This window comes from Apium graveolens, chromosome 2 (genome assembly GCF_009905375.1).
Source record: "Apium graveolens cultivar Ventura chromosome 2, ASM990537v1, whole genome shotgun sequence".
Taxonomy (NCBI): domain Eukaryota; kingdom Viridiplantae; phylum Streptophyta; class Magnoliopsida; order Apiales; family Apiaceae; genus Apium; species Apium graveolens.
This window is the reverse complement of record NC_133648.1, coordinates 101580671-101724849: the sequence shown is the minus strand read 5'-3', so window position 1 is coordinate 101724849 and position 144179 is coordinate 101580671. Positions and strand designations below refer to the sequence as shown.

The 144179-nt window shown below is 35.7% G+C and overlaps 1 non-coding gene across 1 annotated transcript; it reads left to right on the top strand.

Annotated features, from left to right (window-relative positions):
- The first annotated feature begins 50672 nt into the window (after positions 1-50672).
- On the top strand, positions 50673-50779 carry LOC141709846 (small nucleolar RNA R71). The gene has a single exon (XR_012570402.1). It is a non-coding gene; the product is annotated as a small nucleolar RNA R71 (small nucleolar RNA).
- Positions 50780-144179: the final 93400 nt, after the last annotated feature.

The window sequence follows — 144179 nt, the reverse complement described above, 5'->3', positions numbered from 1 at the left end:
CAAATATTTGGACACGTTATATGGTGGCGACAAAAATATACCCGTCGATATAGGATGTTGATTTGCATACTCATGAGCAGAACTGATATTAGATATATTGGGATGCATATTCTCAGAAGTTTGATTACGAATCTTACGTTTTAATCTCAAACAAATCATCAAACATGTGTTACTTCTTCTCCACATGACTTTCAATATTACTTACAAACATGGAAACCTCTTTCAAACCTCTAACTGAAGATTTCGCCGATGATTTTTTGGAAGATGGGCCCATATTCATAAACAATAACCTTTATTTAGATGACCATTTTCATCAGTGGGATGGAAACTCTAAACAATATTGAAAGATGAAAAGATTAGCATTAAACACATAAAGTTAAAATAAGATAGGTTTTTCAGAAGGAAGGATATTATCATATTGAAATCAACTGCTAAAACTTAGGATTTATACGTTAATGTATCAATACAAAGCTGTTTATAGTTATGAATATTGAATTTTCAAAATTTAAAAAGTTGGTTACACGTGGGTTGCAGGTTATATAAAAGTTAAGATCCAAATCCAATGGTCATGTTCCAAATAATACAAATATAGTCCTAAAAAAGTAAATGGGTCAAAAATTTTACCCTTGGGTAAATATGCTAAATGGTCATTAGCAAAGATTAAGAATATATTAATAACGCTGGACTCGATTGCATACTCAAAAATTAAAGAAGAATGAAAGAAATAAAAAAATTACGCTTCATGTTTTCATCACCTGTATGACAATGACTATACAGTTACTTTATAAATAAGATCTCAAAAAAAATAATTGTCAGGACACTAAACTAATAGGGATGACAATCGGGTCGGATCGGATCAGATCGGATATTGCAGAATCCATATCCAAATCCGAAAATTTTATCCATACCCGAACCTGACCCGAACCCGAAAAATACCCGAAAATGAATACCCGAACCCGATCCATCGGATTTCGGATCGGATTTGGGTATACCCGAAACCCGATTTTTTTAATTGAATATTCATACCCGAACCCGAAACCCGAAACCGAAATCCAAAAATTTGTATAATTATTGATATTGCAAGTGCTTGGGATCGAACATGCGACTTTTAGAGAAAGAGTTTTAACGTGTCATCTTCAACCACTACACCACATCAATAATTGTGTTATTATATATTTAGCTAATATTTAAAAAATTAACTCAATTGATACCTAGTTTTTTAGATTTATTACTAAAAGATGTTTTGTTAACCTTATAAACCTTATCACCCGTTTAAATGATTGTATAATTATATTTAATTAAACTTTATAATTAGTTAATTTTAACATAAATATAAAAATATATGTTCTACAAATTATATAATAATATGTATAATGTATATTATTAATATATATATATATATTATAATATTATAATATGGAATATATAAAATTATAATATTATATATATAATTAATATATATATAATAATTCGGATTTTTTCGAATTTCGGGTTCGGATCGGGTTCCGATAGAGTTTCGAATTTCGGATCGGTATACCTAATATCCAAATCCAAATCCAAAAATTTTGGGGTTTAAAAATTAAATCCATATCCAAATCCAAAAAATCAGGTTCTGTAAATCCAAAATTTCGGGTTTCGGATTGGGTATCCGTCGGATCGGATTATTTTGCCATCCCTATAAACTAAATTGGGTCAGACAATTAATTAGGAGTCCACCAACACATCCTTCTCGTCTACAACATTTACAGTGTTGGTGACGAGTTTTATACATGCATATAGTTGTATGTAACGTCTTCTTCAAGTATATATATATATATATATATATATATATATGAGCTACTAGAAGTTGGAGATGACAAGCCATCAAACAAAGATTATATGTCATATATATAGATTATTATATCGCAGCCAACAAATAAAGTGATATCTAATTACAGATGTTGAAATCTTTTTGGATAATGTGGTTATCACAGTTTCAAATCCATTTTTTAGTTAGAAATATGTGATCCGGTTCCAATTGAAACCATATTCAAAAGCGTGATTTTTTCTTCATCCAAATATCTAATTTTGTTTTGGATTGATACGGTTTAGTGGTTTTGCATCCATTTTGTCACCTCAAGATGCGACTTTCATTAAGAAAAAATTACCATCGCTCAAAAATTCAATCTTATATTATTTTGGTATATTCATGTCTCTCAATTCTTTATTTTTTTAAATTTCAAACTGAAATACTATCGGATTAGTGTTACTCGAATATTTTCGGCAGGTTCCATCAAGAAAAAACAATAGTATATCGATACAACACGTTTATATGCTTCACCACCTCATTTTAAAAAAAATATAAACTAGATCGACTCAAAATTATCTTTTACCTGGAATCAATTGCTAGACCTCCCAAAACTGTTCCCGAAATGGCTCCTAATTAATTATGTGTCAACTACCTATTGGCTACTACATTCTAAATAAATTGGACCCACCAATAAAAATATGAATCCCACCAATAATAATATATTATGCTTAATTTGGAAACGGATTTGGGATAGATTTTGAGACCCATAGCATTGATGTTCTGAAGATTATTTTCAAGTTTTTAATAAGATCAATAAAAGAGATATGTCTACAAATTATTTTTTAAATTTTCTTTTTATGAATATAAGTATAAAGGTTAAATTTTAATTCAAGAATTTTTTTAGAAATAAGTATGCATAGCTATGACTTTTATATACCTTAAAATACGTGAAAAAGGTAAAAAAATACATGCATTATGAGACAGAAGAAGTACTTAACTTTTTTATTATTTAATTTACTATAAAGTAAAGTTGAACTGTATTTTGTAAAATTATTTTGTTACTTTATTTTCAGAAAAAATAATCACTTAAACTTTTATATTTCAAATTGTGTTTAATTAAGATATTAAGCAAAAAGTATAATATGAAATGAATTTAGAATTTTTGGGGCTCTTCGATGGGTTGGGGTTCGAAGCAGTAAGCGGGTAATGTAATATTCGGGATATATCGTGTAATTATTTTTGCTATTAAATAATTATTATATGTGTTACGTATCTATTCTGTGAATTATTTGTTAAGTGTTAAATGTGTTTGGATGTTTAAAAATATTATTAATTGAGTATTTTAATTTTTATATATCCAAAATAAAAAATAGATAATTGTCATATCTTCCTAATTATTTTTATGTTGATTTATGAATTTATAGTAATCATATGAATTTTATAAAATCTTTTTCCGGGTATTTAAAATCTATTTTATAAAAACGGGAACCAACCGACGTCATCCGTTGTTACGTTTTTAGAACCCGAAACTCTACCGAGAACTCCTTACTAGCCTAATTGCAATATTCAGAGCATTTTCCATGTTTCGACTTTTTCGATCCGGCGTACAGTTTGTCCTGCGCGGGTCCCGGCGCAACATTTTCGATACAATATTCGTTTCGGTAAATCAATAAAACTCGTATTTTCGAGAAACAGGAGCTTTTTATTAAACTATCACAATTATCACCTCGTAATACGTGTAACCAGGCGCTGAGACCAAGAGCGCAGTACAAATTGTACTAATTTGGATAATTTTCCCGAAAACCGATACCGTTTGGATCAGTTTTTATAAATAAACGTACCATTTTATATCCGGAATGATCCAACGGGATATTAATTTTCCTTAATTATAAATAGCCTTTTACCGTATTTTATTTCGTATCAAAATAATTTGCAGACAGTTAATTATATAATTTTCCAGAGAAAAATCGTAAATTCATAAAACTTTCTGAGAATCAAACTACCATTTCAAGGTGTAATTCAAATCAGTTGGAAAAGTTGGAGTAACCAAATCAAAGGTCTCAAGGAGTACTATCGGATTCTATGTTCCATATCACTGCAGAAATCAAGGTTTATTTTCTGAAAATTTATTTATTTTCGAATTATTTTTATTAAAAATATGAATTTTCGTTTGGATGATTGTTTGTATGATTTGATGATTGCATGTTGTAGAGCTTGTTTTCCTGATGATTTTCATATGTCATACGTCTGATTTGGAGTTCAATAACATGCTCAAAAGTGAGTTTAATTTTCGAATTTTGAAATTAGGGTTTATAACCCGTATGAATGTTTTCAATTGAAATTTGGGGCTTTTTGATTTAGGGGTTATTAGCTGTTGATTTATAGTGGGTTGTGTTCCTTATGAAATTTGCAATCGATTGGTATATAGCTCGTTAACAGAGGATTAATGAATCGAAGGGAGTTGTCTTTTTAAGTTTTCGATGTTTCGCCGGAAACCGACGATGTTCTTGGCCAATTTCCGGCCAGGACATGGATGATTGATGTGTTTTGATTGCACGAATAGATTACTGGTGTTGTGTAGTGTAAATCTGGAGCAGATGGTGAGGTGAGGGTGCCGGAATCGAGTTCTCCGGCCACCCCTGTATTTTCCGGCGGGGTGGGGGGTGTAAATTGCAGTTTGGTACTTGGACTTTTGGGGACGATGAAGTTTGGTCCCTGAAGTTTCCAGAGTTTGCAATTTTAGGATTCCTGTTTTAAAAATATTCAAAAATCATATTTCCTATTTATTTTTATTATAAAAATTCGATTTTAATTTCTGAAAATTCTAAAATTATTATTTTAATTCAAAAAATTATTTTTAATTCAAAAATAAATATGAATTAATTAGTTAATTAATTTCAGTTAATTTTTAATTGATTAATTAGTCAATTAATTCGAAAATTAATTGATTAATTGATTTAATTAATTATTAATTGATTTTAATTACTTAAAAATGATTTAAAATTCTGAAAAATAGTTTCGAGCTTTAAAATATTATTTTAAATTATTTTCAAAGCTCGATAATTATTATAAAATTGTTTCGAAGCCAGAATTGGCCAGCCGAACCCTGTTTATTATTCCAATATTGATCCAACGATCCGTTTAAATTCCAAAAAATATTTAAAAAATCATTTTAAGTACCCGAAAGCCTGTTTATGACCGAGACTTCTTTATAAATGTTATATCATTGATTATGTGACGTGTTATGTGCTATATGTGACTTGTTGGTTAACTGTCGGTCTATATATTCGATGTTTACTTGTTTATTGCGTAACTTTCAATCCGTTAATCGGATTTGGGTGAAACGAAGGGTAGATAGAAGTATGTGTCGAATAGAATCGTATAAGTTGAATATTGATAGATGCTTATGATATGTGAGCAGAAGAGGCAAGACGTAGGAAAGGGAAACAGGTAGTCAAGGAGTAAGACAGTCGTGACTGAAAGCGAGTGCAGTATAATAAGCTAGTACCAGGCAAGTGTTCTGAACTTTCTCGAGATATTGTAGTGATTGATAGTTCTGTTTTATATTGCAAGTGCTTTGAAGCACTAAACCCTAAACCCTGATTCCAGTTATTGATCTTGAGCCGTAAACCTGATTCTTTCTAGACCATTTATTGTTGTATACCCAAATACGAACCTCAATTATACGATACTACTCCACAAATACATACAAACTAAATATCAAACACTGAACCAGATTGCTTACACATTCAACCCATTGTATCTTATTCTCTAAAAGACCAAGTTTTTGAAACCCTGAAACATTGATTCCTTTATTATCCAATTCTTTCATTACCTAACAGCCAAGCTTTGGAAATGCCATATTGATCTTTATGCAGATTGAAACCATTTTCATTATTGAACGTCCAATGTTGTTAATGATCCTGTTTATTGTTTACTACTGCTTATTCTGTTATTATGTTATAATTGGATTGTTTTTTATAAAATTGTGGACCAATTCGTGGTCAGACCATATAATGGTCAAATTAGGCCAATGTGTGCCTTGGATCCAGTAGTTAGAGCAGTGCTGTGTGCTTTGCTCGGGGTTAGTGCGTGACTGATCAGCAGCCTAACCTTGGTTTTTAAAATGAAAATATAATATCCAATTCTAAATCATAATTCATTGTTCACTTGATATCGTAACCATTTTCACCTGATGATCATTATTCTCAGTTTTGTCATTGTGACTTGCTGAGCTAGTTAGCTCATTTGTGTGATATTGTTTATGTTCTTTTCCAGATAAGAAGGAACCGGTTGGTACCGAGGATCCCCAGTCTAGCGCGAGAGCTAGGGGTTCAGGTTGATCGAGTTGAGCTAGTAGGCTTCTTTTGGGATAATATGATTCGCGTCGCGGTTCGAGATTCTTATATTATGATATGATTTCAGATAGCACCGATGACCGACTCTTTCATCCCCGTATCAGCTGATCACTCAGAGCCTTCAGTTGGAGTACCATCTTCAGATCCAATTCCTGTTGTTCCACCAGTGTTGGCTATTTTACCTCTACCTGTGTTGCAGCCCGTACCACTGTAGGCTATTCCACCCCCAGGCATGAGGCCACCTATCAGAGGACCCCCAACTGCTGATTCGGGCTTTACTGGTCATTCAGTTACATGAGTACCTTTCCAGTTCTCTTCTTATCCTGTCCCATATCATCAGTTTGAGGCTTGCCTTATGGAGCAGCGATTCCTACAGGGTTAGATTCAGGAGTTACTACATATCATGCGTACCAGAGAGGTTGGGAGTGGTGAGAGGCGACTTAGAGAGAGGCTCCAGGTGTTTCGTAGAGCAGCTGCTGTGAAGATTGCTGAGGCTACACATGAGGACATCACCCTTGATTTCCTAGTGGAGTGGGCTAAGTGGGTTCTAGAGGAGCTTGAGGAGATTGGAGGTCCAGACTTGCCATGAGTTAGAGATCCAGAGATGGAGATGCTGAGCAGTATTGTTATGGTTATGTATTATGTACAGTAGTGTGTATTATGTATCAGTAGACTTTTGGGTTGTATTTATAGAATAGCTATGCTGATTAGTGAGTAGGTTGTTGTACCCTTTGGTTTTTACTTCTGAAGCGTCTTTACGCTTGTACTACCCAAAACTTTTGATCTATATATATCAGTACCTTTTCCTTTCCAGCACTGTCATTTACTTTACTGCACCTGTTTTACTTTACCTTATTTATTGCACCAGTTATACCCCTGTGATACCATGTACCCTGTTTCCCATAACTGTATATATTCTGTAAAGAAGCATGCAATTTACTTAGTTACAACTGTTTTCAAAAAGAGATATTTCTGTTTTCCAAAACTTTTCTTTTATGCAAAGGATTTAATTTAAAAGCTAAATAAGTTGTTTGATTCTTTACAGAAAATGCCTCCCAGAAGAAATACCCGCACTAACACCCAGAATGAAGAAACCAACAACAACAACAATAACAACCAAGATGATACAAACCAGAATGCAAACCCAGGACCCATAGACCCAGCAATAGCCCAGATTCTTCAAATCTTGGCCCAACAAACAGTTCACCTGGCACAACAACAACAAAGACAGACCAATCCCCAGGTAACTTTCAAAACTTTTCAGGCAGTAAACCCATTAGAATTTAAGGGTTCCTTAGAGCCGATTGAAGCAATTGTTTGGTTAAAGGAAATAGAGAAGGCATTCGTTTTAGTGAAAGTGAAGGAGGAACATTAGGTTGAGTTTGCAAGTTACTATTTGAAGAATGAGGCCACCTATTGGTGGGAGATGGTGAAGACGTTGGAAGGTACAGATGTTATTACTTGGGAAAGGTTTAAGGAGTTGATTTTAGAAAAGTATTTTCCTCAGTTTGTCCAAGATCAGAAGGAGCTGAAGTTTTTAGAATTAAAGCAAGGGAATATGTCGGTGGCGGATTATAAGAGTAAGTTTGAGGAATTGTCAGGGTATGTGCCATCATATGTGGATACTGACAGGAAGAAGGCTAAAAGATTCCAGCAAGGTTTAAAGCCATGGATCAGAGGGAAGGTAGCCATTTTTGAATTGGATACCTATGCAGGAGTTGTACAGAAGGCCATGATCACAGAGACAGAGAGCGAGATGTCATAGAAGGAGAAGGAGAGTAAGAAAAGGAAAGTTGAAGGGAATGAAGGTCAGTCACAACCAGGGAAGTTTCCAAATTTTAAGAAGGGCAAGTTTTAGCCAGGGAGAAATTTTAATTTTAAGAGACAAAATGCAGGCGACGGAGGCCAGGGCAACCGTCCAGTTAATACGAATCAACCGAATCACTTGAGGTTAACTTTTCCAGATTGTCAGGTATGTGGAAAGAAACATGGAGGAGTTTGTAACAAGTTGAATGTGATGTGCTTTAAGTGCAACCAGAAAGGGCACTATTCAAGGGAGTGCCGAAATCAGTCAGTGAGAGAGCCAGCAAATAAGGATCAGCCTATTCGAAATCCAGCAGTTAAGGTTCCAGCCATTGGATTTACGTGCTTTAAATGTGGAAAGACAGGACATATTGCCAGGGATTGCAAGACACCGGCCCCAGTTAGTAATGCATTGAGGATTATGGGATCTACCCCAGTAGTGAATGATACTCCAAAGGCTAGAGTTTTTGACATGTCGGTGAAGGATGCTATCCAGGATACTGATGTCGAATTCTTTATATGCCAAAGTGTTAATAGATTAAGGAGCAACTCGATCATTTGTTTCACAAGATTTTGTTAACAAGTTAAATTGCCCAGTTGAGTATTTAAATGAAATAATGACTGTGGAATTAGCAAATCAAGAATGTGTATCTGTTAATCAAGTTTGTGGGAATTGTGAGATTGAGATTTCTGGTAGTAAGTTTTGTGTAGATTTGATATCATATAAGTTAGGAGAATTTGATGTTATCTTAGGAATGGATTGGTTATCTAAGCACGATGCCCAGATAGATTGTCGAAATAAGAAGGTAATGGTGAAGACGCCAGACGAAAGGATAATAACGTTCAAGGGTCAGAAGCAGGTAAAGAAATTCTTAACGATGATTTAAGCCAAGAAGTTACTACGGCAAGGATGTGAGCATTTCGTGGCATATGTGATTGATAGGAGTCAGGAGCCAGCGAAACTTGAAGATATTCCAGTAGTGAATGAATTTCCAGACATGTTTCCCGATGAGTTACCAGGACTTTCTCCAGATAGAGAAATTGAGTTTGCAATTGACTTAGCACCTGGAACAGAACCAGTATCCAAGGCCCCATATAGAATGGCACCCGTTGAGATGAAAGAGCTAGCGAAACAATTGCAAGAGTTGTTAGAGAAAGGAGTAATCAAACCCAGTGTATCCCCGTTGGGTGCACCGGTATTATTTGTCAAGAAGAAAGATGGAAGCATGAGACTGTGCATCGACTATAGGGAGCTCAACAAGCTTACAATCAAGAACAAGTATCCGTTACCCAGAATTGACGACCTGTTTTATCAACTGAAGGGAGCCAAGTACTTCTCCAAGATTGACTTAAGATCGGGATATCATCAACTGAAGTTTAAGCCAGAAGATATACCGAAGACAACTTTCAGAACAAGGTATGGACATTATGAATTTTTAGTGATGTCGTTTGGATTGACCAATGCCCCGGCAGCGTTTATGGACCGGATGAATAGAATTTTCAAGGAATACTTGGACAAGTTCGTTATTGTGTTAACAGACGATATTTTGATTTATTCAAAGGCGGAAGGGGATCATGCGGAACATTTGAGAACAGCTTTGGAGATTTTAAGGAAAAAGAAGTTATATGCTAAATTCTCGAAGTGTGAGTTTTGGCTACAGGAAGTTCAGTTCTTAGGACACATAGTCAGTAATGAAGGGATCAAAGTGGACCCAGCAAAGATTGAGGCAATTACAAATTGGGAAAGACCGAGAACACCCACTGAGGTAAGAAATTTCTTGGGATTAGCGGGATATTATCGTCGATTCGTTCAAAATTTTTCAAGGATTGCCACACCATTGACAAAGCTTACACGGAAGAATGAAAAGTTTATATGGAACGATAAGTGCGAAGAAAGTTTTTAGGAATTAAAGCGAATATTAATTACGACACCAGTTTTGTCACTTCCAGATGATCAAGGGAATTTCGCAATTTATAACGATGCTTCTCATAAAGGACTAGGATGTGTTCTACTGCAGCACGATAAGGTGATTGCATATGTGTCAAGGCAATTGAAATCACACAAACAGAAATATCATACTCATGATTTGGAGCTAGCAGCCATAGTTTTCGCTTTGAAAATTTGGAGACATTATCTGTATGGAGAAAAATGTGAGATTTATACGGATCACAAAAGTTTGAAGTACATATTCACACAGAAGGAGCTTAATATGAGGCAAAGGAGATGGTTAGAATTGATCAAGGATTATGACTACACGATTAATTATCATCCCGGTAAAGCGAACGTTGTAGCAGACGCGTTGAGTCGGAAGGAAAAGTTAAATGTGTTATCAGTACCTGAAGAGATATATAAGGAATTTCAGAAACTGGAATTGGAGATTAGAGTTTGTAGGCCTAATGAAGCAAAAGTGTACAGTAAGACTTTCCAGCCGGAGTTGTTAGAGAAAATAAAGAAGTGTCAGGAAGATGTAATGGATCAAGATATAAATCATTTGGTAGGTGAAGAATTGTGCACGCAAAAGGACGATCAAGGAATTCTTAGGTTTTCTTCAAGAATTTGGATTCCACCGGTGATGGAGCTGAAGAATGAAATTTTACAGGAAACACATAATTCAAGGTATTCAATCCATCCAGGGAGTACCAAAATGTACAGAGATATAAAGGAGAATTATTGGTGGCCAGATATGATGAGGGAAATTACAGAATGGGTTAGTAGATGTTATACATGTCAGAGAGTTAAAGCCGCACATCAAAGATCAATGGATTGTTACAACCATTGGAGATTCCAGAGTGGAAATGGGAACATATTTCCATGGATTTCATAGTTGGATTACCAAGGACAAGGGCTAATCATGATGCCATTTGGGTTATAGTGGATAGACTTACCAAGTCAGCTCAATTTCTGCCTATAAATGAAAGATTTTTGCCCGATAAGTTGGTCCATATGTACCTGAAGGAAATTGTAGTTCGTCACGGAGTTCCGGTGTCTATCGTATCTGATCGAGATCCAAGATTTAATTCAAGATTTTGGAAAAGTTTTCAAGAATGTTTGGGAATAAGACTGAATATGAGTACGGCTTACCACCCATAGACGGACGGCCAGAGTGAAAGAACGATCCAGATGATTGAAGATATGTTACGTGTTTGTGCTATTGATTTTAAAGGAAGTTGGGACGAGCATTTACCTCTGGTAGAATTTGCTTATAACAACAGTTATCATGCCAGTATTGGGATGCCACCCTATGAAGCCCTTTATGGACACAAATGCAGATCTCCAGTGTATTGGGATGAAGTAGGAGAACACAAAATACTTGGACCTGAACTACTACAGCAGACAAAGGAAGTGGTTGAAATTATCCAAAAGAGATTGATATCCGTACAGGACCGTCAAAGGAAATATGCAGACCAGTCAAGGAAAGACATGGAATTCGATGAAGGAAGCTTGGTATTACTGAAAGTATCACCGTGGAAGGGACTAACGAGGTTTGGAAAGAAAGGAAAGCTGAGCCTAAGATATGTCGGGCCTTTTGAGATTCTAAAGTGCGTTGGCAAAGTAGCTTACGAATTGGCGTTACCTCCGCACATGGAACACATTTACAATGTTTTTCACGTATCGATGCTTAAGAAATATAATCCAGACTCCAGGCATGTAATAGAATATGAGCCAATAGAGCTTCAGGCAGATTTGTCATATGTAGAGAGTCCGATAGAGATTCTAGAGGAAAGAGAGAAGGTATTGAGGAATAAAGTGGTAAAGCTAGTAAGAGTGTTATGGAGAAACCCAAAGGTTGAAGAGTCAACCTGGGAGTTAGAAAGTGATATAAGAGAAAAGTACCCTCATTTGTTTTCTTAGGAGATTCTGAGGACAGAATCCTTTTAAGGGGGGAAGGATGTAATATTCGAGATATATCGTGTAATTATTTTTGCTATTAAATAATTATTATATGTGTTCAGTATCTATTCTGTGAATTATTTGTTTAGTGTTAAATGTGTTTGGATGTTTAAAAATATTATTAATTGAGTATTTTAATTTTTATATGTCCAAAATAAAAAATAGATAATTGTCATATCTTCCTAATTATTTTTATGTTGATTTATGAATTTATAGGAATCATATGAATTTTATAATATCTTTTTCCGGGTATTTAAAATATATTTTATAAAAACGGGAACCAACCGACGTCATCCGTTGTTACGTTTTAAGAACCCGAAACTCTACCGAGAACTCCTTCCTAACCGAATTGCAATATTCCGAGCATTTTCCATGTTTCGACTTTTTCGATCTGGCGTACGGTTTGTCCTGCGCGGGAGCTTTTTATTAAACTATCACAATTATCACCTCGTAATACGTGTAACCAAGTGCTGAGACCAAGACCGCAGTACAAATTGTACTAATTTGGATAATTATCCCAAAAACCGATACCGTTTGGAACAATTTTTATAAATAAACGTACCGTTTTATATCCGGAATGATCCAACGGGATACTAATTTTCCATAATTATAAATAGCCTTTTACCGTATTTTATTTCGTATCAAAATCATTTGCAGACAGTTAATTATATAATTTTCCAGAGAAAAACCCTAAATTCATAAAACCTTGTGAGAATCAAACTACCATTTCAAGGTGTTATTGAAATCACTTGGAAAAGTTGGAGTAACCAAATCGAAGGTCTCAAGGAGTACTATCAGATTCTGTGTTCCATAACACTCCAAAAATCAAGGTTTATTTTCTGAAAAATTATTTATTTTCGAATTATTTTTATTAAAAATATGAATTTCTGTTCGGATGATTGTTTGTATGATTTGATGATTTCATGTTGTAGAGCTTGTTTTCCTGATGATTTTCATATGTCATACGTTTGATTTGGAGTTCAATAACATGCTCAAAAGTGGGTTTAATTTTCGAATTTTGAAATTAGGGTTTATAACCCGTATGAATGTTTTCAATTGAAATTTGGGGCTTTTTGATTTAGGGGTTATTAGCTGTTGATTTATAGTGGGTTGTGTTCCTTATGAAATTTGCAATCGATTGGTATATAGCTCGTTAACAGAGGATTAATGAATCGAAGCGAGTTGTCTTTTTAAGTTTTCGATGTTTCGCTGGAAACCGGCGATGTTCTTGGCCAATTTCCGGCCAGGACAGGGATGATTGATGTGTTTTCATTGCACAAATAGATTCCTGGTGTTGTGTAGTGTAAATCTGGAGCAGATGGTGAGGTAAGGGTGCCGGAATCGAGTTCTCCGGCCACCCCTGTATTTTCCGGCGGGGGGGGGGTGTAAATTGCAGTTTGGTACTTGGACTTTTGGGGACGATGAAATTTGGTCCCTGAAATTTCCAGAGTTTGCAAATTTAGGATTCCTGTTTTAAAAATATTCAAAAATCATATTTCCTATTTATTTTTATTATAAAAATTCGATTTTAATTTCTGAAAATTCTTAAAATTATTATTTTATTTCCAAAAATTATTTTTAATTCAAAAATAAATCTGAATTAAATAGTTAATTAATTTCAGTTAATTTTTAAATGATTAATTAGTCAATTAATTCGAAAATTAATTGATTAATTAATTTAATTAATTATTAATTGATTTTAATTAATTATTTAATTAGATTTAATTACTTAAAAATGATTTAAAAATTCTGAAAAATATTTTCGAGCTTTAAAATATTATTTTAAATTATTTTCAAAGCTCGATAATTATTATAAAATTGTTTCGAAGCCAGAATTGGCCAGCCGAACCCTGTTTATTATTCCAATATTGATCCAACGATCCGTTTAAATTCTGAAAAATGTTTTAAAAATCATTTTAAGTACCCGAAAGCATGTTTATGACCCGAGACTTCTTTATAAATGTTATATCATTGATTATGTGACGTGTTATGTGCTATATGTGACTTGTTGGTTAACTGTCGGTCTATATATTCGATGTTTACTTGTTTATTGCGTAACTTTCAATCCGTTAATCGGATTTGGGTGAAACGAATGGTAGATAGAAGTATGTGTCGAATAGAATCGTATAAATTGAATATTGATAGATGCTTATGATATGTGAGCAGAAGAGGCAAGGCGTAGGAAAGGAAACAGGTAGTCAAGGAGTAAGACAGTCGTGACTGAAAGCGAGTGCAGTATAATAAGCTAGTACCAGGCAGGTGTTCTGAACTTTCTCGAGATATTGTAGTGATTGATAGTTCTGTTTTATATTGCAAGTGCTTTGAAGCACTAAACCCTAAACCCTGATTCCAGTTATTGATCTTGAGCCGTAAACCTGATTCTTTCTAGACCATTGATTGTTGTATACCCAAATATGAACCTCAATTATACGATACTACTCCACAAATACATACAAACTAAATATCAAACACTGAACCAGATTGCTTACACATTCAACCCATTGTATCTTATGCTCTGAAAGACCAAGTTTTTGAAACCCTAAAACATTGATTCCTTTCTTATCCAATTCTTTGATTACCTAACAGCCAAGCTTTGGAAATGCCATATTGATCTTTATGCAGATTGAAACCATTTTCATTATTGAACGTGCAATGTTGTTAATGATCCTGTTTATTGTTTACTACTGCTTATTCTGTTATTATGTTAGAATTGGATTGTTTTTATAAAATTGTGGACCAGATTCATGGTCAGACCATATAATGGTCAAGTTAGGCCAATGTGTACCTTGGATCCAGTAGTTAGAGTAGTGCTGTGTGCTTTGCTCGGAGTTAGTGCGTGACTGATCAGCAGCCTAACCTTGGTTTTTAAAATGAAAATATAATATCCAATTCTAAATCATAATTCATTGTTAACTTGATATCGTAACCATTTTCACCTGATGATCATTATTCTCAGTTTTTTCATTGTGACTTGCTGAGCTAGTTAGCTTATTTGTGCGATATTGTTTATGTTCTTTTCCAGATAAGAAGGAACCGGTTGGTACCAAGGATCCCCAGTCTAGCATGAGAGCTAGGGGTTCAGGTTGATCGAGTTGAGCTAGTAGGCTTCTTTTGGGATAATATAAGTTTGTAAAAGTTTGTAATAATGTTTATTACTCAGTCTGAGTTTGAATAGTTGGGATTTGAACGTTTGTAATATAAGTAAGTGTGGTTGGCTTGTGTGTGAAAGGAATATGTCCTAAGTCCAATCATGTATTAGGATTTAGGAATAACTTTTATGTAATCTGTTTTGATTTCATTGATATTAATAAAGACTTGTTTTGTTTTTATTATGGGCTTTATCTATTTAAATGTTTAAATAAGATATACCATAGTTTAGAGTGAAGCTTTTTATGGATTATGATGAGATCATAATAGTGAGACCTAAAAAGATGATAACTCTAAACTTAAATAGTTCCTGGTCATAGGATTACTAACTGGTAATTAATAATCCGCAAAGATCGGTACATACTATGCTTGCTTCATTAAGAAGGATGTCTGTTCTCATAGACATTTGTGTGGTCACACTATAACTAGTATGTAGGTGCTTATTATGGAATAAGTTCACTGAATATGACTCGCACAGCTGAACAACTGATGGAGTTCACTCACGTGTCAGCAGTTGTTCACATAGTGATAGTTGTACAAGTATCCTTAGACTTGAGGTCATCATAGTCATCTTGTGTACACTGAACTATGCTTTGGTTTAGTTCTTAGTCTCCAGGGACAATTATTAGGGCTCTTCTGGGTATAGGAATTTGTACACGAAGATAGTGTATGATCAATAAAGGATCTACCCCTTCCAGTGAAGGAAGCGAATGTTCAAGGCTGATCCACTTATGCTAGTTCAGGAATCTCTGGCTAGAGTAAATGAAATTAGAAAGGAGTTTCTAATTTACATAGAACTACGCATAGTAAATGGTAAGCAAAGTGATTGAATTAGATAGGCTTGACACGAGATCCATGCCTTGTATTTAATCGGGACATTGTAGGGTAGAAGGAGTTTATTGTACGGTAACTATTCACTGACAGGTTCTTGGTATTCTAAGCAGTGAATTCATATTATCCGGATAGTCGCGATATGTTGAGAAGCATCACTCACGATGTAGAATAAATGTGATTAATTAATTAATCATATTTAATAAATTAGAGAATTTATATAAATAATGATAAAATAGTTTTATTATTATTTATTTCTACTACCGGCTTAATATTGAACCTACAAGGTCACACCATAAAAAGAGAATGATTTAATGGTGGAGGAATTAATTAATAATGGCTAATAATTATTTATTTATAAAATAAATAATTAATTGACAAATTTAATAATTGATTAAATGAGATTTAATTGATTATAAATTAATTAAGAAAAGTTCTTAATATTATTAATTAAGGATTTAATTTTTGGAAATTAAATCAAGAGAGAGAATTATTTCTAAAGTGTTTAGAAAAAGGATTAATAATTAAAAGGTGTTTTAATTATTAATGAGAATAATAAATGGGATAATAATAATATTATTTATGGGAAAATTTCAGCTGAAAATTTTGCCTATAAATACACTATTATAGACCCTATTTTATTCGAACCCACATCAAACCCAAAAACCCAAAAAGTTTGGAAAACCCAATTCTCTCCATCTCCTTCCTCCTCCTTAACATCGTTTTCTTGGTGGATACCGGTGGAGTGCTTCACACTTGAGGAGCAACTGCTAAGGATCTCTGATCGTTGTCTCCGAATTATTTTTAAAGGTTAGATTCGATCCCTCGAATTTTTATTCATGATCTGTATGCTTTTATTTGGATTTTATATGTGTAAAAGTGTTTTTCCATGCCCCACTGCGTTTAAAAATCCAACAATGGTATCAGAGCATAGGTTGTATGCATATAGATCTGTGGTAAAAATTTCAGAATTTTATGTGCTTGTATGAATTAATTATGATTTTTACAAGTTATATCATGGATTAATTTTGTCTATTGAGAAATCGTTTCTCAGAATAATTTTGAATGTTGATCTGGGTTCTACAAGTGTTGTAGATCGTCTGGGTATTTTTTTTCATAATTTTATGATGTATAGATTTTTTATTATGAATTTTTGAAGTTCTTATAATTAAATTCGTAATTAAATAATTCATATATTCATATATATATAAATTATAAGTATATATATATGTTTATATCTGTACTGCTATATATCTGCATATTTGTGTCTGCTGCACGGAAGAAACAAGAAAAGCACAGAACAGGTAGGTCTGACATGCACGCAGTTCGAGGAGAGAAAAGGCGGCTGCGGCTGCAGAAAATTAAAAAAAAAATAGGGCTGTAACATCAAGGTAGGCATGTTTTTGACTGTTTTAACTGCTTTTAAATGCTTCTTGTGATACATAGAGATGTATATTGCTTGTTCTAATGTGCTAGATGATGTAACATGCCTACCTTGATGTTTATTCATGTTGATATATGTGATATATGCTTAGTTTATCATGCGATGATAGATTTAGGTGAACTTAAATAAACATAAGGCGTTTGTTAGACAACCTAGTATAGTGAAATTGTTTCATAACCTTAAGAATAATATTATGAATACAATCATGAGATTCTTGTGTTTATGAAACACGTAATTGAATATGAATTTTCGATATGAGAGAAAGGATGATTCTGTCAACAACATATTTCTATCTGTAAGAAAGGGTTATTAAGTGACGCCTCTTGACAATGCTCCACCCGATCTGGGAATCATCTGATTATTGATTATTGATTTGAAATATTTAATTTAAAAGGAAGAATTTCTTTATAATATGATTATGATTGTAACATAATATAATCCCTCTAAAATTAAATAATATCAAGTAGTAATTGGCCAATGATACAACGGGCTTGTGTCGGTCATAGCCTTCCAACATGGTAGAAAGTAGTTCTTATTTTTGAATCATAATCGTTTCGTGCCACAGCCGAGGGCTTTGATTTCGAAATAAGAAATACTTGTCTATTACATAGAGATGTGTACATTGAATAAGAATCTAAAGGTCGTTACGTGCCACAGCCGTGGGCCTTTGGGGACTGATTCAATTGTACGGAATGTTGGGTTAGACTTGACTTAGAATATTGAGTTTGTCGTGCCACAGCCGTGACTCAATTATTCAAGAGGCTAAAGTTTGATTAGGGAATAACATTAGATGTAATTGACAAGAGTTGTCTGCCTATTGAACATTACATGGCGTTTCGTGCCACAGCCGAGGTTGTGTAATGGAATGTAGGATCCCTATTCCCACTAGCATTATGAATGCTTAATTTTTCATGTAGGGGGTTGAATAAATTTAGATAAACTAGTGGGAGCCACTTATGAATAAAGACCCGATTCATATAGTGTTTTGAAATGAAATCGAATATTTGCTAAGTGTTGTTATGTGTTTATCATTTACAGATTTACTTTGTACGTTATGTCTTCTGCACTATCACTCAGGAGCATACTAGATGCTCACAAATTGACTGGTCCTAATTATGCTGACTGGCTTCGAAACTTGAGAATTGTTCTCAGGATTGAGAAGCTGGAATACGTGATTGACTCACCTAAGCCTACTGAACCTGCTAGTGATGCACATAATGATGAACATGTTGTGTATCGTAGGTGGATAGATGATGCAAATGTTGCTCAATGCATCATGCTAGCTTCCATGAACATTGAGCTACAGAAGCAACATGAGCATATGGATGCTCACACTATCCTCATGCATCTACAAGAGTTGTATGATGTGGCGGGGAGGACAGCTCGATATGAGATATCGAAGGAGCTGCTCGGTTGTAGGATGTCTGAGGGATCATCTGTGAATGACCATGTACTTAAGATGATCAATTTGATTGAACGTCTTGGATAACTTGGTTTTGTAATGGATGGGGAGCTGAGCCAAGACCTGGTCTTGCAATCGCTTTCGAGTTCGTTCTCGCAGTTTGTTGTGAACTTTCACATGAATAAGTTGGATGTCAGCCTGCCTGAACTCCACAACATGTTGAAGACTGCGGAATCGAATTTTCCCCCTAAGAAGAGTTCTGTTCTTCTAATTGGTGAAGGTTCCAATCCTAAGAAAAGGAAGAGGAACTCTTCCAAGAAGAAGAAAGTAGGTGAGAAAATGCCGGTTCCACCAAAATCTGAAGACCCCAAGAGCAAAGTTGTTTGCTTTCACTGTAACAAGGTGGGGTACTGGAAGAGGAACTGCAAGGTTTACCTTGTAGAATTGAAGAAGAAGAAGGGTAGTGAGACTACCGCTTCTGATTCAGGTATGTTCATGATAGAAATGAATATGTCATTAAATCAAATTTCTACTTGGGTATTAGATACCGCCTGTGGTTCTCATATCTGCAATTTGTTGCAGGGACCAAGGAGAAGTAGGACTCTTGAGGAAGAGGAGGTGATTCTACTGATGGAAATGGAGCAAGAGTTGCTGCTGAAGATGTAGAATCATTTCATTTACATAGGCCTACGGGCAAGACTATTGTTTGAAATAATTGTTATTTTGTTCCCTCGATTGTGAGGAATATTATTCCCATGTTAGACTTGGCTGGATTTTCATTTATTATTGAGAATAATGAATGTTCTATTCTTAGAGAAAATATTCTTTATGGACGTGGTACTTTAAATAATGGTCTGTATGTATGTGACATAATTTATTTCAGATTGAACAAACTAATAAAAGAAAAGGGATGATGAAAATCTCATTTTGTAGTGGCAATGCAGTCTCCATTTAGTAGACATGGAGAGAGGACTGCAAATTTGCTAGGAATGGTACACACAGATGTATGTGGACCAATGTCTACGCAAGCCATGGGTGGATTTTCATACTTCATTACTTTCATAGATGATAGATCTAGATTTGGATATGTGTTTGATGAAACACAAGTCTGAAGCCTTTGAAAAGTTCAAAGAGTATAAGTATGAAGTGGAGAAACAACCAAACATAGTATTATAACTCTTCGATTAGATCGAGATGGTGAATACTTTAATGAAGTGTTTCTAGATTATCTCAAAGTAAATGGTATAGTCTCCCAGTGGACTCCTCCAGATTGGTATCTGAAAGGAGAAATCGAACTTTGTTAGACATAGTTCGGTCCATGATGAGTTATGCAAATCTTCCAGTATTCCTATGGGGTTATGCATTGGAAACCTCAGCATATTTACTGAATATGGTGCCTTCCAAATCTGTTCCTCAGACTTCGTATGAGATATGGAAAGAAAGGAAACCGAGTCTTAAACACGTTAAGATTTGGGGATGTCCATCTTATGTCAAGTAAGTTGACCCAGATAAGCTGGAATATCGATCCGTAAAATATAGTTTTGTGGGATATCCTAAAGAGACTTTAGGGTATTACTTTTGCACCGATCATCGAGTGTTTGTCTCCAGACATGTTACCTTCTTGGAAAAGGAGTTTATCCCTGAAGGAAACAGTGGGAGCAAAATTGAACTTGATGAAGTTCAAGAAGCACAAACTACTACGGATCAAGTGGAAACACCTGTTCTGACTAACAACCTTTTATATAACAGCCCATTCGTAGGTCAGGGAGAGTGTCTTGCCAACCTGAGAGGTAATATGGCCTTGTCTTTGAGAATGACAATGAGTTGTTAATCATTTGATGATGACGACCCTGTGACCTATAATGAGGCTATGAGTAGTGTTGACTCAGAGAAATGGCATAGTGCCATGAAATCCAGAATGGAATCTATGTATACGGTATACAAAAGATAGATTATAGTAGATGGCCATGTGGAGACCTATAAGGCCAGGCTTGTGGCAAAAGGATTCAAACAAAGGCAATGGATTGACTTTGATGAAACCTTTTACCTGTAGCCCTGTTAAAATCAATTCGGATTTTGCTTGCGATTGTTGCTTACTACGACTATGTGATCTGGCATATAGCCAGATGGTTTTCTTTCCAAGAGAAATGAAAACCTAGTGTGTAAGCTACTGCGAACCATATGTGGTTTAAAGCAAGCTTCTCGTAGATGGAACATTCGTTTTGATGAGACAATCAAAGAGTTTGATTTTATCAAAAACGAAGATGAACCATGGGTCTACAAAAGGGTTAGTGGGAGCGCGGTAACATTTCTTGTATTATATTGAATTAGAGTTGACACACATAACAACATAGCAGACCCACTCACAAAGCTACTTTATGAAAGTCACTTTGATCGTCATAAAGACAAGATGGGTATTAGATACCAGAGTGATTGGCTTTAGTACAAGTGGGAGATTGAAAGGAATATGTCCTAAGTCCAATCATGTATTAGGATTTAGGAATAACTTTTATGTAATCTGTTTTGATTTCATTGATATTAATAAAGACTTGTTTTGTTTTTATTATGGGCTTTATCTATTTAAGTGTTTAAATAAGATATACCATAGTTTAGAGTAAAGCTTTTTATGGATTATGATGAGATCATAATAGTGAGACCTAAAAATATGATAACTCTAAACTTAAATAGTTCCTGGTCATAGGATTACTAACTGGTAATTAATAATCCGCAAAGATCGGTACATACTATGCTTGCTTCATTATGAAGGATGTCTGTTCTCATAGACATTTGTGTGGTGACACTATAGCTAGTATGTAGGTGCTTATTATGGAATAAGTTCACTGAACATGACTCGCACAGCTGAACAACTGATGGAGTTCACTCACGTGTCAGCAGTTATTCACATAGTGATAGTTGTACAAGTATCCTTAGACTTGAGGTCATCATAGTCATCTTGTGTACACTGAACTATGCTTTGGTTTAGTTCTTAGTCTCCAGGGACAATTATTAGGGCTCTTCTGGGTATAGGAATTTGTACACGAAGATAGTGTATGATCAATAAAGGATCTACCCCTTCCAGTGAAGGAAGCGAATGTTCAAGGCTGATCCACTTATGCTAGTTCAGGAATCTCTGGCCAGAGTAAATGAAATTAGAAAGGAGTTTCTAATTTGCATAGAACTACGCATAGTAAATGGTAAGCAAAGTGATTGAATTAGATAGGCTTGACACGAGATCCATGCCTTGTATTTAATCGGGACATTGTAGGGTAGAAGGAGTTTATTGTACGGTAACTATTCACTGATAGGTTCTTGGTATTCTAAGCAGTGAATTCATATTATCCGGATAGTCGCGATATGTTGAGAAGCATCACTCACAATGTAGAATAAATGTGATTAATTAATTAATCATATTTAATAAATTATAGAATTTATATAAATAATGATAAAATAGTTTTATTATTATTTATTTCTACTACCGGCTTAATATTGAACCTACAGGGTCACACCATAAAAAGAGAATAATTTAATGGTGGAGGAATTAATTAATAATGGCTAATAATTATTTATTTATAAAATAAATAATTAATTGGCAAATTTAATAATTGATTAAATGAGATTTAATTGATTACAAATTAATTAAGAAAAGTTCTTAATATTATTAATTAAGGATTTAATTTTTGGAAATTAAATCAAGAGAGAGAATTATTTCTAAAGTGTTTAGAAAAAGGATTAATAATTAAAAGGTGTTTTAATTATTAATGAGAATAATAAATGGGATAATAATAATATTATTTATGGGAAAATTTCAGCTGAAAATTTTGCCTATAAATACACTATTATAGACCCTATTTTATTCGAACCCACATCAAACCCAAAAACCCAAAAAGTTTGGAAAACCCAATTCTCTCCACCTCCTTCCTCCTCCTTAACATCGTTTTCTTGGTGGATACCGGTGGAGTGCTTCACACTTGAGGAGCAACTGCTAAGGATCTCTGATCGTTGTCTCCGAATTATTTTTAAAGGTTAGATTCGATCCCTCGAATTTTTATTCATGATCTGTATGCTTTTATTTGGATTTTATATGTGTAAAAGTGTTTTTCCATGCCCCGCTGCGTTTAAAAATCCAACAGTGTGCATACTTTAACCTGTTGCGGTCCGTGGTAATTGGTAAGTAGGGTCACTGCATATTATTATCTTTATTATTGTTATAAGCAGGTTATAAATAAAATGTGTGTGTCTGTGTGTGGACCCCAAACTTCTGACCCGGGTTTGGAGGGCGCCACAGGTAAGCCACTTAGTGTGTGTTTGGTATTGCTGTTGCAAGCAACAATAATTTTTCGGTGATAAGTTAAAATAACTGTTTGGTAAAATTTAAAAATTGCTTTTTCGAAAAGTATTTTTGACCTAAAAGCTGTTGTTAGAGAATGCAAATCCCCCATATTTTTAACAAAAAGCTGCTTCTCAGCTTTTTCGGGAAGCAGATGTTGATTTGATCATCAAAACTCACCAAAAATATTATTATTTTTAATTTTATACATCAAAATGTATACATATCAAAAATATCACCAAACAGTCATCTGATTTTTACAACAACACTTTTTTCAAAAGCACTTTTTCTAACAGCACAACAGTTTTTAACATCAATCCAAAATAGTGCCTTAGTTTGGTTGCTACAAGTTTTGAGAGAATGATGTCCCTCACATTATCTCATGAGTTACACTAAAAAATTATTATAATTTTGGTAACTGTTTTTCGATCTTTAATTAAGTAAATGTCTATATTCAATTATTTTATTTTCTTTATAAAAAATACACTTGATCTCTACACATGACATATGTCATGTTTTTATTGGTAATTTTAATGTCATCTCTGATAAATGTTTTCTAAGGTTTATTTTCAAAAATTTTGAACCATTATACACATCAATATATTCCTAAACTCCACTAGCATTGGGTTTTGAAAATTACTCATTCTACCATTTTTCTAATTTCTTGGTATATTAAACTATGTCCTTTTTGGTAATTGTACTTTGCTATCCTGGATCATCCACCAGTACATGGGTTATCCACAATTCAAATTTTATGCTATTTTTACTCTTAAAATCATGGACTATCCATCCATATACGGATCTTTCCAGTTGTATATTCATTCTATTTTTGTAACTGATGTGACATGAGTGATTGTAAGGTTTAATGTTTCTGTGACACACACGTCTTAGTCAAATTAAAAAAAATAGTTTATGAGCCTCTTCATCGGGACACTATTAACTAATCTTTCTCTTATTATCTGTTTATCTCTATTTTTTGTTTTAATATCTGCAGACTGTTATGGATAAATCTGGTATGTTATAATATGAAACTTGGATATTTTCACATATGATAGCCCCCAAAATCCCGGGTTAGAAATGGGTGTCACCAAACAGCATTAAACAGTATAAACCTGTATATTAACATCAATATACATATGACAGATATAATATATTTTTATATATATTAGATGATTATATTCTTATTTTAATTATATTTTGCATTAATTTGGATATTTATTTAATAGATTTTAATATTTTTTTGTAGAAAATAAGGAATCCATGACTTGAAAGGATTTGAAGCAAAAATACCTATTTTGGAGTTATATAGAAGAAAATTCGTATTATCGGTTTACACTGGTTGCAAATACTATTTAGGCCGTATCTAGAGATCCAAAAGTCCAATTTTGATGATTTTACATTCCACGCAAAGCCCACATAATTCTCTTTGATTTAAAGATAGACTAACAAAGAAAATCCAACTAGAACAGCCCAGCAAAAGAGGAAAACATAGAGCTGTGAATTTTAAATAAAGAATCCTACTCGGCTATAGATACTTTTTTTGCAATTGACTTAAAATATTAACATAATTTTTATATTCTAGTAGAGATCAAACCTTTTGTTAGGGAAATACATATACAATATTGTAGAGTATAATAGCGTATAATAGTTAGGGGTTTGTACCGAGAAACGTTGGAAGGACCATGGATTTTCATCTCGTGATAGGTTGATTATTACAAGTTTTCATATCTAAGTTTCTTCTTTATTATTGTAAGTTTAATTATGTATATTGATTGTCTTATTTATTTTAGTTGTTTAATCATTAGTGAGTAGTGTTTTCTAGGATATAGAACGGGAAGTCATGTTTGTACTATAATCTTGGCATGTTCTTCACAGTTGTTTGATTGATTAAAGCTAATTCTAGTTGACTATGTTAATATGTTTAATTTTTGTAATCGACCGATTATGAGTGAATTCTATAAAAATTGGAGTATGATCGAGAGATATACGACTAAATGCACACATACGATTAGCAGAACTAAATTTGAGTGCGAGAACATCATTGGATTTCTGAGAGCGTTAATACTCGAGAGAGATTAACATTTCTTTAATTTTCTGGTTGATTGAATTATTAAAAGTTATCAATATGTAAGAATGTTTTGAGAGTATTAATACTTGAAAAAGATTAGTATTGTAGTTGCATGACCACTTTAGTTGCTTTACCCTAGAAGCCGATTATTGTGAGCATGGTGGACCTGATTACCCTAGGTTTTATATTTCCTTGTCTAGAATCTAGTAGTTTAGTATTAATTTAGTTTTAATTCTTAGCTAGTAAAATATTCTTTTCACTATCATTTTTTTCTTGAAATAATCTCCAATAATTGGATTAAAATTGATAGTACCTGTCTCCTTGTGGATTCAACCCGTACTTGCTAGTTTCTGCAAATAACAGACACCGTGAACTTGTGGAAAAAATATATTAACACTTTAATGACCCCTCAACTCTTGATCGATTACATGTTATGGTATAAAACAATAATATAAAATATCTTAATTTTTATAACAACTAACGCATACTCCATTACCTTGTTACTAACTTTCCCATCTTATTTTCTCTGAGATATCCAACTTTTGGAAGCTGGGATCTCTCTGAGGTGCGTTGTCTACTGCGAGCTATCTACGTTTATCCTCAGGTATCTATGAAGAAAATAACAAAGCAAGAGTGAACCAATAATTCCCAACAAGTATTATAATTTAGTTTCCAGGTAACAATATAAAAAAATTACTGGAAATAATTTTTGAATAATTTCATAAACATCTTCGCTTATTTAAATCATCGGGTGAATAAAATATTTGCCCTTATTGGATGGAAATAATAAATTTAATTTTTCGGGAACAAAACTGAAACCTTTAAGACTAATCTCATGAATCCATCATTTGCTTTGTCTCGTCACTGAGAGATGTTAAAAGAATGAATGTCGTTAATGGCGATCAACAATAAATTGGCATTAATACTCAAGAGTGATTAACATTGCTTTAATTGCCTGATTGATTAAATTATTAAAAGTTATCTATATGTAAGCATGTTTCAAGAGTGTTAATACTTGAGAGAGATTAACAAATTATAGTTGCATGACCATTTTAGTTGCTTTACCTTGGAAGCCGATTATTATGTAAGCATGGTGGACCTGATTGCCCTAGGTTTTAAATTTTCTTGTCTAGAACCTAACATTTTAGTTTTAATTTAGTTTTAATTCTTAGTTAGTAAAATATTCTTAACCCTATCATTTTTTTCTTGAAACAATCTACAATAATTGGATTAAAATTAATAGTACCCGTCTCCTTGTGGATTCGACCTGTACTTGCTAGTTTCTGCTAACAACAGACACCGTGCACTTGCGGTATATATAAAATAACACCATTTTTGGCGCCGCTGCCTGGGAGACAACTAGTTTCTGTTGATTTTAATTTGGTTGTTTAGATTATTTCTATTCTCTCGTTGGAACTTTAGTTCCAATTAAGACATATTTTACAGTGTTTCTTGGATTTGTTGAGTGTTCACATGTTTGCAATGGGAGAAGATGATACTTTTGCACTCCTCTCTTCCCTACTAGAGGCATATGCTCAACAAATTGCCTCAACGAAGATTACAAAGCCTATTATGCATCCAATGAGTATCAATGAGATGTCACAAGTGGACCCTAAAACTTATAACTTTTGTCCAATTTGTGGTGTCCAGGGTCATTATGGGTATGAATGTTCATACAATGTTTACACTTCTCAGAATTCTCACATGGAATAGATAAATTCTTTTGAAGACGGATATAGATACAACCAGTACTCTAATATATTTTAACAGAGAATGGGCGGATCAACTTGATTTCTCTTACATGGATAATGGTGTTCAAAACTTTTCATATCATGATCAACAACAATATCAACAACAATATTATGAGGAGCAATATGAGCCACTCTAACAGTATCAATATTCTCTACAGGAAGAGCCACAATTTTCTCTAACTGATATGGTTATAGAAGCTGAAAAACTGATGAGATATTGAAAGCATTGATGCATGAGATTAATGAGCTAAAAACTCAAAATATAATGATGGAGGCTCAAATTGCAGAGTTGGCTAACTATTCTACTACAAGGCAACTCGGCGTTTTACCATCACAACCTATACAACTAGAAGAGGACGAGAGTGTCATCACTCTTAATAATGATCTTAAAGATGATATTTTGTCGATGTTCGGTATTGATGTGAATATTAATTCCGAGGAGGAGTATGTCATTGATTATGAGATCAACGATACTGTTGCTGTTGCCGATGACATTGTGAGTGAGGATGAAAGAACAAAAGAAAGCAATACTGAGATAACTATTGTTTCCTTCTACAACTTGTGCCTAAGTTACCATTCTTAAATTAAGACATAATCTTTATGGATCTACGACTGGATGTTGGTAAATTTTCTTTTACTTTAATCTCTACTTACAAGGCTCTTATAATTGAAAACAAGTGCTACAAGGTTGACGTGATTACACCAATTGTCTAAGATATTTCTCAAAATTTGATTGGCTATCCTTTTGAAATGACTCTTAAGTTACAAACTCAAGATGGAGAAGACGGAGGTATATCTTTGATCATTTAGGTGGTAATACATGATATTAAAATGAATCCTGTGAAAGCGAGGAGTGTAGACAAGCCACCTCCTGAGCCTCCACCTCGTGTAAATGTGAAGGGAGTTTTTTCCATGGTGCTGAATTTTATCATTGTTTTATCACAAATTTTTCCAATGTTGCACAATTAATGACTCAATTTTTATTTATTTATTTCATATTTTATTTCACTGATGATTGTTTGGAGACTTTTTGTAGGATTGAAACGACTCTGAAGGATACTCTTGATAGTTTTTGTGGTGATGCGATAATGATTGATGATGTGTATATTCCATTCTAATGATTTATTGGGTGTAACCCAATATGTTGGTAATTTAAATTAATTATATTTCTATTATTATTATTATTATTATTATCACCACCACCATCACCACTCATCATCATTTGAGGGTTGGTGAATACATGGTATGGGGATTTCTTTGTTGAAGTGTGAAAATTTGGTGGGTATCAATTTGAAAAAAAAGAAGAAAAAAAAGAAAAGAAAAAGTTCAGTACTCCCTTGAGATCAACGGGTGGCAAGTGCATTATTATATGAAAGGGACGATCCATGTACATGTGCTGGTATTAAGGACATTGTACTAGAAATTAAGAGGGATTGACTTAATACCTCATATTTTTCTTGATATTTTTCACTGTCCTTGGTTACCGGAGAATTACTTAACTTTGAAAAAAAATGAAAAAAGAGAAGATGAAGTAGATTTTGTGTTCATTGATATGTACATTATGAAGTGGTAAAGTACATGATAATATTTGTTTGGCTTTAATGCTTGTGAAAGTTCGCTCAGCTTGTACATGATCAAAGTTTCATGTTGTGTGCTTTAATTAAAATTGAACATTATGCTTTATTAGTTTGTCAAGTTAGCCATCCTTACGAGCCTTTCTCTTGATATGACGCAATTGGCTTTCGCCTCTCATTACAACATTTAATAAAGACCTTTTGATTTGTGCATGTATGTATTCAAAGTGGTAGAGATTTGGTGGTCAACCAAGTTTATAGTAGCACGTGACTTAATTGATTGTTGAGCGGATACACTTAAAATATACACTCGTGTCATTTGAGAGTTATGTGAGCTTTTCTTTTCCATAACATGTTACTTACTATTTCATGTTATTTTTGTCTATTAAAAATGTGTGTGCACTTGGATAGTTGTGTAGAAATGATACTGTCAAAACTGCGTAATCGTGGTTTACATCGATGGAGTTCTATTATATGTTGCATACTTTAGACTTGACATGAAAAAATGGATTTTGTGGGTATATTCACTATAAACCCTAACGAGACAACACTCATCCTACTAGGACTGCCTAGGGGTTAAACGACTTATTGCATATGCTCAGTGCGATCGTGTCATATAAGAAAACGATGTTTGTTTAGTTAAGACTTAGTTTTTATTTCCTTATTTTCCCGAGGACTTGCAAATGCTTAGTATGGCGATGTTTGATATAATATACTTTTATATATATTTAGATGATTTTATTCTCTTATTAATTGTATTTTGCATTGATTTGAATATTTATTTGATGAAGCTTAATGTTTTATTTTAGGAAATAAGGAATCCATGATTTGAAAGGATTTGGAGTAGAAAACCCTATTTTGGAGTTAACATAGAATAAAATTTATATTATTGGGTTACAAGGGCTGCAAATATTGTTTGGGCCATATATAGAGATCCAGAAGTCCAATTTTGATGATATTATAGTCCACGCGAAGCCCACAGAATTCTATTTAATTCAAAGATAGTCCAATAACGAGAATCCAACTGGAGCTACTCAAAAAAAGAGGAAAACAGAGAGTTGTGAATTTTAATTAAAGAATCCTACTCGGTTATGGATACACTTTTTTAATTGATTTAGAATATTAAAATACTTTTTAGATTAGAATATAGATCAGACTTTTTTTTAGGGAGATACGTATTATTATAGAGTAGAATAACGTAAAACAGTTAGAGTTTTGTATCGAGAAACGTGGAAAGAGCCATATTTTTTTCATCACGTGACAGGTTGATTATTACAGGTTTTCATATCTAAGTTTCTTCTTTGTTATTGTAAGTTTAATTATGTATATTGATTTTCTTAGTTATTTAAGTTGTTTAACCATTAGTGAGTAGTGTTTTCTAGGACATAGAACGGGAAGTCATGTTTGCACTATAATCTTGGCATGTTCTTCACAGTTGTTTGATTGATTAAAGCTAATTCTAGTTGTCTATGTTAATATGTTTAATTTATGTAATCGGCCGATAATGAGTTAATTCTATACAAATATGAGTATGATCGAGAGATATACGAATAAATGAACACATACGATTAGCAGAACTAAATTTGAGTGCGTGAGCATCATTGGATTTCTAAGAGCGTTAATACTCAAGAGAGATTAACATTGCTTTAATTGCCTGGTTGATTGAATTATTAAAAGTTATCAATATGTAAGAATGTTTTGAGAGTATTAATACTTGAGAGTGATTAATAAACTGTAGTTGCATGATCACTTTAGTTGCTTTACCTTAGAAGCCGATTATTGTGTAAGCATGGTGGACCTGATTGACCTAAGTTTTATATTTCCTTGTCTAGAATCTAATAGTTTAGTATTAATTTAGTTTTTATTAGATATTGAGTACAACATAGAGGGGGGTGAATGTGTTTCTTTCGATTTTTAGCCTTTTTTAAAATAGTTTGGATATTAGGTGAACAAAGCAGTTTATAATTTGCACAGATATTATGTTTAACTGAAATAAAACCACAAGAACAATATATCAAAGCCCACTTAATTTATATTGATTAAGTTTGCCTTGCTAAAAATTCGGTGTTCTTAAAAATATAAGAATTCAACTTCTTCCTTGAGAGAATACAAGAAAATATGAATCTGTTTGTTACATCTAAACTAAAGACGAATGCATGCTTTATACACTGGCAACACGAGTTTACAAGAATTGCACTAAAATGTACTAAACTACCTTAAAAAGCAACATTTTTTTATTTCCATTTCTAGCTTAGAAAATCTGTGCAAAATCTTGCAGGTCTATGACCATCCTTTATCCAGTTAATCTAGGCCTTTGATCTTGTATTCTCCCAGCTACTTTGTAGACTTTTCAATCTAGTTGATAGATCATTTGTTGACTGATAATCTTGAATCTTGAACTTGTTTTCATTCTGTATTTGAGAGGCCTATCGAGATCTCCAATTTGTTCAATAGAGAAATGACATCTCGATAAGTATAATGACTTATCGAGATCCCTGAGTTCTCTATAGGTATATTTGACTTGTCAAGGTCTCTTGATCTTTGCATGTAAGATGACTTGTCAAGATGTTTGAGATCTCTACATGTATAATTGACTTGTCGATATCTCTGAGATTTCTATATATATTTTGACTTGTCGATATATCTGAGATCTCTAATAAGAAATTGACTTGTCGATATCTCCATTTATTCACATCTTCATTTTGCCTTGTTGATATCTCTAAGTTTTCTACATACAAAAATGACTTGTCTATATCTCCAGTTCTCTACATCTTCATTTGACTTGTCGATATCTCTGAGACTTCTGTATAAGCCATTTTGGACTTTTCGATAAGTCATTCTAGAGTTCTCGAATGACTACTCGACATAACTTGATCTGTGACTTGTCGATATCTTGACTTAGAACATTTTTCATAAAACAGTTTTATTCAACTCCAAGTTTCTTACACTTTTCTCTGAGGCATGATCATGGCTTGATCTTCTTCCAGAGTTTATTCCTTAGCTTAAATCTGTTCAAAGAAAAATACTCCAATATAATCTTCTTGCCTTTTTACAGACTCAAGAAATACAATATACAAAATTGACTATCAAACAACTAAATTTCATGGTTGTCAATGTGACTTAGTCTTGTTATAGTATATGCATGTCTTGCACAATAATCTCCCCCAATTTGTGAGAAGATTTCTTATCACAAATTCATGCCTGATATCAAGACTAAACCTAAGCTAAAATGAATTACATAAAACTTGACAGATTAATAAATACAACTTTTATACATTTGATGATTACATAAGTTCAACAATTACAGCCATCAAGTGAATTTTTTATAGCCTGGTTGTTTCCTAATGAGGTCCTTGAGATTTACTAGTACTTGTAGTTCTTCAATTATTTCTATCCCTCTTAAGGCTTCTACCAGCTTGAGGCATTCATCTAATGTGTAACCATTGAGATAACCAACTCTAAATCTTGAGAATCTACCAACTTGAATGTTCAGGAAATGTCCATCTTTTGATATTCTGCTCAACCCCTTGCCTTGAGTTCATTTGATCTCTGCTCAAATATTTCTAGCTCTTTGGAATACTTTTTATCCATTTCCTCCTTATCATATTTCAATCTTGCATGTCTTTTATTCCTTTCCCTCAACCTTTCAGACATCACGACCTTCCACATTCATGTACTTGTGTCCTTTTCCTTCATCAAGCTGATCACCCTCTTCAGTTCTGTGGTTGAAAGTGTTTCCATTACTTGCCTACCAAGCAAAATGAAGGAGCCATCCAAATAGTAGATTTTGACTTCTACTAAGGAGACAACACAGACTTTGACAATTTCTTCCGATAATTATTGGAAATAGTCATCATCTGTTATGCTCATATTAAGAGGCAGAAAGTCATCTTGATTGAAGCAGTTCCAGATGACACCATCATCAGCTTGCATTTTCCTTGGTTTTCTTCCAAAAGTCATGAAGTGAGGTTTGGTTGGTGGCTTGAATGAAGGTAGATTTGTGATTTTCTTTAGTGTGACATGGATGGATTTGATAGGTATTTTGAGTAAGGTGTTTTCAGTTTATTTATACAAGAATTTTGGCTTTTGAGGTAGGATTGGTTGAGATTGTGTTTGAATTGGCTTAGAGATCTGAGTAGGCTTGATTTGTGAAGTTTTGGCTGTTAGTGTTTGTGCCCTAGAGACAACACTATGATGTTTTAGTTTAAGACATTTGAATTATTAATATTTATGTTCTATCGATTATTCTATTGTAATTTATTAATTCTTAATCTACTGCGATAAATGTTAGATTAATAAATGTCCTTGGAATATGATATAAATTCTATACCTCCAAGTAAGTGACTTAAAAATGAGATTATGAGAATAGTATCGATATTCCTAAAGATCCCTAGTCAAGTATTATTGTGGCGCCCTCAATCTCGGGGTTAGGAAATGAGGACCCACACACCTTTAATCTAATAATTAAATAAGCATAAACCCCGATTAACTACTAACAGGATCAAACATGATAAATTATGAGACAAGATTATAACTACCAATCATAAAATATAACTTACAACCCCAAAATAATATTAAATAAACATAATCGATTCCGGCTTGGAACCGACAGATAACCCATTGTATCTTTACAACCTTCTGGCTAAGAGCTTTCTCACTCAAAAACACCACTACCTGCTCTGGCAACCGGAAGCCCTCAACACGGTAGGGACCACCAGGTACGCTCTAACGAGCAGTGCGCCTAAGCCTGGCCATCTTCTTGCTTAACTGCCATGGTTAGATTAAAAAAAACATATGAGTATAAAACTCAGCAAGTAACTATAAAGCAGTTCTACGATATAAAATCCACAATATACTTTACCAAACTCAGGGCATTCTACTTTATTTGTTCTAGGTGGCAGATTTCCATCTATCGGGTTATGAAAGGGTTATGAAGGAGAAATGTGGGGCTTTCAAGGAACAAGGCTCGAAGCAGTGTGAAAGCCGACATTCATCACAAATCATTAAAGGATAAAAAAAGATCTTTCAGAAAGGAAAGCAACAATATTTCACTATATGGAATCAATTATATGATCAACAGATTTAGAATCAGGGTTCAAGAGCTTTAAGCTTCACAATATCACAATCAACTCCTTTCAAAGCAATATAAACCATTTACATTTTTTTTCAAAGAATCAATTACTGAGTAGGAAGTTTCAATTCCTTTTTAAAATCAATATATAACCCTTGATTGGACCACTTTATCTTTTCATTCCATTATAATACGGGTGATTAGCCCGTACCGACCTCCATCCGGTCTTTAAGGTACCATACGGCATAATTTCAGCCTTAAACTGGACTAGCCCCGCTAGCCTCTTACAATGACTGGACTAGTCCCACTAGCCTCTTACGTCCAATCCAATCCATCAGGAATTCGTTTGGAAAACCTTGAGTTGGAAAAAGTAAGTTTTCTAAATTCATTTTATCATTACCCAGAATATGAAATCATTCTGACTCTTTCAAGTCAAAATTCATTCTTAGATTCAATTTCAAGAATTCAAAGTTAAGGAAATGAATCAAAGATAAACAAGATGAAATTTTAGGGGTTTTTGAATCAATGACAACAAGGTACTTAAGTCAAAAGAATCAGACTGTTCCAAGGATCAATAGGGGATATGGTGATCAAAGAATATGGTATCATTACAAGGGGTTCCGAAAGTTGAACAGAAAAGATAGGTTACCAAAGGGTTGAATCAATAAGCTTATCAGTAACAATTTTACAAGATCAAAGACAGGGTATCTCAAATAGATATTAAGGGTTCATCATTTTAACAGTTCAATACTCTACATGGTATGAACAACATTATCTCTATAACCATTTACACAAGTAATTAGAGTTACTTGCCTGAATTTGCTTTCCTGTTTCACAAAGGTTGAACTACTGCCACCTAGTACACCTTTCCCTTTCCTAGCCTGAATGCCCTCACGATCCGAATCTATAATCAAAACCAAAACCTCAATTAGTTTCTCAACTCTCGTTCCCGGAACGTTCACTCAATACGATAGCTCGAATATACTTCTGACTCGAACTATACGAGTATAGCTTATATACACATATACACATAGCACATAACACATTCTTTTCTCATAGCCTTTATATCTTAAACTCGCTAAATCATGACTATAACTTATAGGAGTACACGATTTCATTCATAGCTAATTACTTACGACCATAGCTATTACTTTATCAATCAACTTAATTTCTTTTTTTTCCTTTTATCCTTAATTCGAACCAAAACCACAATCAAACAAACAATTCCAAAGATCTTCACATATAAACACTCAATCATTCTATCAATTGCCAAAAATCAGATTTTGACCTTTAATTCATATGGCCTATTCGGCCTTAACGCTTATCATAATTAAGAATCAAACATGCAAAACCCTCATTTGACATGCATCAAGTATATCGTCCCAAAATAGTATAATTTCATTCTTACAACTCATTTAAACTCATAATTCAAACGTAATCATAGATGATCACTCAATTTATCACTTAATTCAACTTAATCAAGTAGAAACATTCGAAATTTCCAAGAATCACAACATGCATGCATCAATTTGGACTTTTAACCATCACTTATTCTCATTACACTACCAATTATAAAAATGATTATCAATAAGTCATTCACATCAACAAAACCAACATAATCTTTCAAAAATATTAAGAGCCATTCGGCTTCTTCAAGAAATTCTCACATGCAAACTCAATTTCAAACCATTGCATCTTAATCACACTAATCTCTTAACATTAAGCTAGATTAACATTCACATCCAACAAAAATCAACTTATTAACTTGTAAACTACAAATCCATTCGGCCTTTCAAAAGAAACCACATGCAAACACAAAATAATTGATTAAATACTAGAGCTCAGTGTTTAACATCATTGCTCACCACCGGTTCACCGGAGTTCATCACCGGTGGCGGTGGCATCACGGTGGTGCCCCCATTCGGGGGTTTCCAACCTTCAACCACCGATTGTCTCAAGTGATTACACACATGCAATCACTCACCTTCACTTTAAATCATTCAAGAATTATAGCCCTTTTGTTTCCATGAAAACCAAATTCAAAACCACCAAATCCAACTTTGGTTTTTCTCAAAAACTTGAAGATAGTGACATGCATGTATGTATATAGGTAGATAACACACAATCTCACACAATCATGGTTCTATAACCGAAAAAGAGTGAAAAACAAGTGAGGGATTGAAGAGAGAGAGTGTACCGAGAGTGAGAGAGAGAAATCCCGAGAGGGATGAAGAAATGAGAGAAAAAGAAAGAGAAGAGAGAAGCTCGGGTAAAAAGAAAGAAAAGAGGAGGTGGGTGGGATTATATACTACCAAGGGCGGGGTAGTATGGTAATTTGATTATCTCGTTTCTGATTCACTTTTTATTCTTAAAAGAAAATAAATTTGATCTGCAAATATCTCTCTCGGAAAAATATGAATTTGATACGAATGCTAATTTTAAAACATGAACCTCGAAATTAGCTTTCCAACCATTACTCATAATAAGATTTTGAGCGTACGGTTAATTTTATATGATTTTTACAAGTTTGTGCTAATAATAACACTTTATCACATAAAAATCAATTTAAAATGCAATGATCACCAAATAAATCCGTCCGTCATTTTTAGAAAGTCTATAGGATTATTACGAAGATAACAGAACAAATCTCATGCAGTTATCTTACTCAGATAATTTTATAAAAATGCGCGAAGGTTAAATAAACCTTTATTTAAATCAAATAATTCCCTTAAATCCATAAAAATATCAACAGATCACGTAATCATGCGTACAGACAGACAAACACACATATGAATACATCATAACTCATGTCTTACCATAGAATTTATCCTTCTTTAATATTATTCCTTTTTACGCGTTCCGGGTCACGTTCTGCCTGACGGCCCGACGCTCAGCGTTTCAATTACGCTTCTCATTATCAATATCGACCGACACGTCACTAGGACGCAATACTTCATTTAAACATTCATTTCACACAATCATGCATATTTCACATTTTATATACTTTAAACCTTTATTAGGACGGGTCCCGTTCTACCTGACGGCCCGACAACACAGCTTAACTCCTAAGCTGACTCTTTAAATTGGAACGCTTTTACTTACGCTCCTAGATTCTAATATACATTAAAGATAATTAATCAACACTTAATCACATAATTATAAACACTTCACATAAATCACACTTTATTGACTTAAACACGTCGTAAAATTCTCAGTCGTCACAATTATTATTAAGGGACAATAATAATGCATTAAGACTGGTGTGTTTGTTGAGTGATGATCACATCTCATTGATCATAGGTATAGTGATACTAAAGTAAAAAACACAGGCATATGTATATGCACATGGTGATGGACAGACCCAATATGATATTCTACATGTATGTTGTGTCATAAGTAATTCTCACTGTGATAATGATGTCATGGTCATTAGACTTGAAATCATTATATTTTTATACAAGAATTAATGTAATTTGATTACATTAAAAGTTACCTTTGACCGGGTAAGGATAAAAGTGTATTTCAGGTATATTATGAATCGTATGAGAAATATGAATGATCTAGAAAGGATTTAACCCTCCTAATTTTAGGAGTGATATTATTGGCCTCTTTTATGAGCTAGACTATGAAATGCGTGGCCACGCTCAAATGTTGATTTGATATGATAGTCTACTCATTGATCAAGGAAACCTGGATTAAACATTGTTGAGGATGACAGATTACATGCCTCTAGTTTAATCTATAATATGTGGTTAAAGGGATTATATTACATTGTACATTATTCACGAAAGGTTAAATCGAACAGCGATTGACTTATTATTACTTGGGTAGCAATGATGTATTCCTAGATGCCACTCATTGTTTACGATTTTAAATGAGATTTAAAATCCGTTGTCAACATAATAATAACCCAAAGGGTCACACACAAAGAATGCTTGAAGGATTATTTAATTTAAATTGGATTTAAATTATATTAAAGTAATTCAAATTATTTATAATATTAATTAAGTATAACTTAATTAGTTAGATAAATAATAATATTCGAATTTACTAATATTATTTATGAAATTCAGTGTTAAATAATTAAGTGTGACTTAATTATTATACAAATGGAAATTTTGAATTAATAATAACTCCTAATTAGTTAAGAGTTATAATTCATTTTTCTACTCTCTATATAATATCTCTTGTGGCTGATTTTTATGATAAGACTTTTACTAAAACCCTATCCACCAAGAGAGGAGATGAAGAGAGTAAGAAGAAACAAGTTTGTGCTTGTACAAATCTAATCCTTGAGTTCAAGCATTCGTGTGGATGATATCGATAGAGTGTAGATCGCGAGAGCGGGATGCGTGATGATTGAACAATCTTTGGATCTCCATTATTCAACTAATTTGTAAAGTTTCTTAAGGTAAACAATCTGATCTATGAATTAAACATCTGTTTTTCGCATGGATTCTACAATGGGTTTCGAAAATTCTGGGTTTTCACATTTTTAATTATTGTTTCCGTTGCGTTTATGTGCTTGAAACCCTTCATTGGCATCAGAGCTACTTGCGAAAAGTATTTAATTCATTTATGAGTTTACTGGTTTTATAATGATAATATGTATACAATATTTCATGACTATTATGTATGCGATTTTGTATGTTTTACATGCTGGTATGTTTATATATGCATACGTATGTATATGTTTTGAATATATGATATTCATGAGAGTTGTATAATTATATGATGATTATATAATCTGTAAATATACTGATATATGTATATTTTATGTTTGTTCTTATTATATGAATCGTATTTGATACGGTTTCGAATCGGATTCCGTGGATTTGCTGAAATCTGGGCCTGGTGTCCGATTTTGGCAAGGGAATACGATATTTCATATGGAATCGAGCATCTGAGCGAAACAGATAGCTAAAGCTATCCTCTACTAATCTGTAAGGCGTTTGACGTTGTTTAGGTCCTGTAATCTGCGATTTATGTCATCAGATTTAATTTTGAATTTTCTGATTTTTGCCATATTTGATTTTTATGATTAGATCATGATGAGTATTATATGTTAAGATAATATTATGTGTTTTAACATGTTCTTATGTGTTAATTAATCATGACGGATGGTTATGGCTGATGACCTTAGGTTTTTGATTTTTTAAATACGGCTTGCATGTCGTTTAATCTTGTAATTATTAAATCTCGAATATAACTCGAGTTCTTCTTATAAGTACATTAGTTTAGTTTTTATATTTCATTCTTGTAATGTACATGAAGACATGAAGATTTGAATATCAAGGAAGGGTAATCTCACTATCCAAGGAAGCAATACAAGAAAGAAGACATGTAATAGTTAGCTTGTATTTATTATTCACCTTAGATTGACCTAGATCTTTGTCATTAGCTTGATGAAGATCACATAGGATGAAACCATAACCAACCATGTTTAATTATTGCACTTTACATATATATATGCGCATATGATGAATGTATGTGTAGAGTAGTTTATAAAGATGCATGCTTAATTAGATTAAGGATTTATGTATTAAATATTGCACCCATGCCTTGCTTACTAAACAAGATAAAATCTGTAACGACTCAAGATTTTAAAATGAACAAACGATTATGAGATTCTCGTGTTTATGAAACATGAAATAAAATACAAATTTTCTTTATTTCTGACATGGGGCGATTTTGTCAAAAGCAAGTTCATTGAACTTGTAAGGTTGTGGGTTTTAAGCGATACCATTGTGACTCCCTAACTACCTGGAAATCAAACCATTGACGAATATTGATTTGATGTATTTTATTCAAGGACAAATTGGGAATCTCTTTATGATGGGATCATGATCATTTTAAAAATTTTAAAAAACCCTAAAGATAATATTAAGTTGATCAAATGGCTTCCAATGAGTCGAATGCATTAACCCCTAGATCGATAAGGAGTGGGTTTGCCAAAGCGAAGTACTCCCTTCTATCGTGGGAGATGTGTTGAAGTACATTGATACTTTTTTACTATTGGGTTTGACTTAACTAAGTTACCACAATAGGATTGTGAACTTAGAGGCATAGAGTTTGGCGAGATTTATTAGATAAATATGAACAAATGTTGTTTCACCAAGCTATCCACGAGTTATATAGTTAATATAATTGATAAATGTTGTCTACCTAAATAATCATGTTTTAGGAGAAAAACCAAAGTTGACTTAACGCATGGTAAAATATGGATCTTGGCTCATTAGAAAGGATATAGAAGATATTCTTTCCGAATTAATAGTTAGGGCTATTTATTTGATAAAAATAGTGGGAGATATATATTGTGAATATATATATATATATGAATAATCACTTGATCATAATTTAATGATCATCTGTAGACTAAGTCATCTTATGCACTCTAATATTGTAGATATCAAATGACAAATAACACAAATAACTTCTCTATGTAATAGTCTCTAAGAAGGACAAGCTGACATGAATTAATTTCGTCAATTGATATGGGAACTTGAGGATTGTCCTCAGGTTCAAGGATGTCACTCAAACCCCTCCCTTATTTCTTCTAGCTGAGAATGAAACATGTGTTGAACAAAATGCTTACCAGAAGTAAATTGATTATGCAACTGCTGTTTCATGTCTCATGCTTGTAATTATGAGTGCTGAGCTTTAGAAGTAACAAAAGCATAAGGATGCTTATGATATGATTGAGCACCTTCAAAGGATGTTTGAAGGATAGGCTCGTCAGAAAGATTTGACAATAATAAGGCACCATACTTTTGCATTAATGGGAGAATGATATCTGGTTGGTCCATATGGTCGAAAGATGATAGGTATATGTACCTTGATATTTTGGGTTTCAAGAATGGTCCAGAGATTCAGCTTGATTTGATCAAACAATCTTTGAACAACTTTTATTCTTAGTTTGTTAAGAACAAAAGGAATGAGATAGACAGAACACTCACTGAGTTGTTAAGTATGGTTTGAACTGCTGAAAATAACACGGTAAAGGCATAAATTACGTCCATATTGATGATGTACACATGGAATGCAAATGGGAAAGGAAAGTTGACATGCAAGGTGAATATTAGATCTTATTTGGTTCCAAACCAAATTCCAATCCTAAAGGGGTTTTGAAGCCTGATAGTGGTGTTGCTAAAGAATATGATTATCACTTATGTGGAAATAGCTGGATAATTGGAAGTTAAATTATCGAGCTAGTTTGGAAGATCTAAAGAACAAGACCAATAATAGTCAAGCTTCTGGTATCGGGTTAGAATTGGAGCAAAAGTTGTTGCTCTAGTTGAAGGAACTCGATACCTAATTTTGCCCATAAGGCGAGATTGAAAGGCATAAGGCGAGATTGAACTCGAAAATAACATGATAAAGGAATGAATTACGTCCATATTGATGATGTACACATAGAATACAAATAGGAAAGGAAAATGGATAGGCAAGGTGAAGATTTGATCTTATTTGGTGCCAAACCAAAGTCCAATTCCAAAGGGCTTTTGAAGCCTGGTAGTGGTGTTGCTAAAGAAGATGATTGTCACTTTTGTGGAAATAACTGGATAATTGGAAGTTAAATTGCCGAGCTTGTTTGGAAGATCTAAAGAAGAAGACCAACAATAGTCAAGCTTCAGGTATCGGGTTAGAATTGGAGCAAAAGTTGTTGCTCTAGTTGAAGGAACTCGATACCTAATTTTGCCCATAAGGCGAGATTGAGAACTTGATAAATTGTTATTACTTGCCTGCCTTTAGCGAATATATTAAATCAATTTCTTATCAAGACAAGAAAGGTTTTCATTTTAATTAAATAAACAATAGTTATTTATTCAATTTTAATAATAAGGCTTATAATGTTGCACAATTAGTTCACAATTTATATGATCTAAGATGACTCAAATCAAATATTACCTCTAGCATTGTCGTTAAGCCATATCAATTAGAAACGCATTTCTAAGTAACATATAGATGGATACTTGGCTAACTTTGATTTTAAATCATACGGAAGATGCGAACTTTGTCTCATTGGAAAAATGACAATAACTTCTTTTACCTGATCATGTGAAAGGGCCACCGAATGATTAGGACTTGTACATAATGATGTATGTGGTCCAATACGTATGATGGCAATGGGTAGATTATACTACTTCATAACATTTACAGATGATTTCAGTATATATGTGGTTCTTATGAAGAATAAATCCGATTCTTTTGAAATGTTCAAAGAATATAAGGCCGAAGTAGAAAAGCAAACAAGGGAAAAGTATATAAGGTTTACGATCAGATCGTAGAGGAGAATACTTAAGCCTCAAATTTAAGAGTTTCTTGAAAGAGTGTGATATTGTATCACAAATTACTCCTTCTGAAACACCTCAATGGAATAGAGATTCTGAGAGGAGAAATCGTACTTTGTTGGACATATTTGTTAGGCACAAAGCATGCTCTAATAATTCATGCAAGTATATGCGTTCGCAAGTAGTATAGAATGATTTCTAGTTCGTTCCCACAGAGACTCAAACTAATTATATTTAATTAACACTTACCCACCAATGTATGATTATTCTTCAATGTCAAGATAATAACACTTAAGGTTGATTAACTAATTATTAACTACGATTAACTACGAGAATTAAACACTTAAATTAACACTTGAATTAATAATATTAAACACACATGAGATCATAACTTCATTACTACTTCATTCAATAGTTATTGTTATTACCCTTAGCATGTAACGGTGATGATATTAATCGAACAACACGAAACTGATAAAAGCCAACTTTCTTTGCACAAGTACCATTCTACCAAGCATCCATAATTAAGATAGAAGTTAAGTAGGCATCAATTATGTTGAGACCCTATATGTCTACGAAATTTGACAACATAACGATTTATGCGCAAGTTATTCATTATGATTATACAGGGCAAGTAAAACGGTTAGAGTTACCCACTAATCATGCATACAATACATGAACCTATGCTAGCATGTCCAGTTCTAAATCTCAAGACTCACTGTCGCTTCATAAGAGATTAACATGATATCTATATGTTCGCAACGCACATAAGACGAATAAGCACAACCTATGCTAGATATCATATAATCACCACATACCAAGGTATTGAACAATTAACTAAAGAAATCCATAGTAAATCCGTTACGACCCCATGATCACGATTAGCCCATGATAGAACTCATCGTCACCATGGGTTCATATGAAAACATGATAATAACACAACGATATAAATTAATAAAAATACTTATTAAAACCAGAGTACGTCACAAGAGTATTAAGGTTCAAAGTAAAGAAAACTAGCATCCACTGTTACAACGAATTAAAAGAACCACAAGATAACGTATGCTTCCTCTTCTTCGTTGCGGTGTGCTAAAACGGTCTTCTTAATCTTCTCTCTTTGCTCCTTGCTTGTTACTTGTTATTGTGAAACGTCTCTCAAGTAGGTTTATATAAGAGTCCACAAGAAACAGCAGTCTCATAAGCCCAATAGAAGTTGAATTAGAAAATCTAGATTCTAAATTTATGACCCTAGGCGGCCGCCTCAGTTCCCACGCGGGCGCCTGCATCTCCAGGCGGTCGCCTGCATATCCCAGGCGGGCGCCTGTACAGCTTCTGGAAAAATCATCTTTTTGCTCCTGATTTTGCTGATTTCTTCGCACAACTCCCCGCAACTAGTTCCAGGTACTTTCCTAGGCTTATTATGATGAAATCTCCCTAATTACACAAGTTATACCCTAAAATGCAAAGACACTGGAAAAACACATCAAATACACAAAATACTTGATTTCAAGACATCAATTCAAGCCATTATAAGACGTTCTAAGTGGTATAAAATGCCACTTATCACACCCCCAAACTTAAATCGATGCTTGTCCTCAAGCGTCAAAGACTCGAAAACAAAATAAAAATATGCATGAATGCAAACTACATGAAATGCAGCGATCCCCATCGCAATGACTAAACCAACCAACACATAACATCTCAACAAATGCAATTAGGCGACTAAGGATCAATCAAATCACGCAAGCTAACATACAACTAAAAACGTGGTGTGTGCGAATGCTTAACATATATGCTTCAAAAATAGATCAATTATCATAACTCAATTATCCTCAAGGCAATCAAAAGATTATACGAAGAATATATTCTAGACACAAAATGACTTATAACACTTCAAGATCACTGGAGCTTATTACGGAATCATGCTTTTATTCAACTCAATAAACAAATGCTTATTTGATCGTGCAATGAGTGAGGTCCACAAAAGACTAATGCAATGGCATCCATTTAGCGAGCGTTAGGTTAACGGATCCCAGTCTATAAAATCCTTAGGTCACTAGGCACAAAGTCCCCTAAGAACTTAATAACTCGAATACCAAAGAGCTCACTCGTGATCAATTATGCATTAAACCATATTTTTTTTCTTTTTTTTTCTATGCTTTTTTTTTTAATTTCTGAGCAAGTGCGTTTCGCTCCATCTTGCTCAATCCTAGACTACTCGCATACAATACGAGTCGGCTACTAGCCATTTGACGCCTAGCCACGACTAGCAATGAATTCCAATTTTTACTCCAATTTTATCTTTTTATGCCTTTTATCATTAAGAGCTTATCTTACATTCTAAGCATAAGCAATAGACTAACCTCAAAAACCATCAAACCATGACAACAATCTAGTCCTTAAGCATACTCTAAGAGTTAGTGAAATACAAGTATTTCTAGCATGCATGCCAACCTAACAAGATTCAACATCACTCTACCGCTATCACTACACTCGCATCAAAATCACATATCAATTGGTAAAGTAACAAAAAAGGGATCATGGTATATGCATGAGCTATATGACATGATAACACTAAAAAAAACTATATGGAAAAAATATACAACTATATGAACTAAAATAACATGAATATATAACTATATGACACACACACAAATATATTCCTTAACTACCACCCCCAAACTTAAAATCTTCACTGTCCCCAGTGAAGGTAATAGAAAGGAACACAGGGTATACCTACTCAGAAAAATCATCATCATCATCACCCTCAGAGGGTGGAGTATCAGGAGGTGGATAAGCAGAGTCCTCACCAAAAACGGGCCAATGAATGTCAGCTCCAAGGCCTCTGAAAGCAGTCCCAAGTGCTAGGGTGAGCTCCTGCGTAAACCTACTCTGCGACTCATACATCGCATCCATTCTCCTGGAAAGCCTCCTGTACTGGACATCAGCCATCCCTGAACCATCACCTCCTTGGGCTCTAGAAGAACTTGCCTCGCCATGAGCCTGACTGGGCCTAGCCATCGTAGCACCAGCTGCTGGACGTCCCCCTGGGAGGCGATATCCCAAACCATGCTACTCGGGCTCTCCACCCGTCCATTCCTCCATCGCATTCAGCGTCGATGAATCAATGAGAATGACCGGCATCTGCAGCTGCTCATAAGAAGGCCAGTGGACTCCAACTGCCTTTCACAGCTTCATTACAATAGAGGCATAATGGATGTTGTAATGAGTCCTCCCCCTCAAAAACTTCAAAATCCCTTGGTAGATGAACTCACCAAGGTCCACATAAAACTTCTCATTCAGAATCTCCTACAACAACCTGGTTCTCTCAACTGTAACCTTATGTGCATGAGAAGAAGGCAAAATATTAGCACAAATAAAGGCATTCCATGCACGTGCATACCTTTTTATCGCAACAGCCAGAAAAGAACGATACTCGTTAGATCCCGTCTTAAACTTCCACACCATGCCCGGCTGACAGAGAGTAGCAATAATCAAATCCGAGTCAAAATCCTCGGGGGTCTTCTCATTCCAATTCTCCTCCTGGGGCTTCCTTTGTCGCTGCCCAATAACATGGCGAATCGCCTCGCGTTGATAATCAACCGTAAGCCCCCAAACAACAGAATACCCATTCTTGTCGGCGTTGGCATTCGCATAGAACTCGCGAACCACACTCATCAGGACCGCCTCAGGTGACTCGCAAAAAGTAATCCAACCCTTCTCTGCAATCATCGGCAATAACTCACCATCCCTCCCCGATGGAAAAATCCCCTCTCCTTCAGAATCGGCTTAGTCAGAAGCCTAGCATACTCCTCCTCAGCAGCCCTATCCAACAATCGGGGCCTCGCAGCAGTACCCCTTGAAGAATCAGCAGTCAGAATGGTGCTGCTGCTATCGACAGTTCGAGATCTCTTTGGGGCAATTGAAACTAAGAATAAGAGTTTGAGAGTTGTCTTTTATGTGTAGGAAAGGGTTTGTAAGTTGAAAGTATATTGGAGTGTATATGGAGAGGTTGTGTGTATATAGGGTAGGATTTAGGTTAGAATTATATTAGGAGTGGGGTTGTGGCTAATTTGTAGGGAGAATTCGTGGGTAATGGGGTTTGTTGTGCTGTGGTTTTGTGTTTTTGTATTTTTTCAGTTTTTTTTAGAAGGCTGAAAACTGAATTTTCAAAATCCAGGTCCACAGGCGGTCGCCTGGAACCAGCAGGCGGGCGCCTGGAACCTGCAGGCGGGCGCCTGGAAGGTTCCTGGAAAAAAAAAATTCAGCCAGTATTTTCTGATTTTTTTGGATTTTTGGATAGAGTACTAAATTATAATGGTTCCTATGGTCTCATATCTTAGGTTGCCTCCCAAGAAGCGCTTCTTTTACGTCATTAGCTTGACGTAGAGTAGTTCGATCAAGTTGATAATAACATGACACTAACCACTTCCCGGTTTGCTGTATCCCCATAATAATGCTTCAATCTTTGACTATTTACCTTGAATTCTTGGCCCGGATCATTCTAAAAAATCTCCACCGTTCCGTGTGAAAACACAGTTTTGACGATAAATGGTCCAGACCACCTTGATTTCAACTTTCCAGAAAAAAGTCGGAGACACGAGTTGAAAAGAAGAACTTGTTGCCCCAGCACAAATAACTTAGGAGATAACTTCCTGTCGTGCCACCTTTTTACTTTTTCCTTGTACATTTTATTGTTCTCGTATGCTTGAAGTCGAAATTCATCAAGTTCATTTAACTGAAGCAGTCGCTTCTTCCCAGCTGCATCTAGATCAAGGTTTAACTTCTTCAATGATCAATAAGCCTTATGCTCAAGCTCCGCAAGTAAATGGCATCCCTTACCATAGACAAGTTGAAATGGGGACATCCCAAGTGGAGTCTTGTATGCTGTTCTATAAGCCCAAACAGCTTCATCGAGCTTCAAAGACCAATCTTTCCTTGACAGACAAAAAACTTTCTCTAGAATGCGCTTGATTCACATTGTAGCGTTGCATCATAGAAGTGAAATTATGATTGCAGAAATGCGACCCCTCATCACTTATGATAACTCGTGGAGTTCCAAACCTTGTGAATATCTACTTATGAAGATAACTCAACACTACCTTTGCATCATTCATCGGTAGAGCCTTGACTTATACCCATTTCGAGACATAATCGACTGCCAGCAAGATGTACTGATTATTGCAGGATGAGATAAATGGTCCCATGAAATCGATTCCCCAAACATCGAAGACCTCAACTTGAAGCATCACATTTGGCAACGATCACACCTTAAAACGAACTGATGTGCATCCTTAAACAACATAGGCCAGAAAAAACCCGTTTGAAGAATACGAGCTGCTGTCTTTTTACCACCATAATATCCACCATAAGCTGTGGAATGACAGTCTCGTAATATCCCCTCCGTCTCACTGAATGGGATACATCTCCCGATGATCTGGTCAGCTCCTTGTCTAAACAAATATGGTTCATCCCATATGTACCACTTCACCTCATGCAGAAACTTCTTCTTTTAAGCCGTATTTATATTAGGAGGCATTATATTGTTGACAAGATAGTTCACAATATCTGTGAACCATGGCTCTTCCTCTTGAACTGCAAATAACTGCTCATCCGGAAAAGATTCATTGATCAATGTCTTATCATGTGAAGTAGAATCGGGATTCTCCAATCTAGAGAGAAGGTCAGCTACTTGATTTTCAGTACCTTTTCGATCCTTGATCTCTGATTCAAATTTCTGTAGCAAGAGCACCCAACGAATAAGTCTAGGCTTTGAATCCTTCTTTGAGACCAGATAGCGAATGGCAGCGTGATCAGTGAATACTGTCACCTTTGTCCCAAGTAGATAAGATCGAAATTTTTCGAAACCAAAAACTATAGCCAAGAGCTCCTTCTCAGTAGTGGTGTAGTTCATTTGAGCTCCATTTAGCGTCTTACTAGCATAGTAGACCACATGAAAGATATTATTCTTGCGCTGCCCAAGAACTGCTCCCACTGCATAATCACTTGCATCACACATCATCTCAAAAGGTTCTATCCAATCAGGTGCCATAATAACTGGTGCAGTTATTTAACTCTTCTTGAGAGTCTCGAATGTTGCCAAGCATTCATCATCAAATTTGAAAGGCACATCTTTCTCTAGCAAGTTGCACAACGGCTTTGATAACTTAGAGAAGTCCTTGATAAAACGCCGATAAAAACCCGCATGACCAAGAAAACTACGGATTCCTTTCACATACATAGGTGGCGGAAGATTTTCAATGATTCCCACCTTGGCTTTATCCACCTCAAGGCCCTTGCTAGAGACCTTATGCCCAAGAATGATGCCTTGTTGCACCTTGAAGTGACATATTTCCCAATTGAGCACCAAATTAGTTTCCACACACCTTTTGAGCACCGAACGGAGATTATTCAAACATTTATCAAATGAATGTCCAAAGACGGAGAAGTCGTCCATGAACACTTCGACATTATTTCCAATCATATCAGAGAATATAGCCATCATGCATCTCTGAAAAGTGGCAGGTGCACCACATAAGCCAAAAGAAACTCTGTGAAAAGTAAATGTGCCAAATGGACAAGTGAAAGTCATCTTTTCTTGATCTTCTGGTGCAATGCAAATCTGACTGTAGCCCGAATAGCCATCCAGAAGACAATAATACTCATGACCAGCCAACCTGTCAAGCATCTGATCAACAAATGGAAGAGGGAAGTGATCCTTCCTCGTGGCTTTATTCAACTTCCTGTAGTCCATGCATACCCTCCATCCTGTGAGTGTTCGAGTGTGAATGAGCTCGTTCTTCTCATTTGCTACCACAGTAATACCTCCTTTCTTAGGTACACATTGCACGGGGCTCACCTAAGAACTGTCAGAATTAGGATATATGATTCCTACATCCAACCACTTTAGAATTTCCTTCTTCACCACTTCTTTCATGATAGGATTAAGTCTTTGCTGTTGCTCAACAGTAGGCTTGCTACCTTTCTCTAGCAGAATTTTATACATGCAGTACGAAGGGCTGATCCCTTTTATATATGCTATAGTCCATACGATGGCCGATTTAAATTCTCTCAAGATCCTCAAGAGCTTATCCTCATCACTACCTGAAAGGTCAGATGCAATAATAACAGGAAAAGTAGATGAATCACCTAAAAAACATACCTCAAGTGTTCAGGCAATGGTTTAAGCTCCAAAGTAGATGCTTCCTCAATAGATGGTTTGAGCTTTCCCTCAGCATTCTTCAGATCAATATTACCAAGAGATTCAAATGGTATTTCTAGCTTTCACTTCCAAGGAGAAGTATTTAGATATTGTAGTTGCTCATTGCCTTCCTCATCTTCATTGTCAAATTCCCCCAATAAGGTTTTTTCTAAGGCATAAGACCTTAGCACATGATCAAGTTCTGAAGTTACTGCAGAATCAATCAAATCTACCTTGAAGCACTCCTCATCTTCTGTAGAGAATTTCATTGCATTGAATACATTGAATGTTATATCCTGATCTTGCACCCGCATAGTAAGTTCACCTTTTTGCACATCTATCCAGGTACGGCCTGTAGCCAAGAAAGGTCTTCCCAAGATTATGGGAATCTTCTTATCTTCCTCGAAATCCAGAATGACAAAGTCTGCAGGAAAGATGAGCTTATCCACCTTTACTAACACGTCCTCCATGATGCTTCGTGGGTATGCAATAGAACGATCAGCCAATTGTAGAGACATGTAGGTGGGCTTTGGATCAGACAAATTCAGCTTTTTGAAGATAGACAACGGCATCAGATTGATGCTTGCTCCCAAATCGCAAAGACACTTGTCGAATGAAACCTTGCCAATGGTGCAAGGAATGGTGAAGCTACCTGGATCCTTAAGCTTTGGAGGTAATTTTTGTTGCAGCACAGCACTGCACTCTTCCGTTAAAGCAACGGTATCAAGACTTTCCAGTTTCACCTTCCTTGAAAAATATCTATCATGAATTTCGCATAACTAGGCATTTGCTCCAAAGCCTCAGCAAAAAGGTATGTTGATGTGAAGTTTCTTGAACACCTCCAGAAACTTACCGATTTGCTACTCCAGCTTTTATTTTTGCAATCTCTTAGGAAAAAGTGGTAGAGGATAGAGCTGTTTCTCCCCTGTATTACCCTCAGGCAGAGTGTGTTCAACAGTAGTCTTCCTTGGTTTCCCCTCTTTCTTCTTTTGATTTTATTCTTCATCTACAACTTCAGCTTCTCCATCTTTTACTTTTTCAGCATCAGCAACTTTTCCAAACCTTAAGGTAATAACTTTGACTTTCTCTTTAGCTTCCTTCCTGCCTGGCACTTCAGTATTGCTGGGAAATGTGCCAGGTTGACGATTGAGCACGACATTGGCTATTTGACCGATTTGATTTCCTTTGAGAATATTGCCGAGGTTGCTGGAATCTAGGTGGATTAAACTGTTTACTTACAGCTTGGTGATATGGTTGCTGAACAATATTCTGATTGTTGCTCTAGCTGAAATTGGGATAATTTATGTTATTAGGATGATAAGTAGCTGGCATAGGCTGCTGCGGTCGCTGATAATTGTTCACAAACTGAACAGATTCATTAACAAGAGAACACTGATCTGTAGCATGAGAGCCTGCACAAAGCTCACAGACAATAACTATTTGATTGACTCCATAGTTGGCTAAAGAATCGACCTTCATAGACAGCGCTTGGAGCTGCGCTGCAATAGCTGTAGCTGCATCAACTTCCAGAATACCTGCTACCTTCCCAGGCATCATCCTTTGAGTTGGGTTTTGATGCTCGTTTGCAGCCATAGTTTCAATGAGATTATAGGCCTCAGTATAGCTTTTGGCCCACAAGGCACCTCTTGCAGCTGCATCAAGCATGGGCCGAGATTGGGCCCCCAAACCATTGTAGAACCCAGTGATCACCATGCAGTCAGGCATACCATGATGTGGACACTTTCTCAACATCTCCTTATAACGCTCCCAAGCTTCAAACATAAAGTCTGTTGGTTGCTGCGCAAACTAAGTAAGAGCACTCCTCATAGCTGCAGTCTTGGCCATTGGATAGAACTTCACCATAAACTTTTGTGCAAGATCTTCCCAAGTAGTGATGGAACCAGCTGGTAAAGAATGTAACCTATCCTTAGCTTTATCCCTCAGAGAGAATTGGAAAAGCCTCAACTTGATAGCCTCATCAGTAACACCATTATATTTGAAAGTAATGCAGATCTCGACAAAATTCCTGATATGCATGTTGGGATCTTCGGTCGCAGCACCTCCGAAAGAAACAGAATTCTACACCATCTGAATAATGACCGGCTTGATTTTAAAAGTATTAGCCTGAATAACTGAATGAATGATGCTTGACTGAATGTCATCAAATTTAGGCCGAGAAAAGTCCATAAGAGCTAGATCTGCTGGAACTGTACGATCACCCATGATTACCGGTTCTTTCTTTTCACTCTCTTTATCCTAATCTTCAAAATCTAACTTCTCCGAAATGTCAAGAAGTGAATCTGTCTCCTCAGCCATATCTAGAGTCCTCTTGCGAGTGCGAGAACGTGTTTGCATATACGCTCGCTAGAGTACCTGAAACACAACCGGAAATAATAAGTAACAAGTCTTAATCAATGAGTCCTAATGACCACTGATGGCAAGTACATAAACTAAACAAATTAATACCGAGTCCCCGGCAGCGGTGCCAAAAACTTGTTAGGCACAAAGCATGCGCTAATAATTCATGCAAGTATACGCGTTCGCAAGTAGTATAGAATAGTTTCTAGTTCGTTCCCAGAGAGACTCAGACTAATTATATTTAATTAACAGTTACTCACCAATGTATGATTACTCTTCAATGGCAAGACAATAACACTTAAGGTTGATTAACTAATTATTAACTACGATTAACTATGAGAATTAAACACTTAAATTAACACTTGAATTAACAATATTAAACACACATGAGATCATAACTTCATTACTACTTCATTCAATAGTTATTGTTATTACCCTTAGCATGTAATGGTGATTATATTAATCGAACAACACGAAACTGATAAAAGCCAACTTTCGTTGCACAAGTACCATTCTACCAAGCATCCACAATTAAGATAGAAGTTTAATAGGCATCAATTATGTTGAGACCCTATATGTCTACAAAATTTGACAACATAACGATTTAAGCACAAGTTATTCATTATGATTATACAGGGCAAGTAAAACGGTTAGAGTTACCCACTAATCATGCATACAATAGATGAACCTATACTAGCATGGCAAGTTCTAAATCTCATGATTCACTGTCGCTTCACAAGAGATTAACAGGCTATCTTATATGTTCACGACACACATAAGACGAATAAGCACAACCTATGCTAGATATCATATAATCATCACATACCAAGGTATTGAACAATTAACTAAAAAAATCCATAGTAAATTCGCTACGACCCTATGATCACAATTAGCCCATGATAGAACTCATTGTTACAACGAAATAAAAGAACCACAAGATAACGTATGCTTCCTCTTCTTCGTTGCGGTGTGCTAAAATGGTCTTCTTAATCTTCTCTCCTTGCTCCTTGCTTGTTACTTGTTATTGTGAAACGTCTCTCAAGTAGGTTTATATAAGAGTCCACAAGAAACAGCAGTCTCAGAAGCCCAATAGAAGTTGAATTAGAAAATCCAGATTCTAAATTTATGACCCCAGGCAGCCGCCTTAGTTCCCACGCGAGCGCCTGCATCTCCAGGCGGTCGCCTGCATATCCCAGGCGGGCGCCTGCACAGCTTCTGGAAAAATCATCTTTTTGCTCCTGATTTTGCTGATTTCTTCACACAACTTCCCACAACTGGTTCCAAGTACTTCCCTAGGTTTATTATGACGAAATCTCCCTAATTACACAAGTTAGACCCTGAAATGCAAAGACACTAGAAAAACGCATCAAATACACAAAATACTTGATTTCAAGACATCAGTTCAAACCATTATAAGACGTTCTAAGTGGTATAAAATACCACTTATCAATATTGCGATCGATGATGAGTCAAGCTTATCTTCCATTCAGTTTCTGGGGTTATGCTCTAAAAACGGCTGCATATGCACTTAACCAAGTTTCAACAAAAACGGTTCAAACTACTCCATATAAGATATAGACTGATAAATGTCATTGCATGTCATTTATGAAAATTTGGGGACATGAAGCGTTTGTAAAACGTTTAGCCTCTAACAAGCTTGGACAAAAATTAGATGGATGCTATTATGTGGGATACCCAAGTTTGACTAGGGTATAATTTTTATAATCCTTCCGAGAACAAAGTGTTTGTTGCTCGGGCCGCTGTATTTCTTGAGGGAGAACTACTTTCTAAGAAAATAATTTGGAGGATAATACATCTCGATGAAGATCGATAACCACATGATAACATTGAACCAGAGTTGGAATAAGATCAGAATGTACATCAAAATGTTGAAATTAATCCTGTCCAAGAAACACAAGTTATTCATAGATCTAGTAGGATTCACCATGAGTCTGGGAGAACTTATGGATTTATTTTGACTCAAAATGGTGATGTGATGCTTACGGATAATGATAAGCCTTTTACCTACCAAGATGCTATGAACAGTCCAGACTCTAAAAGATGGCCGGAGGCCATGAAATCCGAGATGGAATCCATGTATCAAAATAAAGTATTGACTTTAGTTGATCCACTCGAAGGGGTAAAACCTATAGGGTTCAAGTGGGTTTTAAGAAGAAAACTGACATGGATTGTAAAATACAGACCTATAAGGTGCGACTAGTGGCAAAAGGTTTTAAACAAATTCATGGTATAGACTATGATGAGACTTTTTAACCAGTTGCTATGGTCAAGTCCATCAGGATTTTGTTAGCAATAGTTTCTTACTTCAACTATGAGATTTGATAAATGGATGTCAAAACTGCTTTCTTATATAGGATCCTTGAAGAGGATGTATATATGATAAAACCTGAGGGTTTTGTCGATCCAAAAGTTTGCCAAGATAGTTTGTAAGTTGTTCTATCTATTTATAGATTGAAGCAAGCCTCGAGGAGAATGAATATTCATTTTGATGAAACGGTCAAAGAGTTTGGCTTTATTCAAAACGAAGATGAACCATGTGTTTGCAAGAAGGTTAGTGGGAGCCATAAGACATTCCTAGTATTATATGTAGATGACATATAACAGATATAGAATGACATACCTTCTCTAAAGGATGTTATGACTTGTTTGAGAAATAATATCTCGATGAAAGACTTAGGCGATGCTACCTATATATTAGGGATCAAGATCTATAGATATAGATTGAAGAGATTAATCGACCTAGTCGGAGTACATACATTGATAAAATATTGCATCATTTTAGGATGCGAGAGACAAAGAAAGGATATGTTTCGATGTCTCATGGGATAGTGATCTCAAAAGATAATTTCCCCCTTAAATCATTAGATGATAAGTGCCATTTGAGAAAGTTCCATATGCTTTAGCAATTGGATCTATAATGTGTACAATGATATGTATTTATCCTGATGTTTTGTATGCTTTGAGCCTGACGAGCAGATACCAGTCTAATCCAGGTGAGGGTCACTGAATAATTTTCAAGAATATTCTTAAGAACTTAAAGAGGACTAAGATTTATTTTTGGTGTATGGAGAAGATAGGGAACTAGTTGTAAAGGATTACACTGATGCTAGTTTCTGAACCTAATTTTTGGACAGACAAGGATGATTACGTGTTTATGTCTATTTTATGTTTTGTCTAAATATAAGTGATGTTAGCTGGAATAGTTCACAACCAGAACATTGATGATTCTATAATGGAAGCCGAATATATTGATATTTTTAAAACAGCCAAAGAGACTGTTTGGGCATGTCCTTAGGCAATATCACCTTATTAATAAGATTAATCATCAAGGAGATTACATATAAAGTACATAGTAATGATAATATTGCAGACCCACTTACTAAGGCTTTGTCACAGCAGAAGCACGATGGTCATACTAGTTTCATGAGTATTAGATACATGGGTGATTGGCTCTAGTGCAAGTGGGAGATTGTTAGTGTTTGTGCCCTAAAGACAACACTATGATGTTTTAGTTTAAGACATTTGGATTATTAATATTTATGTTCTATCGATTATTCTTTTGAAATTTATTAATTCTTAATTTACTGCGATAAATGTTAGATTAATAAATATCCTTGGAATATGATATAAATTATAGACCTCCAAGTACGTGACTTAAAAATGAAATTATGAGAATAGTATCAATATTTCTAAAGGTCCCTAGTCAAGTATTATTATTAAGGGAAAATAATAATGCATTAAGACTGATGTGTTTGTTGACTGATGATCACATCTCATAGATCATAGGTATAGTGATACTAAAGTCAAAAACACAGGCAGCTGTATATGTACATGGTGCTGGACAGACCCAATGTGAGATTCTACATGTATGTTGTGTCATAAGTAATTCTCACTGTGATAATGATGTAATGGTCCTTAGACTTAAAATCATTATATTTTTATACAAGAATTAATTTACTTTGATTACATTAAAAGTTATCTTTGACCGGGTAATGATAAAAGTGTATATCGGGTATATTATGTATCGTATGAGAAATATGAATGATCTAGAAATGATTTAACCCTCCTAATTTTAGGAGTGATATTATTGGCCTCTTGTGTGAGCTAGACTATGAAATACGTGGCCACGCTCAAATGTTAATTTGATATGATAGTCTACTCATTGATCAAGGAAACCTGGATTAAACATTGATGAGGATGACAAATTACATGCCTCTAGTTTAATCTATAATATGTGGTTAAAGAGATTATATTACATTATACATTATTCATGAAAGGTTAAATCGAACACCGATTGACTTATTATTACTTGGGTAGCAATGATGTGTTACTGGATGCCGCTCATTGTTTACGATTTTAAATTAGATTTAAAATTTGTTGCCAACGTAATAATAATCTATAAGGTCACGCACAAAGAATACTTGAAGGATTATTTAATTTAAATTGGAGTTAAATTATATTAAAGTAATTCAAATTATATATAATATTAATTAAGTATGACTTAATTAATTAGATACATAATGATATTCGAATTTACTAATATTATTTATGAAGTTCAGTTGTTAAATAATTAAGTGTGACATAATTATTATACAAATAGGAATTTTAAATTAATAGTAACTCCTAATTAGTTAAGAGTTATAATTCGTTTTTCTATTCTATATATAATATCTCTTGTGGCTGATTTTTTATGATAAGACTTTACTAAAACCCTAGCCATCAAGAGAGAAGATGGAGAGAGTAAGAAAAAACGAGTTTGTGCTAGTACACATCCAATCCTTGAGTTCAAGAATTTGTATGGATAGTGATAGAGCGTAGATCGCGAGAGCGGGATGCGTGGTGATTGAAAAATCTTTGGATCTCCATTATTCAAGTAATTTGTAAAGTTTCTTAAGGTAAACAATCCGATCTACGAATTAAATATCTGTTTTTCGCATGGATCCTACGGTGGGTTTCAAAAATTCTGGTTTTTCATATTTTTAATTACTATTTCCATTGCGTTTATATGCTCGAAACCCTTCATTGGCTTCTTGAACATTCTGTTTCTTTGACTTCCCTTCACCACTTCTTCAACTCTTCCTTTCCTCTTCTTTCTTCTCTTCTCTTCCCTTCTTCTTCTCATACACCTTGCTGCCTGTTGCCCTAGAAATTTGACTTGGATTTGGGCCAGAAGATTTGTGTTCATCATTCTTCTTCTCATAATCATCCAAATCATTTTTTGTATTGAATTGAGTAGTTGGCAACATGGTTTCAATATTCTATAGATATATTTCCAAAATCCTGATCACCTCCTCATCTTCATTTATCTTCATTTATCTTTTTTAACTTTGTTTTGAGATCAGTTTCCAATGTCATGATTAGTCTTAGATTACCCCTAACACAGTTTTCGGTTTGTGGACAGATGTAGGCCACCCCATTTCTTGGATAAACATAGGCTTCAGGAAAAGTAATTCTCTGGGCTTTTTTAAGTTAATTGAGTAATTGGGTGTCCTCTGGAATAACTGGATTAACTCTATCCATTATTACATCCAGCTCAGATGCTCTCTTAGATTAAAAATTTGAAAGAGACACCTGTAGACACTTGTCCAAACCACAATCATTGACATTGGCCACTATTCTTTTCTTCAAGAATTTTCTAACCTTTACAATCACCACTCTCAGAAAGTTGATGTTATTGACCAAAGCTGTAATATCCGGGAAGATTATGTGAACATTATATGTTAAATAAATAAATATTGTGTGTTTTATAAATTTAAAGTAATTGTTGCTATGATATGAGATGTTATAACTGTTATGTGTGTTTCTGTGCGGGCCAGATTTTTTTTTTTTTCGATTGATTAAAAATATGTTTAAATTGCAATTATATGAACTTATCTGCAAACAGGACGCGTAATTATTAGTGTCTTTATTAAGATACCTGTTTTATTTAATTTTATGTGCGTTTGAATGTATTTTACGTGTTTTCGGGATTTTCTTGTAATTTAGGGATCATTTCCATTTTTCAAAAATCAACGAACCGGGACCCCACCGGGACGACAAACCCCACAAAATCCGTGTTTTTATTTTTATAAAATTATTCGTATTTCAAATACCCTTTATTTTTGTATTTTAATTATTCACAATTTTTGGGAAATTTTGACATTAATTTTGCATTTTATCGTTTTTAAAATTATTCCCCCTAATTATTATTTTGGGGCTTAATTATTGTAATTTAGGGATAAAAACACCCTTAATTTATTTTGGGGATATAATTTCATAATTAATATAAATAGCTGAACATGATTAATTTATTCATTTTATTTTATTAAAAAAATCAGAAAATAGAATTAGGCAAAAACAAAATTTGGGGGTATAATTGTGTTCATCACAAAGAATTGATGATATTGGGAGTTCTAGGAATCCTCTGTTGATGCTCTTGTAACCAAAACGATCCTTGTTTCAAGCCCGATCTTTTGATACCAGAATCACGATCTGAGGTTAGGTAAAGTGAAAAATCGATTTTGTGTTCTTGAGGCTTGAATTCGTTTTTGATTTAGAATGATTTTTGATTGATTCTGATGTTATAGATAGCTTTAGATGATGTTTTCCAGTCGTTTTGATCATAAATATGTGTTGTTTGGTTCCGGAGTGCTAAAGTCCAGTTCTAAACTTTTATGGATTTTTCAAATCGATTTTCTGGATTATAAAGATGTTCTTGGTTATGTTTGATGCTTAGGATAGTTTATAATTAATCTTAGCTTTATTTTCGTATTGAAATCGTAATTTTTGGTTCCGATTTGCGTGAAATCGAGTTTTCCGGTGGTTCGCCGGAGTTGAGTTCGGATTTTGGCCGGGATTCATTTCCGTTGTAGATTTGAGGTTGATGCTGTGTTTTCTGGACTGTAGAACTGATATGGAGTGAATTGGGGCAAAAAACGGGGGGGGGGGGTTTCGGTGTGGTTTCGGGGCGGGTTGGTGTTGCCGAAAAGTGCCAGAATCCGGCACCGGTTTCTGGGTTTTCCAGATTCCGGTGGCCGTGTTCTTCACAGTCCGACCACCCACCACCCTCCTGTGCCGCCTGTTGATTCAGTAGAAGAGAAGACAGAAATACAAAACCTGTTTTTGTATTTTTGTTTTCCTTTTTCTTTTTCTTTCAAAATTCATTTTATTTTTCTAAAATTCATTTCTTTTAATTTCAAAATTATTCATTTATTATTTGTAAATTTTAAAAATCATTTAATTATTTATTTTAAATCCTAAAAATTATTTTCTTTTATTATTTTCAAAAATCTAATTTGACTTAATTATTTATAATTTATTTTGGTTAATTATTTATGAATTCAATTAATTGATTAAAAATCATTTAATTAATTAATTTTATTTATAAATAGTTAAATAAATGTAAATTATTTATAATTAATTCAAATAATTTCTAAAAATTATTTTTGGGTTTTAAAAGTTATATTTTGGTATTTAAAAATCAATTAATATTTTTATTAATTGATTTAAATCTATTTATTTCTTATTTTATTCATAATAATTAAACCGTTCGTCCGTTTAATACGAAACGAACGCGTATAGACTCAGAAAAATATTGCGCTTTCAATAAAAATACTTTTGAGTCCTAATTTCTTTTGTATTGCAATGTCATTTGATTTGTGCATCAGTTTGAGTCGGTATTTGATCGATAAATGCTAATATTGATCTGAATTTCATTTTAAACGCCCCAGGACCTATCTTTTAATGATCTGACTTATGTGTTACATGAAATACGTAATTACGTGTTATACAAATGTTATGATTATGTGTTACATGATATGTGTGCTATTTGTTTACAGTTTTAAAATGCCATGCTGGTTATATACGATCGGGTAGATGTCAAGACGTATAGTTACGTCGATTGAGTTTGGTTTTGTCAATTAAGATAGTCCTTTTGTTTATAGAATCAAGTAGCAAGGAGTGCAGTCAAGTGTTAGACGGAGATAGTAGCCAGCAGTTATAAGCAGAGTTATAGTAAGAAGTTGTCGAGCATACCAGGCAAGTAACCCTAACTTCACTTATCGTTCAAGTGATGTTCATTTCGAACTATATTATGCAAGTATTCTTCCATATTCTAAATTTAGAATAGCTTATCGTTTTACATATTCAAATATAAGAATTGTTTATAAATACTTTGATAGCATATTGAATAACAATATTCCTATATTTATTGACATTCTCGTATTCTAGCAATCATTCTGCTAGAACCAACCTTTTGGTTCGATAGACAGTGAATAACTATACTATCCAGATATACTCTATAGAGTGAAACTTTGAATTGAGATTAGCGAATAACTAATTGTTCTAGTTATTTCGCCATCAGTTGTTGAGATAACTCCGGACCATGTGACATGGGGAGTTGAATAGATAAGGATGTCATTGATCCGACTCCTTTAATCAAAATTGTTTTGTGAATTGATTTTTGGTTAGCACAAGAGACCGAGGCACCGGTCCAGCGTGAGTTATTATACGAAAGTGTAATATCTTGCTAGGCGAATATATATGCCTTCTTCATGGATATCCAATAGGTACGGTATGGCTGCGGGATATCGATACCTATATTTACGGTATGGCTGCGGGATACCGGTGTTGTTTCATGACTGATCATCAGGAACAACATAGTGCATAATTGTGTTTTATTAAATTGTCGCTTAAACTTTAAAGTTTATATCAGCTTCTGATTTTTATTCAGATATTGATATTGTTGTTCACTTACAAACTCTATTTTACTTGCTGAGTGTCTTTTCACTCATACTTCTTTATTATTCTAATCTTTCAGCTAAGCCAGAGCAGGCTTGAGTCCCAAGTTTGATCAGAAGTCGTTTGCTTGTAATTAGCTTGGTGTGTTTTCCAGGTAGACAGTTTGGGAAGCTTGAATAGTATAAAGGTTTGTAATAAAATTTGAATAAGTTGTAAAACTAATTAGACTTATGGTTTGTAATAACAGTTGGTTTGTATTAGTGCCTGTTCCATACTATAACCTGTGATCGATCCAGTTGCATGCAAGGGGTCATATTTATTATATTATTCTGCTGTGATTATTTTATTATATTTTAGTGGCAAGTGACCCCCAAATCTAGACCCCGGGTTTGGAGGGCGTCATAGGTTGGTATCAGAGCTACATGTTATGGTCACTGAAATAGGCGTAGGATTGTCATAGATGAGTTATAGGAAGATCACATAAGATAGGCGCGTGTAGTTTAGCTTTTATAGGATTAAATTTAGGTTATTGGGCTAGGTTATAGTTAAGTTGTTTAGGTTTTCTGTTTTGTATTTAGCCTTAGGCCTTGTGTCATTGCCCTGCTATTTTGTTGGTTTAGTTAAGATTTCAAGCAAGGATTTAAAAGGTCTGGATAATTCGGAGTAAATTTTCTTTGTGTTATTATTCTCGAGATAATAAGCAGGATTATGTAATAATCATGTCACTTGTGTTAATATGGTAGCAAGTTTATGATATTTTGAGAGGGAATAATGTTTGAGAATTTTGATATACTAAGGAATTGCTACATATTTGACACAATGCTTGACAGATTATTATACATGTTGCTTGTTTTTTTACCAGAATAATGGCACCAAAGAGAAGGAATAATTCAGGAGAGGATCGTACCGAGAGCCGTACGGATCCAGTGATTATCCAGATGTTGGGACTGATGCAGCAGCAGATGTTACATCTTACGCAGCAGCAACAACAGCAGCTACAACACCAGCAGCAACAAGCAGCGGCACCACCTGCAGTGACTTTTAAGCAGTTTCAAGCAGTGAAGCCACCTGAGTTCAAGGGAAGTGCTGATCCTGTGGAAGCCAATGCATGGCTCAAGGAAATGGAAAAGGCTTTTGAATTAGTCGGAGCAGGAACTGAACAGAAGACCAAGTTTGCAAGCTACTTTCTGAAGGGTGAGGCGAACTATTGGTTGGAATCCACGCGGGCATTGGAAGGAGGTGAGTTTATAACTTGGGAGAGATTCACAGAGTTGTTCCTGGAGAAGTATTTCCCGAGGTATATGAAGAACCAAATGGAGATCAAATTCTTGAATCTGACCCAGGGTGATCTTACTGTGGTTGAGTACGAGGCTAAGTTTACTAAGTTAGCAAGGTTCGTGCCAGACCAGGTTGATACGGATGAAAAGAAAGCCAGAAGGTTTGAACAGGGATTGAAGTTTTGGATTCAGAATAGAGTGGCCATGTTTGAGTTGACTTCATATGTGGCAGTGGTTCAGAAGGCAATGGTGATTGAGAGTAGGAGTGATATGTTTCAGAAAGGAAATGATGGGAAGAAAAGGAAAATGGAAACCTCAGAGGGAGGTCAGCAGTCAAGTAATTTTCAGGGCCGTTTCAACAAAAGGCCAGGATTTCAGGGTAATAGGAATGTGGGATTCAAGAGACCACAATCAGGAAATGGAGGACCAGGCAACCGTTTTCAGAATTCAAATCAGCAGAGGTCCAATCGTCCACCAATGCTAGATTGCAAGTTTTGTGGCAGGAAACATTCTGGGATTTGTAAAGCTAATTCTGTGTGCTACAAGTGCAATATGAAGGGACATCATGCACATGAGTGCCGCAATCAGATGCAAGAAGTTACGTGTTTCCGATGTGGGAAGACAGGACATTATGCCAACAACTGCAAAGAGCAAGCACAAAGTGTAAATGTTCCAAGGATTGCAGGACCATCATCTCAAGGTGTGCCAAGGATTGAAGGAGCACTAGTCAAGAACCAGTCAAAAGCCAGAACATTCAATATGACTATGCAGGATGCTGTTCAGAGTTCTGATGTGGTTGCAGGTACGCTTCCAGTCACCTCCGTAGATGCTAAAGTTCTATTTGATTCCGGAGCTACAAGGTCATTTATTTCTCAAAGTTTTGTCGATAAACTGCATTGTGAAGTTAAGTTGTTAGAACAAGCGTTAATGATAGAATTAGCTAATAAGGATCAAGTTTCCGTCGATCGAGTATGCCCGAGGTGTGATATTGAGATAGGAGGACATCATTTCCATGCCAACTTGATACCTTTTAAGTTGGGAGAATTTGATGTTATTTTAGGAATGGATTGGTTATCAGAAAATAATGCTCAGATTGATTGTAAGAATAGGAAAGTAAGACTTCAGACCTTGGATAGTAAGAAGAAGGTGATATTTCGAGGAAATAAGCAAGAGAAGAAGTTTTTAACGATCGCTCAAGTAAAGAAGTGATTGCGTCAGAATTGTGAGGCGTATTTGGCCCATGTGTTAGACACCAGCAAAAAAGTTCCAGCACTAGAATTGATTCCAGTTGTCAACGAATTTTCAGATGTCTTTCCCGACGAGCTACCAGGATTACCTCCCGATAAAAAAATTGAATTTGCGATTGATCTAGCACCCGGAACAGAACCAGTTTCTAAAGCTCCGTACCGGATGGCTCCAGTAGAGATGAAAGAATTGGCAACTCAGCTTCAAGATCTTCTAGAGAAAGGAGTTATAAGACCCAGTGTATCCCCATGGGGCACACCAGTATTGTTTGGCAAGAAGAAGGATGGGAGTATGCGACTGTGTATTGACTATCGAGAACTGAATAAGCTAACCATTAAGAACAAATACCCGTTGCCGAGGATCGATGATTTATTTGACCAATTGAGAGGCGCTGTATGGTTTTCTAAAATAGATTTAAGAACTGGATATCATCAATTGAAGATCAAGCCTGAAGATATTCCAAAGACCGCATTCAGAACCAGATATGGGCATTATGAGTTTCTAGTAATGGCATTTGGATTAACCAACGTACCAGCAGCTTTCATGGATCTGATGAATCGAGTATTCAAGAAGTATTTGGATAATTTCGTGATCGTGTTCATAGACGACATCTTGATATATTCTAAAACAGAAGAAGAGCACGCAGAGCATTTGAGAATAGTTCTGGAGATACTGCGACAGGAGAAGTTATACGCAAAGTTTTCCAATTGTGAATTTTGGTTAAAAGAAGTACGATTTCTTGGGCACGTGATTAGCAATAAAGGAGTGAAAGTAGATACAACAAAGATTAAAGCCGTAATCAACTGGGAGAGGCCAAAAACACCAACAGAAGTGCGAAGTTTCATGGGACTGGCAGGTTACTATAGGAGATTTGTGCAAAATTTTGCAAAGGTAGCTACGCCATTGACAAAGCTCACCAGGAAGAACCAGAAATTTGAATGGGATAAGAAGTGTGAGGAAAGTTTCCAAGAATTAAAGAATAGATTAGTATCTTCTCCAGTGCTAGTCTTTCCGGATGATCAAGAAAATTTTGTAATTTATAGTGACGCATCGTACAAAGGACTAGGATGTGTTCTGATGCAGCATGACAAGCTGATAGCCTATGCTTCAAGACAGTTGAAACTACATGAAGAAAAGTATCCAACGCATGATCTGGAATTGGCAGCTATAGTGTTTGCATTGAAGATTTGGAGGCATTATCTTTATGGGGAAAAGTGCGAGATCTACACGGACCACAAGAGTTTAAAGTATATCTTCACCCAGAAGGAATTGAACATGAGGCAGAGAAGAAGGCTAGAATTGATCAAGGACTACGACTGTACTATCAACTATCATCCAGGCAAAGCAAATGTGGTGGCCGACGCTCTGAGCAAAAAAGAAAGGTTAAACATGATAACTTCATCCGAGGAATTAATCAGGGAAATTGAGAAGTTGGAAATAGAGGTCAGTATTCCAAGTATGTCTACAGAAGTATTGTGTGCAATGTCTTTTCAACCAGAATTATTAGAGAAAATAAGAAGATGTCAGGAAGAAGTAATGAGCCATGAACGAGACAGTTTGACAGGAGAAGAAATAGGGAATCAAAAGGATGATAAAGGGATATTAAGATTTTCTTCCAGAATATGGATACCCAACATAGCCGAGCTGAAAGATGAAATTCTTTGAGACGCTCACAATTCTAGATATTCAATTCATCCCGGGAGTATAAAGATGTATAGAGACTTAAGAGAAAATTTTTGGTGGCCAAGCATGAAGAAGGAAATTGCAGAATGGGTAAGTAAGTGTTACCCTTGCCAGCGAGTCAAAGCGGAACATCAAAGGCCTAGTGGACTGATACAACCATTGGACATTCCAGAATAGAAGTGGGAGCATATCGCAATGGATTTCGTAGTTGGATTACCGAGGACCAGGGCGAATCATGATGCTATTTGGGTTATTATCGACAGATTGATGAAATCGGCGCATTTTCTTCCTATCAACGAGAGATTCTCAATGGATAAATTGGTACGGTTATATCTTAAAGAAATTGTGACAAGACATGGAGTTCCAGTATCCATAGTTTCAGATAGAGATCCTCGATTTAACTCAAGATTTTGGAGAAGTTTTCAAGATTGTCTCGGAACGAAGCTGAACATGAGTACCGCGTATCATCCGCAGACAGATGGTCAAAATGAAAGGACGATTCAGATTATTGAAGATATGCTGAGGGTATGTGCACTAGATTTTGAAGGGAGTTGGGACGAACATTTGCCATTGGTTGAATTCTCCTATAACAACAGCTATCATGCCAGTATTGGGATGCCGCCTTACGAAGCCTTATACGGGAGAAGATGCAGATCTCCAATATATTGGGAAGAAATTGGTGAGAGAAAGATTTTGGGTCCAGAATTGATCCAGCAGACAAAGGAGAAAATAGAACTTATTCGGAAATGATTGATAGCAGCTCAAGATCGTCAACGTAAATATGCTAATCCTACCAGAAAAGATATGGAATTTGAAATTGGAGAAGTAGTGTTATTGAAGGTTTCTCCTTGGAAGGGTTTATCAAGATTTGGAAAGAAAGGAAAATTGAGTCCACGTTATGTTGGTCCTTTTGAGATTTTGAAGCGTGTGGGAAAGGTTGCTTACGAATTAGCATTACCACCTCACATGCAGCATATTCACAACGTGTTCCACGTGTCAATGTTGAAGCGTTATTTGCCTGATTCGAACCATGTAATAGAATATGACCCAATCGAGATTCAACCAGATTTGTCTTTTGTAGAGCAACCAGTGCAGATTTTAGATAAGAAAGAAAGGGTGCTTAGGAATAAGTCTGTATCTTTAGTGCGAGTCTTGTAGAGGAATCCCAAGGTTGAAGAGTCGACTTGGGAATTGGAAAGCGAAATGCAATCCAAGTATCCTCATTTGTTTTCCTAGGCTGATTCTGAGGACAGAATCCTGTTAAGGGGGGAAGGATGTAATATTCGGGAAAATTATGTGAATATTATATGTTAAATAAATAAATATTGTGTGTTTTATAAATTTAAAGTAATTGTTGCTATGATATGAGATGTTATAACTGTTATGTGTGTTTCTGTGCGGGCCAGATTTTTTTTTTTGATTGATTAAAAATATGTTTAAATTGCAATTATATGAACTTATCTGCAAACGGGACACGTAATTATTAGTGTCTTTATTAGGATACCTGTTTTATTTGATTTTATGTGCGTTTGAATGTATTTTACGTGTTTTCGGGATTTTCTTGTAATTTATGGATCGTTTCCATTTTTCAAAAATCAACGAACCGGGACCCCACCGGGACGACAAACCCCACAAAATCTGTGTTTTTATTTTTATAAAATTATTCGTATTTCAAATACCCTTTATTTTTGTATTTTAGAATTATTCACAATTTTTGGGAAATTTTGACATTAATTTTGTATTTTATCGTTTTTAAAATTATTCCCCCTAATTATTATTTTGGGGCTTAATTATTGTAATTTAGGGATAAAAACACCCTTAATTTATTTTGGGGATATAATTTCATAATTAATATAAATAGCTGAACATGATTAATTTATTCATTTTATTTTATTAAAAAAAATCAGAAAATAGAATTAGGCAAGAACAAAATTTGGGGGTATAATTGTGTTCATCACAAAGAATTGATGATATTGGGAGTTCTAGGAATCCTCCGTTGATGCTCTTGTAACCAAAACGATCCTTGTTTCAAGCCCGATCTTTTGATACCAGAATCACGATCTGAGGTTAGGTAAAGTGAAAAATCGATTTTGTGTTCTTGAGGCTTGAATTCGTTTTTGATTTAGAATAATTTTTGATTGATTCTGATGTTATAGATAGCTTTAGATGATGTTTTCCAGTCGTTTTGATCATAAATATGTGTTGTTTGGTTCCGGAGTGCTAAAGTCGAGTTCTAAACTTTTATGGATTTTTCAAATCGATTTTCTGGATTATAAAGATGTTCTTGGTTATGTTTGATGCTTAGGATAGTTTATAATTAATCTTAGCTTTATTTTCGTACTGAAATCGTAATTTTTGGTTCCGATTTGCGTGAAATCGAGTTTTCCGGTGGTTCGCCGGAGTTGAGTTCGGATTTTGGCCGGGATTCATTTCCGTTGTAGATTTGAGGTTGATGCTGTGTTTTCTGGACTGTAGAACTGATATGTAGTGAATTGGGGCCAAAAACGGGGGGGGGGGGGGGTTTCGGTGTGGTTTCGGGGCGGGTTGGTGTTGCCGGAAAGTGCCAGAATCCGGCACCGGTTTCTGGGTTTTCCAGATTCCGGTGGCCGTGTTCTTCACAATCCGGCCACCCACCACCCTCCCGTGCCGCATGTTGATTCAGTAGAAGAGAAGACAGAAATACAAAACCTGTTTTTGTATTTTTGTTTTCCTTTTTCTTTTTCTTTCAAAATTCATTTTATTTTTCTAAAATTCATTTCTTTTAATTTCAAAATTATTCATTTATTAATTGTAAATTTTAAAAATCATTTAATTATTTATTTTAAATCCAAAAAATTATTTTCTTATATTATTTTCAAAAATCTAATTTGACTTAATTATTTATAATTTATTTTGGTTAATTATTTATGAATTAAATTAATTGATTAAAAATCATTTAATTAATTAATTTTATTTATAAATAGTTAAATAAATGTAAATTATTTATAATTAATTCAAATAATTTCTAAAAATTATTTTTGGGTTTTAAAAGTTATATTTTGGTATTTAAAAATCAATTAATATTTTTATTAATTGATTTAAATCTATTTATTTCTTATTTTATTCATAATAATTAAACCGTTCGTCCGTTTAATACGAAACGAACGCGTATAGACTCAGAAAAATATTGCGCTTTCAATAAAAATACTTTTGAGTCCTAATTTCTTTTGTATTGCAATGTCATTTGATTTGTGCATCAGTTTGAGTCGGTATTTGATCGATAAATGCTAATATTGATTTGAATTTCATTTTAAACGCCCCAGGACCTATCTTTTAATGATCTGACTTATGTGTTACATGAAATACGTAATTACGTGTTATACAAATATTATGATTATGTGTTACATGATATGTGTGCTATTTGTTTACAGTTTTAAAATGCCATGCTGGTTATATACGATCGGGTAGATGTCAAGACGTATAGTTACGTCGATTGAGTTTGGTTTTATCAATTAAGATAGTCCTTTTTTTTATAGAATCAAGTAGCAAGGAGTGCAGTCAAGTGTTAGACGAAGATAGTAGCCAGCAGTTATAAGCAGAGTTATAGTAAGAAGTTGTCGAGCATACCAGGCAAGTAACCCTAACTTCACTTATCGTTCAAGTGATGTTCATTTCGAACTATATTATGCAAGTATTCTTCCATATTCTAAATTTAGAATAGCTTATCGTTTTACATATTCAAATATAAGAACTGTTTATAAATACTTTGATAGCATATTGAATAACAATATTCCTATATTTATTGACATTCTCGTATTCTAGCAATCATTCTGCTAGAACCAACCTTTTGGTTCGATAGACAGTGAATAACTATACTATCCAGATATACTCTATACAGTGAAACTTTGAATTGAGATTAGCGAATAACTAATTGTTCTAGTTATTTCGCCATCAGTTGTTGAGATAACTCCGGACCATGTGACATGGGGAGTTGAATAGATAAGGATGTCATTGATCCGATTTCTTTAATCAAAATTGTTTTGTGAATTGATTTTTGGTTAGCACAAGAGACCGAGGCACCGGTCCAGCGTGAGTTATTATACGAAAGTGTAATATCTTGCTAGGCGAATATATATGCCTTCTTCATGGATATCCAATAGGTACTGTATGGCTGCGGGATATCGATACCTATATTTACGGTATGGCTGCGGGATACCGGTGTTGTTTCATGACTGATCATCAGGAACAGCATAGTGCATAATTGTGTTTTATTAAATTGTCGCTTAAACTTTAAAGTTTATATCAGCTTCTGATTTTTATTCAGATATTGTTATTGTTGTTCACTTACAAACTCTATTTTACTTGCTGAGCATCTTTTCGCTCATACTTGTTTATTATTCTAATCTTTCAGCTAAGCCAGAGCAGGCTTGAGTCCCAAGTTTGATCAGAAGTCGATTGCTTGTAATTAGCTTGGTGTGTTTTCCAGGTAGACAGTTTGGGACGCTTGAATAGTATAAAGGTTTGTAATAAAATTTGAATAAGTTGTAAAACTAATTAGACTTATGGTTTATAATAACAGTTGGTTTGTATTAGTGCCTGTTCCATAATATAACCTGTGATCGATCCAGTTGCATGCAAGGGGTCATATTTATTATATTATTCCGTTGTGATTATTTTATTATATTTTAGTGGCAAGTGACCCCCAAATCTAGACCCCGGGTTTGGAGGGCATCACAAAAGCTCTCTTGTAAGTGATGTAGTTGTTGTGAAGAGAGACTCTTAGCACAGTTAATAGTTTATTGAACTCCTTGTCTTGATAGGGTCCTTCTGCAGGTTTTTGGAGTCTGTCTTTACCAACATCTTGAGAAATTTTAACTTGTATAGAGCTTTGGCCAGGGTGGGATGTAGATTTTCCAGCTTCCTTTGATTGTTGAATTCTAGCTTCTATCGTCCTTTAGTCTTGGTAGCAGGCAGGAGTAGAGGGGTTAGAATTTTTGGCCTAACAGCTTCAGGCAATACAGGTAGTGGAATCTTCAAGGAACCCAATAATAGCTCCCAAAGAGATAGAATTCTGCATTTGGAGATATTTGTGGGAGTCTACCTGGGACCTTATATTGATTCTATACTAAAGAAGTGAGAGCTGTGACCTGTGCTGTAAGTGATTCATTGGAGGCTTGGAGAGTGGAGACTTGTTGCTGTAGAGACTGGATCCATAGATTGGTTGAGGTGGAGACTGACTGTTGTGATCTTGATGAGAGAGGAACACCAAAAGTGGCTTGAACAGTGTAATAACTCGAATTTTTGAGACCTTGTAAAATGTTTAATGAATAGTAACTCTGACGGACGGGAAAAACTTTTGAGCCCACATTATGTAGTGCGTGAGAAAATGAGTTTCGGAGTTGCTATTATGATAATACGTACCAAATGAGTGTATATAAACGCTATTAGTTTTCGAAGAAAACGAACTTTGAAAAACGACCATATTTATGACTCATCAAGGATTACGGGAATCCCAATATAATTATAAGGTTAAAACCCTACGGATTTATATCCAAGTATGATAATTTAAAACATAAGGAATAAATGTGAAAGGAATTACATCGCGAACCATTTACGAGGAAGTATTACGAAAACGTTTAAGCGACCAAGCGAACGCGTAAACGATTAAATAAACGTAACGCACTAACTAACCATGGTAAGAAAGTAACCATGGTTACTTTATTAAATAGTGAGCTAGATATAGGATGATCAAGCAAGGCTAATCAAATAGTGTGCTAAGGAAGCTAAAACAAGTAGCTTAGCTTGTAAACTAGGAAGCTACTTGGATTTGTCCCCAAGATTTGCAACAAGAATAAAATCCTAGGATACAAACTAGGAGAATATCAAATCAATATAAGATATCACCAATCCCATTTCCTAGAAGCAACCAAGGAAGCAAGCATAAAACTCTCTCCCCCTTCTTCATTGTTTCCATTCAGCTATTTCATCTTCACCAAGGAAATCAAATTCAAAATCTCAAGTTTTAGCCATGGTTAAATCCTCCCATTAATTCTCAAGCTTCCTAACAACCAAAATAAGGTAAGATAATTCTTTGATCTCTTTTTATCAAGGTTTGATGGGTGTAATAAAATCAAGAAAGTTGCTAGTGAATAGTATGAATAGTAACTCTTCTTTGGTTTCTTGATTTCAATGGTGGTTTTAGGTTCGAAAAATCATACCAAGCACTCCCAAGACTCTACCATCCTCATGAACACATCTCAAGCTTTCAAGAAAGGTAAAAAAATCTTTGACCCAACTGTATTTAAAGATTCAATTTCAAGATCCTTTTAGTATGTAGTTATAAACCTAGATTTAGAGGTGATATTGTTGAAATCTTGATGTTTAGTTAAGTAGATTTAAGGTTGATTGTTGTTGCCTCATGAACATGATGTTCTTGAGAGGACTTAGTGTTTTGATGATGATATGATGATTTTTGGTGGTAATATAAAGAGTTAAGGCATAAACGAAACTCTGATCATAAACCTAATCCCGTTAAAATGAACAAAACATAATTTTAAGTTTCTGCAGAAATTCCTGAAGATGTAAACTATAGTTTCTTGAAAACTAACCCTTGATTATGATATAAAATGTTATAAGGATCGTTTAGGCACTTGAATCGTTTGATTCCGATTCACGGATCAAAAGTTATGGTCGTTTTACTAAAAGTGATTTACGCGACAAAAACTGCTACAAATCACGAACTTTGAAAATATAAAGGATCAACTTAAGAATGTTCATAAATCATGAGATTTTTACAGAGAGTAGTATTTTAAGTTGCCAAACTGCCATAAAAATTTTAAGTGGAAATAATAATTTTTCAATTTTATAAAAATATCGGAGCCGAGACCGCGCGATTAGAAACCGTAGAATCCATAAGCGGAGCCGACGACGAAAATGAAAATGAACCTAAGATACTTAGAAAAATGAAGCGACCATGATGTGAATAAGGACTTAAAGTAATAATAAGGGTAATATAAGTTGAGAGGGTGCATAATAAGTAGCGCATGAGTGCGAGTCGCCGTAAATTAGAACGGGACCTAACAAAACGAATTGTGTTCATGATTATAGATTTCCGAGCGGAACCTAGAGCATTCTCCACCTCGAGATACCCAGACAAGTTTACAAACCCAACTCCATTTACTGTTGTGTTGTGAAATGATAGTTTTATTATCATTGTATAAATACCATGCTTGCCATGATATGTAGTAATTGAACTTTTCGCATAATGTAGCGATGTTGTTCGATAAGCATATATCGTAAAATATTTAACTCCGCTTTAAAGCGTGACGTATGAATATAAGACCGAGAGTCGGTCGGGATTTTAAGATGAAAACCCGGAAATCATTCTGATGATATTATAGGACGATTACAAGTCCATAATAGTATGCTTTAAAGGTACTCAACGTCCACTTACGAAACATTAAAATACCTCGAACTTTTATTAAACGATTTCCCAATGATCATATTACCTCAACTATATTTTATTGTTCGAGTAATAAATATTATATACATATTCCTTTATTATGGGAGAAGTATACTCCAACGATTATTTATTTCAAACCCGATTAAACATTAAAGATTATTAATTGCATAGACATAAACTAGTTGATGAATATTATTTTAAATATTCTTTTAAAGAGTAAACTCATTCGAGGTTTAATTATTTATCAATTATCTTTTAATTAGTATTATTATTCATTAAAGGGTTTATTTATGATTTAAAAATCATAGGACCTGATTTAAAATACCTTCTGATTTTCGGAAAATCATTCGGATAGTTTCAGATCGTCGGAGAATATTATCTCGATCTATTTTGAATATAGTTTCAAAGAGAAATTTCCCCCTTATTTAATTATCTGTTGACAACGGTCAACTCACATCCCTAGTACTTCCTCCAAAACCTTTTGGAAGTACATATATATATATGAAGTAAAGCTATACCTATCAACAAGCAAAACGCTTGGGGGAACTTCGATGTGGTTCGAGTTCTCGGAATATGATAGGATCTCCTAAAGGACAAGGGAGGGGTAGGATCCAAGTACTTCGTGTATTGGATAGACTACTGGTACCGTAGGAGAAGGTACAACATGTACCTAAGGACCTGCGAAGTGTGTGTATACCCAATGAGGACACATAGCCCGTATGCGGCAAGGCTGATAACCAGGATACGAAGGTGTCGTCCTTCTACTAGTAGAAAAGGTTACTTTATCGCAGTACGACTGATCATCGTATGCGGTGGCTCCAACGAATGTCCTATTCTTCCAATTGGAATTATGATGCAATGCCGTAACCCAAGCCTAGGTGTTGGGTTTACTATTAAGGTATTCACAGGATAATAAAATCCACTAAAGAATTGTTTTTATAAGAAGGTGTGTGTCACCAAAGAAAAAACTAAATTCAAATAAAACATAATTATCATATATGATGTTTTACGTAATTTATCATACAGTCATTTTCATACTGTACATTATTATGTTGGGCATTATAGCTCACACTTGTTTTCTTAAATTGACACAACACAACAGTGAATCAAGATGCCTACCATGAGAACCACAACCAGGAAACGGGTAGGAAATGGCCAGCTGTTCCGTAGATTGTTTGGTGCTGTACCATAGGTATTCCGAATAAGCTGGATTGGTTTTCTGTTGTTTTTAGTTCGGCTAATTTATAAGTATGACTTATGTAAGGTAATAAACAAGAAACGTATATTGGACCGACGGACTAGCCTTACTTAAAGGTTACTCCCCGATAAGACTTAATGTAACAACCCAAATCCGGGGTCAAGATTTGGTGTCACTAAACAATCATTACATAAAATAAAAGAATATTTAATTAACCCCTTGAATCCGGATCGTTTACAGGTTATGGTATGAAACAAGAATCTAACCTTCTACGATTTACAATAACTACAATACAAGTGTAAATACCTTTAAACTAATGCTCTTGTCATATTCTTCTAACATCTTCAATCTCTCGCAGCGGAAATTTCTCTAACTTCTACTGTCTATCAAGGCTATTCACTTTTATCCTTATCTGTTTCTGGAAGAAATAAGAATTTACAAAGCAAGAGTGAGCCAAAAATGCCCAGCAAGTATATAATTTGAGTTGCAAATATTAATAACAAAGGAAAATTCCCGGACAAAATCTCAAAACAATTTTAAACAATTCTATTTATTTTGAGTGAGTGAATGAATAAACATTGGCTGTCACCAGCCTTTTAGCTAAAATCCAAAAATGACAAGCGATTCCCCGATTCATCTCCTGAGTCAGGGTTTTGTCCGGTTTTGGAATCATAAAACCTTTCGAGAGAGAATGCCGTTAATGGCGATCAAGAACAAATTAGACTGGACACTAGTTCGCATCTGTATCCTACTGATCAGTCAGGATACAGTGCAGATCTATACCTACCTGTATAGATCCAGTCGGGTCCCCAGGCACTACGGCCCATCTCAAGGCACCGGTTATGTTTCGGTCCTAAGGATTAAGTAAAACTTAATCCCCAAAGTATCACTATCCAGCCTGTGGAGTATTTTGACATCAAATCATTTTGAATTCAAAACATCCCAATTCAGGGTTCGCAAATAACCCGAAAGAATGGGTATTTGCTCAAGAGAGCAATCGAATTATAGGAATAAGAATAAAAGAACATGCATAATAAGACTAATTGCAGGGAAATATAAAACAGTTAACTATTCTGAACTTAGAATAGGAACGAATAAATATTTGCAGTACTTAAAAGAAAAATCAAGAATACTTGCAGTATTTAAAAGAAAATTCGGGAATACTTGCCTCAATAAGCTTTAACCGCTATTGACTTTGGTTCGACTTTGATCGTTCGGCTTTATCGTCAAACTACTATCCTATTCTGGATACGATCCCATCATTCAGACCCTTTAGTTGGAACTTCGTTGATCTCGACGTCTAATCACTAGATCGTTCCTAGTCCGATGTCAAATCTCGGGTCTTCCGTCTAAAACCTACGGGGTTGAAATACCCTAATTCAGATAACCGCTTAAGCTTAACATCAAATCGTTATCCTATTCTACCCATACGATTTCATAATCGAATTTATATTTATATGTATTATCGAAATACACATAGCAATTATGGTTCACATCTCCGAAACTCGGTTCGGTATTTAATTTCGGAAAATACGTATATTTGTCATTTTGAAAAATAGGGTAATCGATTATTCACAAAATATCTTGTCACGTCACGTAAATAGGTTTCATAAAGTTCAATTATATCCTCGTTCGACGTTTCCGACAATTACAGGTTACGTTTCTGTATTTTCGAAATTAATTTTCCCGAAAATCGGGCAGCGTTTCCTCTATTAATCGGCCTACCCGTCGAATCATCTCGACGTCAAATCAAAACCACAACACAATCCAATCCACAATCTAATTACCAATCCCAACCACCTATATAAATTCAGTTATTATGTACTGTTATTCGTATCTTATTTCTCATTTCGTTTCGAAATTAATTTCTCAACTAATTTTATTTATTTATAATTTATTCGTTTTTGTTTCATAATTATTATCACAAACTGATTTATTTAATTAATAAATGTAGGACTCAGATAAAAATCATCATCGCCCACCGTCGGCTCGCCGAGGCTCATCGCTGACGGCGGTAAAGTTCATCGGTGCCCGAATATTTCGTGTTTCTATATGAACTTCGCCGATAAAATTCCGAATATTTCCAAATTATCAATTCGACATTCATCAAAATATTCGAACGAGATATTCATAGAAATTTAAATTAATAACTCGAATTACCAAATATTCAGAATCAACAAATTATACAGAAGGCAACATATGACATCACACGCGCAACACGCGCGGTGTAATCCCAGGCAACAAAACAAGGTGAACCACGCGCCATCACTCGCCGAAAAACACAGAGAGGGCGGCGACCGGAAAAATGAAACAGCAGTGGCCGGAAACAATCGGGGAAGAAGGGGAATAAATCGGGAACAACAAGAAGGTAGGAGAAGGAGAAGAGATTAACGGAAAGAAATAACAGGGAATCGAGAAAGAGAGAAGCAAGAGGGAGACATAAGGGAGAGATTAAGAGATCGATGAGAGAGAGATAAGAAAGCTGAGAAAATAGAAAGAGAGAGACTAGGGATTTATCAGGAAAGGGGATGAAATCGGGTTTATTTACTCTGTTTCTTTCCTCGATACCACAACTGAACACCCCACTTTATTTAGTTACGATACACTTTACGAACAAAACGAATAGAAATAATCTCAAAATAATCCTCCCAATTCCTACAACATTTAAAACTGACGATACATAAGCATTTTAGAATTTTAAAAATTTAGTATATATATTTTTGAAACGGAAATCAGACACGCGGTTTATAATTTAAAGAACAGACGTGCGGATAAATGAAAGCCAGAAAATTTCCAAAACAATTTTAATATTCTCGAAATATTTAAAAGTTAATAAAATAAAATTTTCATGATTTTTGAAACATCTGGGAATTAAATATTGATTTTACAATTAATGAAATCAGAAATCATTTAAAATTATATAATTGATAAAATATTGATTTTTTTTTAAAATTTTATAAACCCCTAAAAATAATAAATAAATTACAAAACAACAAAATTAATTTTAGGAGCAATTTTAGCATTTACAAGAATAAGTATTCAATAAAATCATTTAAAAATGAATTAAATTCATACAGCTCGATAATTAATTAAAAAATTTATCTTCGCGTTTAACAAATCATAAACAATTAATACCACAGTGGCACATAGCTGACATAACCATTACATATTATATTTGTTTAATAATTTCAATAATTATATGTACATAACGGATCCGAAAATAGGTTACTTAACCGCTAAGTAACTAAAAGACGATACGATTTTAATATCAGAATTGGATAATTATCAAAACAGAGACTCTTATAAAATACTTTATATGAAAATATGGTAATAATATCTCGCCTTTTGGGAATACGGCTTTCTATCGATCTATAAAATGATTTGCGTATCGAAAATTTCACACCAGGACCCGTACAGGTCAAACCGTACCCCGGATCGAAAAAGTCAAAACACGGAAAGTGTTCAGAATTATCAGATTAGGTTAGGAAGGAGTTTTCGGAAGAGTTTTGGGTTGTAAAAATGCAAAAACGATTGACGTGGGATGATTTCTGATTCTAAAAAGTAATTTTACAATTACGTAAAAATAATCATTAACAATTTTATAAATTCTTATAAGATCATGTAAAAATCCAAAAATTACCAGAAAAATACCAAAATTATCTATGTTTAATTCTGGATAATTAAAAATTAAAATATCTTATTTTTATCAGAAATAACATCCAAATATTAATATCAATTATCAAACAATTCACCAAAATTCACATAAAATCACATAATAATTATTTATTGATAAAAATAAGTACATAATATTTCCCAGGCGTTACACTTAACTACTTTTGGGTTGTAATAATTATCACTTTATGCTTGCATTGCTCTAGCTATGAATGGTTCGTTTCCAAGACAATAACCTCTAAGTGTGTGTGTGTGTGTGTGATAAGTGTGGGGTCGTAAAGTGTGAGTATTTATATATTGTAGTGTGAGGTATGTGGTTGTAGTAGTTTAGATAATGTGGCCTCCGAGATTCCTGACCCCGGATTTTGGGGCGCCACAGAAATGGTATCAGAGCCTTAGGTTATAAAATCTTAGAAACGATAGGATATAAAATACGTAGACATAGGAATAATAAAATAATCAATTAGAGCTCAAGTCGAGTTTGTCGTCGGGCTACACTGGTAGTCTTGACTGTTTTTACCCTCAAGGGAATTCCGACTCTAAGTTAGTAACACCTTGCCTATTGTGTCAGGTACCAGTGGAGCCTATGAGGGAGGTTGACCCTATTGATGATGTTATGGTCCCTGAGCATGACCTTACTCCCGAGCCAGAGGACCCACCCATTAATGACTCAGATGATGATCCTACTGAGGATGTTCCGGAGGAGGAGACCGACCTTCCTATCCCCATAGCCGATGACGTTGAGATGACCCAGGGAGATGGCGTAGGCTGGAGGGATGTAGAGATGTACCCTCACCCGACCATTCGCTCTCCCACCCCACCCAGGGATTCAGAGCCCTATGCCCTATACTGATGATGATGACGAGGATGGGATATATGCACAGGTCTACGAGGCTTACGACATATCCTTTAGCGACCTAGACTCGCCTCTACCACCCCCGGCGACCATACATATAGCTGTACATGACTAAATGCTACGACATCTGCCCGCATTGTGGATTTACGCCCGGAATTGACAGCTGAGAGAGCCATCCGACTAGGATACCCAGGGGATTTCAGAGCTGCTTCCCCAGCCATAGCCCATAGAGAGATCGATAGGATCGAGCTCCATACCCGAGTTCAGATGAGGATGACAGCGATGGGAGGATACATCCCAATAGTTGATGTAGAGCTGATGTTGGCAGGAGCGATAAGGAGGGTGCGTGACCTCACGCGCAGTGACAGTGACTGAGGGACTAGTGACTAGATATGGACCTTAAAGTAGGCTGGGTGACTTGTCACCAATTTTGATAGGATAGCTAGTAGTAGATAGCGTTCCTAGCCTTTCAGGGTACACGACTTATGTAATTGCATTTCAGTATTCAGGACAAGTAGTGATGTATTATAATCAGGCATGTATGAACTCAGCTAGTTGTTTTGTCCCCCAGATATAAGGGGGAGACCTTATGAAATATATATCTAGCAGTTATTAAGAAATTGATGTCCATATTATTGCACTTATAAAAAAACATGCTAGATAATAGATGACATGCTTACATATGAATAAATTAATCCAATTATAAAATATTGCAACTATATTGACAAATCTTCATTATCAGAACAATGCCACCCCGTAGAAGAGGAACCAGGGCACAGCCCGCAGAATTGGTTAACCAATAACGGAATGAACCTGACCCTGTAGTAAATGAAGAAAGTGAAAAGGACCTAGACTATAATGTATATGATGAGGAATAATATATAGAAGAAGAGGCTGAGGATACCCATCAGGGAGGGAACCCCATGAATGAATTTATGGAACTGTTAAGAGCAAATCTGACCCAACAGTCTATTCCACCACAGCCACATGTTGCCCAACAGACTGCAACCACTGCCTTCAGGGCCTTCAAATCTCTCAAACCCCCGGAGTTTCTAGGATCTTCTGACCCCGTTGAAGCACGGGCCTGGCTCAAAGAGATAGAAAAGTCCTTAGAGATACTAGGTGTAGGGGAACGACACAAGACCATTTTTGCTTCTTACATGCTGAAAGGAGAAGCTAACTACTGGTGGGAGTCCAAACAAAACCTAGAGACTGATGCTGTGATCCCATGGGGTAGATTTACCCGACTGTTCTTAGACAAGTATTTCCCTAGGTTTATGGAGACTCAGATGGAGATTAAGTTTCTGGAGTTGAAACATGATAGGATGACTGTGGTAGAATATGAGGCCAAGTATACTGAGTTGTCAAAATTTGTGCCTGAGTTTTTGAATATCGAAGAAAAGAAAGTGAGAAGATTTCAGCTTGGTCTGAAATAGTGGATCCAAAACCGAGTGACGATGTTAGAGCTGACAGACTATGCCACCTTAGTGTAGAAAGCCTCAATTATTGAAGCCGGCAGTGAGCAGAGTGTGAAGGAAAAGGAAAATAGGAAAAGGAAGATAGGAAGCTAAGGAATAGGAACCGGGAACAGGAGCCTTCCAAGCAGGTTCGTCAGGGGAGTGGTGTCCCAACGTGCGCGAGGCCCCGAATTCAGAAGAGCCCCAAGTGAAAGTGTTGGCCAGGGCGGCGGACAATCTAGGGCAACATTTCATAGCCAACCCAGTGCCCCAATACCAGAATGTCAGACATGTGGAAAAAGACACCTTGGGATGTGCATCCAGGCAAGAGCCCCTCTGAAATATTATAGGTGCGACCAACCCGGACACCTTGCCAACAACTGTCCCCAATACAGCAAGACATGTTTCTAATGTGGGAAAATAGGGCATATAAGGAAGGATTGCCCGACCTTGAAGCCCCCAGCCTCAGGGATGAGCAGAGCTGCATCCAACCAACCCCCAGCTGCTAGGACCTTCAACATGACTGTTCAGGATGCTGTTCAAAACACTGACGTGATAGTAGGTACCCTTTTGTTAAATTCCGAACATGCAAATGTCCTATTTGATTCTGGAGCAACCAAGTCATTTATATCTCAAGATTTTGCTAAAAAGTTAAAACTTAATGCCGTACCCTTATGTGAGATATTAAAAGTGGAAATAGCAAACAAAGAAATAATTTCTGTGAATCAAGTACACCCTAAGTGTAAGTTAAAATTAGAAGGGAAGGTCTTCGAGGTTGACCTAATCCCATTTGCGTTAGGAGAATTTGATGTAATCTTAGGAATGGATTGGTTATCCAGTAATGGAGCGCAAATAGATTGTGAACAGAAGAGGGTAAAGATAAGAGTGCAAAATGGAAAAGAAGTAGTGTTTAAAGGTCAACGACAGAACCAGAAATTTCTAACCATGCTACAAGCAAAAAGATTGTTAAGGAAAGGAAACAAGGCCTATTTGGATTACGTGGTAGATACCAAGAAGGAAGCCCCTAATATACAGGACATACCCGTAGTGAACGAATTCGAGGATGTGTTTCCCGAGAACTTACCAGGTTTTCCACCTGACAGGGAAATAGAATTCGCTATAGAATTAGCACCAGGAATGACACCAGTATCCAAGGCCCCATATAGACTAGCCCCAGTTGAGATGAAGGAATTAGCTTCTCAACTGCAAGAATTATTAGATAATGGAATGATAAGACCCAGTGTGTCGCCATGGGGAGTTCCAGTACTATTCGTAAAGAAAAAGGACGACAGTATGAGATTATGCATAGACTATCAAGAATTGAATAAGCTGACTATTAAGAATAGGTATCCTCTCCCCAGGATTGATGACCTATTCGACCAACCTAAGGGAGTTGTACATTTTTCCAAAATAGATTTGAGAACAGGTGATCACCAATTAAAAATCAAACCTGAGGATATACGGAAGACTGCTTTTCGCACTAGGTATGGGCACTATGAGTTCTTAGTCATGTCGTTTGGGCTAACCAATGCACCCGCAGCCTTTATGGATTTGATGAACAGAGTGTTCAAAAAGTACCTAGATATATGTGTGATAGTTTTTATAGATGTTATTCTAATCTACTCAAAGACAGAGCAAGAACATGCAGAACATTTGAGGATAGTCTTAGAAATCTTGAGGAATGAGAAATTGTATGCCAAGTTCTCGAAGTGCGAGTTTTGGTTAAGAGAAGTTCGGTTTTTAAGACATGTGGTGAGTAGCAAAGGAGTTTTAGTTGACCCTGCCAAAATAGAGGCGGTATCCAACTGGGAAAGATGAACTACCCCAACAGAGGTTAAGAGTTTTGTGGGTTTAGCATGATATTACCGAAGATTCGTGCAAGACTTTGCTAAGATAGCTGGTCTACTGACTAGACTTACCGGAAGACAGAAAAGTTTGTATGGACAGAGAAATGTGAGGAAAGCTTTCAAGAACTGAAAAGGAGGCTGGTGTCAGCACCAGTGCTCGCTCTTCCCGATGGAAAGGGAGAATTTATGATATACAGCGACACATCACTTAAAGGATTAGGATGTGTACTGATGCAGCACGACAAAGTTATAGCATATGCCTCTCGACAATTGAAGGAGTATGAGAGCAGATACCCGACACACGATTTAGAATTAGCAGCCATATTGTTTGCCCTAAAAATTTGGAGACACTACCTATACGGTGAGAAATACGAGATCTACACAGACCATAAAAGCCTCAAATATATTTTCACTCAGAAGGAACTGAACATGAGACAGAGGAGATGGTTAGAGTTGATATAGGACTACGACTGTGAAATTTTGTATCACCCGGGAAAAGCCAATGTGGTGGCTGACGCCCTTAGTAGGAAGGAAAGACTCAAGATGATAATGACATCGGAAGAGTTAATTAAGGAATTCGAGAAGATGGAAATTGACGTGAGAATGACCGGTAAAGGAACATAAGGATTATTTGAGATTAAGCTATTGCCAAAACTGACTGAAAAGATACGAGTATGTCAGGAAAAGAAAGCGGATGAAGAAAGAGAAACATTGACCAGTGAAGAAGTGAGATGCGAGAAGGACGAGAAAGGGATCATGAGGTATGCGTCCTGAATTTGGATTCCAAATGTGCAAGAGTTAAAGGATGAGCTGCTGCACGAAGGGCACATCTCTAGATATTCAATCCATCCAGGAAGTACAAAATGTACCGTGACCTTAAGGAATATTATTGGTGGCCTAACTTGAAGAGAGAAGTAGCAGAGTGGGTCAGCAAGTGCTTGACATGCAAGAGAGTGAAGGCGGAACACCAGCGACCTAGTGGACTGACCAGGGAAATGGTGAGACTCATCAGGAAAAGACTGGTAGCATCTCAGGACAGACAAAAGAAGTACGCCGACCAGACCAGGAAGGATAGGGAATATGAAGTAGGAGATTCTGTGCTATTGAAGGTATCTCCGTGGAAAGGAGTGATGAGATTTGGGAAGAAAGGGAAGCTGAGTCCCAGATTCATAGGACCCTTTGAAATTTTGAGGAGAATAGGACCTCTAGCTTACGAGCTCGCCTTGCCTCCTAATTTGAAACAAGTGCACAACGTGTTCCACGTGTCCATGTTAAGGAAGTACCATGCAGATGCACGACATGTAATAGAATACGAGCAGGTAGATTTATAACCAGACCTGACCTACATCGAACAACCAGTAAGGATAATGGACCAAAAAGAACAAGTGCTGAGGAAAAAGACTGTGAAGCTGGTTAGAATCTTGTGGAGGAATCAAAATGTCGAAGAGTCAACTTGGGAACTTGAAGACGCAATGAGGAATAGATACCCCCACTTATTTTCCAATTGATTCCGGGACGGAATCCTTGTTAGAGGGGAAGACTGTAATAACTCAAATTTTTGAAACCTTGTAAAATGTTTAATGAATAGTAACTCTGACGGACGGGAAAAACTTTTGAATTCACACTATGTAGTGCATGAGAAAATGAGTTTCGGAGTTGCTATTATGATTATACGTACCAAATGAGTGTATGTAAACGCTATTAGTTTTCGAAGAAAACGAACTTTGAAAAACGACCATATTTACGACTCATCGAGGATTACGGCAATCCCAATATAATTATAAGGGTTAAAACCTACGGATTTATATCCAAGTATGATAATTCAAAACATAAGGAATAAATGCGAAAGGAATTACATCACGAACCATTTACGAGGAAGTATTACGAAAAGGTTTAAGCGACCAAGCGAATGCGTAAACGATTAAATAAACGTAACGCACTACCTAACCATGGTAAGAAAGTAACCATGGCTAATTTATCAAATAGTGAGCTGGATATAGGATGATCAAGAAAGGCTAATCAAATAGTGTGCTGAGAAAGCTAAAACAAGTAGCTTAGCTTGTAAACTAGGAAGCTACTTGGATTTGTCCCCAAGATTTGCAACAAGAATAAAATCCTAGGATACAAACTAGGAGAATATCAAATCAATATAAGATATCACCAATCCCATTTCCTAGAAGCAACCAAGGAAGCAAGCATAAAACTCTCTCCCCCTTCTTCATTGTTTCCATTCAGCTATTTCATCTTCACCAAGGAAATCAAATTCAAAATCTCAAGTTCTAGCCATGGTTAAATCCTCCCATTAATTCCCAAGCTTCCTAACAACCAAACTAAGGTAAGATAATTCTTTGATCTCTTTTTTATCAAGGTTTGATGGGTGTAATAAAATGAAGAAAGTTGTTAGTGAATAGTATGAATAATAACTCTTCTTTGGTTTCTTGATTTCAATGGTGGTTTTAGGTTCCAAAAATCATAGCAAGCACTCCCAAGACTCAACCATCCTCAAGAAAACATCTCAAGCTTTCATGAAAGGTAAAAAAATCTTTGACCCAACTTTATTTAAAGATTCAATTTCAAGATCCTTTTAGTATGTAGTTATAAACCTAGTTTTAGAGGTGATATTGTTGAAATCTTGATGTTTAGTTAAGTAGATTTAAGGTTGATTGTTGTTGCCTCAAGAACATGATGTTATTGAGAGGAGTTAGTGTGTTGATGATGATATGATGATTGTTGGTGGTAGTATAAAGAGTTAAGGCGTAAACGAAACTCCGATCATAAACGCAATCCCGTTAAAACAGACAAAACGTAACTTTAAGTTTCTGCAGTAAGTCCCGAAGATCTAAACTGTATTTTCTTAAAAACTAGGATCATTTAGGCGCTTGAATCGCTTGATTCCAATTCACGGATCAAAAGTTATGGCCGTTTTACTAAAAGTGATTTACGCGACAAAAACTGCTACGAATTACGAACTTTGAAAATATAAAGGATCAAGTTAAGAATGTTCATAAATCATGAGATTTTTACAGAGAGTAGTATTTTGAGTTTCCTAACTGCCATAGAAAATTTTAAGTGGAAATAATTTTTTTTCAATTTTATAAAAATATCGGAGCCGAGACCGCGCGATTAGAAACCGTAGAATCCATAAGCGGAGCCGACGACGAAAATGAAAATGGACCTAAGATACTTAGAAAAATGAAGCGACCATGATGTGAATAAGGACTTAAAGGAATAATAAGGTTAATATAAGTTGAGAGGGTGCATAATAATTAGCGCATGAGTGCGAGTCGCCGTAAATTAGAACGGGACCTAACAAAACGAATTGTGTTCATGATTATAGATTTCCGAGCGGAACCTAGAGCATTCTCCACCTCGAGATACCCAGGAAAGTTTACAAACCCAACTCCATTTACTGTTGTTTTGTGAAAGGATTGATTTATTATCATTGTATAAATACCATGCTTGCCATGATACGTAGTAATTGAACTTTTCGCATAATGTAGCGATGTTGTACGATAAGCATATATCGTAAAATATTTAACTCCGCTTTAAGCGTGAAGTATGATTATAAGACCGAGAGTCGGTCGGGATTTTAAGATGAAAACCCGGGAATCATTTAGGTGATATTATAGGACGATTACAAGTCCATAATAGTATGTTTTAAAGGGACTCAACGTCCACTTACGAAACATTAAAATACCTCAAACTTTTATTAAACGATTTCCCAATGATCATATTCCCTCAACTATATTTTATTGTTTGAGTAATAAATATTATATACCTATTCCTTTATTATGGGAGAAGTATACTCCAACGATTATTTATTTCAAACCCGATTAAATATTAAAGATTATTAATTGCGTAGACATAAACTTGTTGGAGGAATATAATTTTAAATATTCTTTTAAAGAGTAAACTCATTCGAGGTTTAATTATTTATCGATTATCTTTTAATTATTATTATTCATTAAAGGGTTTATTTATGATTTAAATTTCATGGGACCTGATTTAAAATACCTTCTGATTTTCAGAAAATCATTCGGATAGTTTCAGATCGTCGGAGAATATTATCTCGACTTATTTTGAATATAGTTTCAAATAGAAACTTCCCCCCTTATTTAATTATCTGTTGACAATGGTCAACTCACATCCCTAGTACTTCCTCCGAAAACTTTTGGAAGTACATATATATATATGAAGTAAAGCTATACCTATCAACACACAAAACGCTTGGGGGAACTTCGATGTGGTTCGAGTTCTCGGAATATGATAGGATCTCCTAAAGGACAAGGGAGGGGTAGGATCCAAGTACTTCGTGTATTGGATAGACTACTGGTACCGTATGAGACGGTACAACATGTACCTAAGGACCTGCAAAGTGTGTGTATACCCAAAATGAGGACACATAGCCCGTATGCGGCAAGGGTGATAACCGAGATACGAAGGTGTCGTCCTTCTACTAGTAGAAAAGGTTACTTTATCGTAGTATGACTGATCATCGTATGCGGTGGCTGCAACGAATGTCCTATTCTTCCAATTGAAATTATGATGCAATACCGTAACCCAAGCCTATGTGCTGGGTTTACTATTAAGGTATTCACGGGATAATAAAATCCACTAAAGAATTGTTTTTATAAGAAGGTGTGTGTCACCAAAGGAAAAACTAAATTTGAATAAAACATAATTATCATATATGATGTTTTATGTAAGTTATCATACAATCATTTTCATACTATACATTATTATGATGGGCATTATAGCTCACACTTGTTTTCTTAAATTGACACAACACAACAGTGAATCAAGATGCCTACCATGAGAACCACAACCAAGAAACGGGTAGGAAATGACCAGCTGTTCCGTAGATTGTTTGGTGCTATACCACAGGTAGTCCGAATAAGCTAGATTGGTTTTCAGTTGTTTTTAGTTCGGCTTATTTATAAGTATGACTTATATAAGGTAATAGACAAGAAACGTATATTTGACCGACGGACTAGCCTTACTTAAAGGTTACTTCCCGGTAAGACTTAACTACTTTTGGGTTGTAATAATTATCACTTTATTGTTGAATTACTCTAGTTATGAATGGTTCGGTTCCAAGACAATAACCTGTAAGTGTGTGTGTGTGTGATAAGTGTGGGGTCGTAAAGTGTGAGTATTTATATATTGTAGTGTGAGGTATGTGGTTGTAGTAGTTTAGATGGCGTGGCCTCCGAGATTCCTGACCCCGGATTTTGGGGTGCCACAAACAGATTCTTTGATGCCCTACATTAATAATGGACGAGGGTTCATACCTGGCTTGGTGAAGTTGCTCAAATTTAACCTTTGTGTCATTATTGCTTGTTATTTAATTTTGGACAAGTTCATGAAGAGCCAGGAACGATTGTCTTAAATTCTTGATTCTTTGCTCCATACTAGTCATATCAAACCTGGCCATTTGCTCAACAAGTTTGTTGAACTTATTTTTGATTTCTACCTGAGTTGGCATAAGGTCAAAAAGTTTATCTTACACTAACCTGCTGATCCTATCTTGATGACTATTCAGAGTCTGTTCCAATGCTTTACCAATGAGGTGGAAAGCTTTGAGTTGTGCCTTTTAGACTTTTGTAATTGCATCTTATACTTCTTGTGAATTGAGAGTCTTGGAATTGCTTCCTAGGATGGTGATATATTCTTCTCTAAATCTAGCCAAGACATCATCCATACTCAAACTGAAACCCTTATCTAGCAAAGCATCCAAATTCCCTTCTTACTCAGCTTCATTTACAATCTTGTGTTGTTGTTATTCAACATCTGCTTTATATGACAACAAGATAGTCTGATAACCCTGATTGGACATGTCAGTTATGAGTAACTGTTGGATAATGTTGGCAAGGCCAGATAATTGGTCTACCAGGAGATGATTCGTTATAATTGGCTGAGATTGAGCATCCTGCAGCCATTGAGAGATGATGTGTGAAGGTTGTTGAGCAGGGTTGTATGTAGAAGGAATGTCTATATGGTTTGAGGTGGAAGGTTGTGAGGTCATAGGTAACCCTGTGATTGGAATCACAGTTGAACTCACAGTAGAAACTGTGGTAATGATAGTGTGTTGTTCACCAGTAATGGGAACCTCCATTTGAATTGGAGGGGATTTGACCAGGTTACTGTCATGTACCATGGCCTCAAACCCTTGTTCTTCTTACAAAGAACTGGCACTTAAATGTGCTTAACTTGTCTCCCTAATAGTTGGATCATTGATAATTGGACTCCTAGCTTCAATTGAAAAAGCAATTTCAACCAGGGTTTTGAGGGGAGTTGTTCCTACATGAGGAACCTCCAATTAAATTGGAGATGATTTAGATAGCTCCCCCACAGGGGTACTACCCTCAAACTTTTCAATCTGTGAAGATTGATTTGCACATGAAGGTGCATTTGGTACTACCACAGAGTCTTTAGTAAAATTTGATAAAACCCCTGTATTTTTGTTGGTGTCATCAAGGTCTACCCTAGAGTGTAGCCTCTCCGCAACTGAATGTGGTTCATGGGTGGTGAACACAGTCTCTTGAACTGTGTCACTTAATTTTGACAACACTTGAGAAGTAGATTCAAGTGTTTCATTATAGGTAGAAGAAATTTGAGAAATGAGATTAGTGATTTGAAAATTGAGTGTTGGCAGCTCGCCCTGAATAGATGAGGGAGCTTCAAAAGATGTGCTCTCAATGTGTGTGCCATCCTTATTTCTTCTTTCATGAACTTGAGTGTGCTCATGTTGTAGTGCAGACTCTTTACAAGGTGCACTAGGGAGGGTGCTTTGTTGAATAGAGACACCATGTTAAGAGGATGCCTCTAGATTCTGTTTCAATCCCTCTTTTACGACTGCATCCTTTTGCGAGGATACAGAGGTGGCCAATTGAGTGGTCAACTCAGCTTCTTGGTCTTCTTTAGTTTTCTGACCAGGTCAGACTCGTGTTCTATTTGTTCCTCACCACTCTCAATAGTTACTGTTAAGGGTGCTTTCTTTCTCTTCTTTTTACTCACTTCACCCTTTTGAGAGGATGAAGTGGTTGGTTTCCTAGCTTCTACGGGTAATGAAGAAGGGGTCTCAGTTTCGGAAGACCCCTGTTGATGTTCATGTGTTTGTACTTCCATAGGTGCAAGAGCCATTACTGAACTGGGTATAGCACCTGACCTCATATCAGGCATAGGGTATGAATATATCCTGAATTTCTCCAACATAAGTGGAGTGATTCTAAGACCTACCTATACCCTGTTCTTTGAAATTAATGAACCAAATAAGATTTTAGACACTTGCTTACAATTGCCTATTTTACTTCTATGAATACCACTAAGTAAATTTATGTCTGCAGCTTTATTATTTAAAGTAGACATAATAAACCTAGGATCAATAGCCCCACACTAATGTGCCTGTTATGATCCATGGAAAACACTAGCTTCAGGACCACACTGGATATAATATCATATCCAGTCTTCCTGCAAGTGAAGGCCCTCACAATTGAGTCAAACAGGAATGACCATTCCCTCCTCAAGTGCTTCTTGTTCAAACTAGCCAGGTTGATCTTCTCATCGTAGTTGATAAAGTCCATGAACTCAACTAGCTCTTGTTGAGTTGGGACCTCCACCATGTTGTCAGTTGGAATGCCCAAAGCTTTGTTGACATCATCCTCATTAAATTCCACATGTTGGCCTATGATTGAGCAGTTCACCACTAGAGAGACAGCTTGAGACTCATGCACACCTATCCTAACCATAGCTGAATACCAAAATTTGTTGAGAACATCCCTGTACATAATGGGGTTAGTAATTAAGGCACCTCCAAAGTATGTCTCAGACAAAAACTTGACAAAGCTCTTGAAACTGTCAGGAGCTTGATTAGCATCTGTAAAAGCTAGGTATTTGGTGCCCTCCTTGGGGATGAAAGCTCTAACAGTGTTTGATGCCATTTTAAGTGATTGAATTTGAGAGGGTAAGGGATTTTAAAGAGAAAGAGTTAGAAATGAGAGAGAACGGTTAAGATTTGAAAAAGCTAGGTCACTTGAGATCTCGAAAGCGTAAAAAAGGGTTATTTCGAGATGTCTGGGTATTTATAGAAAAAGGTAATGACTTATCGAGAAGTAGAAATAAACGTTTGGGATTTGATTATCTAGAAGTCACGTGGAAGAATAGAGACATATCGATATGTCACTTTCCTGACTCTTATCGAGAACTAGATAGTGACTTATCAAGATGTCAAATAAATACCCGATTTGTCCTGAATGGATTTAATATTTCCAATTTTTATTTGAATGAATCAAAATAAAATTCAAATGATTTTATATCAAAAGTATTTTACTAGAATAATTTATTAAATTAAATTATTCCAGTTCCGAGTTATCGAGAAGTCTAAAAGTTGATACTTGTAGAGAACTCTATGAATTAACACATGTCAAGGTCTCTACAAGACTTATCGAGAAATCATAATTAGGCTTGTCGACAAGTCCTTCGAGAAATTTGAAAAAGACTTATCGAGAACTCTATCGAGAAGTCTAAAAATAACTTATCGAGAAGTCAATTCGACTTATCGAGAACTCAGTTCTCTATATACTTTTGTTTTTTTGATTCTGTCTTACATTAACTTCACATATTAAAAATGTGAATTAATATTTGTAAAGTTTTCTTAGAATTCGAAAATTTCAAAGCTAAATTTAAATTTTGAAAAATAAATATACAGAGAATTCTAAAATATTTATAACTCATATTCCAGTTAATTTCTAATTAAATCAAATTAATTTTGATTCACTAGAAATTAATCTGCTACAACATATTAGCTGAAGTTCTTGCCTTCAAGATGAAGAATTTAACATTCCAATTTCACCAACAAGTCTAGTGAAAGTTGATTCATCCAAAGGTTTAGTGAAAATGTCAGCTGATTATTTTTCTGTTGGAACAAAAATAAGCTCAATAGTACCATTTGCAAAATGTTCTCTAATAAAATGGTACCTTACATCAATGTGCTTTGTTCTAGAATGATTGACTAAATTAACAACAATAGATATAACACTAGTATTATCACACATAATTGGAATTTTGTGTAACACTAGGCCATAATCCATTAGTTCATTTCTAATCCAAAGCAATTGAGCACAACAACTCCCAGCAACTATTAATTCAGCTTCGGCTGTGGAAGTTGACACAAATTGTTGTTTCTTACCATACCAGGATACAAGTCTTTGTCCAATAAATTGACAGCTTCCACTAGTGCACTTTCTGTCAACCCTGCATCGAGAAAAATCTGCATCTGTATATCCAACAACTTCAAATTGAGTTCTTTTAGGATACCACAATCCCATGTTTGGTGTTCCCTTCAAGTATCTGAAAATTCTATTCACAACCATCAAATATAATTCCTTTGGATTGGCTTGAAATCTTGCACACAGACATGTTGCAAACATAATGTCTAGTCTACTAGCAGTCAAATACATCAAAGATCCAATCATTCCTCTATAACCTGAAATGTCTACACTTTTTCCTTTCTTATCTTCATCAAACTTTGTAGCTGTAGACATAGGTGTTGATGCAGGTGAACAATCAACAATTCTAAATTTCTTCAATAAATCTTTAACATACATGGTTTGAATGATGAAGATTGTAATAACCCCAATTTTTGGAAATATTTGAAACCCTGATGAATAGTAACTTTTTGTTGATGATGCTGATTAAGGAAAATTATCAAACCACAATATATAGGAGTACTGTTATGGAAATTCTGAGATCGTATTAGTATTCCAAAAATCCACCAGATACCGAAAGGATTAAGTATAAGGTAACATAATTAAAAGGTTTTTATTTAAGGATTATAGCAGAGGATCATTAAAGGAATATAAGATATTAATAAAGGTTCAGGGAAGCCTAAGTAATAAGATCCCAGATATCATCCCTCAAAAGATCAACGAGAACAAGAGTTAAGCGAACAGTAAAACAAATAAATGACCAAGGGGCAAGCACATGCAACTAGCATGATGTTAGGTCCCAATATGTTTGTAGAAGGGGGGTTGAATACAAACAGTACCAAATAATCGAATTAAATGCGGAATAAAAAATGTGAAACAAAATTCAAGTTAAATAAAAATATTATTAAACTTGAAAGGTGTTACAACAACTGTATCGATTACAAGGTATTAATCTCAAATCAATTATCACAAATCTAGAATAAATTCGACATGAACTTTTTCTATTTTTGCAATAATTAGAATCAAATGCTAAACGCGATTTGAGATTAAGTTCTAGTGATTTTGATCCGCTAGATTGTTACACAAGAACAAGATAAAGATTTCTAGTTGATTGGATTTAACTTTACAATCTAGAAATTGATCTTGAAGTTTGCAGAGAAGAATGTAATATTTGCTCTGCTTCTTTTTCTTTTGTTCTCGGGTTCTGTATGTTGGATGGATAATTGATCTGCTGCTTGTCTGCTTCTTTTAATCAACATAATAGAATTGAACTGGCAAGACAATCCCTGAGCTCAGCAAGACAATCGGTAGGACTATCCTTAGAGCTTAGCAAGATAATCAGAATGAACTAGCAAGACTTTCGGTATGACAATCAATTGTCATACCGATTGTCATAGTAGTTCAAACAGATTGTTTTTGCTGAATTAATAAGTGATTTTATTCTAATAATAATTCTGGTAAGACAATCAACTGAATTAGCATGACTTTCGGTATGACTATTGATTGTCATACCGATTGTCATACTAATACAATCAGTTGTCTTTTTGGAATTAAAACAGATTTTAACCAATTAAAAATTCTGAAAAACCTTAATATTAATTCTAAATTAATTAATCAATTAATTTAATTAATCAAATAAATTAATCTTTGCAGATATAATTGATTTTCTTAATTAAATTATATGACTTAATTAATTAATAGAGAATTAATACTAACCCTGAGCAGCAACCAATCTTCTGAATATCTTCTGAGAATCACTGAAAATTATGAATCAATTCCGCCACTTCAACGTTGACACTCGATGTACTGTCTGGTTCATGAGTGACTAACTTCCGTGACGTTTCTTCATGTCTTGACTTTGACGCTTTGATTTTCTTCAGATTAAATCCTTGTAATTAATTGATACCCTGACGAGATCTCTGTCACTTGATTAAATCCACGATCTTGATTTATATCACTGAGGCATGATCAACTTCTTGAACTTCTTCCAGTGAATTAACTCCTCAAGTCTGTAGATGAACCTTGTTTCTGAATCCTTTGACAGATATTACTTTGCGAGATCTCTCTGACGGTAGATCCACTATTTACTTATTACATTCTTATTTGAGTTGAGTTGACTCCTCGAATATACAAATAGGCTATGACATATGACTTACAATCTCCCCCTATTTGTTTGTTAGACAATAACACACAAATACCTAGAGGATAACTCAACTAACAAATAAGAAAAAGATATAAACATACATGCAAAGTAAATAGTAGAAAAGTTCTGGACTAGATTTAACATTTTCCAGATTCCAAGTAGATGTTCCTCTAGACTGAACATATCTTCAAGTAGTTCCATCTTCATTTGTACAACCACATTTCCTGTTGAGAAGCCCATATCTCTCTTGCTTCTCCCCCTATGAGAATCAACTTATTAAAGAAGATCACCTTCATTTACCACCTCTCCCGTACAATAGGATCCGCAGATAAAACCAATGGTACTCCCTTAACAGCTTCTTCCCTTATCAGAAAATCACATTTTGTTTACCACATCTCCCGTACAATAGGATCCGCAGTTACAAACAACAATGGTGTGGTATAGTGTACATTTTTAGGATCTTTTTCTTCCTCCCTGCTATTTCTCCCCCTTAGTTGAGGAATCCTCCAAACTATTACTTAAGCTTTTATCTCCCCCTTAAAGAAGGAATGTTTGCCGTCGTCTGAAGGAGTTCTCATATTTCACTTGGTTGGAAAAGAAATAACAAGTAGTTTCTCTTTCTTCCTCACTGTGAGTGTGTGATTGTGTTTAGTGTACCTCACATGAGTTTCATTCTTCTCTCCACTCGTGTTTACACTCATTCTCACAAGTGTATCACTCTTCTCTCATAGCTCCATAATCCAGTTGTACCTGCAAGGAAAATCACCTTAGCCATCCTTAAGGAGGTCACAGGTGGTGCAATGGGAGTTCGCAAATCCCCATCCTTGTTAAACTCGTCAGATGAATCTGAGTCATAATCTACAAGTTGCTAGTTTCCCTTTTAGGGTTCCAGATTTGACTTCTGGGAAGGTAAACAATGATCCAAAGAATTTAGCATAAAGATCAAAGTTCCCTTCTAATGTCTGTGAAGACATTTCCTTGTGACTCATCAGGTAATATCTGAATCATTGTCAACAAGTTGCCGATCTGCGCCTATGTCAGATCCACTATCCGCAGATGCATCCAGGGGATTTAAGCCTGGGGAGGTAGACACTGACCACTGACATATGGCTTTTGGATCAGTATCCTCTCCTAACACCTGTAAAGGCAATTGGTCCACTAACGAACCTTGAACAATCGAATCTGACCTTAAAATGGTCGAAACTCTTGTTTCTGTCAACTCATCCTTTGTGTGTGTAACCTCTCCTTGTGTATCAAGAATTGATTATGTTTGAAGTGGTGACACTACATCGGATACCTTGGCCGACAGGCAAAATTCAATAGACGCACCCTGTTGAGAGAATGAATCTAGTAACTGTTTTTGTGCCTTTTCAGCCATTACATCTTTTTGAGAAAATGTATGGGGGCTAGCAGTTGTCTCGGTTTAAATACTACTCATCTATGTAGGAGACAGAGCTACTGGGTTGACTACAGAACCTTCCTTATGTGGTGCACTAAGGCACTATCTCCCTCACGCTCATTCATACTACATTTAGTGGTAAGAGAGTGTTGGTTGGTTCTGTTTTTGTGTTTGTCTTTACAGTCTGGGATAGACGTTGTGGGTTTTCAACCTCATGACTGTCAATGAAAGAAAGTCATTGGAGACTGAACCTATAACACAGAACATATGGTAATAGAGAGAAAATGATTTACAATAGTGATTTCAAAAGATTTTACATGAAATAAGAAATCACTAATGTAGAAAGAAGTTTGATTTTGTTTTTCAATATGAATGAGTTTTTGATAAAACATTGATCACTTAGGGTAAAGTCTAAGTAATTCTCATTCATATCAAAAGCTTACAAATATCTGCAACATAATGTTAACAACATATCATTGACCGATACTTGTCAAGTACTTTAGATACTAATTGTTATGTTGCATAATCAATATACCACTGTACATATAAAACAATATGATTGTGCTTAGTGATAAGATAGTTATTAATATGACGACTCTACTTATTCATATAAAATTATAACTTCTGTTAGAGTGCCATACCATGTCCTTGACGATTGCTTGAGCAGTATACTAGTTCATACCAACCTGAAGTGAGATTGTGAAGAAGAAATTGCATAGTCCAATAGATCTGCAACTGCAAAGTCCATGAACTGTGGTGCATTGACTTCCTCTTTTGACTTACCAACCAGGAGTACACTTGTACACATCTTACTAGAGTACAATTCCAAGTGTAATGTGCAGCAGGTGCTTGATATGTCGTAATATTCTCAAGTCTCGTCACTGGTGCTATATGTTAGATACTGCTTCCTGATAATAACCTAGCACAATATACAAAATTACAATGATAACATTCCCAGCTTGCAAACAACCATATCCCTCAGATAAACCTTTGCTGTTATCTCCAAAGGTAACCATGGGGCCAGCTTTCTCAACCACATTTGATAGCAGGGCTCTATCTCCGGTCATATGTCTTGATGATCCACTGTCAAGAATCCACACTACCGGTTATACTTGTTTAATGCCCTGCACTACAAATGGATTAGACCTTCTTCGGAACCCAAACTTGGTTGGGCCCGGCATACTTGTAGAACTGTCCTTTGTCAGGCAAAACAACATTTTTAATTTTAATTGTCTCAACTTTCTCAATGACTGAACATTTGACCTTGTAAACAGCCTTAACAAATTTCTGTTTAAGCTTAGGTCCCAATGTCTCCTTTCTAGCCTTAGAAGGACTGGCAGTCTTAGACCTATCATGCTTCTTGTTATTCACATGCTGACGAGGAGTAGTCTTATCATTAGACACATGCTTACCATTAAAATAAGCATACATCATATTAAAAGCACAAGACATACAATTAGCAACACCACATGCTTTATGAGAGTGATTAACAGCAGGCAATTTATGCATGATAGACATGGCATTTTTGTTATCCAACTCATGTGTGTCTGAGTTAGTCTCAGTTGCTTACACAACTTTGACTGGAACTTTCGACACACTTGACTTGGAAACAACCTTCTCATTAGCAAGATCTTCAGCACGTATTTCTTCTTGAATAACAGAAGAGGTCGCATCAAATGGTTCAGCAATTGATGCTTTATAGAGGGGTTCATCAACACCCTTAAGCACATGTGGTACTTCCCTCCCTTTAGCACAGACATGAGGAGGGGAGTTTATGCCTAATTCTCCAATAGCAGCATTGTAATCATAACCTATTCCAGATGTTTGATTAACAGCTTGCTTACTGTAGAACTCTTTAGCCTTCGAACAAGAATTGAAGTAGGCTCTAACCTTAGTCTCAAGACCGGTGATCTTGTCTTTGAGAATAGTTTCGAGTTTTCTATAACAGTCAACTCTATTCTCTAGAAAAGATACCTGTTCTTTTAATTTGTCTTGATTAATGTGCACAAGTCTTAATTCATTGACCTCTTTCTCAAGGTCTGTGATCTGTAAACTTAACAGTTTATTATCACGACGTGCACAATCTAAGTTACCTCTTAGATGATAAACCATTTCAGCATCAGAAAGTTTTACCTCTATTCTTGACGATGAAGCTTTTCCATCAATAGCCATAAGAGCAAGATTTCCTTCATCTTCATCTTCACTGTCAGTATCATCCCAGCTTCTTCCCTTTGCCAGATAAGCCCTTTCAGAGTTCTTTCTTACTTGCTTTGGCTTCCTACATTCTGTGGCAAAGTGTCCCAACTCATTGCAGTTATAGCATCTAATGGTGCTTCGATCAACCATCCCTGTTTTGTACCCACCACTGCTGGTGTTAGAGGATGAAGATCCACCTTTCTGGAATTTGTTGTAGTTGGAGTTGTACTTAAGCTTGGGATTCCTCCTGAATCTGACATGGGAGAATCTCTTGACAATTTGGGCCATTGATTCATCTTCCAATTGCTCCAGCTCTTCCAAGGAATAAAAATCATCACTTGATTGATTTGAAGTAGGAGGATCATATTCTGCTACTAACTCATTTTCCTCACCCTTGGAAAACTGTACCATTCTTTCTAACTGTTGAGATTGTTGTTGTTGTTGTTGTTGTTGTTGACCTTCAGCTACAAGTGCAGTAGATGTGCTGACCATTCTATCCTTCCCGTAGACTTCCTTCTGTTGAATCTGCTCCAACTCATAGGTTTTTAACACTCCATAGAGCCTTTCCAAAGAAATCTCACTCAGATCTCTAGCTTCTCTAATGGCAGTGATTCTATGTTCAAGATGAGCTGGCAGTGTTAAAAGAAACTTTTTGTTGACCTCCCTGATTGAATAATACTTTCCATTGATGTTCAGGTTGTTGATCAACGCATTGTACCTCTCAAACACTTCAGTAATTCCTTCTCCTGGATTTGATTTGAAATGTTCATATTCAGAGGTTAGGATTTCCAACTTGTTCTCCCTAACTTCCTCTGTGCCTTCATTAATCACCTCAATAGTTTCCCACATGTGTTTGGAATTTTTACAGTTCATCACATGTCTGTTCATCAAGGGATCAAGGGAATCAATTAATATTAATTGAAGGCTGGCATCCAAGGAGGCTTCTTCCTTCTCAGCAGGAGTAAAATCTTCAGGCTCTTTTGGATAGGTTCTAGCTTCAGTAGTCACCACACCATCTATTATTACCTCCGGTTCAATAACCATCGGAGTTTTTATACCCTTCTTTAACAAGTTTGAATATTTGGGATTTGCAACTTGTAAAAATAATAGCATCTTCTTCTTCCACATGATATAATTCTCTTTATCAAATTGTGGAATTTTAACGGTTCCAACTTTATGTGAAGTCATTATGAATTTTTGAATAAATAAAAATTCAAGGAGTTGAAAAATCACAAAAGTCTAGGATCTTGATTTGTTCGTTAATCAGAAGGCTCTGATACCAATTGTTAGGTCCCAATATGTTTGTAGAAGGGGGGTTTAATACAAACAGTACCAAATAATCGAATTAAATGCGGAATAAAAAATGTGAAACAAAATTCAAGTTAAATAAAAATATTATTAAACTTGAAAGGTGTTACAACAACTGTATCGATTACAAGGTATTAATCTCAAATCAATTATCACAAATCTAGAATAAATTCGACATGAACTTTTTCTATTTTTGCAATAATTAGAATAAAATGCTAAACGCGATTTGAGATTAAGTTCTAGGGATTTTGATCCGCTAGATTGTTACACAAGAACAAGATAAAGATTTCTAGTTGATTGGATTTAACTTTACAATCTAGAAATTGATCTTGAAGTTTGCAGAGAAGAATGTAATATTTGCTCTGCTTCTTTTTCTTTTGTTCTCGGGTTCTGTATGTTGGATGGATAATTGATCTGCTGCTTGTCTGCTTCTTTTAATCAACATAATAGAATTGAACTGGCAAGACAATCCCTGAGCTCAGCAAGACAATCGGTAGGACTATCCTTAGAGCTTAGCAAGACAATCAGAATGAACTAGCAAGACTTTCGGTATGACAATCAATTGTCATACCGATTGTCATAGTAGTTCAAACAGATTGTTTTTGCTGAATTAATAAGTGATTTTATTCTAATAATAATTCTGGTAAGACAATCAACTGAATTAGCATGACTTTCGGTATGACTATTGATTGTCATACCGATTGTCATACTAATACAATCAGTTGTCTTTTTGGAATTAAAACAGATTTTAACCAATTAAAAATTCTGAAAAACCTTAATATTAATTCTAAATTAATTAATCAATTAATTTAATTAATCAAATAAATTAATCTTTGCAGATATAATTGATTTTCTTAATTAAATTATATGACTTAATTAATTAATAGAGAATTAATACTAACCCTGAGCAGCAACCAATCTTCTGAATATCTTCTGAAAATCACTGAAAATTATGAATCAATTCCGCCACTTCAACGTTGACACTCGATGTACTGTCTGGTTCATGAGTGACTAACTTCCGTGACGTTTCTTCATGTCTTGACTTTGACGCTTTGATTTTCTTCAGATTAAATCCTTGTAATTAATTGATACCCTGACGAGATCTCTGTCACTTGATTAAATCCACAATCTTGATTTATATCACTGAGGCATGATCAACTTCTTGAACTTCTTCCAGTGAATTAACTCCTCAAGTCTGTAGATGAACCTTGTTTCTGAATCCTTTGACAGATATTACTTTGCGAGATCTCTCTGACGGTAGATCCACTATTTACTTATTACATTCTTATTTGAGTTGAGTTGACTCCTCGAATATACAAATAGGCTATGACATATGACTTACACATGAGTACGAAGCTTCCAAGAGAAGCTAAAACTTGTGGTTTAAAGTTAAGCCACCCTCACACCATAAGATTTAGACACGTGGCACATAGGTGATGTCGTCTAGGTGATGCAAGCACTTTAATAAAGTAAGATCTAGATATTTTAGCAAGGATCAATTGCAACCAAGCATTCTTTCACACATTCCAAGAAAAAGCCAAGGAAAAACTCATCGTCCTCCCCCATCCAAGAAGCTCTCGGCCTTTCAAGATAAATGGTGATTTAGAAATGCAAAGTCCAAGCTCTAGTCCACCATAAATCAAGAGGTTAGTCTCTATAGCTCCTATATTTAATAACTAAGAAGAGCAAGTAGTTTGAGTGGTTGAATCCAAGGTTTGCTAGCTCAAATAAATCATTTTAGTGGGGGCTGAATAGTAACCAAGTTGAATTTGGTTTTGGTTTTCTTAGGTTCAATTGAAGATCCAAGCTTCCTAGGGCCATATAAGCACTCCTTGAAGCTTCTAAGTGAATCCCCACTCTCCAAGGAAGGTATAAAGCCCTTGAACCCTTAGAAATCAGTTGGTTTAATGTGGTTTTAAGCATATTATGATAGTTGTAGGAGTATGCTAAGAATTGTTATGATTAGTGATATGATTTGGATGAACTATGCTTGGATATTTCCATTAGTTAGTAAAGTTTATGCTTAATGATTAAAGTTATGAATCTTGAAATTTTAACCTAGAAATTGGTAGATTAGGTTATGGTAAAATGTTGGTGGTTGAATGATCTTGTATTTTGGTTGAATGGTTGTGGAATGGTGTTGATTTGTGGTGTTACAATTTGGGAAAAGTGTAAACATAGTCGTCATAACGCCCGTTTGCATATAGACTGTTGTGCTTAGTATTCGTAGCAGAAAGCTCACTGACCAAACTGTAAATTTTCTATGTTTAGCTAGATCATGTCGTAAGCTTTGTTTTGGTATGTGGTTCGCTTAGATCCGATGTACGGTTTAGGAGAAATGACAGTTTTAAGTAACGGCGTTTCCCGAACGAACCCTTACCCCTCGCATAACTTTGAAACCTTGTTTAAGGCTCTTAATAGACTAATGGGAGTACAAAACAATTATTTAAGGTGGATTAGGCAGTTGGTAAAGTAGTCGCGAAAGAGTCTCCTTAAAAGTTTAACGGTTAATTTTATAAAAGTGGTGGAGCGGAGGGTTCTCGAGCGACTTATGTAAATCGTTAAGCGCAAAAGCGAACCTTAGATTCTAAGTGGATAAAGTCTAGTTTCTTAAGCGACCGTTGTTTAATTCCGGCATATGTTGTTTTTCATAGGTTACCGGACCCATTCTAAGCTTAAGTCTACCCTGGAATACTCAGGCAAGTTTTCTACCTGTTATACTGTTATTGTGATGTAAATATATTGATGCGTTATCTTGACATAAGTGCATGGTTGTTATTAGAAAATCTTGCGATATATTGGAGCATGTTGATATGGTATAGATACGCATGTTGTGAAATATTGATATTTTATTATCAATTCAAGTGCTTATAAACTGCATAATACCTATGCTAGAGATAAGCAATAGTTGCGTATACCCTTAGTATAGGGGACCCAAATGTGAACATTTATCTAAACTGGGAGTCGATGTTCCCGAGTTTTCTATAACTATTAATCGAATAAGGTATATTCGATAGTTTTGAATAAAAATCAAATATTATTTTCGATTATTAAAATAAAGATTTTACTTTCGTATAAGTATATCTTTCGATAATTATTATTCGTTTCAAGTATTATTTCCAAAAACTTTTACTGGATTTATTTTGATAAATGCTATTCTTTATTGGAATATTATTTAAAGAATAATATTCAGATATTCTTCGATTATTTTGTAACTGATTTATTCTATTAAATCATCCTTCAAATATTTTCAAAAATGTTTTCGAGACTTCAAAATGATTTTAAAAGTTAGAGCGGATCCCAAAACCCATTTTCAAATTTAAGATCTTCCTTTCGAAGGGGATTTAAATACTCTCTCAAAACCTAAGGGATTCGGCTCCGTGGTGTATTTTTGGCGCAACGAAGTTGCTTTTTTGGTAAAAAAGTTTGCTTACTTGCCGAACATTCAGGAATTAAGTGTTAGGGAGAAAAACACACGCTAATAATACACGCAAGTATACGCATTCGCAAGTAATACAGAATACTTTCTAGTTCGTTCCCACAGAGACTCAGACTAATTATGTTCAATTAACACTCACTCACCAATGTATAATTACTTCTCAATGTCAAGACAATAACACTTAGATTTTGATTAACTAATTATTAACTAGAATTAACTACGAGAATTAAGCACTTATTTGACACTTGAATTAACAATATGAAACACACATGAGATCACAACTTCATTACTAATTCCTTCAATAGTTATTATTATCACCCTTAGCATGTAACAGTGATGACATTAATCGAACAACATGAAACTGATAAAAGCCAACTTTCATTGTACTAATACCATTCTACCAAGCATCCACAATTAAGATAGAAGTTGAATAGGCATTAATTATATTGAGACCCTATATATCTACAGAATTTGACAATATAACGATTTAAGCACAAGTTATTCCTTATGATTACACAGGGCAAGTAAAACGGTTAGAGTTACCCAATAATCATGCATACACATACATGATCATATGCTAGCATGACAAGTTCTAAACCTCAAGATCCACCGTCGCTTCATAAGAGATTAACATCCTATCTTATATGTTCGCGACACACATAAGACGAATAAGCACAACCAATACTAGATATCATACAATCATCACACACTAAGGTATTAAACAACTAACTAAAGAATTCCATAGCAAATCCGTTACGACCCCATGATCACGATTAGCCCATGATTGAACTCATCGTCACCATGGGTTCATATGATAACATGATAATAACACACGAGAATAACTAAATAAACTACTTACATTAAACCAGAGTACGTCACAAGAGTAAATAGGTTCAAAGTAAAGAAAACTAGCATCCAATGTTACAACGAAATAAAGAATCATAAGAAAATATGCTTCCACTTCGTTGCGATGTGCTAAAACGGTCTTCTTCCTTATCTCCTTGCTCCTCGATTGATATTACGATTCAACACACGTGAAACGTCTCTGAAAACTACTTATATAGGAGTCCCACAAAACCCAGCTATCTCAGAAGTTGGAAGCTCAACAGAATTAGGAGTCTAAAAATATAAATTTTAATTTACATCCCTGAGCGGCCGCTCAGCAATCCTGAGCGGGCGCTCAGCTTCCTGAGCGGTCGCTCAGCAGAGCTGAGCAGACGCTCAGACCCCTTCTGGAAAATACTCTGTTTTTGCTCCCGTTCCTTGCTGCATTCTGCTCCTAACTTCCCACTTGCAATGCCAAACATATGCCAAGGCTTATTCTTGATGAAATCTCTCCACAAATGCAAGTAATACCCTGAAATGCACAAACACTAGAAAAAAGCATAAAATACACATAATACTTGATTTTAAGACATCAATTTAAGCTATTATAAGACGTTCTAAGTGGTATAAAATGCCACTTATCACACCCCCAAACTTAAATTGATGCTTGTCCTCAAGCGTCACAGACTCAAAAACAAAACAAAAACATGCATGAATGCAATCTATATGAAATGCAGCGATCCCCCTCATTACGACTAAACCAACCAACACATGACATCTCAACAAATGCAATTAGGGGAATAAAGATCAATCAAACCATGCACACTAACATGCAACCAGAAACGTGGTGTGTGCTGATGCTTAACAGATATGCTTCGAAACTAGATCAATTATCATAACTCAACTATCCTCAAGGCAATCACATGATTATACGAAGAATAAATTTTAGGCACAAAATGACTTATAACACTTCAAGATTACTAGAGCTTATTACGGGATCATGCTTTTTATTTGACACATAAACAAATGCTTATTTGACCGTGCAATGAGTGAGGTCCACAAAAGACTTATACAATGGCATCCATGTAGCGAGCGTTAGGTTAGCGGATCCCAGACTGTAAAAGCCTTAGGTCACTAGGCACAAAGTCCCCTAAGAACTTAATAACTCGAATACCAAAGAGCCCACTCGTGATCAATTATGCATTCTCTTTATTTTTTTCTTTTCTTTTTTTTATTATTTCTTTTTTTTCTATTCTTTTTTTCTTCTTTTTTTTTCAAATTTCTGAGCAAGTACGTTTCGCTCCATCTTGCTCAACCCTAGACTACTCGCATAAAAAATACGAGCCGGCTACTAGCCATTTGACGCCTAGCCACACTTAGCAATGAATTCCAATTTTTTACTCCAATTTTTTCTTTTCATGCCTTTTATCACTAAGAACCTATTATGAATTCTAAGCATAATCAATAGATTAACCTTGAAAACCATCAAACCATGATAACAATCTAGCCCTTAAGCATTCTCTAAGACTTAGTGAAATTACAAGTGTTTCTAGCATGTACGTTAACCTACAAGACTCAACATCACTTTAACGCTATCACTACACTCGCATCAACATCACAAATCAATTGGTAAAGCAACGCAAAAGGGATCATGGTATATGCATGAGCTACATGACATGATAAATAAAGCTATAAAATAATAAAAAAAACTATATGGCAAAAATATGCAATTATATGAACTAAACTATCATGAATATGCAACTAAATGACACACACAAAATATTCCTTAACTACCACCCCCAAACTTAAAATCTTCACTGTCCCCAATGAAGGTAGTAGAAAGGAACACAGGGTATACCTACTCGGAGAAATCATCATCATCACCCTCAGAGGGTGGAGTATCAGGAGGTAGATACGCAGAGTCCTCACCAAAAACGGGCCACTGGATGTCAGCTCCAAGGTCTCTAAAAGCAGTCCCAAGTGCAAGGGTGAGCTCCTGAGCAAACCTGCTCTGCGTCTCGTACATAGCATCCATCCTCCTCGATAGCCTTCTATACTGGGCATCTGCCATCCCAGCACCCTCCTGAGCTCTAGAAGAGCCTGCCTCATCACGCCCCGGTCTCGCCATGGTAGCACCAGCTGCTGGACGTCCTCCTGGAAGACGATAACCCTGCCCATGCTCCTCGGGTTCTCCACCAGTCCACTCCTGCATTGCATTCAGAGTCCCGAAATTAATAGGAGCGGCCGGCAGCTGAAACTGCTCGTGAGAAGGCCACTAAACTCCCACTGCTCGGCAAAGCTTTGTAACAGTAGATGCATAAGGGATGTTCATGTGTGCTTCGCTCCCCTCAAAAACTTCAGAATTCCTTGGTAGATGAACTCACCAAGGTCCACATAGTACTCCTCATTTAAAATACCCCATAACAACTGTGCTCGCTCAACTGTAATCTCATGTGCATGTGAAGTAGGCAGAATATTAGCATAAATAAAGGCATTCCATGCACGGGCATACCTATACATCGCTATCGCCGGAAAATGACGATACTCATTAGTCCCAGTCTTGAACGTCCAAGCCGTGCCCGGCCTATTGAGAGTAGCACAAATCAAATCCAAGTCAAAATCTTCAGCATTATTCTCGATCCAATTCTCCTCTGTGGGCTTCTTCTGGCGCTGACCAATCACACGGCGAATCGCCTCAGGATGATAATCCACCGTCATCCCCCGCACAACAGAAAACCCATTCTTTTCAGCCTTCGCGTTTACATAGAACTCGCGAACCACGCTTATCGGAACTGCCTCTGGTGACTCACAGAAAGAAATCCAACCCTTTTCAGCAATCATCAGCAACAACTCACCATCCCTCCCCGATGGTAAGAATCCCCTCTCCTTCAAAATCGGCTTACCCAGAAGCCTAGTATACTCCTCCTCAGCAGCCCTATCAAACAAACGAGATCTCGCAGCAGTACCCCTCGAAGAATCAATAGTAGGAACAATGCTGATGCTATCAATCATCCTGGATCTCTTGGGTGCCATTGAAACTGAGAAAAAGTGCTTGAGATTTATGTTTTTGATTATGGGAGAGAGTTTAAGGTTTGAAAGTGTATGGGGGAGTATATGGAATAGTTGTATGTATATATAGGGTAAAGATTAGGGTTACAATTTGATTAGGCTTGGGGTTGAGGGTTTAAAACGTGGGTAATGGGAAAATAATTCGTGGGTAGTGGGTTTGTGTTTTGATTTTTGTATTTTATGATTTTTTTGGATATTTATTAGGTTTAAAAAAAATTTCAGGCAGTCGGGCCCTGAGCGGTCGCTGAGCAAAGCTGAGCGGGCGCTCAGCTTGCTGAGCGGTCGCTCAGCAGAGCTGAACGGGCGCTCAGGGACCTTCTGGAAAAATATTTTCTTGCCCTGGTTTTTCTGATTTTTTTTGTGGTTTCGGATAGGTTACTAACTTCTAAGGGTTCCTATAACAACAAATCATGGGTTGCCTCCGAAGAAGCGCTTCTTTTTCGTCATTAGCTTGACGTAGCGTACCTTACTCAAGTTGACAATAAAACGGCAATAACCACTTCCCGGTTTTCCGTGTCCCCATAGTAATGCTTCAAACACTGACCATTAACCTTAAATGCTTGGCCCTGATCATTCTCACAAATCTCCACTGCTCCATGTGGAAACACAATTTTGACAATAAAAGGTCCAGACCACCTTGATTTCAACTTTCCAGGAAAAAGTCAGAGACGAGAGTTGAATAAGAGAACTTGCTGCCCCGACACAAATGACTTAGGATATAGCTTCCTGTCGTGCCACATTTTCACTTTTTCCTTGTACATTTTGTTGTTCTCGTATGCTTGGAGTGGAAATTCATCAAGTTCATTTAGCTGAAGCATTCGCTTCTTTCCAGCTGCATCTAGATCAAGATTCAACTTCTTCAACGCCCAATAGGCTTTATGCTCAAGCTCCGCAGGTAAATGACATCCCTTACCATAAACAAGTTGAAACGGGGACATACCAAGTGGAGTCTTGTATGCTGTTCTGTAAGCCCAAACAGCTTCATCGAGCTTTAAAGACCAATCCTTCCTTGACGGACAAACAACTTTCTCTAGAATGCGCTTAATCTCTCTATTAGACACTTCTGCTTGACCATTCATTTTTGGATGATAGGCAGTAGCGACAGGATGATTCACATTGTAGCGCTACATTATAGAAGTGAACTTACGGTTGTAGAAATGTGACCCCTCATCACTTATGATTACTCGTGGCGTTCCAAACCTTGTGAAAATCTGCTTATGAAGAAAATTCAACACTACCTTTGCATCATTCATCGGTACTTCTACCCATTTTGAGACTTAATCGACTACCAGCAAGATGTACTGATTATTGCAGGATGAGACAAATGGCCCCATGAAATCGATTCCCCAAACATCAAAGACCTCGACTTCAAGCATCACATTTAACGGAATCTCATCCTTCCTTGTAAGATTCCCCACTCTTTGGCAACGATCACACCTTAAAACGAACTGATGAACATCCTTAAACAAAGTAGGCCAGAAAAAACCTGCTTGCAGAATACGAGCTGCCATTTTCTCACCACCATAATGTCCACCATAAACTGTGGAGTGGCAGTCTCGTAATATCCCCTCCGTCTCACAGAATGGGATACATCTCCTGATGATCTGGTCAGCTCCCTTTCTAAACAAATACGGTTTATCCCACATGTACCACTTCACCTCATACAGAAACTTCTTCTTTTGAGCTGTATTCATATTAGGAGGCATTATATTGCTGACAAGATAGTTCACAATATTTGAGAACCATGGCTCTTCCTCCTGAACTGCGAACAACTGCTCATCCAGAAAAGATTCGTTGATCAATGTCTTATCATGTGAAGTAGAATCGGGATTCTCCAATCTAGAGAGATGGTCAGCTACTTGATTTTCAGTACCTTTCCGATCCTTGATCTCTAACTCAAATTCCTGTAGCAAGAGCACCCAACGAATAAGTCTAGGCTTCGTATCCTTCTTGGAAACTAGATAGCGAATGGTCGCATGATCAGTGAACTCTGTCACCTTTGTCCCAGGAAAACAAGATCGAAATTTTTCGAAACCAAAAATTATAGCCAAGAGCTTCTTCTCAGTAGTGGTGTAGTTCATTTGAGCTCCATTTAAAGTCTTACTAGCATAGTAGATAACATGAAAGAGATTATTCTTGCGCTGCCGAAGAACTGCTCCCACCCCATAATCACTCGCATCACACATCATCTCAAAGGGCTCTGTCCAATCAGGTGCCATAATAACTAGTGCAGTTATCAAACTCTTCTTGAGAGTCTCGAATGCCATCAAGCATTCATCAGCAAATTTGAAAGGCACATCCTTCTCGAGCAAACTGCACAATGGCTTTGATATCTTCGAGAAGTCCTTGATGAAACGCCGATAAAAACCCACATGACCAAGAAAACTACGGATTCCTTTTACAAAGTAGGTGGTGGAAGATTTTCAATGACTCCACCTTGGCTTTGTCCACCCCGAGACCCTTGCTGGATACCTTATGCCCAAGAATAATGCCTTCACGCACCATAAAGTGACATTTTTCCCAATTGAGCACCAAATTAGTTTCCACACACCTTTTGAGCACCACACGAAGATTATTCAAACATTCATCATACGAATGTCCAAAGATGGAGAAGTCGTCCATGAACACTTCGATATTATTTCCAATCATATCAGAGAATATAGCCATCATACATCTCTGAAAAGTGGTAGGTTCACCACATAAGCCAAACAAAACTCTGCGAAAAGCAAACGTGCCAAATGGACAATTGAAGGTAGTCTTTTCTTGATCCTCTGGTGCAATACATATATGATTATACCCCGAATAGCCATCTAGAAGATAATAATACTCATGACCGGCCAACCTGTCAAGCATCTGATCAATAAATGGAAGAGGGAAGTGATCCTTCCTCATGGCCTTGTTCAACTTTCTGTAATCCATGCATACCCTCCATCCTGTGACTGTTCGAGTGGGGATGAGCTCATTCTTCTCATTTGCTACCACAGTGATACCTCCTTTCTTAGGTACACATTGCACGGGGCTCACCCAAGAACTGTTAGAAATAGGATAAATGATTCCTGCATCCAGCCACTTCAGCATTTCTTTCTTCACCACTTCTTTCATTATAGGATTAAGTCTTCGCTGTTGCTCAACAGTCGGCTTACTCCCTTCCTCTAGCAGAATTTTATGCATGCAGTATGAAGGGCTGATCCCTTTGATGTCTGCTATAGTCCATCCGATAGCCGATTTGAATTCTCTTAAGATCCTCAAGAGCTTGTCCTCCTCACTACCTGAAAGGTCAGATGCAATAATAACGGTAAAGTAGATGCATCACCTAAAAAAGCATACCTCAAGTGTTCAGGCAATGGTTTAAGCTCCAAAGTAGGTGCTTCCTCAATAGATGGTTTGAGCTTTCCTTCAACATTTTCGAGGTCAGAAGTACCAAGAGTTTCAAACGGCATGTCTAGCTTTCGCCTCCAAGGAGAAGCATTTAGATATTGTAGTTGCTCATTGCCATCCTCATCATCACTGTCAAACTCCCCCACTAAGGCTTTCTCTAATGCATCAGACATTAGCATATGATCAAGTTTTGAAGTAACCACAGAATCAATCAAATCCACCTTTAACCACTCCTCGTCTTCTGTAGGGAATTTCATCGCTTTGAATACATTGAATGTCACATCCTGATCCTGCACCCTCATAGTAAGTTCACCTTTCTGCACATCTATCAAGGTACGACCTGTAGCCAAGAAAGGTGTCCCCAAGATTATGGGAATCTTCTTATCTTCCTCGAAATCCAGAATAACAAATTCTGCAGGAAAGAAGAGCTTATCCACCTTTACTAGCACATCCTCCACTATGCCTCGTGGGTATGTAATAGAACGATCAACCAATTGTAGAGACATGTAGGTGGGCTTTGGATCAGGCAAATTCAACTTTTTGAAGATAGACAACGGCATCAGATTGATGCTTGCTCCCAAATCACACAGGCACTTGTCAAAAGACAACTTGCCAATGGTGCAAGGAATGGTGAAGCTACTTGGATCTTTAAGCTTTGGAGGTAATTTTTGTTGCAGCACAGTACTGCACTCTTCCGTTAGAGCAACGGTCTCAAGGTCATCCAATTTCACCTTCCTTGAAAGAATACTCTTCACAAATTTTGCATAACTAGGCATTTGCTCCCGAGCCTCAGCGAAAGGTATGTTGATGTGAAGTTTTTTGAACACCTCCAGAAACTTACCGAACTGCTTATCCAGCTTTTGTTGTTGCAATCTCTTAGCGAAAGGTGGTGGAGGATAGAGCTGTTTCTCCCCTGTATTACCCTCAGACAGAGTGTGTTCAACAGTAGTCTTCCTTGGTTCCGCCGCTTTCTCCTTTTGTTTAGCTTATTCATCTCCAACTTCAGCTACTCCGTCTATTGCTTTTTCAGCATCATCAACTTTTCCGGACCTTAAGGTAATAGCCTTGACTTGCTGTTTAGCTTCCTTTCTGCCTGGCACTTCAGTATCACTAGGAAGTGTGCCCGGTTGACGATTGAGCACTACATTGGCTATTTGACCGATTTGATTTTCCAAGTTCTTAATAGAAACAGCCTGACTTTTGCACAATAGCTTGAGTTCCTCAAAATCAGCACTAGAAGGTGGAGCAGCACCTCCTTGTTGAGGATATGATTGTCTTGGAGCATATTGTTGTGGTTGTTGGAATCCAGGTGGATTAAACTGTTTACTTATGCCTTGCTGATATGGTTGCTGAATAGCATTCTGATTATTACTCCAGCTGAAATTTGGATGAATTCTGTTATTAGGATGATAAGTAGCTGGCACAGGCTGCTGCGGTCACTGATAATTGTTCACATACTGAACAGATTCATTAACAAGAGAACACTGATCCGTAGCATGAGAACCTGCACAAAGTTCACAGACCATAGCTATCTGATTGACTCCATAGGTGGCTAGAGAACCGACCTTCATAGACAACGCTTGGAGCTGCGCTGCAATAGCTGTAGCTGCATCAACTTCCAGAATACCTGCTACCTTCCCAGGCATCATCCTTTGAGTTGGGTTTTGATGCTCATTTGCAGCCATAGTTTCAATAAGATTATAAGCCTCAGTATAGCTTTTGGCCCACAAGGCGCCTCCGGTTGCTGCATCGAGCATGGGCCGAGATTGGGCCCCCAAACCATTATAGAAACTAGTGATCACCATCCAGTCAGGCATACCATGATGTGGACACTTTCTCAACATCTTCTTATAGCGCTCCCAAGCTTTGCACATGGATTCTGTAGGCTGTTGCGCAAACTGAGTAAGAGCACTCCTCATAGCCGTAGTCTTCGCCATTGGATAGAACTTCACCAGAAACTTTTGTGAAAGATCTTGCCAAGTAGTGATGGACCCAGCTGGTTCAGAATGTAACCAGTCCTTAGCTTTATCCCTCAGAGAGAATGGGAAAAGCCTCAGCTTGATAGCCTCATCAGTCACACCATTATATTTGAAAGTACTACAGATCTCGATAAAATTCCTGATGTGCATGTTGGGGTCTTCAGTAGCAGCACCTCCAAAAGAAACCAAATTCTGCACCATCTGAATAGTGCCCGGCTTGATTTCAAAAGTTTTAGCCTGAATAGCCGGATGAAGGATGTTTGACTGAATGTCATCAATTTTAGGTCGAGAAAATTCCATAGGAGCTGGATTTGCCGGAACTATACGATCACCCATGATTACTGGTTCTTTCTGCTCACTCTCTGTATCCGAATCTTCAAAATCTATCTTCTCCGGAAGACCAAGAACTTCGCCTGTCTCCTCAGCCGTATCTAAAGTCCTCTTGCGAGTACCAGAACGTGTTTGCATAAACGCTCGCTAAAGTACCTGAAACACAACAAGAAATAATAAGTAACAAGTCTTAATCAATGAGTCTTAATGACCACTGATGGTAAGTACATAAACTAAACAAATACGCCGAGTCCCCGACAGCGGTGCCAAAAACTTTTTAGGGCAAAAAACACACGCTAATAATACACGCAAGTATACGCATTCGCAAGTAATATAGAATACTTTCTAGTTCGTTCCTACAGAGACTCAGACTAATTATGTTCAATTAACACTCACTCACCAATGTATAATTACTTCTCAATGTCAAGACAATAACACTTAGATTTTGATTAACTAATTATTAACTAGAATTAACTACGAGAATTAAGCACTTATTTGACACTTCAATTAACAATATAAAACACACATGAGATCACAACTTCATTACTACTTCCTTCAATAGTTATTATTATTACCCTTAGCATGTAACGATGATGACAATAATCGAACAACACGAAACTGATAAAAGCCAACTTTCGTTGTACAAATACCATTCTACCAAGCATCCACAATTAATATAGAAGTTGAATAGGCATCAATTTTGTTGAGACCGTATATGTCTACAGAATTTGACAACATAACGATTTAAGTACAAGTTATTCCTTATGATTACACAGGGAAAGTAAAACGGTTAGAGTTACCCACTAATCATGCATACACATACATGATCCTATGCTAGCATGGCAAGTTCTAAACCTCAAGATCCACCGTCGCTTCACAAGAGATTAACACCCTATCTTATATGTTCGCGACGCACATAAGACGAATAAGCACAACCAATACTAGATATCATACAATCATCACACACTAAGGTATTAAACAATTAACTAAAGAATTCCATAAAAAATCCGTTACGACCCCGTGATCACGATTAGCCCATGATTGAACTCATCGCCACCATGGGTTCATATGAAAACATGATAATGGCACACGAGAATAACTAAATAAACTACTTACATTAAACCAGAGTACGTCACAAGAGTAAATAGGTTCAAAGTAAAGAAAACTAGCATCCAATGTTACAACGAAATAAAGAATCACAAGAAAATATGCTTCCTCTTCGTTGCGATGTGCTAAAATGGTCTTCTTCCTTATCTCCTTGCTCCTCGATTGATACTACGATTCAACACACGTGAAACATCTCTGAAAACTACTTATATAGGAGTCCCACAAAACCCAGCTATCTCAGAAGTTGGAAGCTCAACAGAATTAGGAGTCTAAAAATATAAATTTTAATTTACGTCCCTGAGCGGCCGCTCAGCAATCCTGAGCGGGTGCTCAGCTTCCTGAGCGGTCGCTCAGCAGAGCTGAGCGGGCACTCAGACCCCTTCTGGAAAATACTTTGTTTTTGCTCTCGTTCCTTGCTGCATTCTGCTCCTAACTTCCCACTTGCAATGCCAAACACATGCCAAGGCTTATTCTTGATGAAATCTCTCCACAAATGTAAGTAATATCCTGAAATGCACAAACACTAGAAAAACACATCAAATACACAAAATACTTGATTTCAAGACATCAATTTAAGCTATTTAAGACGTTCTAAGTGGTATAAAATGCCACTTATCAGTAAGCCCAATCGAAATGCGTTGGCATAAGGGACATGGGCTCAGTGGGAGTCCATCAAAGTGTAAGTGGCTCAGTGGAAGTCCATCAAAGCGTAAGTGGCTGAGTGGCAGTCCAGCATAAGGTCCTGACACGGCCAGGGTGATGACCAGTGGGGAATTCATCCATCTACTAGTAGAAAAGGTGACTTAATTGATATCTTTGCTTGATCAACAAGATATCAGGTTTATGCCATGGTTTTCCCCTTTCCAAATTCATTGGATATTGCAACTCTGTTTATAATTTTCATAACAGAGGTTTTCAAGGAGTGTATGAGATATATATATGGGTATGTATATATATCGGGACTTAATGAAGTATCTCGTAACTTCATTTCTTTCAAATGATATTTCAGAGATTGAATATATTCAAGTCTTATCTTGTAGTCTCTTCTGTGTGATGAAATTTTGAAACTGATTATAACTTGAACGGTGGTAGTTCAAGTAGTATTCGGGAAATATAAAAGTATATTGGAGTATCTTGTAACTTCATCTTTTCAACTTATATCTAGTTAATGATTATCTTATGCATGACAAAGATTTTCAGAAAAATGTTGAGACAAGGTTAGATATATGAGATCACCTTGCAACGATATTTTTATACAGTTATAAACTGGAACTCTATGTATATTATGCATGGAAGAGGATTTCCAAGATTTTGAAAAGTATATATACATATATACTGAATATTTTACGACTTGGTCACGTTAAGATAATAAACTTGGTTTATTTCTTCTTGACCAAGACTTTCATGAGTACTATGAGAATGATCATAGATTGTTAATTATTATACATGTTATTTCGATGGGCTTCTTGCTCACCCTTGCTTTATTCTTTCATTACACAACAACAGCTAGATAAGATGAACATGACCAAGCTCACAATTCGTGAGCAGATAGGAAATGTTCTGCAGTTTCCTGTAGGCGTTGATGCCGTTGTAGCTGAGGTAGGAACTACCAATAAGCTAGGTTTTCAACTGTTGATGTACCTGACTTATGTATATTTATGAACTGTAATATTGGCAAAGAAAATGTAAATTTATTCAGAAACCCTTTTGAGGTGTATTGGTTTATAATTGTGGAATAAAATGACTTGTGTTATTTTTGGTGTTCATCTCTTAGACTATATTGTGGGGTCATAGTACTCAGTAGTTGATTGTTTATTAAGATTAAGTGTTATTAAGGGAAATGGAACTCGTGACAACCCGGATCCCCGTCCCCGGATTTGGGGGTGTTATAGAAATGGTATCAGAGCTAAGCATTATAAACCTCAGAGATGATGCGTCATTAAAATGATAAGTTCACTAAGATAATAAGAAATCTTGCCAAGTTCATAGTCGGACTACCTAACGTAGTACCGACAGTTAAAACCCTTACGGGAACCCTTAAAATATTATAATAGTAACATAGATCGTTATCGTATATGGTAGTGGGGAACCGAACCCTGAGGATGAGGAGCAACAAAGCATTGATGTTTTAATGCTTATGGGAGATTAGATTGTGAATCTGATAGAGCGCCCTAATGAAGGACTGGATAATGCTCATGTTGAGGAGGTTGTCCCAGAAGAGATTGTGCTGAGGAGGATCCCGAGGAGGATCCTGATAAGACTGAAAATTTGATCATTGAGGAATTGATGACCGTAGTCAGGGCGACTACAAGAGATATGAATTTCCAGTTACTGCCGTAGGTTCGTTCAAAATTTTGCAAAGATCGCAGCCCCTTTAACGCGGCTTACTCTTAAGACTGAGAAGTTCGAATGGACAGAGGAATGCGAGAACAGCTTCCAAGAACTGAAGAAAAAATTGGTGACGGCCCCTGCGTTGGCGTTGCTGGAGGGAAAAAGGAGATTTTGTGATTTATAATGAGGTGTTCCGCACAAGGGATTAGGCTGCGTGCTTATGCAACATGGTAAGTAATCGCGTACGTATCAGGACAATTAAGAGAATATAAAATTCTATATCCCAACCCATGATCTTGAGCTCACGGAAATAGTTTTACCCTAAAGATTGGAGGCACTACTTGTATGTAGAAAATTGCGATTTTTACGCAAACCCCAAGAGCTCAAGTATATTTTCACGTAGAAAGAGCTCAACATGCACCATAGGAGGTGGTTAGAGCTAATCAAGGATTACGATTATGAGATTCTTTATCATCCAGGAAAAGCTAATGTGGTGCCTGACACCCTTAGTATATAGGAGAGACCGAAGATGATAATATCTTTGGAAGAGTTGATAAGAGATTTCGAAAAAATGGAAATAGAAGTGAAGATAACCGGAGCTGGAACCGAAAAGCTGTTTGAGATTGCAATGCAGCCCGAATTATTGGAAAAAATCATATTGTGCCAAGAAAAGGTGATGAATGAAGGCAGAGAGCCAATGACCGGAGAAGAGATTAATACCGAGAAAGATGATAAGGGAATAATGAGGTATTCCTACAGAATTAGGGTTCCAAACATTTGAGAGCTTAAGGACGAGATCCTAGATGAAGGCCATAGTTCGAGGAATAAGATTTAGGGAAAACCCTGAATTTGATAGTCAGGGAGGTTGCCTTCAAGAAAGAAGGAATCCATAACATAATGAAGTGGAAATCAAGGATTTTAACGAATAAGATGACCCCGATTATGGATAGTAGGATGAAACATTCTATACTAAGAAAACATAAGTCGAGCAAGGAAGGGAGCACCAAGACGGTACTCCCAGGAGGTAGTTTATGGACCTGCCTAAATAGAACTTAGAGTGTTATCCCTAGCCCGAACCCTGAGGAAATAATGCGGTGTGAAATTCTTTTAGGACCTTTAATTCGCTTAAAGCTCTAAGAGTTTCAAGGGACAGATGACCCAATCGAGGCGAGAGCTTGCGAAAGGAAATGGAGGAATCATTTGAGATTTTAAATGATTGGTGAGGTGCAAAAAGACTATTTTTGTTTGTTACCTTCCAATAAGAGATGCCAACCACTGGTGAAAAACCAAGAAAGATACATAGCCAGCGGTTATAATAAACTGATTAAAGTTCAGTCAATTGTTTACGGGAAAGTACTTCCCAAGTTTATGGAGATAGTGTAGAAGCTTTAGAGCCAAAACAAATGCGGACGAGTAGGATAAATTATGAATCTAAGTTGCAAAAGTTGTCAAGATTCGTTCTGAGGACACGAATCCCAGAAGGACGTGATGTTTGAAGTCAATGATTAATGGGTGCATGAAATGATTGTAATAGAAAGGAAAATAAAATATAAAAAAAAGACTGAAATGGGAAGGAGCATTAAGGAAGATAAATGAAATAGAGTTTAAGTAACGATATGGGAGTTAGGATTGTGGAAATCCTAAGGAACCCTAGCAATAAAGAAGTGTGTCCTCATCAGGATGTTGGTGACTGATCATGAGATAAAATAGAGGCTGGGAAGGCCTAAGCGATACGTATAATGAATCCTTCAAGTTGAGAGGATTCGATGAGACTTTGAGATAAATCGATGGAGTAAATAATGAGACACGAATGGACTGGGGAGACAGGAAAGCAATAAATTAATAAATTAGATAAAGGAAGTAACATTCAAAAATGTGAAGAGTATGTAACACCTGTTACTTGATACCCAAAAGGGAGACACCAAGTATAGAATATATCCCAACATTGAGATGACTGTTGAGGTAAACAACAAAGGTAAATGAGGATTTAGTAAGAAGAAGTTCACGTTGAATATGACCAATATCTTTCAGAACATCTTTGCTACCATTACCAAATCAGGCAAGAAAAGCGAATAATTGTTATTATCCTTTGGAGGCCATATGGATTGACCTCAGTTTGGAAAAGGATGTTACCATGAAACTAAGTATAAACTATCGAGGTCGGGATGATTGAATAAGTTACCCTTATCAGGGATATTATGACTTGATTTATCCATGGAAGGATGTAAGTACCTTTTTAAAGGTGGAATTAAGGATAGAACCTTGATAACTTGAGATGAACCAAGGGGGGAATGCATAAAGGTTGGTATTTCACCCTTAGTGGGGACATTATGAGTGTGGGTGGTACGGAATGAAGGACTAAGGCAACAACAACCTTTAAAGAGTAGTGGAGAAAGTTTTCAGAACTATATAGACAATAATTATAGTATTAGTAAATGGTATCTTGATATGCCCTGCACTTAGGGAGTACAGGATGAAGGATTTAAGGATAACCTTAGAGGTTTTACAAGGTGAAAGGTAATATTCAAAGTTCTCAAGAATAGAAATTTTGATAAAGGAAATATCACGTAATAATAATAATGCCAAGTGGGGCACATGTTAAACCATGAGAAAGTATAGATTGAACCAATGAAGGTCGAAATCGTTTAAATCAAGGAGGACCCAAGGTAAGAGGCGTCCTAAGTATCATCGAGAGTCAGCCGTGATGATGTTGACATTTAAAGACTAAGGCAATGACTTATGGAAAAATGGTGATATTTTGTTTACTCACCAGGACTTAAGAAGAGTATTTTTACATAAGTTGTGATAGGAAATGAGGTGGAAAATTTAGTTGAAGATCGTTTAAAATACATTGATTTTAAGGAACTATTACTATCAGGAAAGGCCAATGAGGTGACCGACACTCTAAGTGTAAGAGAGCAATTATAGGAGCTCGTCCAGATGAATACAGTGATGATAATTAAACTTGTGAAGGTTGTATTATGGTGTGAAAGATTGACATTCCTTCTGATGATTGTGCGATACTCAACCGTAATAGTAGTTTGGTAATCGCTGTGAGCGGGCTACCCAACTTCGACGGTCTTATCGTGAGATAAGCCAGGACCATGTTACGAAGGACTAAATGAGCCTTTGAGCTTCATGTCCCCTAATAAAGACATACAGTTAATAATGGTGTTACCCTGCTATCGTTGCTTTGATTGAAACTCTTCTGCAATTTTATGTGCTTCATGTTATATATGCGTTAAGTTCAGGAGATGTCCTTCATGGATCACAAACGGTGATTATGTTACCTCCTTAGAAGATTTTGATACGGAAAGTATGGAATTCGTATGATTAGCTATTAAGATTCTGAGGAAAACGAATGACTACAATAGGTCAGTTATGGACCATAGTAATGCAACAATGATTCTATGAATAATGAGACGATGACAACTGTGAGAGTTGTATTGTAATGGATGTTGAAATTGAGTATCACTAATCGGGTCATGGTGATTTATAAGTAATCATCATTAGACTAACTAAGCCGATCATTTACCTATGATATATTTATTCCTTCTTATTGATAAAGAGTAGTATTACTATATGAAGAAGGTTGCGGTGTAGCAATGGATTCTAGTAACGATGATGTCAAAAATGAAATCCCAGATTCGATTTTCGCTATCGAGGGAGTTTCAACGGCAATTGTTTATAAGCTCGAGCAAGAGCATGGGTTCATAGAATGATGGAAGGAATAGTAAAAGATTCAGGAACATGAATTGCGATGCTATAATACTTGATGTTGAGATATATACATATATATGTTTTCTTCACCTGTGATAAACCTCTATAGTTCAGAGGTAGACTCCAAGCCAGATGTTTTGTGGAAATATTTTTATATAATTATCTTAAATTCTTTCTTTTCTCTTCTTTTTATTTTCGTGTAAACTGAGACGAACAACCCTTCCAGAAGGGGAGGTATTGCCGAATGACTATCTATCTGTGTGATAGAAGCCTAGTAGAATACCACCTGTTGTTTAATTGCTTGTCAAGTACAAAAGGATGGCCACCTTCTGTACTAACTATGCGATGTAACAACTGTTCATGATCATAGTGATCTCTCAATAAATTCTTTTACCTCTATACGATGGATCAAGCTTTCAAAGATAGAAGCAACTAGAAAAAGAGTACTATAAGTATGTTTATCTCTGAAATCGTGTTCATGGTACTAAGGTCGATGAAATTATTAAAAGGTTATCAAATGCTAGCGAGTAAAGGTATAGCCATAGTAGCATTTTGTACAGAAGATAGTAATGATTACGAACTGGAAAATAGTGGGTATTGAGAAACAAAAGCTATAATGCTAGAAAATTTGATGAGAATCTGTGTCGTAGACTTGAAAGCAATTTGGAATGATCGTTTATCACGGATTGAGTTTTTTTTACGATGATAGATGATATGTCAGTATCGAGATGTCGCTTCATGAGATCCGTGAGGGAAGACAATGCTGATCTCCCTTGTGTTAGGATGAAGTTGAAGAGCGCAAGATGCTCGGACCAGCAGTGGTCCAAAGGACCAAGGATATAATAGATCTAATCAGAGGACGACTGGTAGTAGCCCAAGATGGATGAGGTATTCCATTGGAAAGGATTGATGAGGTTCGGAAAGAAAGGAAAGCTAAGTCCATGATTTGTTGGACCCTTGGAGATATTAAGACGAATTGGGAAGTTAGCATATGAGCTAGCCCTACCCTCGAACCTGTAGCAAGTTCATAACCTGTTCCACGTATCAATATTAAGGAAGCAATACCCGAATGTCATACATATAGGAGAATACTAGCGCATAGACATGCAACCAGACTTGACCTATATGGAGCAACCAGTAAGGGTTATGGACTGTAAGGAGCAAGTGCTTAGGAATAGGGTTATCAGACTAGTCAAAGTTTTGTGGTAAAACCACAATGTGGAAAAAAATTGACTTGAGAGTTAATAAGCGCAATTCTTGAAAAGCATCCCCAACTCTTTTCTATCTGATTCCGGGACGGAATCCTTTTAAGGAGGGGAGACTGTAATAACCCCAATTTTTGGAAATATTTGAAACCCTGATGAATAATAACTTTTTGCTGATGATGTTGATTAAGAATAATTATCAAACCACACTATATAGGAGTACTGTTATGGAAATTCTGAGATCGTATTAGTATTCCATAAAGTAAATGAGTGTATGTAATGGTCGTCAGAATTCATATTCGAACACTTTGTTTTTTCCCAAAAATCCACCAGATACCGAAAGGATTAAGTATAAGCTAACATAATTAAAAGGATTTTTATTTAAGGATTATAGCAGAGGATCATTAAAGGAATATAAGATATTAATAAAGATTCAGGGAAGCCTAAGTAATAAGATCCCTGATATCATCCCTCAAAAGATCAACGAGAACAACAGTTAAGCGAACCGTAAAATAAACAAATGACCAAGGGGAAATCACATGCAACTAGCATGAGTAGGAAGCTTCCAAGAAAAGCTAAAATTTGTGGTTTAAAGTTAAGCCACCCTCACACCATAAGATTTGGACACGTGGCATGGAGGTGATGTCATCTAGGTGATGCAAGCACTTTAATAAAGTAAGATCTAGATATTTTAGCAAGGATCAATTGAAACCAAGCATTCTTTCACACATTCCAACACAAAGCCAAGGAAAAACTCATCTGCCTCCCCCATCCAAGAAGCTCTTGGCCTTTCAAGATAAATGGTGATTTATAAATGCAAAGTCCAAGCTCTAGTCCACCATAAATCAAGAGGTTAGTCTCTATAGCTCCTATATTTCGTAACTAAAAAGTGCAAGTAGTTTGAGTGCTTGAATCCAAGGTTTGCTAGCTCAAATAAATCATTTTGGTGGAGGGTAAATAGTAACCAAGTTGAATTTGGTTTTGGTTAGGTTCCATTAAAGATCCAAGCTTCCTAGGGCCATATAAGCACTCCGTGAAGCTTCTAAGTGAATCCCCACTCTCCAAGGAAAGTATAAAGCCCTTGAACCCTTAGAAATCAATTGCTTTAATGTGATTTTAAGCATATTATGATAGTTGTGGGAGTATGCTAAGAATTGGTATGATTAGTGATATGATTTCGATGAGTTATGCTTGGATATTGCCATTAGTTAGTCAAGTTTATGCTTAATTATTAAAGTTATGAATCTTGAATATTTAACCTACAAATTGGTGGATTAGGTTATGGTAAAATGTTGGTGGTTTAATGATCATGTATTTTGGTTGAATGGTAGTGGAATGGTGTTGATTTATGGTTTTACAATTTGGGAAAAGTGTAAACATAGCCGTCATAACGCCCATTTTCATATAGAATGTTGTGCTTAGTATTCGTAGCAGAAAGCTCACTGACCAAACTGTAACTTTGCAATGTTTAGCTAGATCATGAGCTTCATTTTGGTATGTGGTTCGCTTAGATCCGATGTACGGTTTAGGAGAAACGGCATTTCGCGAACGAACCCTTACCCTCGCATAACTTTGAAACCTGGTTTAAGGCTCTTAAAAGACTAATTGGAGTATAAAACAATTATTTAAGGTGGATTAGGCAGTTAGTAAAGTACTCGCAAAAGAGTCTCCTTAAAACGTTTAACGGTTAATTTTATAAAAATGGTGGAGCCGATGGTACTCAAGCGACTTATGTAAATCGTTAAGCGCAAAAGCGAACCTTAGGGTCTAAGTGGATAAAGTCTAGTTCCTTAAGCGACCATGGTTTAATTCCGGCTTATGTTATTTTTCATAGGTTACCGGACCCACTCTAAGCTTAAGTCTACCCCGGAACACTCAGGCAAGTATTCTACCTCTTATACTGTTATTGTGATGTAAATATATTGATGCGTTATCTTGAGATAAGTGCATGGTTGTTATTAGCAAATCTTGTGATATATTGGAGGATGTTGATATGGTATAGATATGCATGTTGTGAAATCTTGATATTTTATTATTAATTCAAATTCTTATAAACTGCATAATACCTATGCTAGAGATAAGAAGTAGTTGCGTATACCCTTAGTATAGGAGACCCAAAGGTGAACATTTTTCTAAACCGGGAGTCGATGTTCCCGAGTATAATATATGTATATATATATAGTTTTCTATAACTATTAATCAAATAAGGTATATTCGATAGTTTTCAATAAAAATCAAACATTATTTTCGATTATTAAAATAAAGATTTTACTTTCGTATAAGTATATCTTTCGATAATTATTATTCGTTTCAAGTATTATTTCCAAAAACTTTTACTGGATTTATTTTGATAAAAGCTATTCTTTATTGGAATATTATTTAAAGAATAATATTTAGATATTCTTCGATTATTTTGTAACTGATTTATTCTATTAAATCATCCTTACTTCAAACATTTTCAAAAATGTTTTCGAGACTTCAAAATGATTTTAAAAGTTAGAGCGGATCCCAAAACTTATTTTCAAATTTAAGATCTTCCTTTCGAAGGGGATTTAAATACTCACTCAAAACCTAAGGGATCCGGCTCCATGGTGTATTTTCGGCGCAACGAAGTTGCTTTTTTGGTAAAAAAGTTTGCTTACTTGCCCAACATTCAGGAAGTAAGCCCAATCGAAATGCATCGTCATAAGGGACATGGGCTCAGTGGGAGTCCATCAAAATATAAGTGGCTCAGTGGGAGTCCATCAAAGCGTAAGTGGCTGAGTGGCTGTCCAACATAAGGTCCTAATGCGGCTAGGGTTGTAATATCCGAGAAAATTATGTGAATATTATATGTTAAATAAATAAATATTATGTGTTTTATAAATTTAAATTAATTATTGCCATGATATGAGATGTTATAACTGTTAGGTGTGTTTCTGTGCGGGCCAGAAAAATTCTCGATTGATTAAAATATGTTTAAACTGTAATTATATGAACTTATCTGCAATCGGGACGCGTATTTATTAGCGTCTTTATTAAGATACCTGTTTTATTTGATTTTATGTGCGTTTGAATGTATTTTACGTGTTTTCGGGATTTTCTGGTAATTTAGGGATTGTTTCCGTTTTTCAAAAATCAACGGACCGGGACCCCACCGGGAAGTCAAACCCCACAAAATCCGTGTTTTCATTTTTATAAAAATATTTGTATTTCAAATACCCTTTATTTTTGTATTTTTGAATTATTCGCAATTTTTGGGAAATTTTGACATTAAATTTGTATTTTATCGTTTTTAAAATTATTCCCCGTAATTATTATTTTGGGGCTTAATTATTTTAATTAAAGGATAAAAACACCCTTAATTAATTCTAGGGGTATAATTTTATGTAAATATAAATAGCTGCATAATTTTATTTTCTTCATTTTTTTAATTAAAAAATCAGAGAATTAAAAGAAAAATCAAGAATGAAGTTTGGGGGTGAGATTCTTGAGCAAAGCTGCAATTCATGATTGTGACTGATTCTGAAAACCAAATTGAGAGTTCTAGTAACCGAATTGATCCTTGTTTTAAGACCTTTCTAGTGGTACCAATTTCACAACTCGAGGTGAAGTAGTGAGTAAAATCAATTTTTATGTTCTTGATGTTGAAATCGAATTTAGATTTTGAATAATTGTTGATTAGTTTTGATGTTATATATAGCTCTAATTTGATCTTTAGAATCAATTTATATGTTTAATTCGACTGTTAGATTCCCGGAATGAATAACACGAATTTCATTTTTATAGAATTTTTGAATTGAATTTTTAGAATGATTCTTGGATTGGTGATTGGGTTTGATGATGGGGATATATTGCAAATATTTAGAGGTTTAATTTGAGCCATAAATCATCGAATTTGGTATAGGAATGAACGAAATCAAATTTTGGCCGGATTTGGAGCTCGGTTCGCCGGCGTCCATGGTGTTGTGGCCGGAAATCAACGATCCTTGGATCGGTTTGCTTCCTGTTTGTTCAGTCTGAGTTGCTGGATGAATTTAGAATCGTTTAGGACCAACCAACTGTTCGATCGGTGTTTTGAAGGGCCATTTTTTGCCTGGTTGGAAACTGACCGGAAAATCTGCAGTCGCCGGATTCTGCAGAATTTTCCGGCGGTTCTTCCTGTTCTTCGTCGACCCGGATTAATCCGGCCGACCCGTTTTTAAACCCGGAAATAACCCGGTTTTAATCCCCTAGACTCCAGTTGATTTCTAGAATTCTGTTTTTGGAGATTTTCTGTTTTAAAAATAAATCGAAATACATTTCCTATTTTCAAAAATCATTTATTTAATTTCGAAAACCATTTAATAATTATTTTTAATTCTAAGAATTATTTTCTTAATTATTTTAAATTCCTAAAATTATTTTCTTTAATTATTTTCAAAAAAAACAATTTAATTTAATTATTTATAATTCATTTTAGTTAATTATTTATAAATTTAATTAATTGATTAAAAATCAATTAATCAATTAATTTTATTTATAAATAGTTAAGTAAATGTAATTTATTTATAATTAATTCAAATAATTTCTAAAAATTATTTTAAGGTTTTAAAAATTATATTTTGGTATTCAAAAATCAATTAATATTATTATTAATTGATTTAAATCTATTTATTTCTTATTTTATTCAAAATAATTAAACCGTTCATCCATTTAATACGAAACGAACGCGTACAGACTCAGAAAAATATTGTGCTTCCAATAAAAATACTTTTGAGACCTAATTTCTTTTGTATTGCAATGTCATTTGATTTGTGTATTAGTTTGACTCGGTATCTGATCGATAAATGCTAATATTGACCTGATTTTAATTCTGAACGCCCTAGGACCTATCTTTTAATGATCTGACGTATGTGTTACATGAAATATGTGATTACGTGATATACGAATATCATGATTACGTGCTATATGATATGCATGCTATCTGTTTACAGTTTTAAAATGCCATGCTTAGTTATAAACGATCGGGTAGATGTCAAGATGTATAGTTACGTCGATTGAGTTTGGTTTTGTCAATTAAGATAGTCCTTTTGTTTATAGAATCGAGTAGCAAGGAGTGTGGTCAAGTGTTAGCCGAAGATAGTAACCAGCAGCTATATGCAGAGTTATAGTAAGAGGTTATCGAGCATACCAGGCAAGTACCCTAACTTCACTTATCGTTCAAGTGACGTTTATTTCGAATCATATTATGCAATTATTTATGTCATCCCTTATCATTCAAGTGATATTGACTCTGAATTTATTCGTTCAATTTCTCTACTATTCTAAGTTCAGAATAGTTAAATATTTTTATATTTCGCTATAACTTACTCTATACAGTGAAGCTTTGAATTAAGATTAGCGAATAACTAATTGTTCTGGTTATTTCGCCATTGGTTATTGAGAAAACTCCGAACCATGAGAAATGGGGAGTTATGTGGTTAAGGATGTCATTTGATTCGACTCCTTTGACGAAAAATTGTTTTTTTGGGTTGGATGGTTGCGTAAGAGGCCATGGCGGCGGTCCAGCGTGAGCTATGTGTTATACAGGATATAACACCTTGCTAGGCCAATATGTGCCTTGGGTACCTTTTGTTTAGCTGGATATGCTTCGGCATACCGGTGTTGCTCCGCGGCTGATCACCGGCGGCAACATACCGTCGTTCGAGGAGTCCAATCCCAAAATAAAATATATTACAAATATTGTTTATTAACCAATATATATCAGTTTTCATATTGTTCAGGTATTGTGGTTTGGTTTTGTTCATCAAAAATATTATTGTTGTTGTTTAAAATCATAAGCTATTTACTGTTTGCTGAGCATTTCTTTCGCTCATACTTGTTTTATGTCCTGATTCTTTCAGCTAAGCCAGGGCAAGCTTGAGTTCCAGGTTTGACTAGAAGTTGTGTGCCTGTAGATAGTTTGGTGTGTTTCCAGGAAGACAGTTTGGGACGCTTAACTAGTCTAGAGGTTTGTAATAAAATTTGAATAAATTGTAAAACTAATTAGACTTATGGTTGTAATAACACTTGGGTTGTTTTAGTGCCTGTTTCATACTATAACCTGTGATCGATCCAGTGCAGGTAAAAGGGGTCATATTTATTATATTATTCCGCTGTGATTATTTTATTATAGTTTATTGTCTAGTGACCCCTAAATCTAGACCCCGGGTTTGGAGGGCGTCACAAGGGTGATGACCAGTGGGGAATTCATCTATCTACTAGTAAGAAAGGTGACTTAATTGATATCTTTGCCTGATCAACAAGATATCAGGTTTATGCCATGGTTTTCTTCTTTCCAAATTCATTAGATATTACAACTCTGTTTATAATTTTCATAACAGAGGTTTTCAAGGAGTGTATGAGATATATATAGATATATATATGGGTGTATATATATATATCGGGACTTAATAAAGTATTTCGTAACTTCATTTCTTTCAAATGATATTTCAAAGATTGAATATATTCAAGTCTTATCTTGTAGTCTCATCTGTGTGATGAACTTTTGAAACTGATTATAACTTGAATGGTGGTAGTTCAAGTAGTATTCGGGAAATATATAAGTATATTGGAGTATCTTGTAACTTCATCTTTTCAACTTATATCTAGTTAATGATTATCTTATGCATGACAAAGATTTTCAGAAAAATGTTGAGACAATGTTAGATATATGAGATCACCTTGCAATGATATTTTTATACAGTTATAAAATGGAACTCTATGTTTATTATGCATGGAAGAGGATTTCCAAGATTTTGAAAAGTATATATATACATATATACTGACTATTTTGCGACTTGGTCGCGTTAAGATATCAAACTTAGTTCAATTCTTCTTGACCAAGACTTTCATAATACTATGAGAATGCTCATATATTGTTAATTATTATACATGTTATTTCGGTGGGCTTGTTGCTCACCCTTGCTTTATTCTTTCATCACACAACAACAGCTACACAAGATGAACAGGACCAAGCTCCCAATTCGCGAGCGGATAGGAAAGGTTCCGTAGATTCCTGTAGGCGTTGCTGTCGTTGTAGATGAGGTATGAACTACCAATAGGCTAGGTTTTCAACTATTGATATAGCAGACTTATGTATATTTATGAACTGTAATATTGGAAAAGAAAATATAAATTTATTCAGAAACCCTTTTAAGGTGTAATGGTTTATAATTGTGGAATAAAATGACTTGTGTTATTTTTGGTGTTCATATCTGAGACTATATTTTGGGGTCACAGTACTCAGTAGTTGATTGTATATTAAGATTAAGTGTTATTAAGGGAAATGGAACTCGTGACAACCCGGATCCCCGACCCCGGATTTGGGGGTGTTATGAAGATTCCATCACTATTTTGACTAACTTGAAGTCCAAGAAAGTAACTTAATTCTCCCATCATGCTCATTTCATATTGACTCTGCATGAGTCTTTGACATAATTTTTTATTAGTAGAACCAAAAATAATATCATCCACATAGATTTGAACTAGGATCATATCACCACCATGCTTCTTGTAGAATAGAGTCTTGTTAATTGTTCCTCTAGTGAATCCTTGTTTAAGTAGAAATTCTGACAATATGTCTTACCAAGCTCTAGGTGCTTGCTTTAATCTATAGAGAGCCTTTAGAAGTTGGTAAAAAAAATCTGGAAATTTGGGATCTTTAAAGCCAGGTGGCTGTTGCACATAAAACTCTTCTTCCAACTCACCATTTAGGAATGCACTCTTTACATCCATTTGATACATTTTAAAGTTTGAGTGTGCAGCAAATGCATGAAAGATCCTTATTGTTTCAAGTCTTGCAACTGAAGCAAAAGTTTCGTCATAATTAATCCCTTCTTCCTAAGAGTAGCCTTTAGCACCTAACCTTGCTTTATTTCTTGTTACAATTCCATTTTCATCCATTTTGTTCTTGTACACCCACTTTGTTCCAATTATGCTTCTTTTCTTTGGTGCATGAACCAACTTCCAAAACTTGTTTCTTTCAAATTGATTTAGCTCTTCTTGCATAGCAAAGATCTAGTCAGGATCAAGTAGAGCTTCATCAGTTTTCTTAGACTCAATTTGTTAAAGAAAGCATGCATGTAGACATTCATTAGAAGTTTCACTTCTAGTCCTTACTGCAACATTTGGATCACTAATAATTGCATCTTTTGTGTGACTCTTATGCCATTTTCTGGTGTGAGTTTCTTGACTTGAATTTTATGCATTTTCTTCATCATTGGCATGACTTACAGAACTTTCTCCTATTTCTCCCCCTAAGTTTGTGCTACCAAATTCAGGTGTATGAGATGAGTTTCCATTCTTATAATTCACTTGCTCAGTTGACTCTTCATTTATTCTGTTGCTTGTATTGATCTCAGCTTCATCTTCAGAATCACTATCAATGTTGGGAATTTCAAACTTAAAGGCTTCAACTTCATTTTCATCAAGGCATTCCAATCATGAACACTTGTCATCATCAAATATCACATCTGTGCTTTCCATAATTTTCTTTTGTTCAAGCACATAAACTCTTTAGGCAGTTCTTTCCAATGAATATCCCAGAAAAATTGCTTCAAAAATTTTAGAGTCAAATATTTCCATATATTCAGAGTTGTCTTTTAGAACATAACACTTGCTTCCAAACACATGCAGATGCTTCACAATAGGCTTCCTTTTTGAAAAGATTGAATAGGGTTATTTGCCAAGTTTTTTGTTGATGAGATATCTGTTTTGAGTGTAGCATGCAATGTTGACAGCTTTTTCCCAAAAACTTGTTGGAAAATTGGCATCTTACAGCATTGTTCTAGAAGCCTCAACTAGAGTTCTATTCTTGCTTTCAACTACCCCATTTTGCTGAGGTGTCCTCGCTGCTGAGAACTCTTGAACAATGCCCTTATCTTCATAGAATTCAGTTAAGATTACATTTCTAAATTATGTGCCATTATCACTCCTCAATCTTTTCACATAATTCTTATCTTCAGCCTGTTTCTCAATTTTCTTGATGCGTTCAATAATGATGTGTGGAGTTTCATCCTTTGAATGCATAAACTCTACCCATGTGTACCTTGGGTAGTCATCCACCATCTCAACTGCATATTTCTTTCTTGAAATTGATAAGACATTAACTGGTCGAAACAGGTCTATGTGAATAAGTTGCAGAGGTGCACTTATAGAATTCACAGCTTTGCTTTTGCGACTAGACCTTTTCATTTTGTCTTTTTGACAAGCCTCACAAAATTCTCTTGAGCAAACTCCAGATTTGGCATGTCTCTCATTAACTCATTAACTCCTTTTTAACCAAGGTATTGATTGCTTTGTAATTCAGGTGATAGAGCTTCTTGTGCCACAACTTGCTTTTCTCAATAGATGCCTTGGTGTAGAAGCAACATATTCCATCCTTACTTGCTGAGTATAAATTTGCAGCAAACATGCTTCCATTTCTTGCTCCTTTCAAAGCAACTTCACCAGTATTTTTTGCTGATAATTGAACATTCTCCTTTGTCAAATGAAACCTTGGATCCTCTATCTCTGAATTGACTGACACTCAGGAGATTCATCTCAAGACCAGCTACCAGTGCCTCATCTTCCATGAAAACATTTCCAGAAACTAACTTGCCATATCCCATTGTGAATTCTTTGATGTTGTCTCCAAAATTCACCAATGGGCCAACCATCTCCTCAAATTGTGATAGCAGGGCTTTATCACCCGTCATATTCCTGGAGCATCCATTGTCTATGATCCATATGACTTTATTCACTTTGCCCTGCACACAATAACGATTAATTGTGTTTAGCTAACCAAGAAGTGTTGGGTACTTTCTTCTTGTTAACAAAATTTGGAGAAGTAGAATTTGACGATTAAGAAAGAACAGTGTTCAATGATTGATTTGCATTTTCCATTTTAGTTGTAAATCCAAGTTTGACTTCTTTGAGATGTACTCTCAGTTTATGACAACTTGTCATCACTTTCATATTGCAAGGAATGCAATCAAACTTGTCACAGAAGGAATATAGATCTTCGTCCTTTGATTCATTGTATTTGCGTGCTCGCACTTTTGGCTCACTAACAGCCTTTTTACAAAGGTGAGGTAGATGACTTGTAGTGTCACACTTTTGACATTGTTTCTTGGAGCATCTGTAACAAATACAAAGTTATTGCTCTTGTTTACTCCAATCTTTCCCTTTATGTTCTTCTTTTTCTTTCCTATATTCCTAGTCTTGATTTCTTTGATTGGTGTCTTAGAAATTTGGTTGAGCATGGGATTCTTCTTAATTTTAGCAATAGGAGTGGTTTCTTCATTTTTCTTTTCAGTAACTTCATCTGTAAGTTCTTGCTTGATGACCAACTCTTCTTTATTGAAATTGACTTTACATGCCTTGAACAAAGGTACATCAACTTTTCTCAGCATAACTAGGTCATCTTGATTTGCAATTGCTTTGCCTTTGTCACCTTCATTTTTCTTATTGTTGTTCAAGGCATCATAGTCCAAACAAATAGCTATGTTAGCACATGGTTTGTTTTTCTCATGGTACTGTCCAACCAAATGAGATGCATTTCTGAAAGACTTTAGTTTCACCTCATTCTTTTCTAGCTTTTCCCTCAACGCAGCTTCTATTTTATTTGCACACTTGAACTTGTTGTTCAAATATTCATTTTCTTGCTTGACAATTTCAAGCTCAATAATCTGCAGTTCCAAATCTTGCTTTTCAATCTCAAGCTTCTCATTTATCTTTGACAGCCTACTCACTTCTTCAATAGTTGCCACCATGCTTGTGTCTATATGAAACATCTATACACTCATCTTTTCAACAGTTTCTTCATATTGGCTTGTATTTCTTTATATTGGCTTGTATTTAAATCAATGGTAGTTAGAGTTGGTAACTCTGATTTTGATGAGGATGATTCTCCTTGCTCAAGAGCTATAAGTGCATAATTTCCAAACTCTTCATTCTCATCTTCTTTATCAGTATTATCCCAACTCTTGCCTTCAGCTATGTAAGCCTTTCCTTGTTGTTTCTTCAAGAGAGCTTCATACTTTGCCTCCAATTCTAAATAAGCTTTATCCTTCTTCACTTTCTTTGGTTTCCTGCACTCAGTAGCAAAGTGACACAACTCATCACAGTTGAAGCACCTTATCTTTGATTTGTCAACATATCCAGTCTTGTAGCCACCTTTGCTAGCTGCGTTATACTGAGTTTTGGTTTCCAATTGTTGTTGTTGGTAGACTGTCCCTTATTCTTGAAAAACCTTGGATTTTTGACCCTTATATAAGAAAATTTTCTAGCCAAGTAAGCCATAGATTGGTCCATCTCATCTAGCTCATCAAGGGTGTAGAATTCATCTTCTTCTAGCTCCAAAACAACTTTTATTTGAGGTCCTTTGTTCTTTTGATCCACAACATGAATAACTGGAGCTTGAGCATCTTGTTCATCTTCACTTGCTTCACTTTCATTTACAACTAAGGCACTGGAACCATCAACCACATGTCCTTGGTTTGCCTTTAATGATTTTATTTGAAACATTTTAAGCTCATAAGTTTTCAAGATCCCATACAACACTTCCAGTGTCATTCTGCTCAAGTCTCTTCCTTAGCTAATAGCTAAAATTTTCTGTTCAAGGTGGCCAAGAAGTGCTAGCAAGAACTTTAGGTAACCTCCTCAACTTCATAATATTTATCATAAAGTTGCAAGTCATTTATTAGTTTGTTGAATCTTTCAAAAACTTCAGGTATTCCTTTTTTAGGCTTTACCATGAAACTCTCATACTAAGACATCATTATTCTCTTTTGATTTGATCTTACTTCCTCTGTACCCTCACACGTAATGTCAATCTTTTCCCATATCTTTTTGGCTATGTCACAGTTGACAATATTGTTGTACATAACATTGTCAAGTGACACTATCATAATTAATTACAGGCCACTATCCAGAGAGACTTTTTCTTTTTCAGATTCAGTGTATTTTGAGGGGTCTTTAGGAGCATAATGAGCTGGGATAGCCATGTCTCCATCAGTAGATTCCTCAACCCTTTCAATGGGAGTAAAAGGGCCATTCTTGAGAATCTGGATGTACATGGGATTGGACATCCTTATGAATAACATCATCTTTTTCTTCCAAAGTGTATAGTTGATTTTATCAAAGGTTGGTATCTTGATACTGCTTATCTTTTGTGCACTCATACTTCCAAGATCTTTATCTTTTTTACTTTTGGATTTTGCTCTAATACCACTTGTTAGATATTGAGTACAACATAGGGGGTGAATGCGTTTATTTGGATTTTTAGCCTTTTTAAAACATTTTGGATATTAGGTGAAAAAAAAGTTTATAATTTGTAAAGATATTGTGTTTAACTGAAATAAAACCACAAGCACATTATATCAAAACCCACCTAATTTGTATTAATTAAGTTTGTCTTGCTACAAATTTTGTGTTCTTCAAAATATAAGAACTCAGCTTCTTCCTTGAGAAAATACAAGAAAATGTGAATCTGCTTATTACATCTAAACTAAGGGCCGGTGCATGGTTTATACACTAGCAGCACGGGTTAACAAGGCTTGCACTAAAATATACTAAACTACTTTCGAAAGCAACCTATTTCTATTTCCATTTCTAGCTTAGCAAATCTATGCAGAATCTTGTACGTCTATGACCATCCTTTGTCCAATTAATCTTGGCCCTTGATCTTGTATTTTCCCAGCTACTTTGTAGACTTTTCAATCTAGTTGATAGATCGTTTGTTGACTGATAATCTTGAATCTTGAACTTGTTTGCATTCTGTATTTGAGAGGCCTATCGAGATTTCCAGTTTGTTCCATAGAGAAGTAACATCTCGATAAGTATAATGACTTATCAAGATCTCTGAGTTCTCTATATGTTACGTGTTGATTCTCAATGATCAGGAGGAGCTCAGGATATGACTATTTTGGATGTCATCAGGATTTGATGTGCCATTAGGATTTGATGCATCATCAGTATCTGCAGAACATCAGTATCTGAAGACAATCTGTTGTGAAGATTAAGTCTGTTTCTTATTTTAAGGGATGGATATCTGTTCATTCTAAGTGATAGGACTTTTTATATTCAGTTAGAGATATGTATCATTTTCTGTTACTAATTGATAATGCATATCCTAGACTGATTTGTAGCAGCTGTGTATTATATAAACGTAGTTTAGGTCATCACATAGTGATTAACTCGAGTATTGTACGACCTAGCAGCTCTCAAGAACATCAGTATTTCTTGAGAGAGTTTGTAACAGTTTTTATCAGAAATATAAAGAACTTTTATATTTTTATACTTGTTCGAAATGTTTATACAATTGTATCTAGCCCCCTTAAACAATTGTATCTCTAATGGGCAACAATTAATATCAGAGCACACTGATAAATTTATAATCAGAAGCGATCTAAACATGTCTCTGAACAAGTATGAATGTATTAAAATCCCCATTCTGAAAAAGGCTGAATATCCTACATGGAAGGTGAATATGCTCATGCACCTGGAGGCTACAGATCCAGACTATCTCGATGTAATCAATGATGGACCCTACATTCCAAGAAAACTGGTGCCTGCAACTCTTACTATTGCTGAACACTTTCAGTTGAAGGAGAAGAGTAAGTGGACACCCGAAGAGAAAGTAGATGTGCTGAAAGATGCAAAGGTAAGAAACATTTTGCATAACAGTCTTGATTCTGTGATGTCAAATAGGGTTATAGCCTACAAGACTTCCAAAGAGATCTGGGATGCTCTTGAAACATAATATCAAGGAACCATGGCTATCAAGAAGAACATAAGGGTTGTTCTGATTCAAGAGTATGCACACTTTGAGGCCAAGCCTGATGAAAGTCTCACCGACATCTATGATAGATTTCTTACCTTGCTCAACAATCTGTCCTTGGTAGGAAAGGTGTATGATCGAAAGGATTCAAACACTAAGTTTTTGAGAGCCTTGAAAGAGAAATGGGAGACTCAGACTTCAATCATATGACATCAGTATGATTTGGAAATAATCACTCTCAATAAAGTGTATGGCATGTTGAGAACTCATGACTTGGAAGTCCAACAAAGGAAGGAGAGGAAAAGCAGCAAAAGAAAATCAGTTGCTTTGAAAGTGAATGCTAAAGCTTCAAAAGAAAGGTCTGTTGAAGTTGCAAGGAAAAAGAACAATCTGCCAGAATCAGATACTGATGATTCATCATTAAATCCTGATGATGATACAGATTCTGAAACTGATGAGAACATGACAAATTCTGATGTCATGCAAATGGCTGCATTGCTGGTTAAGGGCTTCAAGAAGATGCAATTCAGGAAGTCTCAGAAGAATATAAGCTTCAAGAAGAAGTTCACTGGAGGGGAAAGGAAATCAACTGGAAGAAGAGATGGAAAGGACTCTAAAGCTGGAAAAGTAGACAGGTCGAAAATCAAGTGCTACAACTATGATGAACCTGGTCACTTTGCTACAGAGTGCAAGAAGACAAAGCATGACAAAGGGAAGAACAAAGCCCTGATTACATCAAGCAAGAATTGGATGGACTCCTCTGATTCTGAAAATGAATATACATGCTATGCACTGATGGCTAGCTTTGATGATCCCGCTTTTTATGATTCTAAGGTATCTACTCCCTTCTTCTCTTTTGATACTGAAGATATATCTGAACTGAAATATATTCTTAAGTCTCTCCTTGGAAATTTTAAAAATAAGATTCTAGAGAACAATAGACTGTTAACTGAAAATGAAATTTTAAAATCTAGGAATGATCAGTTGGAGTCTGACTTAGTAAATCAGATTGAAATTCAGAAAGAATGTGAGAAAGCTAAACATACAGAAAAGGTACTAGAAGCTAAGTACAATATGTTAGAAAATGAATTAGAAAATGAGAGGAAAACTCTTAATGCCTGGACTGTTTCAGGCAAAAGGTTCATGAGATGATCTCTAAGAAAAACTGGAAAGAATGTCTTGGTTATGTAGATAGAATTAAGGATGTTGACACTGAGAATAAGGCTACCCTTAAAACTCCTTTAAGTTTATCTCTTCAGAACCTGATGAACCCAAATCCATCTATGAAAAGGGTTCAACATCAACACCCCAAGAAAAATCAGTAAGTGATAAATCTCAAAGAAAGGAAAACACGGAAACCATTAAGACTGTTAAGAAAGAATAGAACATATGACTTTTTTCTAAAAGACAATTGAAAAATAAATTATATGAGCTTATTGACAAACCTCAAGTAAAAAGTCTTAAAAGGAACAGAAATGGTAAGCAAGGTATTTCTAAGGATTCTAATTATAAGGTTGTTCCCAATGCTCCTAGAAAAACTTGTTTTAACAATGGTAATACTAATCATCTTGCTATTGATTGCAGGAGGAGTAAGAAAATATAAACTGCTATTCCTGAGTCTGATGTTAGGGGTAGATCAGTATTTTATAAACCACAAAATCCTTGTTTTCATTGTGGTAGTAGTTGGAATTCGATTTATACATGTAGTTCCTATCATAAGCTGTATCACAACTATTATGAAGCTTTGCCTAAATTTAATAAAGTTGCCTGTGTGCTCAATTCTTCTAGTTCTACTAATTCTGCTTCTGACAAGACAAACCCTGACAAAGGAAAACTGTTAGAAGTATTCTTGACTCACAAAGGCTTAAGTTTTCCAAAAAGAGGGCCCGACAAGTGTGGGTCCTTAAAAATCTTTCTAATTAATTATTTCTCTGACTGCAGGGTAACAAGAAAAATACTCTTGTCTTGGATAGTGGATGTTCAGGACACATGACTGGAAATAAATTTTTGCTATCAGAATTTGAGAAGAAGGTTGGCCCAGATGTATCTTATGGAGATGGAAATGTAGGACACACTCTGGGATATGGCAACTTGATAATAGGAAGGGTACCAATAGAGAATGTAGCTCTGGTGGAAGGACTGAAGCACAATCTTCTCAGCATCAGTCAAATCACTGATAGAGGTTATCATGAGGTATTCTATGACTCACATTGTGAAGTTCTTCATAACAAGTCAAAGAAAATTGTCTTGATAGGATATAAACATGGAAACATATATGAAGCAAGGCTGCATGAAAGTCTTAAGAAAGAAGCTACTTGCCTTATCTCAAAGGTATCAGTAGATGAGAGCTGGAACTGGCACAGGAAGCTCTCACATCTCAACTTCAATTCAATCAATGAACTTGCCAAAAAGGAGCTAGTAAGAGGATTACCAAATATGATATACTCATCTGATGGTCTTTGTGATGCTTGCCAAAATTCCAAACAAAGAAGAGTATCTTGCAAAAGTAAAACATAATTCTCTATTACTGAGCCATATCACATGTTACACTTGGATCTCTTTGGACCAGTGAACATAATGTCCATCAACAAGAAAAGGTACACACTTGTAATTGTTGATGATTTCACTAGATACACTTGGGTTTATTTTCTACACAGGAATGATGAAACTCCAGAAATTCTTCTGGATCACATAAGGCAAATTGAAAATGATCCACCCACAAAGTGAAAATTCTGAGAAGTGATAATGGCACTGAGTTCAAGAACTAAAAAATGGAAGAAGTCTGCAAGTACAAAGGCATACAACAATAATTCTCAGCTCCTGGTACACCTCAACAAAATGGTGTTCTTGAGAGGAAGAACAGAACCTTGATTGAAGCTGGCAGGACTCTGCTGGATGAAGCAAAACTACCCACTTACTTCTGGATTGAAGCAGTTAACATAGCATGCTATACTCAGAATATCACACTGATAAATAGATATGGTGTTACTCCTTATCAGATGCTGAAAGAAAAGAAGCCCAGTCTCAAACATCTTCATGTATTTGGATGTAAGTGCTTTATTTTGAGAACTCATACTGATCAGCTAGGAAAGTTTGTATCAAAAACTGATGAAGGAATCTTTGTTGGATACTCACCATCAAGAGCATACATAGTTTTTGATCTGAGAACAAATACTGTAGTTATCTCCATAAATGTATCTTTTGATGATAAGAAGATTCCAGGTTTTGAAGAAGATTCTCATGAAAGTCTAATCTTTACAAATGAAAATTCATTGTTGGAATCTGGATCAAACTCTAATGAGCTGTCAAATCCTGATGATCCAAATCCTGGTAATCCTTCAGATTCTGAAGATGATCATTGTACTAATGAACCTACACATGTTGAGGGGGAGAAACAGCAAGGTTCAGCTGATGTTACTACCACTGAAGAATCAACTTAAAGTTCTTCTCATCCTGGTCATTCAGAATCCAATGTAGATTCAATATCAGATGGACATTATTCAAGTCCCAAGCCTTCATCAGGAGATAACAGCACAGATTCAGGGGGAGCATCAAATGCATTTGATGAGGCATACAATTCAGGGGATCATCTAGCTCCAGAAGGACACTTCTCAGTGCTAGAAAATGGACTAAAGATCATACTCTTGATCTGATTATTGGAAATCCTGATGAAGGTGTAAAGATAAGGAGTGCAACTCAAAATGAATGTTTATATCATAATCTACTTTCAAAAGCAGAGCCAAAGAAAGTAGAAGATGCACTCAAGGATTCAGATTGGGTTATGGCTAGAGTTGAATTAGTTCGAAAGAAATGAAGTGTGGAAGCTGGTGCCTAGACCTAAAAATAGGTCGATTGTAGGCACAAAGTGGGTCTTCAGAAACAAGATTGATTCTGATGGAACAATTATCAGAAATAAGGCAAGATTGGTGGCTAAAGGATATTCTCAACAGGAAAGTATTGACTATGATGAAATATTTGCTCCTGTTGCTAGGCTGGAAGCAATCAGAATTTTCTTGGCATATGCTGCATACAAGAAATTTAAAGTCTTTCAGATGGATTTCAAGAGTGCATTTCTCAATGGAGAACTTGAAGAGGGAGTCTATGTTGAATATCCACTAGGTTTTGTGGATCCTATACATCCTGATTATGTTTATAGACCTGACAAAGCACTCTATGGACTAAAGCAAGCACCTAGGACATGGTATGAGACTATTGCTCAATTTCTGCTGGAAAGTGGATTCAAAAGAGGTACAATAGATAAAACTTTATTTTATCTGAATCAAGGTAAAGATCTGCTTTTAGTTCAAATTTATGTGGATGATATCATTTTTGGATCAACTAATCAAAAACCGTGTGATAAGTTCTCAAAGTTTATGCAATCAAGATATCAAATGAGCATGATGGGAGAGATGAGTTACTTCTTGGGACTGCAAATTAAATAGAATGATAATGGTATCTACATTAATCAGTCAATGTACACAAAGAATCTGCTAAAATGGTTTAATATGCAAGATAGTGCAACTGCAACTACTCCAATAGAAACTGCCACAAAGCTTAATCCTCATGAAGGTACAACAGTTGATGTCTCAAATTACAGAGGTATAATTGGTTCTCTGTTGTGCCTAACGGCTAGTAGGCCAGACATTATGTTTGCCAGCTGTCTGTGTGCAAGATTTCAGGCAAATCCAAGGGAGCCACATCTTATTACAGTGAAGAGAATTTTCACATACCTCAAGGGTACTGTATCACTTGGTCTCTGGAATACAAGAGAAGCTGATTTTGCATTATGTGGTTATTCAAATACTGATTTTGCTGGATGCAAGATAGACATAAAGAGTACATCTGGGAGCTGTCAGTTTTTGGGAGGCAGATTAGTCCCATGGTTCAGTAAGAAGCAGAAATCTATTTCTACTTCGACTGCTGAGGCTGAATATATTGCAGCTGAGAGTTGCTGTGCTCAGTTGTTATGGATGAGAAACCATCTCATAGACTATGGATTATCATTTTCTAAAATTTCTATTTATTGTGATAATCAAAGTGCTATTGCTATGACAAGAAACCCAGTGCAACACTCTCTTACTAAACATATCAGTATCAGATATCATTTTATAAGAGAGCATGTTATGTAAGGAACTATTGAGCTTCATTTTGTTCCTACTGATCAGCAGCTGGCTGATATCTTCACGAAGCCATTACCTGAAGCAACATTTACAAAGCTTGTCAATGAACTTGGTATGGTTAGTTGGGACACATAAATTCTTTTAAATTTATATTTGATCAAATCCTAATGTATATTGATCAAATTCTGATATGTCCTAAATATTATTTAAGATATCAAACTGGGATTTTTGATGTATTTTATTTTATGCATGATAAATTAATTGAATTTATTTTCTAAATGTGCATGTATGAATATATATCATTGTCATCATTGCAAATCAGTCTAGGGAGACGTGCCTTAATAAGACATCTTTTGGGTAAATCATAAAGTTAACTCTACACTTAATAATTTATCAGTGTCCTAGTCCTTTGATATTCCCTTTCTCTCTCGGTTATTTAAACCATCATTCTCATTGAGTTAAATCATCTCTTCCTATACACAAAACACTCTTTTCACTTTCATTTCTCATATTTCTTCTTCTCTATCACAAAAATGGTTCTCTGCAACATGTTCTTGAACTATGAAAACTTCAATGTGGAGTTTAGCGGTGAAGACTGGCAATAGGAATGGCACATCACTTCCATTCCCAAGAAAGTGTGGAACTCAGTTCCACAGGAGATTCTGACAGATCTCCTGTTCTTTGAGATGGATTATCGTCTCCATCTCGATCGTCTGGAGGAAGAAAGATGAGAAGTTCTTCGTCAGCAAGAATAGATCATCCGTCTTGCTGTGCTTTTCATAGAGAGTAGGAGGAACTAATAAAAATCATCATGTTCATCTAGTTGGACTAGGATTTTCTTGTAATCATCTATGCATGTAATCAAAAATTTCATGAAATGTACTCTCTTGAATAATTAATGAAATTTTGTTTATTTTGCTTACAAGACCTAATCTATGATCTTTAGTTGTGTATGCATGTTCTTGTTCTTAATTGTAGCCTATTAATCTCTACATCACACTATTAACATCTATCTTTTGATGACTCTTGAGATTAAAATTGTGGTTTTCTGATAAGCTTGAGTTGTTTTGACAAATAGTGATGAATTTAAATCGACAAATCCTGACGATGTTAAATCTTGACAGATAAGAGGTACCAAATACTGATGACATATCAACTTATTTTAATTTAGAATATTATTGAAAAATGATTTCTGAATTGTTTAATGCTGAAAAAGTGATTGTCTTCTTAATTATTGTTTAAAAGTGGATAAACTGTTGAACAAAGTCACATAGCGATTTACTACAATAGCAGTGCATTCTTTGTTGCTGATTCCGCACATTACTACACTTTCCACTCCAATTCTTCAGTAATTATCCTCTATCAGAAGTCTAATTCACTAAGCTTCCTTCTACGATTGTATTACATACAACTAAGCTTTGCAAACTTATATTTTCACAAGAACCTCTGTGCCACATATTATCATACACCCAGCCTCACTATTCACATCTAACGAACATCTTTCCTCAACACCTACAAACATCATGTCATCTTCTGAGCTTTTACCCTTCTTCAGTCAAACCACTATTATTCATGGCAACACTTTTGGAACCAATAACTACTTGGCTCCACTTACACATCAGCAGTTTCCTCAATCTTTTCATGATATACATGATTTCTTACTCCAATGTCTAATTGGATATGCTCTCACAAATCCTACTAAGGTATCATACAGGGCTGTAATGCAGGTTTGGGATACAGCTCTAGTTAATGCAATAAATACTGGTTTCTCTTTTGAATTTAAGGGACACAGGTATGAGGTTGAAGCTGATGTTCTTGTTCAAGCACTAAGATTGCCTGCCTGTGATGGTGCTCCTGAAAATTATACAACTGAACAGCTGGTTGATATGCTCAGAACTCTGAACTACAAAGGTGATATCACAACAATTGGGAAATTGACAAGAACAAAGCTAAAGAGAGAATGAAATTTCTTCTTTGATTGCATCAGCAGATGTTTCTTGAAGAAGACTACAAATTTTTATGCTCTTCCATCCATTTCTCTGCAAATTGGATATTCTCTTCTCCATTCTGGTAATTTTGACTATGGTAACACCATTCTTCAATTCATAATTGCTAAGAGAACAGATGCATCAGGTGTAATAGGGTATACTAGTTTACTTCAGCTGATTTTTAATTTTCTATGCCCTAATGTTGAATTTGATAATGATGAAATGCTTCCTGTATTTCAAATTTCTGAGAAGGCCATCACCGATCATATCAAAAGAGATGAAAAGAAGAAGTTTTAAGGACTTCCCTTCCTGCCTCAAGAGGTCAGGCAATTTCTATTGAGAAATAGACCTACTCCTTCACAAGTGCCTGCAAATCCTGATGCTGGCACCTCTGTTAAATTTCCTGATGCTGTGGAACAAGACACTACCCATCTTGTTTCTAACCCAAGCATTTCATCTATCAAATAGAACTCCAATCCAGCTCCTAAATTAGCCTCCTCTGATGTCTCCCAAAAGACATCAGTTGTACTAAAGAAAAGGTTGGTTAAGAAATATGTTCAATATAAACAGAGAGCTCAACAGGCCTCACTGAGTGCGAGTAAGAAGAAAGAAGAATGCTTTCCAGTTCCAAAAAGAAGGCTGATCATGCAAGATGATTCTAACTCTGATGATCAGATGCCCATTGGGCCAAGAATGAAGAAAAAGAAATCAACAGTAGCAATTCCTGCTGACTCTGTTGAAATAACTGGAACTAAGGAGCCAACTACTGATGCTAGTGCTCCGATAAAAAAAGTTCCAGTAAACAAAGAAACTGCTGAGTCCAAGAACACTACCCAGAGTATGCTGAAAAGAAAAGATGAAGATGTGGTTAGGTACATTAGAAAGAAGAAAAAGACTCAGTCCTCTGCTATGGATGTTAGTCCACAAGAACCTAAGTCTCAATGGGACTTAGCAACTGAGATACATCCAGTCCCACAAGAACCAACTTCTCAAAGAGAAGATGCAGACAAAGAGGCTGCACAAATTATAGTTAATTTTGCTCAAGGTGATCTTCTTACTGATTCTGAACAACTACTGCAAGAAAAGAAGTGTAACACCCCCAAATCCGGGGTCGGGGATCCGGTTCGTCACGAGTTGCATTTCCCTTAAGAACACTCAATCTTAATAAACAACCAACTACTACGTACTGTGACCCCACAATATACACACACACCACAAGTTATAGTCTCAGAGATGAATACCAAAAATAACACAAGTCATTTTATTCCACAATTATAAACCATTACACCTTAAAAGGGTTTCTGAATAAATTTACATTTTCCTTACCATTATTACAGTTCATAAATATACATCAGTCTGGTACATCAAAAGTTGAAAACCAAGCCTATTGGTAGCTCCTACATCAGCTACAGCCTACAGGAAACTGTGGAACGTTTCCTATCCGCTTGTGAATTGGGAGCTTAGTCCTGTTAATTTTGTCTATTTGTTGTTGTCTGATGAAAGAAGAAAGAAAGGATGAGCAACAAGCCCACCAAAATAATATGTATAATGATTAACAATATATGAGCATTCCCATCATAAAACTCATGAAAGTCTTGGTCAAGCAGATATGAACCAAGTTTGATATCTTAACGCGACCAAGTCTCAAAATATTCAGTATATATGCATTTATACTTTTCAAATTCTTGGAAGTCCTCATCCATTCATAATATACACAGAGTTCCAGTTTATAACTGTATAAAAATATCGTTGCAAGGTGATCTCATATATCTAACCTTGTCTCAACGTTTTTCTGAAAATCATTGTCATGCATAAGATAATCATTTACCAGATATAAGTTGAAAAGATGAAGTTACTAGATACTCCAATATACTTATATCTTTTCCCGAATACGACTTGAACTACCACCGTTCAAAGTATAATCAGTTTCAAAAGTTCATCACATAGATGAGACTACAAGATAAGACTTGAATAAATTTAATCTTTGAAATATCATTTAAAAGAAATGAAGTTACGAGATACTTCATTAAGTCCCGATATATATATATAAACACCTATTTATATATATCTCATACATTCCCTGAAAACCTCTGTCATGACAAGTATAAACAGAGTTGTCATATCCAATGAATTTGGAAAGAAGAGAATTTTGGCATAAACCTGATATCTTGCTGATGAGGCAAAGATACCAATAAGTAAACTTTTCTATTCTAGCTGGATGAATTCATCGCCGGACTTCACCCTGGCCGCATTAGGACCTCGCGCTAGACCGTTACCCGGCCACTCACGCGTGGATGGACTGTCACCCAGCCTCTTACACCTTCATAGACCGTACCCCGGCATGTCGCTTATGCCGACTCAATTAGATGGACTTACTTCCCCAATATTGGGCAAGTAATCAAATTATTTTCTCAAAACAACAACCTCGTTGCGAAAATAAAATACACCACAGAGCCGGGTCCCTTAGATTTTTGAGCGAGTATTCAAGTCCCCTTCAAAATGAAGATTTTAAACTTTGAAAACGAGTTTTGGGATCCGCTCTAACTTTTGAAATCATTTTGAAGGCTCGAAAACATTTTAAAGAATGTTTAGAGTAATGATGATTTAATAAAATAAATCAATCCCGATATATTAGAAAATATCTGATTATTATTATTTAAATAATATTCCCCTAAGGATAATCTTTATAAAAATAATTGAAGTAGAATTTTTAAAACTCATAATTGAAATGAATAATAAATAACAAAAGATATACTTATCCGAAAGTACGATCTTTATTTCAATAATCGAAAATAAGTTTGATTAGTATTCAAAACTATCGGATATACCCTATCCGATTAATAAATATAGAAAACTATATATATATACATATATTATACTCGGGAACATCGTCTCCCGGTTTAGAAAAATGTTCACTTTTGGGTCCCCTAAACTAAGGGTATACGCAACTATTGAATTAATAACAAGGTATCAAGATTACGAAACATTCATGCATATATATCATATCAACATGCTCTAGTATATCGCAAGATTTGCTAATAACAATCATGCACTTATCACAAAATAATGCATATACACATATAAATCACAACAACAGTTATACGGGTAGAAAAATTTCCTGAGCGACTGGGGTGGTAAAAGGCCCGGGGCGAGTATGGTAACCTATAAACAATGTTTAAGTTGGAATTAAACCACGGTCGCTTAAGAAACTAGAATTAACCAATTAGACCCTAACGTTCGCTTTTGCGCTAAACGATTCACATAAGTCACTCGAGTACCCTCGGTCCCCACCATTTTTATTAAATTGACCGTTACGAATTTTAAGGCGACGCTTTCGCAAATACTCTACCAAATGACCCTTTAACCTTACATAATTGTTTCTTACTCCAAATAGTCATTTAAGGACCTTAACAAAGGTTTCAAAGTAAGGCGAGGGGAAATGGTTCGTTCGCGAAATGTCGTTACATTAAACAGGCGTTTCTCCTAAACCATACATCGGATTCAAGCGAACCACATATCAAAACGAAGCTTACGACACAATCTAGCTAAAAATAGCAAAGTCACAGATTTAATAGTTAGCTCTCTATCCCGAACACTAAGAACAAGCAGTTGTATGATAATGGGCATTATGACGGTTATGTTTACGCGATTACCAACTTTTAAACCACTCCAAACAACCATAATTCAACTCACAACCAACAATACAACCAACCCTCATCCAAACCTCACTACATCAGTCCCAAACCTCAAGATTTTCCAATTCATTAAACCCCAAACATGAACTACTCACTATACTTAAGTTTCATTAACTATAAACAAGGTTCCAACATTCAAATCACTACAAATCCAATCCAAACTTTAAACACACAAGCATCATGCTTCTCATTTACTATAAAAATCAAAATCATTCCTAATACTTAAAAGGAAAGCTAGGGTGTGGAGGTGTTATACCTTCCTTAGAGTGATTAGAGTAGCTAGGAGCCTTAAGAAGCCTTGAGATAGCCTAGGAATGCTTGGATCTTAAAGGAAAAACGAAGAAAACAAAGTTAATAACTTGAAAACACTATTCATCATCTTCTTCCTTGATTTATTGGAAGAGATTCATGAAAAATTGGAAGCTTAAACTCCTAGGATATGCTTATCTAATCATCAAGAAGCTAAGGGATTTACCTTGGATTTTTTTATGAAGTGAAGCTTAAATTTTTTGAAAATTTTCTTCCTTAAGATGAAGAAAGTTGAGAGCAATGTTTTTGGGAGGGGTTTTTCTTTGTTAATTGTGTTTGTCGAACCAGGGGAGCATTCTTGCGGGCGCGTCCGTGTATGGTGGAAAATGGAAGTTGAATGAGATATATGGGTGGTTGATTGGATGATTAATGTGAATGGAGTGTGATTAAGCATGACATCACCTTAGTGACTTCATCATTTATCACTTGTCATTACTTGGTGGTGAAAGCATCTTTATGCTAATCCTTGCTTAATTGCTTGATCATCATCCTTAATCCTTGCACTAATCTCTCTTGTATTATTTGTCATTTAATTGTTTTACGACTCGTTTATCATTTGAGGGATCATATCCGGGATCTTATTACTTGGGTTTCCTTAAACCTTTCTCAATATTTTATATTTCTTTTATGATCCTCTCTTAAAATCCTTGAATTTAAATCCTTTTAATCATGTTACCTTATACTCAATTCTTTCGGTATCTGGTGGATTTTCGGGAAAAATCAAAGTGTTTGAATTTGGATTCTGACGATCTTTACATACACTAATATACCATATAAAGTATTAAGAAGATTTCAGAATATCAATAAAAGAACTTCTACATAGTGTGGCATGAAAAGTTTTTTTAATCAGCAAAATCAGCAAAATCACTATTCATAAGGGTTACAAAAGTCCAAAATTTTTGGGGTTATTTTAGTTTCCCCTCCTTAAAAGGATTCCGTCCCGGAATC